Genomic DNA, 121896 nt, shown 5'->3' with positions numbered 1-121896 from the left:
TGCAGACATGCACAGGTAGATAGGATTTTTATAACTCCAGATCATGTATTTAAAATATTTTTTCCATGCTGATACTAGGGCTTGAACTCAGAGCCTCATGCTCTTACTTAGGTTTAATTTTTTTTTTCTCAAAGCTATTGCCATACCAGCTGATCCATAGCTCCGCTTCTAGCTGTTTGCTGGTTTAGACCTAAGAGTCTCACAGACTTTCCTGCCTGAACTGGCTTCAAACTGTGATCTTCAGATCTCAGCCTCTTGACTAGCTGGGATTAGAGGCATGAGCCACCAGTGCTTGGATTTTCAGATTGTATCTTTTTGCTTCCTAAGAAAAGGTGGCAATCCTCTAACAAAACATGTAACAGTCCACTCACTCACAAGGCTTACCTGTGGGTCTGAGTTTGAGTTCTGTTAGTCCTGATTTCTGTTCTGCAGTCTTCCTCCATGTGCCGTTGATTGATGAGAGCCACTCCTCCACCGCACACTGGTATTTGTCCTGGTCACTGTCACCCATGCCCAGAATGTGCCACAGAAACGAGTGAGGGGCAGCCTTCGCTGAGTGAAATTTTTCCTTTCTCTGTCAGGTATGAATTTCATCCCCATATTTTATGACATTGGTTTGATCTATTTTCAGAATCTTCACCCAGGATGCCTCAGTGGAGATGGGAAAAAAGTACCAAATAATCATGAATGGATGGTTTCTGATGGACCAGGTCTCGATGCTGCATTCTGTGTCTGCATTGGAGCTGAAGGGGGAGGTCTCCTGGACTTGACCAGCAGAGCTCACTCTCAGCTCTCTGAATGGAGAGAATGAAAACCCTTACTTTGCTAGAAGACAGACCTAGAAGATGGAAGAAATCTTACAGGCCAGTGAGAGAAATCCCACAAGTCTTCAGCCAGGAGTGGGGGTGACTGCCCTTGCAGCAGCCCCTCTACCGGGAGGGGGCGCCCTATCTTTCCCTCACCGACATTCTACTAAGGCAAAAGTGACACTGTTCATGCTGTCTGTGTGCTTAATATCCAGGGCGCTTCTGCATTCCCAATTTATCAATGTCTACTTAGAAGTGTTTTTAAACATGAGCAAACAAAAGGAAATTGTATGTGTGTGATTAAAGTTGCATCTCTGCAGCCAGTCTTTTATGGAGAAGTTAGAAGGACCCGGCGTCAACTATCCTTTAGCCTCAGTGACTTTGCTGCCCTGTCAGAAAGATGTACAATAGAGCCAATAAATCTTGCTTCTAAATCTCACTCTGTCTCCCTGCTGGTGTCACCCAGCCCCTTTTGTAGCAGCTTCTCAGAGTTGCCATTGCGTGTCTTTGGTCTTCCTTTAACAAACATTTCTTGAGCACACATTGTCTCACATGCCAGCCTCTCCCAGCCTCTGGGGACAGAGACCGACAGATTATATACACTATGTCCCTCACGTGGCACAGATGCGAGAGTTATCAGAGCACTCAAAGGAATGTGTCAGGAGTGAGGGGAGACTTCGTGGAGGAGGAAGCTCTGAGCTGTTTTAAGCATAGCTCAAGTGGTAGAGTACTAGCCTTGAAAGCTCAAGGACAGTGCTCAGGCTCTGAGTTCAAGCTCTAGGACTGGCAGAAAAAGAAAATCTTTACATGGTCTGCTGCAGAAGAAGAGGAGTTTCTAGCTTGGGACACAGGAAGGTAATGTTGGGGGCAGTAAGAAAGGGCTAGCGGTGGTGTGTGCTCTGGCACAGTGGTGCTCTGACAGGTGGAGAGCTGGGAGTGTGGCTTAGTGGTAGAGTGCTTGCCTAGCATGCATGAAGCCCTGGGTTCGATTCCTCAGTACCACATACACAGAAAAAGTCAGAAGTGGTGCTGTGGCTCAAGTGTAGAGTTCTAGCCTTGAGAAAGGGGAGTGCTCAGGCCCTGAGTTCAAGTCCCAGAACTGGCAAAAGAAAAAAAGACAGGAGAGAGCTCCATTCAGCAAGACAAAGGTGGGAGTTACCACATTCAGCCTGAGGAGACTGTCTGTGTACAATCAGAAGAGGGGGAGTTGAGGGTGAATTAATCCAAAGGAATCTTCAAAGATGGAATCAAGGCTTGTGGCTTTAGCACCCGCCTGTAATTCCAGCACTAGGAGGTCAAGACACTAGCATCACAAGGCCACCTGAGCTGCACAATGAGATCCTCTATCAGTAGGCCAAAATCCAGTTTTTAAAAATCCACAAGTAAAGAATGGATCCACAGAGACTGGGGATTCTGAAAAGAACAAGAAAGGTTGGATGCACGGATCCGCTGGTAGAGTACCAGCCAGCAAGTGAAAACATTAGCTATTGAGTTCCAGTCCAGGTCTCAGAAAAAAGAATGAGAAGTAGTCAATGTTAGGAAAGGAATCTAAAACAAAGAAACAACAAAAAACCTTGTGTTACGGGACTAAGAAAGTTAAGACATTATAATCAGGAAGGTTCAGGAAGGCCATTTTAAATACCACAGAAAAGACAAGTACATGAGGCATTCATTCAAATCCAGCCCAGCTAGGAAAGTCCCCAATTAATCACCAAAAAGCTAGAAATAGAGCTGTGGTTCAAGTGGGAGAGCCTTGAGTACAGGAGCTCAGGGAGAGTGCTCAGGTCCTGAATTCAAACCCTAGGACTAGCACTTTTAAAATGGAATGCAAATGAATAACTTCGTTAAGATCATTGCTATTACTAAAAAGTTAGCTCAACAGCAGAGACTTGGGCAGCTAGCACACTAACTATGTCTTGGGTACTAGGAGAGGCACCTTGTATAGTCACCTAATTTAAATCACAAACAAATGAGCAATTTACAGAAGAGTCACAGCACTATCTGAGTCTGGCCCATGAAAAGGAATTCAGTTGCACAAACACTTTCCCCAAGAGAATGCAAGTTAAGAGAAACAAGACACCGCACAAGCTGGCCTGGGTTGGTGTTTACATTTAACCTTTCTGTTCCATTACCCATCAGTGAAACACATTACATTTCACCATAATTCTGACTTCACTGACTTAGATGTTAACACAGTAGGAAGTAGACGAGAGTATTCTCACAGAATTGCCATATTGATGTCGTTCTGGATAGGCATGGAAGTAACCAACTTCTAAAGGTGCCTCTGCACTGGAGATGGTCCAGCTGCACCAGGCTGTACGGTAGTGAGGCTCCTGTGCAAATGAAGAGACAGCACAGAGTGGTGGCAATTAGCTGGCATGGAAAGTTTTCAGGCTTTTTTTTTTTTTTGAACCAATGCTGGGACTTGAACTCAGGGCCCCTTGCTCTAGTTTGGCTTTTTCCTCAGGCTGGCACTCTACCACTTGAGCCACACCTCCACTTCCAGCCTTTTACTGGTTAGTTGAAGATACGAGCCTCACGGACTTTTCTGCCTGGGCTGGCTTTGAACCATCATCCTCGGATCTCAGCCTCCTGGGGAGCGAGGATTACAGGCATGAGCTACTGATGCTCAGCTATTCAATTATATGATTCCTCTGCTCACAGTACCTTAACGCCTTGCAGGGTGCTCATATTTATAACATACCAAAGGTAAGAAGAATTTTTTTACGACATGGTCTTACTGTGTGACCCAGGCTAGCCTTGAACTCACAATCCTTCTATCTCAGCCTCCCAAGTGCTCAGATTACAGGTATAGGCCACAGTGCTTGGCAAGCTGGGATATTTGTTGTCGTTGTCTCAAGTGGCTCTTATCTGGCAAGGAAACCACAGTTCTTAATGAGTTAGAGGGGCAGAAGCCAGGGTTGGGCCAGCTAGTCATAGACATCCACTTGGCACTGATATATTCCTGTGTCTGCCTCAGAAGTCTCGTCGATTAGGAATGAGAACTCATCCACGTGTGGGAGACTTTTGTCTTCTTGTGGAACTGAGGCAGGAAAGCCCCCATGCGGAAGTGCCATTATGGGCCATGTGAACCAGCTGATGGAAGACTTGAGACCCGGAACTGCCACGTCACAGACAGGGGCAGCCTGAGGGCAGAGAAGCCGACAGCCACCACACAAGACAGGGCAAAGGTGCTGGCTAACTTCACGTGTGGCTGGCGGCTCATCAGGTGAACTTGTAAACTGGATTCTGCAGATGGAACATAGGAGACGCTATTCTGAATACAAAATCAAAGTAGAGGACTTCCCAATCTTTTCCACACCATCGTGTGTGCTTGTGGTCTTGGACTGCTGTGTGTGTGTGTAAGTCGTGGGTTGGTTCACAGGACAATCTATCCTGAATTCTGACCTCCATTTTCCAAAGCTGACACCCCTTCCCCCACCACCATCCACAACTGTTCTCAGCCGTGATGACAAATACACAGTGTTTCTCCAGTGTGCAGCTCAGACAGCTGCTGTGGAGTGGGTGGAGACTGAGGCCGTGTGGTCTGGCCTCCTTCCTGCCTTCCTGCCTTCCTGCCTTCCCCCACTCTGGGCTCAGTGTCAGACTCTTTTGCCTGGGCCCTGCGGTACTGAGCTGCAGGGTCAACAGACAGAATGAGAAAGGCTTGGCTCTCTTATCTGGAAGTCAACGGGTTCATAGGATTTTGTTCTTATCCTTGACTAACAACTAAAGATGAGCATGATAGATTCGTGTGTGTGTGTGTGTGTGTGTGTGTGTGTGTGTGTGTGTGAGAGAGAGAGAGAGAGAGAGAGAGAGAGAGAGAGAGAGAAAGAGAGAGAGAGAGACAGACAGACAGACATACAGACAGAGACAGAGACAGAAAGAGACAGAGGGAGAGAGTAAGAGAGAGAGGGAGAGGGAGATCACGTGTGTGTGTGTACTGCAGCTTGAACCTAGGGCCTTGTGCTTTCACTTGGCTAGCCCTTCACCACTTGAGCCATACCTCCAGTTCTGGTTTTGCACGGTTAACTGGAGACAAGACTCCTCTCATGGATTTGTTGTCCTGGGCAGCCATTGAACCACAGTTGTCAGATCTCAACCTCCTGAGCAGCTCACATTCCAGACAGGAGCCCACCAGCACCTGGCCCAAAGATGGATATCGTATAGACAACTCAACTTGAGAGTTCATTAACTGACTCAGCCAATAGCCAGACTCCACTGGATTATACACACCGTTGCTGGGGATTCAAGATGACACACAACCAAACTGCACTGCCGAATACAATGGCTCGTGTCCCAAGTTGAGGAGAGGAACGCGCTGTACTTACCCAGGGATTTTACAGTGGTGGGAATCTTGTGAGCCCAAGGCTATGGGGGGCTTTGTGCTGGGGCCTCTCAGACACTCTGCTGTCTGTGACGGTGATCGAGGCATCTCCAGGCAGAAGGTGGTTCAATCCACTTTCTGCAACCTCTCGTTGCCATGGTATCAAGGGCTCCCTGAGGAGATGCCCCAATACACTCCGCCTCCTGTTCCATGCCCGCTATGAGCCTGGGCTGGGCTTGGTCCTGTAGGATGTGCCACCAGCTCGAAGACAGAGGACTGGGGGCCCCACCTGCCTTGCAGACGAGGGTGAGTGTCTCTCCTTCCCACACAGCTTGCTCCTCTGTCGACATGACCACACTTTGAGCTGCCGGGTACAGATTGCAGAGGAAAAGAGTGCTTTGAATAAGTGCAAAACTTCCTAAAATACTGGGAAAGTACTGGGTGGGGGCTAAGGTTGGGAGAGGCCTATACTGGGACTTGAACTCTGGGTCTCACACTTTCATTTAGTTTTTTTTTTTTTGCTCCATGCTAATCCTCTACCACTTGAGCTACAGCTCCACTTCCATCTTCTTACTAGTTAAGTGGACATAAAAGTCTCATGGGTTTTCCTGTCTGGACTGGCTTTGAACTATGATCCTCAGGTCTCAACCCCTTGAGTAGGTAGGATTGTAGGCGTGAAGCACCATGTCTAGCTGCAAGTTAGATTTTTTCTTTTTTTTGTCAGTCCTGGGGCCTGAACTCAGGGCCTGGGCACTGTCCTTGGGCTTTCTCCAAGCTAGAACCCTACCACTTGAGCCACAGCCCTACTTCTGGCTTTTTTGTGTGTGTGTATGTGTGTATGTGGTGCCAGGAATCAACCTTGAGGTTTCATGCATGCTACGTAAGCCGTCTACCACTAGGCCGCACTCCTGGTCCCTGCAAGTTAGTTTTAAACCAGTTTGTTTAATCAGTCCATCCTGAGGAATCTTATTTAGTTGAACGAATACCTAGCAGTGTTTTATTAGGTTAATTAGGAGGCCGTATAAACCTAGAAGTCACGATGCTATGCTAATTTAAGCTTCTAGGTTTTTAGAAGTTAGGTTTTCAGAGTTCAATATGATTTTCTTCCTTCAATTTATCTTCCTCCATTCAGTCCTAATTAGGTTATAAGTGTTTTAAACAGGGAAAGAGTAGTAATTAGATGTCTGTCCACAATATCTCCAGAAAAATAATTACTATGGTGCTATAAATTTGTATATACATATCTGCTCATCTATCTGCCCATCATCTGCTCATCTACTAATCATCTATCTAATTGGTAAAGAAGAGAGCCTTCTTATGTCTCAATTACAGTGTAAAACTATAACAGTAACTCTGGCTCCCAGATGGGAAAGTCAAGATATGTAGAAAGAAATGCAGACATTCACGGAACAAATGCTTATTGTGCAAAGTCTGGTACTTATTGTTCTGAGAGAGCCAGCACACTTTTCCTAGGCATTCCAGCACTGGGTGTGCGGTCAAAACCCGGGAGCCAGAATTACCCTGGGAAACACACTTGACCTCTTGAAGCCTTCGCTTTCTTTTCCGTAAAAACAAGGGTAATAATAGCACCCACATTATTGCATTGTTGAGGAGACAGAACAAAGGGTTCACACAAAGGCCCAGACAGCTGGCTGGCTTTGGAGAGCTCTCAGGGAAAGTCAGCTGGAGCACTCGTGTAAGAGGCCAGCTCCACGCCAAGGAGAAAAGCAAAATGGAACTAGTGTTAGAAATCTAAAGAGCACTAAATGAACTTACAAATTGCTCTTCCCTGCTGAGGAAAGAATTCAGTCTTAGACTGCTTTACACACACACATACACACACACACACACATAAGATACAAGGGCAAAAATAAAGATTACTTTTCATAAGTAGGTCAAAACCAATTCATAAGCCTGCTTGCATATTGGGATTGATAATTATGCTTCCAAAGTTTTTTTTTTCTTTAATATAAAAATGACTCCGAAGTGAAGTTTGGGAAATTATCCCTGGTAATTACATCACTTGAACATAAGCAGTAGAGTTAGCTTCGCCTAAGATCATTTAGAAAAAAACAAAACAAAACAAAAAAACCACAAAACTTTCATTGTGTTTATTACTGCCCCCTATTAAGTAAGAACGTTCCTGTGTATAAAGCACTGTGCGTTCCCTGTGAGTAGGGATCCCTTCTGTTTAAATATTCATAGAATGATAAAATCAAATCATGGTTTGACTTTCAACACAGAATGTTAAACAAGGTACTTAATAAATATGCTAGTACGTTTTCCTATTGCTACCTCTTAGTCCCACGTTGGACTCCAACCTAGGCAAAGAAATTATCTTTAGCCTTGGAAGCTATCCGACTGATAGGATGAAGAGCTATGTATGATGAAACAGACTTTTGGGGAGCTCTTTAGGAGGAAGCACATTTTGGGGGAGCTCTTTGGTACAGGTTGCCATGTATCAGGGTCAAAAAAGGTTGTAAGTATTTTTCCACAGGGTTTCAGATACACAAAGCAGAGATTGAGCTCTGGGAAAATATGTCAATTGTTTTTCCTGAATCATAGAGAGGCCAAATGTGTGGTGTGAAAACTAACACCAACACAATTTCCTGGCCTGTCACTCTAGGCCAAAGCTTGGGGACCGGTATCTTTAGCCAATGGGGAGACAGAGAAAAACATAAAAGGGGAAAAAAATCATATCTTTGGAGATGCTTCTCATGATCAAGTGCAATGAAGTATTTTTAATTCTGGCTCCGTTTTCTTTTTTTTTCCTTAATTAAATTTTTTCTTGGTGTTTTTTGCTCTGGGCAACTATTCTTTCTAGACTTTGAGTTTAACACTCAGCCTGGAGGATTCTCCAATTAACTGTGGATGTGTCTGTCTTCACTCTACACAGAAAGCACTGATTGAGCTGGATGCCACTGGCTCACTCTGTAACCTTAGCTACTCAGGAAGCTGAAATCTGAGGATCGCGATCAAAGCCAAGCAGGACAGGAAAGTCCGTGAGATTCTCATTGCCAATTAACCACCAGAAAACCAAAAGCTGGGACTTAGAGAAATGAGGGTGTTCCATGGTCACTGCCATGACTCAGAAATGGGGTTCCCAGAGCTCTGGTCCTTCCTGGTGCTTTCCTGACCTCCACTGCCCCTAGCTGTGAAGGAAGACACCCCAAGCCCTCCTCTTACCACAGTGAGATCCACAGACCCGCAAGGAGGTCCTCACAGTGGCCTTTTCTAGAGCGCCAGATCTGCACCCAGTTCTGGCTGCACTGACCTGCTGGCCTCCTCAGATGAACCTGGCTGGCTGGTGACGGCTTTCTCTGTGGCTCATACCAGAAGCCTGTGGGGGTCCTGGCCACCTCTGCCACCACATAGCGCCTACAGCTAGGGCTTGGGGAGGTGATCCTCAGGGAGAAAGACTTGGGCTTGGCTTGGAAACCTGGAGCCATGCTTGACTCGCTCTGTCTTCATACTCCTTCTTCCAGCTCAGGACTCCACAGCGTCGATCCAGGCAATCTCCACCCCATTGAGGAACCAAAAGCCCTGGAGGTGCAGGGCCTGGAAACTGCCTACCACCAGGCAAAGCAGTTGCAAGGGCTGGCACTCAGCAGCCTGGCTGTCAGTGGTGAAACTGACTGTGAAATCCCTCACAAACAAGGAAAGTTCAATGCAATGCATCAGGCCTTTCTGTACCAGACAGAGACCCAGCCCTCCCTCCCACCCCCTGTGGTAGATGCCACAGACTGCGTATTATATGTGACAATTCTATAGTGGCGGATAACCTCCCCCACCCCCAAAGTCCTGAGTAAATGATTCCCACAGGAGGCCATTCCTTAACTCTCCCACAAAGCACAGCTTGTGTGGCTTTCTTAATGCAGTCCTAGTTAGCCAGAACTATGTGCATATACATAAAGTACACTCCTAGTTATTCTTTCTTAATTAACAAATGAAATCCAGGCTATTCTGAGTGGCTTTAAATTATGATTTCTTGCTCTCTGTGTTGTGTTACTCTGGTGGTGGGGATTGAACCCAGGGCCTCACATGTGCTAAGCAGGCACTTCTGCTGAGCCCGGCCCCATCTGGCTCTCGTTTCTTATTCTCTTTTCTGTCTGAGAATATCCAGAGGAATTTACCTAAGTGGAAAGCAGATGTGATGTGGCTTCATAAGATTCTGTGTGTCACTTGGATTCTTGAGGCCAACAGGACAATTTGTTTTTAAAGAAACAGACTAACATGCCTTTAAAGAAAAAGCCAGAAGTGGTGGTAAGGCTCAAGTGGTAGAACTCTAACCTTGAGAAAGCCCAAGGACAGTGCTCAGGCCCTGAGTTCAAGCCCAGGACTGGCAAAAAAAAAAAAAAAAACACCCAGTAATAACAATAAAAAAGAAAACAAAGCCCTGTTCTGTTACTCAGTTTTGGTTACATATTGGCTTTATAGTCCCTTCCTTCTGGTTGGACCAATGCCTGTGTAGAAAGATCATAATTTACAGATGATGCCTTTCTGCCTCTTCTGTGTGTGTGTGTGTGTGTGTGTGTGTGTGTGTGTGTGTGTGTATCCTAGGGCTTGAACTCAGGGTCCCGGCACTGTCCTTGAGTTTTTGTGCTCAAGGCCAGCACTCTACCACTTGAGCCACAGTGTCATTTCCGGCTTTTGGGTAGTTTCTTGGAGATAAGACTGAAAAACTTTCTTACCTGAGCTGGCTTCAAACGGAACTCCTCAGATCTCAGCCTCCTGAGTAGCTAGGATGGCAGGCGTGAGCCACTGGTACCTGGCTCTTTTGGTGAAAGTGTCAATAGATTGTGAAAGGTGACCACATTCCAAGATGGATGAGAGGCGAGGTGGAAATGACCCGGTCTTGACAGGGACAGGGTGTCACATTGGAAACCGAAGCTACTTTGAGGCCCCCCAGTTGTATGGGCATGTGGACTCTGGAGAGAGACAGGCTGCATTTCCACGCCAGCCCCACCCCTCGCCCCTGGAGGGAGCCCCATAGCAGCAGTTAGTGAGGTTGAATCTCAGGTTCCTCATATTCAAAATCAAATGCGATAGAAAATGTCCTGACAAAGTGCCTGGCAAAGATAGTTCCAAAACTGTTCCTGCTTTGGCTTTGTGACATCTATCTGAGCATTGAACATTCCTTGTCCCATATGAAATCTCAGCTGAACACGACTCAAGTGGGATGTTTTTCTCAATTATGCTTCCCAGAGGACAAACACAACATTGACTCAAATATTTATCTCAGTTTATTTTTATTAACTCAACTAAATATGAAAAGATATTTTTAAAAAAGTAGTTGAAGCCGGGTGCAAGGGGCTCCCACATGTAATCCTAGCTGCTCAGGAGGCTGAGATCTGAGGATCACAGTTCAAAGTCAGCCCGGGTATGAAAGTACATGAGACTTTTCTCTCCAATTGACCACCAGAAAACCAGACGTGGTACTGTGGCTCAAAGTGGTAGAGTGCTAGCCTTGAGCTGAAGAGCTCAGGGACAATGCCCAGGCCTGGAGTTCAAGCCCTGTGACTGTCAACAAAACAAAACAAAACAAAACACCTCAACAATGACAACACAAATAAAAAGTAGTTGAATACTGGAGGCTCAGGAAGCTGAGACCTGAGGATCTCAGTTCAAAGCCAGCTGAGGCAGACAAACCCAAGAGACTCTTATCTCCAATTACTCAGTAAAAAGCCAAAAGTGGAACTGTGGCTCAAGTGGTAGAGCGCCAGGCTTGAGTGAAAGGGCCAAGGGTCAGCACCCAGGCCCTGAGTTCAAGCCCCAGGATCTGTGCCAAAATAAAGAAATAAAGATATTCCATTCATGCTAGTAATGAATCTGCTCATTAAGATAATCGCCAGCTGGCTAGATGGTAAGCGCCAGTCTAGTGTCTGTTCCTTGCGATCCAGCTCCAGGTTTCATCTGGATCTTGAATCCATTCTGTTGCCTCTTGGAGCAGCTGTCCGCGATCTGCAGGCTGGAGCCCGTGGATAGCCCCAGCGTGTTGGGCCACACGTCCCCCGCTGCAAACCTCTCTGCATGGGAGCGTCCAGGAATCATTGTAAAATCTTTGGAGAGAGAAATAATCTTGGTGGCTTGGCTTTGTTCCTTCTTCTGAGTCAGGTTCCCCGTGACAGAGAGGTGAGTATGTGGCCCAGTGGGCGTGGACACCTCGCAGGCAAGCTGGAGGGGCTTACCTTCCTCCTGATGGAGTGTCCGGGCAGTCAAGGGGACAGACAGGGTATCTGTATCACTGGAAACAGAGGAAGCCGTGTGTTGGCCCGTACTTGACAAATGAATTCTCTTACATCTTATCGTTATCTTAACATCTCCTGACAGGGAGACAGCACGCTGAGGCCCATCTGCCTGCAACACAGCTTCTGAGCTGATGTTCTATCAGCTATATTGTTTCCCCAGGGAACGTTTTTGTTCAAGGCTGGCGCTTACCACTTGAACCATAGCTCCAGAGCCCTGGCTCTGCCTTAATAGCACAGGGCTGGATCCCATTGAGATGCTCAGACACAGAGTGCCTAGGGAAGAAAAACACCAGGAGCGCCCAGGCCTGGATTCGGACTTGAATCTGCCTCTATGTGAATAGATTTCTCCAAGGCCTCAACCTGCTTCCTAAAAAAAAAATTTCTGTGATGACACTGGGCTCTGTTAGCTCATGCCTGTAATCCCAGCTACTCCACACGAGGCTGAGGTCTGACTTAGGGTTTGACATGAGCCCAGGGCAGAAAAGACCGCGAGATGCTTCTTTCCAATGAACCAGCAAAATGCTGGAAGTGGAGCTGTGGTTCAAGTGGTAGAGCACCCGTGTTGAGTAAAAAAGCTCTGGGGTGGTGCCCAGTCCCTGAGTTCAAGCCCCAGGATGGGCACGTGCACACACACACACACACACACACACACACACACACACACACACACACACACCTGAGTAATCACTACTCAGGCCCGGAAGCAGAAAATTGTCAGGCCCCACCCAGCTGTGAGTCCATCAGATCACAGTTTCTTCCTGTACAACCACTCTCCTGGCTCTGTGACAAAGACTTTCTCATTTCTTTTTTAATAAAAGATGACTTTGACCCTTCTTAACTAAACAATACAATGTGCTTGCTTGAAGTTTTATAAACACAGAATCTTTCTGTACCTAGTCACAAAGATTCTGAATGCCTTGTGTCTTGGATGGAAGGTAGCCATCCACGTTATTGCACGTGGCTGCCATTCGTTTTTACTTTTATTTCTACATTATATTCCACAGCGTGGATGTGCTACAGTGGACTCATTCTATTACTGACAGACAGTGGTTTGGTCTTAGGTGTGGCCTGGTGCATTATACATAGCATTCTCAAAGATGGTGGCTGGACATGTTTTAAACTTCCTGTTTGGCATAACCTTTTGAAATGGATGAATAATGTTTTTAGGTGTGTGCTGGTAACTGGGATTTGAACTCAGGGCCTCACCCTTCACGTAGCTTTTCTGTTCAAGGCTGGTGCTCTACCACAAAAGCTACAGCTCCACTTCTGGCTTTTTGTGGCTAGGTGGAGATAAGAGTCTCACAAACATTCCAGTCCAGGGTAGCCTGGAATCTTGATCCTCAGATCTCAGCCTCCTATGTAGCTAGGATGGCAAGCCTGAGCCCACCATCTCCCAACTGTATCTTCACTCTTTACAGGAAATGTGTGTCATCTGCTGACTGGTTGAGGGTTTGCCAGTTTATTGACTTTTTTTTTTTTTTTAGCTATTTGCTTTTTTTTTCTTCTTCTGTATTTCCCCCACAGGCTTCCTTCTGGATCATTTTAATTTCATCTGGAATTCCCTTGGCTAGCCTTTTCCTAGTCTCTGTGATGCCCTTTTCCTGCCCTCCACCTCTCCTCTCCCTGTGATTTCCTTTCTCCTTTGTCCTGGTGAAGTGTGGGAATTTAGCAGCTGTTCTGCCTGCTTATGAATTCTACTCCACTGCACGACTCCAGCCATGGCTCCCTTTCAGTCTCTGATGTCTTTCAACCCGGCCTTCTCTGCCCCCCCCCCCCCCTGGCCCTGACCCTACAGAACGAACGCTTTGGCCCAAACCCGTGACACCACTGGTTCTCTTCTTTCTGAAACACAGAACAGGAATCATAATACATAAACATGTCCACTGTGCTTTCTGAGAAAGGCTGAGCTTATTATTGTTATTTTTTCTGTTGAAATGCTACCCTTTAGCCATGTTTTCTCCTTTTGACCCAACGTCTGAAATTTATGCTCTTCCATCGTGGTCCTAACTGAAATGTTTTGTATTACACAACAAAAAACCTAAAATCATTTTTTTTTCTTTTTGTGCAGGTTCTCTGAGGGCTGAGGTGCTATCCTTCTGCTTTTTCACTGTTAGCCTCCTGAGTAGCTAGGATTACAGATGTGAGCCATCAGTGCCCAGCTGTTTGGCTTATGTTACCTCACAGGGGAAAGCCAGAACCTTCTTTTTCCATAGCCTCAAGGAGTATGTGCTCTTATAAACTTTTCCTCCACCTGGAAAATCTACCTTGGCAAACCTCAAGACACCCTTCCTCCCTAAAATGATGCAAAGTCAGAGCCATGCAAAACCAGCAGATCAAAACAGCAACCTATGGGGCCGGGAATTTGGCCTAGTGGTAGAGTGCTTGTCTAGCATGCTCAAAGACCTGGGTTCAATTCCTCGGTTCCACATACATAGAAAAAAGCTGGAAGTAGTGGTGTGGCTCAAGTGGTAGAGCTCTAGCCTTGAGAAAAGTCCAAGGACAGTGCTCAGGCCCCGAGTTCAAGCCCCATAACTGGTAAAACAAAAACAAAAACAAAAGAACAGCAACCCATGCAAACAGCACAGACAGATATATGTCTGATATATGGGAATCAACCAAGCACCCCTCCCCCCCAGAACTGAGGTGTTCAGGGAAGCCAAGAGCTGTCATCATAAATAAGAAATGATTGACAATATGCGGAGTGGCATAGCTGTTCCTGTACAGAACAAATGATCCTGTTTCACTGCCCAGCAGCCTCCAGTTGACTATATATATATATATATATCTATCTATATATATATATGCATGATATGTAGACGTATATATAGAGAGAATATATAGAGGTATGCAGTTATGGAACTTAGGAAAAAAAAGAGCAATGTCACACATGGGGTCCCCACCATGGCACCACTGCCGACTTGTCCCCAAGTGTCACTGACACTGCTCAGAAGCTGAGTGACAAATGTTGCACTTACATCACAAAGGTAAAGAGGAAACATGAGTGTGGTTTCTAGCCCTAGGGGAAATTCAGACAGCTCACAAAAAGCAAAGCTTGGCCTCAGTACAGGTTTTTTATTAATCTCTCTCATCTGAGTGTGAACTAATTCATTATCTTCATGGATAATACACTGATTAAAAATAACATGGGGGCTCATCTTGGCTAAACATGTATCATTTGGTAATGACAAGTGAACAAATCACCAGAAATGTTTGTTTGTTGATTTTTTTTCTTTTATATTTTCAATTTATTTGTTGTTGGTGGTGGTTGGTTTTGCCAGTCCTGATGCTTGTTTGAACTTAGGGCTTGGGTAGAGTCCTTGGACACTTTTTGCTCAAGGCTAGTACTCTGCCAGGTGAGCCCCAGTGCCACTTCTGGCTTTTTCTGTATATGTGGTTCCAGGAAATTGAACCAGGGCTTCATGCATGCTAGATGAGCATGCTGCCACTAGGCCACACTCCTTGGCCCAAATTATGCATTTTTAAATAATTCTTCTTCTTCTGTTTGTTTTTTCCTCTCCCTCCTCCTCCTCCTCTTCTTCCTCTTCTCCTTCTTCTTCTTCTTCTTCTTCTTCTTCTTCTTCTTCTTCTTCTTCTTCTTCTTCTCTTCTCCTTCTTCTTCTCTTCTTCTTCTTCTTCTTCTTCTTCTTCTTCTTCTTCTTCTCCTCCTCCTCCTCCTCCTCCTCCTCCTCCTCCTCCTCCTCTTCCTCCTCTTCCTCCTCTTCCTCCTCCTCTTCTTCTTCTTTCTCTTCCTCTTCCTCTTCTTCCTCTTCTTATTTTGCCAATCCTGAGCTTTCTCAAAGCCTTGAGCCACAGCACCACTTCTGGCTTTTTCTGTGTATGTGGCACTGAGGAAATGAATCGAGAGTTTTGTGCCTGCTAAGCAAGCACTCTACTACTAAGCCACATTCCTGGCCCTTAAAATTATCTTTAAGTAGTTGTATGAAGGGATTTTGATTCACTGTATCAACTTAGGAATGTTTGCTTGTTAGCCTTTCCTTTGGCTCCTCTCTGGCAAGAGGAAGAAAGAGAAGGACCCTCCACCACACAAACCCGGCTCACATGAAAAATGCAGAGGCCAGGCTCTGCAGCCAGGCTGGCTGGGGTTGCATGCAAATTTTTTGTAGCTTGTCATCCTGGAAAAGCTAGTTAACTTTCACCATAGTCTTTATCGTAGACCAGATGAGCTAATTCAGTTAAAGTCCTTAGGACACTATCTGGTACCTCAACAGCATTATGAGACACATCGCTGCATCTTATCTGCTCACTGTGAAAGCAGGCACCCAGGCTAGCAGAGGAACACCTATGTACACTGCTTCGATCTGGACAATGTCATCTTATCACAGTCCTTCAGGGCAAGCTCATCTAGGAGAAGAACTCACTGAGGACAGCCATAGCTCAATTCCTAGCTGCTGGTCCAGCGTAGATCTAGACAGGTCAGTCACCAAGTTTTCAGTTTCAGGATACAGTTAGAGGAAGATTCCTCCTTGCTCCATCCATTCTGTTTCCATCCACTCATCCATCTACCCACCCACCCATCCATCTATTGGTATACCCATCATCCATCCATCCATCCATCCATCCCTTCACCCATGTACTCACCTATCCAACTGTCCATTGGTCTATCCATTATCTATAAATCCACCCATCCATCCATCCATCCATCCATCCACCCACCCATTCATCCATCCATCCATCCATCCATTGGTCTATTTATTATCCATCCATCTATTCATTCATCTAACCATTCATCCATTCATCCACCCATCCCCCCCAGCCATCCATTCATCTATCTATCCATCCTTCTATCTATCTGCCCTTCATCCATCCATCCATCTACCACCATTCACTCATCCATCCATGGATTCATCTCGCAGAATTTATTTTAGTTGTTTTATGTATTAAGATTTGCACACACACTGATGGTCACAACTGTACATGTATCCTCAGGAGGTTCCCTGGACAACGTAGCAACATTCAGAGCAGCACCTACAGGCAATAGGGAAAGCTGGTGGAAGGGAAGGACAGGATGGGGCTGGGCCCAGGGAGATGAACGTGGAGGAAGGGGTCCAGGTACAGTTGGGAAGAGACAGTCAGGCACAGGCTGTACCTGCTTGCTAGATAAGCAATGCTTCCGGCTGGTATGAAAAGAGAAGGGTCTACAGGTGGGCTGGGGCAGGTCTGAGCTGGTTGTTCATGTCAGTTCTACAGGAATGGCTTTATCTTTAAGAAGGAAGCCATTAGCTCGGCGAGTCACTGCTCATGTCTGTAATCCTAGCTACTCAGGAGGCTGAGATCTGAGGATCATGGTTCAAAGCCAGCCCTGGCATAAAAGTCTGTGAGACTCTTGTCTCCATTAGAAACTCTTATTAACCACTAGAAAACTGGAAGTGGTGCTGTGGATCAAAGTGGTAGAGTGTTAGTCTTGAGCTGAAATGCTCAGGGACCATACCCAATCCCAGAGTTCAAGCCCCATAACTGAAAAAAACAAACAAAAAACCTTAAAAAAAGAAAAAGAAAAAGAAAGGAAGCCATCCAGAGGTTAGGTTTCTGTTTTTTGTTTTATAGCATGAGAACAGCTTGATCAGATTTTCTTTTACTTGTGTGTTGTTAGCTGAGGTAAACAAAGGTATAAACAAAAGATTTTTGCATTTATTTGTATGGGGAATGATGAGATTCTAAATTTGAGCACTTAAAAGACAGGAGGAATAGATGACATAGCAAGTATTTACTGAGTACCCCTATGTAATAAGCTACCATATTTTATTTTATTATTGGTGTTATTTTCTTGTCCTGAAGCTTGAACTCAGGGCCTGGAAGTTCTCCTTAAGCTTTAGTGCTCAAGGCTAATGCACTACTACTTGAGCCACTGCTCTATTTCTGGCCTTTTTTTTTTTTTTTTTTTTTTTTTTTTTTTGCCAGTCCTGGACTTGAGCTCCAGGCCTGAGCACTGTCCTTGGGCTTTCTCAAGGCTAGAGCTCTACCACTTGAGCCTCAGCACCACTTCTGGCTTTTTCTATGTATGTAGTACTGAGGAATGGAACCTGGGTCTTCGTGCATGCTAGGCAAGCACTCTACCAGTGGCCAAACTCCCAGCCACTTTCTGGCTTTTTGATGGTTAATTAGATATCAAAGTCTTGCAGATTTTCCTGACCAGGCTGGCTTTGACCTATGATCCTCAGACCACAATAACTAGGAGCACAGGTGTGAGCTGCCAATGACCAAGCTCACAGGCTGGTTTTAAGTAGCCTTTGGAGCACTGGAATGATTTATGATTCTGCACAGGGTCAAGGGTATGTAGGTTGTATGTGGGAAAGCTTGTGTGGGATGGAGATTTCAAGCTAACTCTTCCAGCTCTTAATTATACTTTCAGCGAGCTGTGACATACATGAATTTGTTCACAATGTCAGTTAGAGAAGTTATGAACCACTTCCAGGCACTGATCTTTAAGACAAATGCACTGTCTGAGTGTAACAACCAACAACAAGACTTTGGTGGCTTCTAACAATAGATATTTGTTTTTCATGGCAAGTCTCTGGGTCAGCTGCTTCATGTGGGTGGGTTTGCTCTTGCATCTGTGGTCAGCTGCTGGGAGAGAGGTCAGGATGGCCTTGCCTTGCATAATTTGGCTCTCCTTCCGGTCTCATGGTTCTTGGGCAGGTTGTCCTTCCATTGTCATAGTAATGGTGTAGTCCCGAAGAACTAGTAGAAACACAGCAGCACTTTCTAAAGCTTGTACTTCCATCATGATTCGTAGCAACCTCAGACAGAGCTGTCCTATGTCCATGTTCAAATAACACAGACACATTAATCTTCCTCCTCCTTCTTTTTCTTTTCTTTTCTTTTTTGTGGGTCATGGGGCTTGAACTCCACCTGGGTGTTGTCCCTGAGCTCTTCAGCTCAAGGCTGCCGCCTACCCTTGAGCCAACCCCCATTTCCCATTTTCCACAGGTTAATTGGAGATCAGAATCACAGGTCCTTTTGTGCCCAGGCTGGCTTTGAACCTTGATCCTCAGACCTCAGCCACCTGAGTAGCTAGGATTACAGGTGTGAGCCACCTCACCAGACTCTCCTCCTCCTTTTTCTCTCTTCTTTTGTGGTGCCAGTACTGGGGCTTGAACTCAGGGCCTTGAATTCTCACTTGTCTTTTTTGCTCAAGGCTTTCACTCTACCACTTGAGCCATGGCTCCACTTCTGACTTTTCAAGGTTTCATTGGAGACAAGAGTCTCAAGGACTTTCCTGCCCAATCTGGTTTGAACCAAGATCCTCAGATCTCAGCCTCTTGAGAAGCTAGGATTACAGGTTTGAGCAACCAATGCCTAGCACATGCTGTCTCTTCTGGGGGGAATTGTAATGTGACACAGCAAAGGGAAAGATTTTTTTAAAAACCTAGAATGTCAATGCACTCAACCTGCCACATACCCTGAAAAGAGATTTTAGATACCCATGAACCATAGAGTCAATCATTGCCCATAATACAGCATACCCTTTTGTCCCTGAAATACAGACAGCCCAGTAAATGCTATGCTTTCCTCATTCCTGGCTGTTGCTTAAATATATTTTTTCCCTCTTTCTATTTTAGTGGCATTATTTCTGCCAGAATTTAACATTGACAGAGTGATGTTACCTCTTGTCTGGAGGGGGAGAAAAGCTTTTTGTTGTCAAGGGGAAAAAAAAAAAGAAGAAAGAAAAAAAAAAGAAGAAAGAAAAGGGAAAAAAATAGAACTGGAGAAGAGACAGTTTTTCTATTGCCCCTGGGAATCACCACATTGCAATTGTACTGCTTAAAAGGGATATAGAAATGGCATTTCTGATCTAGAGGGAGGAAGGGAAGGTGGGCAAGTGGGAGGGCAGGCAGGGAAAGGGCCACTTCTGGACAAAGGAATCAGTAATGTATTAAAGGAAAAATTTGTTCTGGTTCCTGCACGATTTTTAATAAACAGAGATCCTTGCTTTAGGTTGACATGCTTCAATATTATTTGTACAGATTCATGGAAATTACAAGGTGTGTGTGTGCATGTGTGTGTGTGTGTGTGTGTGTGTGTGTGTGTGTGTGTGTGTGTAGTGGAGCTTGAAATCAAAGACCTTGAGTTCTCAGTTGGCTTTTTTAGTCAAGGCTGGTGCTCTACAATTTCAGCCACATTTCCACTCTGGTCTTTTGCTGGTTAACCAGAGATAAGAATCTCAAGGGATTTTCTGACCAGGCTGGCTTTGCACAGGGATCCTCAGACCTGTAGCTAGGATTACCAGTATGAGGCACCCATGCCCTGCTCACTTGCAGTTTCATAGAAAAGTCACATCACTGCGTGGTAGAGGTCTCAATTCTTCAGATGAACAAACTGACTCCGGGGTCTTGGAATAAACTGCCCAACCTCACAAGGCTAGAAAATGGATCTAGGGCTGCCTTCTCACTTAACATGTTTTGAGCTGGCTGCTCATGGAAGGGAAAGTGTGAGATGGTGAATGGCTGGAGAAAGAATTAAGAAAAAAACAAATGACAGATCAGCAGGAAGCAGATCATTATTTTGACTCCCCCCTACCCCCACTTGATTTCTTGCATTTCAAGTTAAATGGATTGCCACTCCCCAGAGCCTGAATTTGCCCAGATACAGAATGTCTTACTACTTAGGCCCAGCGATCACCCCACAAAGAGGGGCCATGATCTTGCCCCCTCCTTCCCTCCCCCCCTCCCCCGCTCCACGAGGAAGGAACTCGGGCCTTGAGTGGCTCCACTAGGGCTTGGTTTTGTTTTCTCCTCTGATTAAAGGGCAACGTGTTTAAAGCAGATGTAGTAAGCAGGTGTATTTGAAGGCAAAATGAACTCATCTAAGACACGGTTAGAAGATGGCCATTCATAACCCTGTGTGTATAGGTAACCACGCCCCCTGCCCCGCCCCGCCCCGGTCTCCACCCCCTAAGAATGCACGCCTGATCTGATTGGTCGAAAGGCAGACATATGCTGTGGAAGCTCTTGTGATTGGTTCCTCCCTTCTGAGCGCGAGCATGGAAGCTTCCCTCTGATTGGATTTCCATCTCTGTGCACGGCACAGAAAGGATTTCTGATTGGATGGGAGCTTGGAAGCCCCCGTGTAGGCCCTCGGCCACGAAGGGCGCATGCGTCCGCGACCCAGCGCCTGACAGAACAAGACGAGTGTTTGGAGCTGGAGCTGGGCCTGGCCATCCTCTTCTCTCCCTGGAGGCCCAGCAGGGAAGGCCTTGCATCTCCTCACCCCGTGTGGCTTCAGCCGGCGCTTACCAGGAATCCACGAAGGCAAAAGAGATTTGGGAGGCCGGGACAACTTCCCTGTGTGGGAAGGTGTGACCTGGACTTCCGGGGGCAGAGGCCGGGGTGGGGGAGGCAGGGCGGGGTGGGGTGCAGGGGTGCGCACGGCTCCCAGGCAGAGCCAGGCCCAGAGCAACAAGAAGGCTTTGAGGCCGGGGTTAGGTTTGGGCTGGGGGGCACCCCCTGGGAAAGGGCCATGCATCAGACTTTCTGTGGGGAGCTGTGAACCAAGCAACAAGCTTGCCGGGAATAGTGTGGGGGGGGGCGTAGGATAAGCCCCAGAGAGAGAAGGGGGGCAGGAAATTCCTTGCCACCGGCTCCAGACTCCTCTCTCCCCATCATGGCGTACTCAGCCTTGAGTGATGTTCCAGCATCTTTCTTAGCTCCCCCCACTCTCCTTCTTCCCCACTCCCTTCCACCTAGTGTGTGTGTGTGTGTGTGTGTACTGGGGCTTGAACTCAGGAATTCATGCTTAGTTTTTTCACTCAAGACAGATGCTTTGGTACTTGAATCAGAGCTCTACTTTTGACTTTTTGCTGGTTAACTGGAGATACAATGTTCATAGACTTTGATTCCCAGGCTGACTTTGAACCCGGATCCTTAGTGCTCTGGCTCCTGAGTAGTGAGTATTATAGGTGTGGCCACCAGAGCCCCAGCTAAGATTTTGCTCTGAATGTGACCCTGTAGGCAAGAATCTTGTCTCAAAGTCCCTTTCTTCCTTTCTTGTGTACACCCATGCTGTCTCTTCTGCAGCTGTTTAGTTGCTTTAAACTTCGTGTAAAAAAATTATGAAGCCATGGGCATGTCCTTGTAATCCACGCCCCTACCTTGCATTCCATTTCTTACAGTATTTTATTTTTATTATTATTTTTTTTTAGCAATGAATCCCTATTGAATCTTTCCCAGAGAACCTTTTAAAGTTCCTTGCTCTTTTTTTTTTTTTAATTACTGTGGGAAAAATCCACGTAATAGTAATTTCCCATCGTGGCCATTTTAACTGCACTGTTTAATAGGCATCTTTACATTGTTGTGCAACAGCTCTCTTGGAATCTGGAATCTGTGCTGAATAAACAGGAACACCCCCCTACATATATACACACAGCTCTTGGTGATTTTCTTCCTTCCAATGCTGTATTGAGATTATGAGCAAGAAAATATGGATTTGTCCTAGTGACTAACTTTGTCACTTAGCACAGTATCATTAAGTTTCCTTCAGGTTGTAGCATAAATCAGGATTTTTCTTTTTCTAAACATGGTATGGTGTTCCTTTGTGTGCATAGATGTTTCTTCCTTACTCATTGGTCTGCTGAGGGAAACTTGGAGTTACTTCTACCTCTCTTGGCTCTTCTGAACAGACCATGGACAGGGGAGGGTACAGGTGTCTCTTTGAGATACTGCTTTAATTTCTTTTGGATATCTACTCAGAAGTGGGGCTGCCGAATCATCTGGTTTTAATTAACTTTTAAAAATTAGCATACATTAATTAGAGCAGAGTTTTATTGTGTGATATTTCCATACTTGTAAACAGTGTATCTGGATCAACCTCACCCCCCCATCACTCTGCCTATCCCCACTCCTCAGCAGTTTCAGCAGGTTTCATTGTTCTGTCTTCACACATGCAAATAACTACCTCCACCATAATCATCCTTATCCACCCTCATCATTAGCTCTCCCCCCTCTTGCTGATGTCCCCTCCCCAATTCCAGCTTGATTTACTTGCTTGTCATTCAAGTATTTTAACGTGTGTGCATTGCACCAAAGAGATTCACTGTTTCTAATTTCTCAGAGAACCTCCATACTGTTGGTCATAATGGCTGTACCATTTCACATTCTGATCAGCAGTGCATTCATGCACACGGATGATACCTATGCAGTGGTACTGTACTGAGGTTTGAACTTGGGTCTTTGTACTTGCTGGGAAGGTGCTCTACCATTTGAGCCATCCCTCCAGCCCCTTTTGCTTTGGTTACTTGAAGACAAGGTCTCACTTATTGGCTGGGACGGCCTGGATTGCAGCCATCCTATTTATGCTTCCTGTGGGAGCTGGGATGACAGGCGCACACGACCAGGCCCAGCTTGTCCTTTGAGATGGAATCTCAGGAACATTTTTGTCCTGATTGATCTGGAACTGCAGTCCTCCAGAGGAACTGGATGACGGGTGTGCGCCACCAGCATCCTGGTCTTTTGATGGCAGCCATGCTAAGACACATCTGGTGATAGCTCACTGTGCTTTTGATATGCGTTTCTCTTAGGATTAATGATTCATCTCATGTGCTCACTAGCCATGAGTACATACTCTTCAGTGTGTTTTCTAGTCAAGACCTTTGCCCATGTATTCATGGGGTTGTTGATTTCTGATTTACAATGAAGTTCCTTTTCCAGACTGAATATTAACCGTTCATCAGGTATCAGTTTGTAAATACTCTCTCACTGTTGCTTGCCCTTTCCCTCTGCTAGCTTCACTTGCAGCAGTTTGCAGTTTGAGAAAATCCCATTTGCCCGTTGTTTTTTTTTTTTTCCTTTTTCTTTTACTGCTCATGTTTTTGGTGTGAGACTCAAGAATCACAGCCAAACTCAATGTTCTGAAGCTGTTTTATTCTAGGAGTTTACAGCTTTAGTCTCACATTTGAGGGCTTAACCCATTCTGAGTTAATTTTCATATATGGTGTGAGGTGAGGTCCAACCCTAATCTATGTGTAGACACTACATTTTGCTGATTTTTCTTTTTGTTTTTTTCTTAGTTTGAACTCAGGATGTGTGTGCTGTCCTTTTGCTTTTTCACTCAAGGCTGGCACTCTACCACTTGAGCCACACCTCCACTTCCAGCTTTCTGCTGGTTAGAGATAGTATCATAGACTTTCCTGCATGAGCTGACTTTGAACCTGGATCCTCAGGTCTCAGCCTCTTGAGCAACTAGATGACATGTATGAACCACTGGTGCCTGGCTTTTGCTTTTAATCTGAATTGAGGAAGGAATATGTTGAATCACAGGGGTAAAGGCTACCTTTACCTGCACCGGTATTTGGACACGAGTGAGTTGTTCAGATCCCTGAGAAGCAGTAATGACAGGTCATTTTCACCAGTGCATCATCATTTAGCCATGTCGAGGAAGACCGAGTGCCTCCCACGTGCCTGGAGCAGTGCCAGCTGTGTCCCAGTAAGCAGGACAGGGACTCAGCCCAGCCCTCAAAGACCTTACAACTGCGGTAGTCCCTGGATGGGCCATGAAAGATGGATCAGAAAGATGAAGCTGCCAGTCAGTGTCTCACACCTATCATCCTAGCTACTCAGAGATCATGGGCCCGGGCCGGAGAGTCTGGGAGACTCTTACCTCCAATTGGCCAGCCAAAAATAGAAGTGGAGCTGCAGCTGGCAGAGTGCAAGCCATGAACAAAAAAAGGACAGTGTCCCCATGTTCAGAGTTCAAGCCCCAGTACCACCACACATGTTCGCACGTGTATATGTGTGTGCACACACATGCACATGGAAGTCAAAAGCAGTGGTGGGGGAGGCTGGCTGAGGGCAGGCACCTGCTGCCCCCATTAGTACCAGGTTCTATTACACAGTGTTGTCACAACCTTCGGGGTGTACTGCCTCATCTGGAGAGGAGCCACATCTGACTTCTCCTTACTGAAGGAACACCTGCTCAACAGCAGGCCAGGAGACCTCCCACCAGAAGCAGGAGCTAGCCTACCTCTGTGAAGTCCACTGCTTCTTTGGTCAGAGAAGGAAATCTACAGTGTCTGGGATTCACAAAGAGAGCAGCTTGCCACCACAGCTGCAGCTGGAATCCGGCCCCAGCTCTCCTGCTGTGGGGGGGGGCGCTAAAGAGGTAGAATTAGCATCACGTTCCTCACAATTTCAATTTCAACTGCCTTTAATGAAATAAAAACAACAACAACAACCAAAAAAACCCAACGGTGCATTGCATAATGTTTGTGGTCACAGTATAAAACAATTACAATTAGTTCATATAATATTGGATATAGAGAAGAAAATCCACGAGACCTTTTCTATGGAAAACTCCATAGATCCCTAGGAACCAGCTAAAGAAAGGAAAGTCCACCCTGTTCTCCATGACGTTCCCGTGGAGAACTGGGTCTTAACAGCCGAGGGCTCGTCTAAGTCCTAGCTCGCTTCTTCCTCTGTTGTCCTCAGTGAAGCTAAAGTAAAAGAAAAACAACAACAACAGCTTTTCTGAAAGTAGCAAGTTGTGTAGTATTGCTTATTGTTCGTGCCAAAAAAGGCTCAAGTCTTTGGCTAACAGATGTCAATATGAAAATCGTGGCTGGAGTGGTGGTGGGGGTGGGAAGAAGAGACGGAGGGATGTGGGCTGGGGAAAACACACATAAATAACATTTCTAAATTGGGATTTAATCCAGCTGGTGAGTCAAGAGTTCTACTGTCCCACGGAAAATTCGAAAGGTTGTTAAAAGCCAGAGTTTGCATTTTTCTTGTTTTCTTTCTTTCTTTCTTTTTCTTACAAAGTGAATACGGATGTAAACATAAAGTAAACGATTGGAAGAGATCCCCGGTGTTCAAGGAACAGCTTAGGCTCTTTCTGGGGGGATTGTGTTTGTGATTTGAGAAAAGGTCAGCCTTCTAGAAAGTTCCTGTGCAATCTCCTACGTGCAAGGCCCTTTCCTCCTTCAGTCTCTCCTAAAGAGCACTTTGTGGGAACCCTATTTGGTACCATCTCATGGGGGTATCTCACAACTTTACAAGCCACAATCTGCACAACTTCACCTCCAGAGATAGACCTTGGCACAATGGCCCCTATCTGGCCCCTCCCACAGTTCCCAGGTGACTTGGGGTTGGACATGGGAGGGGCAAAGATCACAGCCTGGGACAACTCATTGGTGTGAAAGGTGAAGGTGCATACATCTTTCACCACCCCAGGGTCCAGTGACCTAAGTCTAGGGACAGTGGCCCCTTCCAGAGTTGGGGGTTCTTAATGTCTACACCGAAGGCCTTGCTACAATGACCCTAAATCTGCCTGGAGTCAATGCAAGGGTTCAAAGTGCACATTGTGCTGGCACTCGTACAGTACCTGTTTCTAGTATCCTACCGCTGCTGAAGTCGCAGTGAGGAGATGATATGCTGACGACTTCCCAAGAGAGCCATGCCCTCCTGCCCCCTGCTTCCTCACTGGACTTCAGGCCTAGAGCCTACCTGCGACCACAGGTGTTAGCACGGTCTGGGGTTCCTGCCACAGGAGTGGTGCTCACAGAGGGCTAATACAGGAGAAACTTGGTGGGTATCTGACCCCTGGGGGCAATGAGCAGAGCCAGTCACGAGAGCAGGAAGGAGCGGGGGACAGGTGAGCAGGGGACAGGTGAGCAGGGGGGAGACGGTGAGCAGGGGAGGATCGGGGCCTCCTGGGCCCACGGGACAAAGCTGCGCGTGAATGGCCATCCTTTTCCTTTTGTATTTCTTTATTGCTCAAAACAAGTGGATTTTTTTCCCCTTCTTTTGGAAGACAGGGCAGCGTGAGATCCTTCAGAGCCAGGATTCATGCACAGATGACATCAACTGAGCATGGCTTTCCAGTGAGACACACACTGGAAAGCTTCTGCCTCTAGAAGGCCAGTGCTGTGTGCAGAGGGCAGGGAGAAGGGTGCCACAGGGGGACCCCAGGGGGTTGGGCTCTCAAGGGGCTCTGTCAGCAGAGGGAAGCCTGGAGGATCTTTGCCCACTTCCTCTTCCTGAGGGGAGCAGCCAGGCAGAGCAGTCCCCCTTCCCCCGACCCTCCAGGACCTGCAGCCGGACCAGGACAGTAAATCGCAGGTGTTCCTTTGTGCCCACAAGTACCCGGAAGGTCGTGAAGAGAGCACAATTCCTCTAGGCAGTTTCTGCGTGTGCCAGTCGTGGGTCTTGAACGTAGGGCCTGGACACACTCAGCCTTTTCACTCAAGGCTAATGATCTACCACTGGAGTTATATCTCCACTTCTGGCTTTTTGCTGCTCATTGGAGATAAGAGTCCTATGGACTTTCCTGCCTAGGATGGCTTCGAACCTCAAGTAGGTAGGATTACAGGCGTGAGCCATCAGCTCCTGCCTCCTCTAAGCAGGTTTTGAATTTCCTAAGTCAGTGGAGCCTTGCAAGTGTCAGTCTACTCTCACGGGAAGGGTCAAGGGGCAGGTGGCAGCTGTGCCTTCTCTGTGGGCCCCTGCAAGTCTCCTGGGCAGGAGAGAGAGGCAGAAGGATCCTTCAGCCTGCCGTAGCCTGGGCTGCAGAAAGTGGGTGTTCCAGGCGTCTGCTCCGCGATCTCAGGGGTCCTGCGGAGCCCAGTGGATCTGTTCGTGCACGCTTCCTGCTTTCCTTGCCCGCTCCTCTTCCTAACTGGCCTGGGCAGAGGTGGTGCTGTGTTCTGGTTCGTACTCATTCTTAAGGCTAAGGTGGTGAGCTAAGGTGCTCGGCGGAGTCTAAATTCCAGACCCCAAGGCTACCATCTCCTCACTCTCACAGAAACTAATACAAGAGTTGGGAAAGGGCCCACAAGAAAAAAGAAAGATAAATGCATTTGGGCTCAAGGAGAGTTACGTGCTCCAAATTTAGACTTCAAAAGCAGACCAACCCCTCCTGAAAACAAGGCATGTGGCAGGGTCGGAAAAGCCACCAGAGCCTTAGGCCCAGGCCTGTGTCCCCTCAAGGCCAGGGTGGAGGGTGGCAGGGAGCAGACCCTTAACCCCGGCCAGTGTGGACGCAGGCCTTCCAACAGGCAGGCAGGCACAATTCACACCCACCACGGAGAAATCCATGGCACTGCCTGCTTCCTCGTTGCATCCCTACCGACCAGAGTCACCAACACACACACACACACACACATACACGCACAGGCACACGCACACGTCAGAGATCTATAAGAGGAGGAAAGAAAATGTAGACAAAGGTTTAACTGTTAAAAAGCTGCAGTCAGGAAAGAGCACACACTCGAGATTGTTCTAGAGCAGAAAGTGCCGTGGGAGGAAGAGCCGTGTCAAGGTAAACATGTCCGCGCTCACAACTTGACATGCAGAAAGGAGAGCGCAAACTCCCACCTGAGATAGAGAGGACTGGGTCTTAGTGTGACACTTTTGTTTCCGAACGTCTCCATTCTCAACCCCCCTGTGCCTGGAACATTCTGAATGGCTCAGCTGGGCGTTCAGTCCATCGTCTCACCCCACTGTCCCTGGAACGTTCTGGAAGGCTCCAGCTGGGCATCTAATCCATCTCCATGGACATCAGTCGGCGCCGCTCCCGCCGCGTCTCCTGCACTTCCTTCCTGCAACACCAGTGGGCGCTGCAGTAGCCGATGAGGCAGGACAGGAGGCCCACCACGGTGGACAGCCCCACCCCAATGAGGAGCGGGTACTTGAAGGCCGTCAGCACTGGGGGAGACCAAGAGGAAGAAGCAGTTAGGACTGCACAGCCAGCCACGAGGGACCAGCACCTCCTCTCCACCTTGGGGGGCTCTTCCCGGGGAGAGGTCTCACAGATCTGCCACCCCAAGTCCTTCCCCTTGACAAAGTGAACCCCCAGAGAAGGTAGCACAAGAATGATTCCGCTCACTGCCTTTGAATGTCAGCTTGCTTTTTTAGGGCTCTGGCAGGAGATGGGTTTTGAAAAGTCGGTATAAGGGCACTGTGCGCTCAGCAGCAGATGCATTCTTAAAAATACCACGCATAAATCAGGCCTGCGCACGAGAGGGCTGGAGTGTGCGAAGCAGCTATTTTAAGTAACACTGTAGTAAATTATCGGGCAAAGTGAATAATCACTCCCTTACTTGTTTGGGAAGATCTTGAGTTTTCATATGCAATTAACGTCAAGGAAAGAATTGGAGATGCAAATACAGAACCGATGACGTGTTTCTGGAAACACATCAACACTGTGAAGACCCCTGAGGCACCAGGCCTCCAGTCTCACAGGGGATGACGCGCCCACTTCCCAACCGAGGAGGTGATTGGAAAGGCTACGTGATCTGCGAAAGCCAGGGCTCCAGTCTATTGTCTCATGCACACATGACTAAGGAAACGCATCCCAGCCTCTGGCTGATGTGTGGAGGTGCTTGAACTTCTGTATTCTCCATGGACTTATTCCAATTGATACTTGCTTTGTTTTCTCTTTACTTTCTAAAAATTGTTACTATATAGGTGATATACAGAGGGGCTGCAGTTTTGTAAGTGAGGTAGAGTACATTTCTTTTTGGACAATGTCATGTCTTCTCTCACTCTCTTCCCCCCCCCATCCCCATCATACCCACAAGTTGTATAGTTCATTTTCCATTAAGCATCCAGTGAGAAAACTACTTTCTGATGCATTTTGCAGGTGAAATTGATAGATTTTTTGTTGTTGTTATTTTGTGCTTGTACCAGGGTTTGAACTCAGGGCTTGGGCATTGTCCCTGAGTTTTTTCACGCAAGAACTACCACTTGATCCACAGTGCCATTTCTGGCTCTTTACTGGTTAACTGGAGAACATGGACCTTCCTGCTTTGAACTGCAGTCCACAGCTCTCAGCCTCTTGAGTAGCTGGGATTACAGGTGGGAGCCACTGGTATCTGGCTTCCAGTAAATCTTGCAAGTCATTTCCTGATGAGGCCTCTGGCCTATGACAATGAAGCTTGGAACTGGCAGGTCTGCTTTTGCTCTTTCTGGGTGCAGGCCAGGCCCAGCCCAGTGAGAAAGCAGACTGCCATGTTGTGGCAACTTTCTCAAGCGGTGTGTGGTACCTACCGTCCATCTTCACGGTTATAAAGACAGGCTTGGAATGAATCTCCGCCTCCTTCTGCCAGGAACCTGTAGGTGACTTCACCCATGGTGTCACGGAACAAAAGTAGTTGCCAAAATCCTGGTCCTCAGAGCCGTGCACTTGTAACAGGAACTCCAGCGTGCCCACGCGCTCCAGGCTCAGGCCACTCTTCCCGTGGCGCGGGGCAGTGGTGACCATCCCTTTCCTGTCCAGTGTGGACAACAGCACCGGATCCTTGTCCAGACCAAAAGAGTGCACCGCAAACCAGGACACGTCGAAGGCCATGTCGTCTAGATTGCCAAGCCAAAACCCTGGGTCAGTACCACGACGAGAATGAACATGGCTGCCCCGTGTGTGGCCTGATGGCAGGCCAGCTGTTTCACAGAATCTAATTCCAACCACAGGACATGGCCGTGACGAGGTGTGTCACCACACAGCGGCTGCACCCAGTCTAAGAAGCCCTGGGGAGCGAACTCGGGCTACGAACCCTCAAACGGCCCTGAAGGCAGAGTTGGCAGACAGCCACATCGCATGCTGTGCCCTGCCCCCCAAGACACTGGGCCTCCGGACATGACGGGCACATGAACCCCGGATGGGAAAAACAGGAAAGGAGGAACAAAATGTTAAGCTGCAAAAACAATGTGGTTTCTGGTCCACTGCTGCCTGGGGGTAAAGTGCCCAAGAAATTAAGGTTCTAAATGATTATGAGCAGAGGAACACAGAGATGGCACAGAAGCAATTCTCCCCGACGGTAAAGGCCAAGCAGGTATCCTGAGCCCCAGAGCACCTGTCCTGGCTCCTGTCAACAGTACCAGCCATGCCACGGTCAGCCACAGGCCTTTGCTTTGCTCTTTTTTCTTTTTCTTTTTTAGTAAGACTCACTACAGGACCTTGAACACGTGACACAAGTGCTCCAGCACTGGCCACACGTTGGGCCCAAGTCTTTGCATCTTCCCAGGTGCCAGGGGCTCACACCTGTGATCCTAGCTACTCAGGAGGCTGAGATCTGAGGATCAATGTTCAAAGCTAATCTGGACAGGCAGATTATCTCCAATTAACCCCCAGAAAACCTGAAGTGGAGCTGTGGTAGAACACTAGCCCGAAGTGAAAAAGCTAAGGGACAGCACTCAGGTCCTGAATTTGAACCCTTCAGGCTGGCATGCACACACACACACGCGCATGCAAGCACACACCCATGCACGCACACGCGCGTGCGCACCCACACACATACACGCACACCTTCTGATTATATAAAGCATCTGACATAAAGCATGGAGTCGTTTAGGAAAAGTAACCTACAACTTCAAAAAGCACATGACAGGGTAAATAACACTCAGGCATTTCTACATTTAACACAAATGTAAGCCAGGCTCACAGTGGCTCACATCTAGCTGCTCAGGAGGCCGGGATCTGGTGACCGGTTTGAATCTAGCCTAGGCAGGAAAGTCTTCTCTCCAACAAACTACTTAGAAAGAGTGGAAAGTGGTGCTGTATAAGCATCAGCCTGGAACACAAAGAGGCTCAAGGACAGGGCCCAGGCCCTGAGTTCAAGCTCCAGTACTAGCCAAAAACAACAGGAATGGCTAAACCTCTACCAAAATGATACTCTTGTTTCAGCTCTTTGGAAAGCAGTCTCTTTCTCTTGGATTGACTCACCGAGGCACTTGTGTATGATTGTCTAGTTCCTAGAGAATGAGTCATGACGAGACTGGTTCTATGGGACCAGGGATGGGGTGCGGGGGGAGTAGTCACCCCCTCTCGCACTTGATTAGCAGGTGCTTTCTCTGCACCTGTCACTGCAGATGTTAGGGGCCAAAGCATTCACATGTGAACCTCCTGAGTCCTCCTGGCCAGCCTCGTGGAGGTCAGGCATGTCCCCACAACTCGAGCCAGCAACCTCTGTACAGACTGCTACATGCCGTGTCTTGCTCAGGCTGGGAAAGACGCTAGTACCATGCAGACCTGTCCTGACTCATGCCCCGCCTGTCTCCTGAACTCTCCCTCCACAAATCACTGTCCCCCCTCACTTAGGCAACTTTGTCTAAATGAGAACTCTCTCACAGCCCAGAGGCTTCATGAAGAAACCAAATTGCAGTTTGTATTTAATTATTCAGGATCTGCCACCCACATGGCCCAAGAGCGCAGAGATCTGGAACGCCGTCAGCCGGAACCAGTGACCTGGAGCGAAGAGTTTTATACGACGGACACAACGGTGGCCTTGACCCCTGAGAGGGCACACTTGTTGTAGGAGACATCACTCGTGAGCATGGAGGGTAAATGGACTGACACTATGATGACTGTTGTTATGTGCCGGTACTGAGGCTTGAACTCAGGGCCTCATGCTCTTGCTGGCTGGCTCTGAATCTTGATCATTGGATTTCAGCCTCCCATGTTAGGCACCAGGCCTGGCTTCTCTGTCTTTAACTAGGTTGTCAGTGTCGTGGGAACACTTTGGTTCTGCCACTCAGTCCTCTCTTCCTAGAGTTTAACAACATTTGAGCATGTCAGGAGGTCAGTAATATGGGAATGAATGAATGAGAGAATGAATGAATGACTCAGAGCAGGAGTAGGAACCTGCTAGTGGATTTCATACCCATCTGGTATCCCGCCTGGAGGCCCTGTTTCCCCTCTCCTCCACCCCCAGTCCTGACAACTCTGATGCAAATAATCTGGGCTTCTTTCCAATCGTGCAACAGATAACACAACATGCTTCCATTCAATCAATCACGCTTCCATTCAATCCAGTATGGGGGGGGTGGCGGTGAGGGGGGTGGGGATTGCCTCTCAGGGACAGTGCAGCAAGCGACTGGACAAAGATGGAATATGCTACCTGGGTCCAGCATGGCGCTCTCCACGGTCAGGATGCAGTAGACTTTGATAGGCTCGCCCCGGGTGACGGAAGGTGTGTCTGTGTGCACCGAGGCGTTAAAAGCTGGACCTAGGAAAAAGCAATGTCACCCATCAGTCTCTCACACAGCTCCCTTGCCAGGTTTGTTCTCCAACGCCGTTTAAATGTGGTTCGCTTTCCTGGAAACAGTCTAGAAACTCACCAAGTAGCTATCCTAAGGTGGCTCACCTTCTACGTGGACTTGGGCTGGAGCTGACATCCAGGGGCACTGGCACCCCAGCTTTCCCTCTGCTTCTCTCAGTGTCATTTCAAGCCCCCTGCCCTGCCCCAGCTCAGCACCACCTGAGTGGGCAAGGGTCGCTAAGGGTGCGCTTTGATGGGCTTTTGGTCAATCAGAGGAAAGGGAATGACTCCCCTGGGGGGCAGAGTGTGTATGCGTTCTGTGACCAGGACAGGGGCCCTGCTGAAGAAAGGAGACCCGTGTGACAACAATCTTTCTGCAGAGCGCTGGAACACAACATGGATGGGCCGCTCCTGCCTCTAAGAGACCACCTGAGCTGGGGAGGTGGGCAGTACTTCCTGCTCAGTTTTCACTTTGAACCCCCAAAATAGAGTTGAGTACCAAGTAAGCACAGAACCTCTATGGAGTTGGGTGCTGGTTCCCTGTGCATATAATCCTTGCCAATAAGGAGGACCACAGTTGGAAGCCATCCTGGGCAATTGTCCAGAAGAGTCGATCTCCAATTAACCAGGAAAAATCCAGACTGAAGGTGTGGCTCAAGTGGTAGAGAACCGGCCTTGACTGAAAAGTCAAGTGAGTGCATGAGGCCTTGAGTTCAAACCCCAGTACTGGCCAAACAAAACAAAGCCCCCCAAAAGCCCCCACATCTCTCTAGCCAAAATACGTCTTGCATACCTCCCTGAGAACATGGTAGATGAAATGATTACTTTTAACCTAAGAACCCAAGTAGTTTCCAGCTCTAAACTAAACCAAGCCCAAGAGGTCAATGTTTACCTTATCATCCTCACTCCTAAACTCCACAATAGGCAAACCAGAGAGAAGTTTCCAGAACATTCAGTGCTGGAGGATTTCCCATGGGTTTCCTGAGAAGCCAAGGGAAGGGCCCCAGCTGCTGGCTCCCAAACTCAATAGAAGTTAAGGAAACAACTATTATCTTCCCATTCAGAATTACCAGAAACAGCAGATGGACACAGATGGACAGGAAGAGAGAGGTCAAACTATCTGATGGAGTAATTAATTGAAAAAATTAAATTTCCATTTCAACCTGATGCCCAATCCAACAAATTTATTAGATTGCTTCCCGGGCAGGAGGAATCTGTGTGGTTCGGAATGCGGGAGGCCTGGCAGTCCTGGAATTCTCAGCCCTGGAGTACAGTGGGCTCTGAGAGCGTGGCAGGCTGGCCACCCGGCCTGGCTCCTGAGCCCTGGCGCCACTAGATCGGCAGCCTGGGAGAGAAGCTGTGGCTCGCCAGTGAGCAGTGGAAGCAGTGGAAGCCACCAACAGCCCTGTCACCTGTGACCATTTGTGAGTTCACAGGGGCCCCCGTGGCAGAGTCAGAATTGGGGCTTGAACTCAGGGCCTTGCATCCTCTCTTAGCCTTTTGTTTTTTTTTGGTCGGTCATGGGGCTTGAACTCTGGGCCTAGCTGCTGTCCCTAAGCTCTCGGCTCAAGGCTACAGCCCTGCTCCTTGTGCCACAGCATCACTTCTGGTGGTTCATTCAAGATAAGAGTCTCACAAACTTTCGTGCCCAGGCTGGCTTTGAACTCCCAGCCTCCTGAGTAGCTAGGACTACAGGCGTGAGCCATCAGTGCCTGACCATTCCCCCACCACCTTTTTTTAGAGCTGATAAATTCCATAATTTCATAGAACTTAGACTAAGAAGCTTTCTTTGGCCTCCTAAAATACAAAAGCATGAAATATTTTTAAATGTCTGTACTAAGATTTATGTCCCTGTTTATTTCATTTGAAACAGCACCGATTTACTTGATTCGGACAAGTGTCACCTTTCCCTTCTCTTTTCAAAGAACATTCCAAATGCCTCCCAGGCTGTAAGTTCGAGTTCTCATGTTCCCCATTGGCTGTGGCTGTGGGAATGGAGAGGGTTCTGTGCCAGGGCCGCAGGGCAGACGCAGGCTGGGAAGAAAGGCTCCATTGTGGAGTCCATCCGCAAGGGTGACTTCCTTCTCTCCCACGAAAGCAACGGCCCCACGAACATTTGCCTCATGGTCACTTCTGGGAGAATGCTGTGCCGTGCGGGGTTTGGCTGGTGAGCGTCACAGATGACTTTCACAACACCGAGAGCAGAGCGCTCTCTCCTTGCACCCTACCACGTGCCCTAGCAACTAAGGCACCCCAGTTCTAGGTCCTTTACTTAAGGACAGAAAAACCAAAATGTATATTTACCAAATACTAGTTATGTTCCAAGTAACATTGTACACAGCAGTCAGGAGCCAGACACGCTGAGGGGATCCACAAAACGTGGCAGAGCCATATAACAGAATAGGACTCGGAGATTCAAAAGAAAGCAGGAAGTACGCCAGGCTCACACCTGTCATTGTAACTGCTCGGAAGGCTGAGATCTGAGGATTGTGGTTCAAAGCCAGCCTGGGCAGGAAAGTCAGTGAGTCTCTCATCTCAAATTAACTCCCAGAAAACTGGAAGTGGAGCTAGCACTCCAAGTGGTAGAGTGCAAGGCCTTGAGTAAGTTCAAGCCCTAACAACGGACAATTTGTTTTTTAAAAAAAGCATAAAGTCCTGAGGCATGCTCGAGCCTGGGTAACCTCCAAAAACATTATGCTCTCTTAAAACAGCTCAATAATGAGACCACCTCTCACAAGACATGTGTGAGGTGAATGAACAGGAGAGAGACAGAAGGTAGATTAGCAGCTGGCAAGGGGCCAGGAAAGAAGGTGTTGGTTGGGTGTTGTTTGGGGATTAAGAAAATATTCTAACACTTGTATACCCATTTGCACAGCTGCACAATGCACCATAGGCAAGTTAGGGAAGCAGCTCAGAGGCCCTGTAATGAATGAACAGATCATGAAAATGTCACACACACCCACACCCACACCCACACCCACACACCCACCCACCCACCCACCCACACACACACACACACGGAAAGATTTACATTGAGTGAAGTTATGCTCAGAGAGACAAAGGGAACACGTTTTCACTTACACGTGCCCATTAGCTCTAAAGTACAAACATACATAAAAACATCTGCAGGGTGTATGCAGATAGACACAAACAAATTGACTAGCAGATGACGTATGCAGAGGAGGACTCCTGGATTCCCAAGATGTAACTGCTTTGAACAGCGAATGTACAGCGTAACCCATGAATCCCAGGAAGCTGGACCGCTGGGGAGGCAGTGGGAAGCATGGATGCACAGAGAGGAGAGAGGACGACCGGTGATGATTTTTAGTGCAGTCGACACATGAACACTGAATCAGAAATGACAGGATGGGTGAGGTTGGAGAGACGGGGGAGAATGATGGAAAGAGTGACATCGATTGAGCTGCATTGTATTCAGCATGTTAAAACCTCTGTACAAGTGCTTAAAGATGATTAAAAAATGTTCTAAAAATGGATTGATGATGGTTGGTTTTGTGTGCGTGTGTGTGTGTGTGTGTTGGTACTAGAGCTCAAACTCGGGGCCTTACGGATTTTTCACGCAAAGTTGGTGCTCAGCCATTTGAGCCACACCTCCACTCTAGCTTTTTGCTAGTAAACTGGAGATAAGAGTGTCACAAACTTTGCTGTCAGGCTCGTTTAGGACCTTTGTCCTCGGATCTCAGCCTCCAGAGCAGCTGGGATTACAGGCAGGAGCCACCAGTGCCCGGCAAATTCCATGTGCTGGATGTGTAAGTCGATGACAGAGGAAGCTATTTTCAAGCAGGAAGCCATTTGACAGGAACCCTGGGCGTGATGGCTGGAGCCCCGCTCACCTGAGGTCTGGAAGTCGATCTCGATGGGGTTGGAGAGGCCGGTGGCCGCCTCCCGCCATAGGCTGCCCCCAACTGGCGTCCAGGCAGTTACCACGCAGCGGTACAGCCCGGCATCCGACACCTGAGTCTGGTACATTCGGTAGCGAAACTCGTCTTCCTGCACTTTCTCCAGCACCACGCCCCGTGCCTGCTCGGCGTCCGTCCAATTCCCTGGCCTCACCACCGCGTCCTGGTCCAGGGACACCATGCACCTAGTCTCGTTGGGCCCCGGGCCAGCCACGGTGACCTTCTGGGCTGTGATGGCCACCGAGTAGCGGGGGGATTTCACATTCCGGGATGACACTTTGCAGGTCATCTCAAACGTGCTTCCCACCGCCAACAGGGGCTTCGGCTGCTGGGCCTTCACCACCAGCACAGAATCTGGAGGGAGAAGCAGAGCAGGTCAGCTCTAGACTTTTCTAGAAAAGTCGAGAAGCTGAGCAAGAAAGAACACCCGTGATACTGAGGCACTTCAAGTCCTCCATGTTCTACCATGAGGGAGGATTCAGGGAGCTGAAGGTCCCCCCCCAACTTCCCAGGTGAGGGGGGAGGGCACGGGTGAGCCTGACGTCCAGATTGGGCTGTGGGCTGCACGGCTGCCCTCCTCTGAGACAGGGAAGCCTGTGTGGTTGTGATGGTTTCACCCAACACGGGACACACTCAGTGGCACTTTAACTTCAGAAAAGCTGTTTTAAGGTTGAGCCAGGGCCCAGGGTGGCACAGTGCCCCGTGCATGCCAGGCTTCTGAAGCTCATGCACATAATCCTAGCCACCCAGAAGGCTGAGGTCCAGAGGCCTCCGTGGGGAGGCCCACCCTGGCGGACTCCCATTCTCAAGACCCCACCTCCAACCAACCAGCTAAAAACATGGGCTAGAAATCTGGTGTAAGTGGTAGAGGTAAGAAGCTAAGGGACAGCACTCAGACCCCGAAGACCGTGCTTCAAAACCAGGCTGGGCAGGAAAGTCTATGAGACTCTGTCTCCTAGTTAACTAGCAAAAAGTAGGACTGGAGGTGTGGCTCATGTGGTAGAGCTCTGGTTAAGCAGGTAAGCTGAGTAAGCTCAAGATATTAAGTTCAAATCCTATAACTGACCAATAATAATAATAATAATAATACAAGAAAATATTGCCCCTACCTTCTGCTGCCCAGAATATGCTGACAGGTTTGGAGAATACATCTTTGCTCTTCACCCAGCTGTTGTTTGGATGCCGGGTCCAGGCCGACACAACGCAGAAATAATTGCCCCTGTCTCTCTCCGTAGTCCTTTGGATCCGGAAAGTAAATGTGTCTGTGTGCTCCTTAGAAAAAATAAACTCCCCATCCTGGGCCCGCTGCTTGCTTCTCTCTCCATATCGCAGCGTCCAGTCCCCATCCATGACGGCAAGAAGTTCACTAGCTACAGTGTCGTCACTGCGCCGGCTCAGCCGGTAGTACCAGGACACCGCCAATCGGACACTGGCCTCGGCATTCCTCACGTCCACCACGCGGCATTCCAGTTCTGTGGGGTCCTCTGCAAACCCAGGCACCTGGGAGGCGTTCAGAAACACCTGGTAGTCTGGCTCTGAGTAGGAGACAGAGAGGCCGGCTTAGAGGTATTAAGCAACCAGGCACCGGTGGCTCACCCCTGTAATCTCAGCTGCTCAAGAAACTGAGATCTGAGGATCGCAGTTCAAAGCCAGCCTGGACAGGAAAGTCTGAGACTGTGATGTCCAATTAAGCAGCAAAAAGCCATTAGTGGAGGTGTGGCTCAAGTGCTCAAGTGAGTAAAAAAGCCCAATCAAGGGCACAAGACTCTGAGTTCAAACCTCAGAGGAGGGAAGGAAGGAAGGAAAGAAGGGAGGGAGGGAGGGAGGGACAGAGGAGGAGAAAATGTCTTTTCATGTTCTATTATGCTTTTAAGAATGGTTTACCAAGATGGTGCTTTTTTTCCCTGGGTCCCTGGGCCCCTGGGTGAGATGCCAGCTGTCAGCCCCGGCCTCCTGCCGAGGGAACAGGCCTCCTTTGAACTCACAGCCAGCATCAGTCACAGCTCTCATTCCTCGTTCAGCAAGAGCTCACCTCACTCACTCAGGGCTGCCTTTGAACACTGTCCTGGAACTGCAGTCACAGCACCTGGCTACCAGACTCCGCCCCAGACCAGGAATTGCCCAACCTCCGCCATCTGCACAGGCAAGAGCGCCGGCGACATCTGAGACGCTCACGTACTTGCTGAGTTGAAGGAAATTTATAATTTGCATAAAAATACTCCATCTTGGTGACAGCATTTCACCACTGATTACAGCCGCATCCTGCTTGATCTCAATCAAGAAATGGTGCTTGGGTTTTCAAATGCTTATCAGTTCAGATGCGTTCTACAGTATTTGACATTAAAATGAGGTGATGGCTGGAGGCTGGTAGTCCAGGCCTGTAATCCCGGCACTCAGGAGACAGAAGCAGCTGTACCGAGAGTGCTGCATAGTGAGACTCTGACTCCAAGAAAGGGAGATGATGTAATCCCAGAAAGTTTTGGTAGCTGTGGGAGCTCGTGGTTCTTCTACTAAGGGATCTGCACATTTCTATTTACAATATAAACATTAAAAATAAATAACCCACACCGTAAGGCCCCTGGCGGACCTGTGGGACCAGGTCAGGCCTCCGAGCAGGGATTTGCTCACTAACCTCTCAAGCTACAGACCCACGGCCAGTAACTCTCCCCGAAGGACAGATTTATGTTAGGAACAGTAATCATTAACAATTTTTGTGCTAGTACTGGGGCTTGAACTTAGAGCCTTGCATTTTCCTTAGCCTTTTCCCTCAAGGCTGGCACTCTACCACTTGAGCCAGGCCTTTACTTCCAGCTTTTTGCTGGTTAACGAAAGATAAGAAGTATCAAGGATTTCTTTGCCCATGTCATCTTCAAACTGTAATCCTTCACACTTCCTTGAGTGAAAAAAGCAAAGAACAAAGGTGAGGCTCTGGGTTCAAGTCCTAGTACCTATACAAAAAAAAAAAAAAGTTGGGAGAGCTGGTGATTATCATCTTAAAAACACACCCGGCATGCAAATATTCTCTCCTGCAATGGCAGACATCTGAAGTTGCTACCAAGTACTTAGCAGATTAATGGCTCCTTTGAAAGAAAAATAATTACCTTCCTTGCTGGCCACAGTGGGCAGAGGGGACTGGCGGTGCCCCAGGGGAGAATGCAAATCAGGCTCTGGGCACCAGCAGCTGGGGCTGGGCCGGGTCTCCTCGCAGAGCCTTGTCTGCTGCCCAGGGAACTTCCTCCAGTTAACACTGCACTGGCTGGTACATGGGCAGAGCGCTCAGGCGTGAATGATTCCCACCACCTCTGCCAAAGGCTCATTAAGACATCTGATGGCGGAAGGAAGGTGACGCCGTGTGTGCATTAACCGGACCCCACCAGGCTGAGCTCTCGCCATACACTAATGTAGACCAACACAAAGTAACCTTTGTCTCTCTATGGAAATTCAGATTCTTCTAGAAACTCTTTCACACATTTAAGATAGGTATCCTTAGCCAGACGCCAGGCCTGTGATCTTAGCTACTCAGAGGCTGAGATCAGAGGATTGTAGCTCAAAGCCAACCTGGGCAGGTGAGACAATCTTATCTCTAATAAGCTATTCAGAAAAAGCAGGTAGTGGAGCTGTGGCTCAAGTGGTTTGAACACCAGCCTTGAGTGAAAAAGCTAAGTGGTTAGTCCTGAGTTCAAGCCCTAGGACTGGCATGTGCATGTGCACACTCACACGCACGCCCTTAGCTTTGAGACAGGAAGTGTGGAAGGATATCCATAGGATATCCTGTATATAACAGCACACATCGGAAAGCTCTTTCCATGATCTGATCTTATACTTCTGAATTGAGAAGGCAATTCAATGCCAAGAAAAAGTCTGTTTTCCTTCCTTCCTCGGGGGAGTATTTTATATTCACATCTCTTTTTGTCTCCAGGCTTCAAACGTCAGAGGCAAATTCAGGGCCTCCCCTTCAGTAACTAATTCATCCCAGCTACCTTTCAGTATCTATTCTTCAGATTTTTTTTTAAATCCTTTTTGATCTTGATTTTATTTTCATGTCTCCTGCTTTATGCTTCACTTTGCAAGCTCACTTAAATCCTTGCCCCCTTCAAAGTAGGACATAAATCCTAAATTAAAACACAAACACGCACACAAAAGGTTTCCTTCTCATCCTCTAAAAGAAAAAAAATCATGATTCTGTGTGCTGGTGGCTTACACCTGTAATCTTAGTGACTTGAGAGGCCAAGTTCAAGGTTCAAGGCCAGGCGGGACTAAACAATAAAAATGATGGAAAGCCTAAAAATGGTCCAGTTGCATGTCAAGGCAGAAAATGACCCCGTTTCCAAATATCCAGTGCAAAGCAGGGCTGGTGGCAGGGCTAACTGAAGAATGATTACCCAAGAAAGCATGAAGCCTTGAGTCAACCCCCAGAACCATAAAATAATAACAATATTAAAAAATAGATCACAGTGGTAGACTCCGTTTTCCAAAGATGCTCATATCTCTTTGCACGCCCTCCATCCCTGTGACCTTCTCCCACGAAGGAATCCTTTCCAGCAGCTTCAGGGGAGGAGCCTCCCTGATGGCACCACTGGCAGTGTCTGTGGAAACCCAGGCCCAAGGCCACAGGATACACAGCAAGAAGAAAGCCACCGTGAACCAGGGGCCAATGCAACACGAGGATCAGAGATGAAGCCCACTGGCCCATCCTCCGCTCCTGACCAAAACCATGAACAAGATGAAGCACAGTGATAGGGGTTTGTACAGCACGTGGCTAGCCCTTAACCCAGGGCCTGGGACACTGGAAGGGCTCCATCATTATTACTTTATTCTAGTTTAGGGAAAGACTTGAACCTAGAGCCTCTGGCTCTTTCTTTAGCTTTTTTGCCCAAGGCTGGTGCTCTACCTGGTGAGCCATGCTTTCAATTCCAGCCTTTTGGGTGGTTAATAGATTTATCTTTGAACCTTAATCTTCAGATCCCAGCCTCCTGAGTGGTTATTCGCACTACAGGCACTATTCTTCATCTGTTAGATAACAAAATTGGGTTTTGTTTCCTATCTGCATAGGAATCTAGCATCCATCCCCTCCCCCTTTCTCTTTCTTTCCGTACTGGGGATTTGACCCCAGGGCCTCCGGCTTGCTTGCCATGCCCCCTGCTCTTGGGCTTTAGTTTATTATAGGATCTCATTCTTTCTCAGAATCAAGCTTACCTCAGACTGCCATCCTCGCCTCCTGTCTCTCAGGTAGCTGAGATTACAGGCATGCACTACCACACCCAGCCCCATGAATCCAGCTTTCTTAAGAATGCTCGTGTGACAACACTTCAGTCACCTAAGCTGACTTGTACTTGGCAGGTCAGCTTTCTTTGTGTACTGTTTTCTTAGCCATGTCTTTGGTCTTTACCTTGTACAGGCCCTGAGTAGTATCTGGTGTGGAACACAGCTACCCCTCTAGAGGTGATGTTTAGGGGGTCCTGAGGATATCTGCCACTGCTCTCAGCCTGGTCATTGTGGACACGAGGCCACGTGGCCGCAGCAGGGAGTCAGTGCAGGGCGAGGGTGCAGATTTAAGGGGAGGAGGTGGAAGAATCTGGTTGCTCATACTTGGTTCGCTTCCTTGTAGGCAAACATCTCTGCCCACGTTTGTTTTTTGCGTGCAACCCTGGTTTTCCCTACATTTTAGTGTGCACTTGGCTGGTGCCATGTGCCTTCCGGCCAGTGTTTGCTGAGTGTCTATTGGGATTGAGTACGGAGGTAATGGGGGAAAGACAAGCACACCATCCTCACTGTAGTGCTGGCACGGAAAAGGGAACAACCCTGAGACTCCCTGGGCAATCAGTCTTTCGTTTCTTTTCCTTTTCTTTCTTTTCAGTTTTTGTGCTACATCTTTGGTGTGCTAGAACCTTGTGAGCTTGCTTAATTACTCTGCACCAGGGTGGAGCTCTACCACTTGAACCACTGCTCCACTTGTGGCTTTTTGCTAGTTCACTGGAGATCAGAGTCTCACAGACTTTCCTGCCCATGTTGGCTTTGAACATGATCCTCAGATCGCAGCCTCCTACTAGCTAGGATTAGAGGTGTGAGCCACAGCGCCTAGCCCACAACTTAAGTCTTATGCCTTCTCACTCAGGAGAATACAGCCACCAACGAGTCTCCCAGAGCTCCCCCTGACATCTGACACTGTCCCCACCTGGGGATTCGGGGGCCCACAGCCTCAGTATTTCAAAGAGGCCCTGGAGTGCTGGGACTGGGTGTGTAGTCAGAGCCAGGAGAGAAGTTCAGCTGCAGAAGTTCTGGCCGTGCATCTGTTTATTGGAAAGGTTGCTACGGAGTCCAGGCTGGCCTACTTCCAGCAGCTCAGTGCTCATGGGAAAGCTCTGGTCAGGCTGGCTTCTTCGCCCTTCTCTATCAAAGGCCAATCCCTCTTCTCCTGCATCCCCTCCGTCTCCACTTGTCAGCTCCCTACTTTTGCCAGCTAAAGGGACATGGAGACGGGTGCAGTGGCTCACGCCTGTACTCCTAGCAACTCAGGAGGTTGAGATCTGAAGATCTCAGTTCAAAGCCAACCTGGGACAAAAGTCCGTGAGACTCTTATCTCCAATTACCCACAAGAAAACTGGAAGAGGGGTGGTGGCTTTAGGGGTAGGGTGGTAGCCTTGAGCTGAAGAACTCTGGGCCTGGGCACTGTCCCTAAGCTCAAGTCCCACGACCAACAAGGCAGAGGCATGGAGCAGTGAATTAGCGTCCACACACCTCAGGAAGACAAGGCGTGTGTAGAGCGAGAAGCCACAGCCTGAAAGTTAGGCTTGCCTCCTAGATGCCACAGCCACATCCAGACTCCCTCTGGTCCTCATGCACGCAATCAGACCGCAGAGATGGAACTCAAGCCAGGTGAGTGTCACCCGGTATCCCGCCTTGTCTTTCTAACAAGCCATGGGGGGGAGGGGTGCCCATAAATGCACTCAAGTGCTCATTCAACATGACTAGCCACTAAGGAGGGTCAGGGCGGGCTCACACATATTCTACCCAGTGAGTTAACGAAGGGGAAAGAGATGGGGAGTGAGGCCAGGAGACAGGACACATGGGCCAGATATGGGCTTGGCACAGGACAAGTCACCATTAATGAAGCAGCCAGTCCCCGCATGGAAATCAGGTCAGCAACTAAAGACACCTTGAGGTCGGGCATGGTGGCTCACGCCTACAATCCCAGCTGCTCAGGAGACTGAGATCTGAGGAGCACAGTTCAGAGCTAGCCCAGGCAGGAAAGTTCCTGAGACTCTTACCTCCAGTTAATCACCAAGAAGTAGGAAGTAAAGATGTGGCTCAAGTGGTAGACCACCAAACCTCAAAGATAGCCTCCTCACCCTGAGTTCAAGCCCCAGCTTGAACTGAGTTCTTCCCTACCCAGCTGGTAAGAGGCATCACCTCAGAGCACCCAGAAGGAGAGGGGGCGGGGGGACTGCAGCTCCCCCTCCAATAAAGAGCCATTTCCTTTTCTCTTGCTTCTTTCATCTGCATATGGGAGGAAGGGAGGCACTAAGGCTTGAACTCAGGGCCTCAATGTTTTCGCTGAAGACTGATACCTTTACCACTTGAGCCACAGCTCCACTTCTGGCTTTTTGTTGATTTACTGGAGATCAGAGTCTCAAGAACTTACCTGCTGGGTCTGGCTTTGAACTGTGATCCTCAGATCTCAGCCTCCTGAGTAGCTGGGATGACAGGGGTGAGCCACCAGCGCCTGGCTTGACCCTGCACATCTGGATAACGAAAGGAAATGCTGTCCTCTCAAAGAGGGCAGAGAGCACAACGGGAGGTGCATTTTCTAAGCACCGCCCCTGCCTCCAGACTCCATCCTCCCCCCGCTCCCCCTTCCTTAGCCTTCCAGCCTGGGATCCAGTCTGATGGAAAGACGTCTCGATACCCAATCCTCGGCACCCAGATTCCTCCAGACGCCAGGAGTGCCAAACCACTCACCTAGCCATGTCACATCCACACTGGCAGGGGCAGACCTGGCCTCTGCCACCTTGTGCCAGCTCCTGTTGTGTCCCAGAGTCCAGAGCGCCACTTGGCAGAAGTAGTAGCCGGCGCTGTCTCTGCTCACGTCCCGCACGAGTAAATGGTAGGACCGGGTGTCGGTGTGACTCAGGGCCACGTGGGGGGCGCTGTGCACCAGGGAGGTGCGGTCCAGCTTGGCCAGCACATGGGAGGCAGGCAGGGCGCCGTCGGGCGAGCGGCTGAAGTACCAGGCCACCTCGGGGCGCACATCATCCAGGCGGTCGGTACTGATGTTGCAGGCCAGATCCAGATCCTTTCCCTCGGCCACCGACACGTTCCGGGCCACGGCGGCTCGCAGAACTGCAAAGTCACAAACAAACCTCTCTAAGAGACCTGGACTACGGCCAGCCCCCACCTCCGAAGCCCATCTACGCCTCCTCTGGAGATCACATCCTTCTTTTGTTGTTGGTGGTCTTGGGGCTTGAGTTCCCGCCCCTGGACACTAAGTGCTTTTTGTTCAGGGCTAGCACTCTACCATTCTGACCCACTTCTGGCTTTATGTTAATTTTGTTCATTGGAGATTAGAGTCTCAGATTTTCCTGCCCTGGTTGGCTGTGAACTATAAACCTCAGATCTCAGCCTCCAGAGTCCTAGGATTATAGCCATGACCTGTTCTGGTTTTGTTTCCTATTGCCCATACTGGGACTTGAACTCAGGGTCAGAGCACAGCCTCTTACTTTTTCACTATAGACTGGTGCTCTACCACTTGTGCCACAGCACCACTTCTGGCTTTTTCTGTGTATGGGGTACAGAGGAACTGAACCCAGGGTTTTGTGCATGCTGGGAAAGCACTCTACCACTAGGCCACGCTCCTGGCCCCTCCAAGCTTGCTTTGAACCGTAACTCTCAGATCGCAACTTGAGTAGCTAGGATTACAGGCGTGAACCACCAGTGCCCACCAACCATCTCCTTTGAAATTCTTGCACTTCAGAAACATTATACAAATTCATAAGCCATACTAGATTCCTTTCCATGTTCTATATGCCTGAAAGTGCTTCATTTACTTATTTATCATCTCCACTTCACCAGCAGAAGGCTAGAAGTAGAGTTATGATTCAAGTGGTAGAGCACACACCCTGAGCACAGAAACTCATGGACAGTGCCGACGCCTTGAGTTCAAGCACATGCACGCATGCATGCACACACACACACACACACACACACACACACACACACACACACACACACCCCTAACTAACTAAATAAATAAATAAAGGGAAGAAGAAGAAGCAAAGTGGCCAATTCTTGGCTAGGGCAGCCCTGAGTAACAGCTCTGGCTGGCTTGTGCATAGGTTCTGGGATAGATTTCTAGAACCTCAAAGAAAATAACAAACCAAGTGAAAAATCTTAACAAGAAGAGGCAGGGAAGTGAAACCAGACAACTGTTTTTCTGAATCCACTTTTCCCTCCCCATCGATTCCATCAGTTTTGTCTACCTGAAAGCCAATCAGAGGCCCACCCAAAATCCTAACTCCTAAGAGCAATGAGTCTCAGATCATCCACACCACAGCCCCCTCTCCCCTAGCGGGTATAATTAAAAGTGGACTATTTTTAGATGAAACACAGGAGAATTCGCTATCACGGAGGAGACAGATCTACTCCCAGCATTCTCCTGTCAAAGCTTTTGAAATGGAAAACGCTGTGCTGCATGCAGGGGAATTTTTTAAAAGACACTGAACATCTGTAATGGGAGTGGAAAAGCCATGGACAGCGTGCAGGGCTCGGGGAGTGATTAGAGGATGAAGAGGCAGCTCCCTCAGGGGTACCCCAGCCATGCAGTAACAGTTACTCCGCAAGTGTCCCCAGGAAGTGAAGGGACAGAGGTCAGCTGCCCAGGTCACCAAAGGTCCATCTCAAAGCCCTCAGCATATATCAGTGCCACAGCCCACTTCTGAGCTCTGCAAGGTCAGCGTCACCTTGAAGATGACACACTGAGAGGCGGGCACAATGTCACACAAAGGAATCGAAACATCCCACTCTTCCCTTGACAGACACACTTACCAAGTTCTTCCTCCTCCTTTCCTTCCTCCCTTTAAATGGGCCCACAGTAATTTGGGGATGCCGTGTGTGTGTGTGTGTGTGTGTGTGTGTGTGTGTGTGTGTGTGTGTGTGCAGAACTTAAAACTCGGGACCTAGGTACTATCCTGAGTTTTTTCACTCCAGGCTGGTGCTCTACCACTTGAGTCACAGCTCCACTTTCAGCTTTCTGCTGGTTCACTGATAATAAGTCACATGGACTTTCCTGCCTAGGCTAGCTTTGCACTGTAATCCTCAGCTTCAGCTCTCTGAGTAGCCTCACAGCATTTAGGGCAGTGGCTCCCCTGAGGTCACGCTGTCATTTGGGCCACCCTGCATTTAGTGATTGTGGTCACAGAATAAGAGATGGCTCTTATTTTATTAGCTTTCCTGAAACTACAGAATTTCTCCCCGTTGTGAATGAAAGCCACAAACCCTTGTGGTATGCCAGTCCCCGGGACAGGACTGGGCCCAAGTAGGGATCACGTGACAGTTGTCACAGGTGTCAGGAGATGATGATAGCATGCTTGGCTGGCCACCTACAGATTACAGTAATTAACCTGCCATCAGATCCTATGATTTGTGTTAATATACAAGGACGATATTACTACAGAGAAAACTCATCTTAAAAAATTATTTTCTTGACTTGGAAAAAATCATATTAAGTGAAGTAAGCCAGACCCAAAGGAACATAGGCTCAATGGTTTCCCTCATTGTCATAAGTAGTATAAACCTTGGACTCTCCTAGCAGAGGATTACAATAGGGCAAAATCTGGATACATAAGGTCATATAGGATGAGGCTAAATGAAAGGACCTTCAGGATATGGAAACAAGAGCTTCATAACATGATTGTTCTTAATGTACTATGCTATTTCTCATCTCTTTTATTGCCCCCTGGTTAATCTCATATTGTTACAGTATCTGATCTTGTTATTTGGTATATTGTATATATGTTGGTTTTTTTTTTTAAATAGGAAAGGGAAGGAGTAAAACAAGATGAGGGGAGGGGTTGGGGGAAGGGAAATGGGGACAAAGACACGAAAAGGGGTATCAGTATGTGAGAAGTAATGCACCTTCTATCTGGTGAATATAACTGTAACTCCTCTATTAATTACAATTAAAAATATGGATTATATAAGTCAACATAGGAAAAGATAATGAATTTCCCCAAGTAAAAAAACAATAACAACAATACTATTTTCCTCTGTCAACTCAGGTACTGTATTTTAGAAATTAAAGACACATTAATTCAGATAAAAAAAATCTATTAGCTCTTAAAGACTGTTAAAAAGGTCCATGACACAACAAAAGAAAGATGAGAAGGCTGAGCCTTGAGGCCCATGCCCTATAATCTCAGCTAATCAGGAGAGTGAGGTAGGAAGGTCACAGGTTCCAGCCCACCCTGGGAAACCCAGACAGACTCTATCTTGGTATGAAAATAATATAAAATTAGACAGACATGGTAATCTTGTGGCCCACAATCCTAGTTATTCAAGAAGTTGAGTTCTGAGGATCACGGTTCAAAGCCAGACTGAGCCAGACTGGGCAGAGAAATCAGAGAAACTCTTTATCTCCAATTAATCAGCAAAAAGCTGGAAGTTGGGTTGTGGCTCAAGTAGTAGAGCACTACTAGCCTTGAGAGAAAAAGCCAGTCAAGAGCACAAGGCTCTGAGTTCAAGTCTCAGCACTGGCGCACATGCACATGCACACAGACAGACAGACAGACAGACAGACAGACAGACACACACACACACACACACACACACACACACACACACACACAACTCTGGGATACAGCTCAAACCAAGCGCGCCTTCCTGCGTCCTCCCCAGGGACCCCCAACCACACCTGCAAGCCGGGACGCAGTAGCAGCAAAGGTGGGGTGCGGGAGGGCAGGCTCTGCGCGCACCCACGGGGCGCACACCACAGGCGCACACTCGCAGGGCACACACGCGCTCACCTGTGGGTCGGATCACCACGGCCGCCACCTCCACCGCCTTCTCCTGGATCTCCTGCCAGGCGCCGTGCTCGGCGATCCACTCGCCCACCACGCACCAGTAGGCGCCCTGGTCGGCGGCCAGCGCCGGGTCCAGCGTCAGGCGGAAGCCGTCGGCGCCCTCGGTGCCCAGGCGCACGGCGCCCGCGCGGTAGCGCTGCTCGTAGCCGGGCCCCGCGCGCAGCCGGCCCAGGTGCGTGAGCGCCAGCACCGTGCGGTGCTCTGGCCCGCGCCGCAGCTCCCAGCGCAGCGCCAGGTGTGTGTGCGGCGCCGGAGGCAGGGCGAACGCGGGCGTCGTCGGGGCGGCCGCCGGGGGCGAGGCCGGGGACGAGGAGGCCGAGCAGCGCAGCTCCAGGGGCTCTCCCTCCCGCAGGCCCAGGCTGGGCGCAGGCCGCTCCGTGGGCCCGACCCGCAGGGCATCGGCCAGCACTGTGGAGAGAGACGGAGGGTCGGTGAGAGACCGTGCACAGCACCTCTGCATTGGAGACCCTGCACCAGCACTCGTATGCGAGACCCCAGGACCTTAAAGACCAGAAAATTCTAGTCCTAGGTTAGCCGCAAGCAAGGCTGCCACTTCCTAGTTCCTGGAAGTAAGAAGGAAAAAGGAAAGCCAGGGAGTGATCGTGTACACGGATAACCCGAGCTATTCAAGAGGCTGAGATCTGAGTAGTTCAAAACCAGCCCAGGCAGAAAAATCCAAGAGAGTCAAAACAAAAATCACTCAAGATAGCCGGGCGCCAGTGGCTCGCACTGTAACCTCAGCTACTCAGGAGGCTGAGATCTGAGAATCTGAGGACCCCGGTTCAAAGCTTGCCCGGGCTACCCTGCTGTGGTTCAACACGGTAGAGGCTAGCCTTGAGCTGAAGAGCTCGGGAATAGTGCCCCGGCCCAGAGTTCAAGCCCTATAGCCTAATAATAATAATAATACAAAAAAAAACCCCAACAGGATCTCCTATAAGAATAAGGAGGTGTGATGGGTGAGCTATGGTTAATATAGTGATGCTTTAATTCTTAAGTCTTTCGTGCCCATGGCTGGAATTTTACAGAGAATCCTATCGGAGGTGCAGCATCTTCTCCAATCACTGCCTAATCAATGCCATCTTCTGTAGCATCGTTTTATCATAGGTATCCCTAGCCCAATTCAAATCTCTGTGGGAACATAGAAAGGCAAAGATAAATGCAGCATATGTATAAAATAATAACAATAATAATGTTTCTATTCCGTGAGCCTCAAATTAAAATTGTTCTTGCTCATTTACTAATTAGCTGGGTGATTTGGGGCAAGTAATTACTAATGTTCTTTCATTTCTTTGTGTGTATAAATTTTCCTATCCTATCATCTTCACTGGAGTCAGAGTTAGAATGTTGGAATAAAGCTACTTGGAACATGGAAACAATAAAAAAAAAAAAAAAAGGAAGCCAGGTGTGTTTTGCAACTAGTGCCAGTAAACCTGACTGTTCAGGAGGCTGAGATCTGAGGATCAAGGCTCTAAAGCCAACCTGGGCAGGAAAGTCAGAGAGACTTATCTCCACTTAACCAGCGAAAAGCTTTAATTACACAGTCAGGTCAGTGAACTCAGGGTGAGTACATAGTTCTTTCTACAACTGCTGGGGTAACAGGTAAGTCGAGAGGGGAACACTGCAGGATCTGCTGCTCCTATCAACTCCGATACCATTAGCATGACTACAATTTCCTGCCACAAGGCAGTGAACAGTCTCGATGGTACTGCTAGAAGCCCTGGCTAGGGTTACCTTCCCAGGCTCCACACCTTTCAGGCAGGCTCTGAGGAGAAGAGGAAGCAGGGGCTGGGGGCATCCCCACAGCCATGGAGCTGACAAATGACAGAGCCAATGGTTGGGCTAAGAGGTCAGCTGGCTCACCTCTTCCTTTTTCTTTTTCTGCCAGAATTGGGGCTTGAACTCAGGGCCTGGGCATTGTCCCTGAGCTTCTCTTGCTCAAGGCTAGTGCTCTACCACGTGAACTACAGCGCCACTTCCGTTCTTTTCTGTGTATGCAGAACTGAGCACTCGAACCCAAGGGCTCCGTGCCTGCTAGGCAAACACTCTACCTCTGCGCCACACTCCCAGGCCCGGTGTACCTTTAACTTGCACCGTGTCCTCATAGTTGCCCTGGACTGTGGCATCTGTGCTGGGAGTTGAACACTTGTAGAGGCCTTGGTCCGACGGCTGGACATTCTTGATGTGCAGCTCCACGGCGTCATTGGCTGTCCTTCTTAGCACGACCTGGCCGGTTCGCAGCCGCTCCCGGTAGGGCTGTGCGGCGAAACCCACCTCCCACGTGCTGGCCAGCTCCACGAAGCCGCCGCCCGCCGACGAGAAGCTCCAGTCGAAGTTCTGCTCGCTGGGGCCATCGTAGTCGCTGACGTTGCAGGGGATCACCAGCTCAGTGCCCGCCACCCGGACCAGGGCTCCTGCCGGGACTCTGACCACGCGGCCTCGACACACAGCTGCAAGCACAGGAGATGAGACGCAGGAGCTTAATCCCAGAGAATGATCCCCAGTTGTGAAGGGGGCAGCTGGAGCCACTCCTGGTCACGGACATGCAGGGTGGATCGAAGCATCCGAGTCTCTGGGGCAAAAAGGCTCCACAGGAGGCTGAGCAGCCCCTCCTCAGCTGGGAATGGCCCCTCCACAACCAGCTCCCCACACAGGCCTGGAAGTCTAAGTTCTAGAAGCAGATAACCGTGCCCTGAGCCCAGTAGCTCATGTGGCCATCCCAGCTATTCGGGGGCTGACATCAGGATCCTTGTTCAAAGCCAGCCCTGGCAGCAAAGACTATGAGACTCTTATCTCCAATTAACCAGCAAAAACCAGAAGTGGAACTGTCTCAAGTGGTAGAGCACCCCAACCTTCAATGAAAATGCCAAACAAGTGTGAGAGGCCCCAAGTTTGAGCCCCAGTACCAACATGCGTGCACATACATGGACATCTATATATGCACACACATGAAAAGTAGGTTCACCACGAACTTGAATAACTGAGTCCATCCCATTACCATTTAGCAGGCATACCATTATCACTCAATATGCTGTAGAAGCAGTTAGCTGATCAAGTATTTATATTCCCACCCGCCTTGCATCCACCTCCTCCCTGGAGCCCACAGGCTCCCTGCAGTTTCTCAGTCCCAATTTACAGTGATGGATGCCAGTATTTTAAATCCTAGAATGGCCTGCTGATATAATGATTTAACTCCTGTTATCCGACATCGCCTGTAAATTAATTTTGAAATATGACAATTCTACCAAGTATTAATTTTCTATTTTCTGGCTCATTTCCTTCTCTCCACTCTTCACTCTAATCTAAATTCAGAACACAGGTGGGAAGGCATGAGGGGAGTGGGTAAAATTAAGGCTGTGGTGGTTGGGGAGCTCAGCAGACAGGGAAGCGGGGCTGGAGTGTACTGCCCCCCCTCCCCGTGTGGATTACTGACCCTATTGACAGGGTTCTCAGGGACTAGCACTCCTGCATGCTTAAAAAATTATTTAAATTACATTTTCATTATCATTGAGTAGTTGTGCAAAGGGTCTGTGAGTCCCTTAGGAAGGCTTCATAGAGGGCACCAAGGCTCACACCTGAAAGCAGAGCTGCTCAGGAGGCTGAGATCTGAGGTTCACTGTTCAAAGCCAGCTCAGGCAGGGAAGTCCCTGAGACTCTTATTTCCACTCAATAACTAGCAAAAAGCCTGAAGTAAAAGTGTTGCTCAAGTGTAGAATACCAGTTAAAAGCAAAAAAAAAAAAAAAAAAAAAAATCAAGCAAGAGTAAGAGGCCCTGAGTTCAAGCTCTAGTACCACACACACACACACAAACACACATAGAGAGAAGGGGCAGAGAGTAACTAGACCACAGACACATTGGGAGAGAAGCAGGGGAGCAGTGCACACAGGCAACAAGGTATCAGGAAGTTAGGGGACCCAGGCTAGACTCTGCCCTTCACCTTGACCTTGGACTTCCAACCCCCAGGACTATGGTTTGTGCAGAGCTGGCTCCCCAGGCCTCAAATCCCGCTGCTGCCTATTCGTGGGTTGTACAATGAATTGATGGAAGTTGTAACCTGATAGGTCTGGTTTGAAAATGGAATTTTAAATGAACAGAAAGTATTACAGTACATTACACCTAGTAAGGGATAAATACTGTTCAAGCAGGGAGTATTTTGTTAAATAAGCAAAGGTATGCCAGGTCAAGCCATAGTGAAACCTAATATCTTGGGCCAGGGTTTGAAACCAGGCACTGGTGGCTCATGCCAGGAATCCTCGTGCTTCAGGAAGCTGACATCTAGAAGATCACGGTTTGAAGTCAATCTGAGCAGAAAAGTCCATGAGGCTATATGTCTAATTAATGAGCAAAAGCCGGACTAGAGGCATGGCTCAGTGATATAGTCCTGGCCTCACCTGTGCAAGGCCCTGGGCTCCATTCCTAGCCTGGGAAAATAAGTAAATAAGAATATATGTTTAAGTAGATAGCTGAGAATAACTACCATTACACATCTCTCTAGAATGGAAGGACTTAAAGAGAAGTTCTAGAACATACTACTTCCTTTCTAAGGTACCTGGGTGGCCATGTAATGATCACACTGCCTTACCCCTGCCTCTGCCAACATTCACAGCCCAGCCAGCACAGCTACTCCTCAGAGGGCTGACCCCACAGCCTCACCCCTACCTCTGCCAATGTTTACAGCCTGGTCTACACAGCTACTCCTCAGAGGGCTGACCCTGAACCTCCACTCACAGGGATGGGAGCTGGGGCTGAAACCATGAAAATTCCATGTTTGCTGCCTTTTCCTGAGAGGAACAAGGTACAAGGAAGATGACTCATTCTAAATGGCTGCACACAGGTAGCCATCTACCTAAAACAAGCTGGCTGGGTGTGGTGACTCAGGCCTGTAACTTCAGCAACTCAGAAATCTGAGATCTGAAGATCATAGCTAAAAGAGAAGGAGGGAAGGAGGGAGGGAAGGGGGGAAGGAAGGAAGGAAGGACTAATTAAGTGGCCTGGGGGCCAGAAGCATGGCCTAGTGCTTGCCTAACATTCAGGAAGCCCTGGGATCAATTCCTCAGTATCACATACACAGAAAAAGCCAGAGGTGGCACTGTGGCTCAAGTGGTAGAGTGCTAGCCTTGAGCAAAAAGTGTCCAAGGATAGTGTCCAGGCTCTGAGTTCAAGTCCCAGTACTGACAAAAAAGAAAAGAAGAAGAGAAGTGGCCTGGACCAACACCTGCACTGCAGAAGAGAGCTAATAGCCTCAGCGGAGCCCCTGGACCAACCCACCCAGGGCTGACCATCACTTCCCACACAGATACACAGACACATGCAAGCGTGCTTGCACACACACACAGTCCCTCACTGGCTTCTTTAGGTTCTTAAAATTTTGCCCACCCCCACTTAGTTTTTTCAGTTCATTCACTCACTGGCAACTCCAAAACACTGAAATAATAAGTCTTTCTGTGGAGTACTGGCCAGCTGGGTGACAGATCAGAACCACCACCAAAATGGAAAAAGCAAAGGTTTTTTGTTGTTGTTGTTGTTGTTTTTATTGTCAGCCATGGGGCTTGAACTCTGGGCCTGGGTGTTGTCCCTAAACTCTCTAGCTCAACGTAACCACCCTACCCCTTGAGCCACAGCACCACTTCTGGTTTTCTAGTAGTTAATTGGAGATAAGAGTCTCTCAGACTTTAGTGCCCAGGCTGGCTTTGAACTGAGATCCTCAGATCTGTTTCCTTAGTAGCTAGGATTACAGGCCTGGGCAGAAAAGTCTATGAGATGCACACTTCCAATTAACCACACAAAAAGGCCAGAAGTAGAGCAGTGACTCACATGGTAGTGTGCTAGCCGTGAGTGAAAAAAAAGCTAAGGGACAGCACCCAAGCTCTGCCCCAAGAATGGCCCAAACAAAGTTTGTGTGTTGGTTAGAATTTGATCTTTCAGGTCAGGCACGGTGGCTCATGCCTGTAATCCTAGCTACTCAGGAGGCTTCAATCTGAGGATCGCTGTTCAAAGCCAGCCCTTGCACAAAAGGACCTGAGACTTTTATCTACAATTAACCTCTAGAAAAAGGAAAGTGGGACTTAGCTCAAGGGTAGGGCGGTAGTCTTGAGCTGAAGAGCTCAGGGACAGTGCCCAGTCCAGAGTTCAAGCCCCATAACCCACACACACAAAAAGTTAGATGGACAGGCTTGGAGCCTGTGTGACGTTTCCTCTGTACTTCTGGCAACAGGAGCTTTGAACAAGTCCAATTCATTCTCTTGATTCTCCAATCCTTCCACATGGCTGCCAAAACCTTCTCTCTGGCTCTCTTTCTTCTGGCAGTGCCAGAGTCTGAGCTCAAGGCCTCATGCTTGCTTGCTAGGCTGGCATGGTCCTGCTGTGCCACTTCTGCAGCCCAGATACCCGGCTTGCTTAGCGGAGACAGTCTCATTCACTGCCCACCCACCGTGGGGCTCCTGTCACCATACCCAGCTTCCCTCCATGCAGAGAAAATCCTGTGAACTTTTTCTACCTGGGTTGGCCTGCTCTTCCTAATCTCATCCTTGCGTGCAGCACAGGATGACAGGTTGTGTGCCATAGCCTTGAGGTAAGGGCTGGGAAGGGGGCAGTCTCGAACTTTTCCACCCAGGCTGGCCTCCAATCACAATCTTTCCATTCTCAGTATCCCACAAGTAGCTAGGATTATAGGAATGGGCCACCAGTGCTCAACTTGAAACACCTTGTAAAACATAAAGCTAATGTCATTCCACTGATTGGGACTCCTCCTTAAGACAAAAACTTGTTTGTTTCTGATTTTTGTTTTGTTCTGTGACTATACTGGGGCTTGAACTTGGGGCCTCACAATTTCACTTGCCATTTTTGCTCAAGGATGGAGCTTTACCACTTTAGCTTCTAGCCTTTTGATATTTAGTTGGAGATAAGAGTCCATCAGATTTGTAGGTCTGAGCTGGTTTCAAACCAAGACCCTGGTATCTCAGCTTCCTAATTACCCAGGATTACAGGTGTGAGTCACCAGCACCTGACCTGAAAGATCAAGTTCTAATCCAAGACACAAACCCAGGCAGTCTCGTGGGCTGTCCTCTCTTCTGTGCAAATCAAGATTTTCCATTTCTGTAACAGAAATTTCAACTTGCAACCAGCAATCTGGTATTTAGTACAGACGTCTTTTAATATTGTTAAATAACAGCAAATGATACTTAAAAATAAATATAACTTGTAAGAAATAAAGCATATGGCTCTTCTCAAATCAAAAAGGATATCTACAGAACCACCCAGTGCCAATTTTTGTCAGAACCTTTTAAACAGTTGATAACAAGGAAGAATAAAATTCTTCCTCTAGTTTTCCAAGTTCTACCAGTATTTCAAATTAAAAGCCCCAAACACTTCTAAAACCAAATAATGCTAAGATAGCTCCCCATAAAACTGACTTTTATGTCAAGAGGTGGCCTAGTGGTAGAGTGCTTGCCTAGCATGGAGAAAGCCCTTGGTTCAATTCCTTGGTACCACATACACAGAAAAGGCCAGAGGTAGCACTGTGGCTCAAGTGGTAGAGTGCTACCCTTGAGCAAAAGAAGCTCAGAGACAGTGCCCAGGCCCTGAGTTCAAGCCCTGGGATTGGCAAAAACAAAAACAAAAACAAAAAAGACTATTGAAACTGTGTTTAATAGTGACAGTCTGCTTGTCTCAAAATAAACAGGAAAAGGAAACAAGGTGTTCGTGCCAGTACTGCAGCTTGAACTTGAGGCCTTGTGTTCTTGCTTGGCTTTTTCTCTCAAGGCTGGTGCTCTACCACTTGAGCCACACATCCACTGCAGGCTTTTTGCTGGTTAACTGGAGGTAAAAGCCATACCTTGGACTTTCCTGCCAGGGCTGGCTTTGAACCTCACTCCTTGGACTTCAGACTCAAGAGTGGTTACGATTACAGGCATCCACCTGACACAATTATGTTGTATCACAATAAAATTGCATTTTTAGTACAAATAAAAACACAGAATAGTAGACAATTACTGAATCTTTGCCCAGAGTCAAGAACCAGGAGGGTGTCTCCTGTCTCTCCCACCTGTTAAGAGAGCCCTGGGTCTCTTCAATGTGCAGTACAAAGGAAGTGTGCTGTGCCTTGCTGGAGCGGCCGGGTCAGGTCAGCCTTCCTAAATGAAGACTCCTCCCTCCAGCTGCCAGGCTGGTTGCTGTTTAATTCCTATTACTTAAATTTGTTACATGAAACTACAAAAGCTAGGAAGAAAAAAACACATCTCAGCTAAAGCCAGGCACGAGAGGTTCACACCTGTGGGCCTCAGGAGACTGAGTGTGAGGATCCAGGTTTAAAGTCAGCCCAGGCAAACAAACCCAAAAGACTCTCATCTCCAGTGAACCAGCAAAAAGCCAGAAGTGTGTGTGTGTGTGTGTGTGGTACAAGTGGTAGAGAACCAGTCTTGAACACAAAAAAACTAAGCATCTGTAGCCTTGAGTTCAAGCCTCAGTACTGGGGTATGCACATGAATATGTGCACCTGCACAAACACATGCATGCATGCATGCATGCACTTATACACACACACACTCACACACACACACGCAACCAAATTTTACTTCTCTTTCCACCTCCTTCTGAGATCCATGGGAAATAATTTATTTCTCAAAACAATATTTTAACATTATTCTAAATCAAGACATGCAGAGTGCTGCAGCCTGAACATGAAGCATTCTTGCAATTGTTTGCTCTCACTGGTCAGTACTCACCACACAGCTGCCCACAGCCAACAATCAACCTCTCTTATCTGACCATATGTAAGATAGGTACCAGCATTCCTGAACTCTCCAGTTCTGGGGCCCTACAGCCTCTGTGTGCTTTCCTTCCTTCCCTTCCTACCCTCCCTCCTTCCCTGCCTTCCACTGCTAGTTCTGGGCCTTGAACTCAGCACCTGAGCTTTATCTGCTCAAAGCTAGCACTCTATTACTTGAGCTACAACGCCACTTCTGGTTTCCTGGTGGTTAACTGGAGATAAGAGGCTCACAGACTTTTCTGTCTGGGCTGGCTTTGAACGGTGATCCTCAGCTCTCAGCCTCCCGAGTCTCCGGGTTTAAAGGTGTGAGCCACTGGCGCTGATGCTTATGGAACCTTTAAGAGAAACTCAGGACTATGGATCTCCAGATGGCGTCCCAGTGATTGGGTGAGGAGTGGACAGAGAGCAGCTCAAACTTGAAAAGCTTCTGGTGCCTTTTCTGGAGTAATGAAAAGGCTCCGTGTCCCCAGTTCAGCTGACAGGGTGGGAATGTACCCGTGTTCACAAGGAAAAGGCACCACTGTGCATGGTCAACAAGTCACAGCCAGTGCAGGGCATGTAATGAAGTCGCAGGTGGTAGTGTTCTAAGACCCTCTTCCGGGGAGAGCAGGGCTCCACCATGGCAGTGGCTGCCACCACCAGGGGAAAGCTGAGACACATAGACAAGCACCCTGCCACTGCACATTCAATCACAAGCACTGAAAACCAGGATGGGGTGGTGTGGGTTCTAGGTGGGCCTCCCCCAGGAGGGTGGGAGAGCCACAGGGTCGCAGCCCCGGAAGGACAGGAGTCAGAATCTCATGCTGGGCTGGACCCCACTGCACACAGGTATTGCCACACCAAGTACGCCAGCCAGCCTGGGCATGTCCCCACTTATGTGAAGAAATGGCATAGTGGTGGTCACCTTGAAGCAGGGCTAGGGTCAGGAGAGTGGAGAGGGGGAGGGGGAAAGGAAGGGGAGAGAAAGAAAGAAGACTCAAGCACACAGGCATGCATGTATGGCAGTTCTGGGACACACACTCAGGGCTTTGCACTCCTGACTGGCTTTTTCACTCAAGGTTAGCACTTTTCCATCTGAGCCACACCTCCACTTCTAGGACAAGCCCCTTTTTAAGCATCAAGTAAACAAAGGAAAGGAGGAACCCCAGCGCATTTCAGAGAAGGCATAACCAGAAAGGCATCCTCTCTGATCTCAGCCCTCTCCCAGGAAGGACCTACAACCCAACCGTCCTCTTGGGGGACATGCCAGCATATCCCAGCTATTCAGGAGGCAGAGACAGGAGAATCTCAGTTCAAGGTCAGCCCAGGTAAAACTTAGCAAGAGCCTATCTCACACTAAGCTGCGTGTATGTGTTACATGGGAGTGGTCTCAGCTATCTGGAAGGTGGAGATACAAGGATCCAGGTCCAAGGTGGGTTTGGGTGAAAGTACGAGACCCTCTCTGAAAAAGAAACTAAAAGCATGATTAATACACACGGAAAAACCATCTTTTTGAAACAGGGTGGAAAGAAATAGTCCCAGATTGGGGGGGAAGAGGGTAACAAAGAGTTACTGTCCTGCTTAGATTATCTGCAAGTATGAAAACAGAACAATGAAATCTGTTGAAATCTGATTTTTTTTTTTTTAAGGAAAAGGGAAAAGGGTGTGACAGAGAGGGTGAAGGGACCCAAAACACTTCATTCTGTGTGTAAATGTCATAAAGAAACCTCCCTAGTAGAACCAAAGCAGAACAAAAGAAAAAGAGGGGAGGGGGAGGAAAGAAAAAAGGAGGGAGGGAGGGAGGCAGGGAGGGTTTGAGAGCATGGTCTAAGTTGCTGGACAAGCACAAAGTCCTGAGTTCATTTCCCAAACCACTAAAACATCAAGGCCACACACAGTTGTAAGGGAGCAGGTTTCTTCCCTGGGCTTAGAACAAACCCTCCTCACTCCCACCCCGGACAAAGGAAACCCACAGATGACAGACAGAAGAATCCACACTGATGCCATCCTGAGGGTCCCCCAGCCTCCATCACTGGTCCTGGCAGGGCAGGGAAGCCCCTCTGTGGGTCAGCTCACCCTGGCTCACTCCACACCTGTCCATTTGTTTCCTTTATACTATCTGGGAGCCTCGGGAGGGAGCATCAGATCCCAGCTCGACACACCCTGCCCAGCTACAGGCGTGGTGAGGTAATGATGTGAACAATCCTATCTCAAAAGGCTTCAGGAATCTCAGACTCAGCATTGACCTTTAGGCAATGACCTATAGACAGGATATCAGCAATTGCTTAATCTCATTAATGTCAGAAACATTCCCTCACGAAAACATTTTCAAAGAAGCTCTTGGGCCAGAGCATCACAGAAAGCAAAACCCATCTACCTGTGTGGGGCAAGTCTGACACAAAGCACAGACCAGAGGTGAGCTCTAGCTGGGCCCATGTGCTCACACCTGTAATCCTAGCAACTCAGGAGGCTGAGATCTGAGGATCAAGGTTCAAAGCCAGCCCAGGCACAAAAGGACCTGAGACTCTTATCTCCAATTAACCTCCAGAAAATGGGAAGTGGGGCTTGGCTCAAGGGTAGAGTGATAGCCTTGAGCTGAAGAACTCAGGGACAGCGCCCAGGCTGAGTTCAAGCCCTCTGACCACCACCCCCCCATACACAAAATAACAATAAAAAAATTATTTTTAAGCTGGAAGTGGAATTTTGGCTCAGGCTCTAAGATGAGGCAGGCTGGGGGCAGATGACACAGTGGCAACGCAGACAGCTGGATGGGACAAACCCCCACCCCTCCCTGCCACAAGGCACAGAGCTGGAGGATGCTAGACCAGAGAGTAACATGCAGGTCTGTGGTCTGCCACAGGCACTTGACGTTGTACCAGGACTGCTGAAGTCTGGTTCTCTGCCTGGTACACATCAGCATGAAGCCAGGAAGGGAAGGCATGCCATCTGGAGTGGAGAGGCTGCACCACCCCCACTGGGAGGAGGGGGGAGCAGTAAGAAGACCCACAAGTGCTGTGTCTCATACACACAATTTCCAGGCAGTACTGGGGCTTGAGCTCTTGCTTAGCTTTTCTGTCCAAGATTGGCACTCTACTGCTTGCACCATGGCTTGATTACCAGCATTTAGCTGGTTCATTAGAGATGAGACCCTTTCCTGTCTGAGCTGGCTTCAAACCCCGATCCTGAGGTCTCAGCCTCCTGAGTAGCCAGGATGACAGGAGCCACAGGGGCTGGGATCCATGCTGATGTTACTCGTGAAACCTGTTTGTCAGATAAATGGTTATTAAAGTGGGACAAAGCATATCATCGCACAGGCGGTGACTCCAGGCACAGAGGCGCAGCCTGGTCTTTCCCGGAAGGCACCTGGCTCTCTTATCAGCGCTACTCCTCAGAGTCTCCGTAATTGTTCTGTGAACCATTTTCCTCCTAAGAAACAAGCAGAAATCGGATTCCAGCCTGACTTATCACCTTCATTCAGCACACTGCCAGACTACATCAGACCTGCGTGAGGCTGGCGCCACTCTGCTCTACAGGGCCACCAGGCCCTGCCAACACCTCTCAAGGTAACTCTCTTCCCCCTTTCCCCAAATCTAATATCCACAGCCCCCACCCCCCCCCAAGCTTGAGACGCTTACCTGTCCAGCTTAATAGCTAATCCCAAATGGAGCACGCCAAAAGGGACTGGAAACAGCTGCTACCTGCGATACCTTCCCTGTTCTTGGATCTCCACTTGCGGCGTCTGTGGAACTTTCCTCTATCAGCCCTTGGTCCTCCATTTCATGCCTACAGCTCCAACAGGAATCTAATGGCTCATTCACTCTACTCTGCAGTTTAGCTACAGCTGGTTTTATTCTGGATTCCATTTCCTAATTCCTTCAAGATCTCTCAGTGTCAGAGGTGTGATAAACAAGGTGAAGAACAAGAATGTCTACTCTGTAGAGGACAGCGGGAGTGGGACACGAGTGATTTTGAATCCTCGGGGGTCACAACCACACTCACTTGCACTAGCACACCTGTGTTCCATGCCTGCTCCATGTACTGGTGTAACCAGTACAGCTGTGACCCCATGCACTGGCTCAGGTTGGGCATCAGGCACCCAGCTCGCTGTTGACCAACTGGATTTCTAGACTAAATAAAGCTGATGGCTATAATGTCCTCTAATAAATAAGAAAACACGTGCAGGTGCCAGCTTTCAGAAAATGGAAGCACACAGAGTGGTGCCAAAAGTAGGTTTTCTTTTTAACTTCTCGTGGCAACATAAACCAACTCAGACCCCAGGTCAGCTAATAGGCCACTTTAGTACAGGCAGCAGGGACTATGGCATTTACAAAGTGCTACCCACCCCTTCACCTCTGACACAGCACAAGACAGTAACTGACTTAAAAAACAGCCCAAATTCACTCTTAGAGATTCCTAATGAGCTTCAAAATATCTGCATGCAAACTGGGCACTGGTGGCTCATGTCTGTAATTCCAGCTACTCAAGAGGCTGAGATCTGAGGACTGAGGTTTCAAGCCAGCCTAGGCAGAAAACTCTGTGAGACTCTTTATCTCTAATAAAGTACCAAAAAGCCAAAAGTGGAGGCATGGTTCAAGTAGTGGAGCAGTAGTAGCCTTCAGTGAAAAGCTTGGGGACAGTGCCTAGGCTCTGAGTTCAAGCTCCAGGATTGGCACCAAAAAAAAGGTAAAATAGAGACAGACTGACAGACAGACAGATGCCTACATACATAGACAAGACAGACAGGCAGACAGACAGAGATCTGCAAGCCACACAAGCTGGCCAGTGGGCTCAGCAGGGACATCACATCACCCACAGCACTGCAAAGCAGCTGGGGTGAAGGTCAGAAACACAAGTTCCTCCTGACATCATGGAGGTTTTCTAGATGTTTCTTTCTAGTCCAGATGTGATCCAGCACCACACTAAACCTCTCCCTTACAGACCAAGGAAGAAGGAAAGTTCCCCTAAAGCCTGAACACATTTATTCGTTTTTCTTCTTCTAATACTGGGGCTTGAATCCAAATGCCCGGCACGTATTTCAGTCTTTTTGCACAAAACTGGTGCTCTACCAACTGAGCTACAGTTCCACTTCCTGGTTTTTGCTACTTAACTAGAGATAAGTGTCTCTCAGATTTGTCTGCTCTACCTAGCTTTGGACAGCAATCCTTAGATGTCAGTGGCTAGGTTCACAGGGATGAGCCACTGGTGCCCAGTTTAGGACACATTTCTTAACGAATCAAGACCACAGACTGGAGACATCAGCCACCATCAGGAGGTATGTAAAATCCAAAAAGGCACCAAGGTGTAGACACAAGGAGTGTGACTGCAGCTCTTTCCCAGCTCAGCCCTGGGAGAGCAGAAGCTTCCACTGCCTGGAGGGTTAAAGACCAGGGAAAGCTAAATTCACATTTCTAAGATGTGATTACTCAATTCCAACATTCTCCAGACTCTGTGTCCTCAATCAAACCTTGATTGGGGGGCGGAGTAACAAGATGAAACAGCCTGTCATCGGCGAGGCCTGGCTGGACTAGAGCCTCCCACCCTCCCGAGCAAAAGACCCCAGCACAGGAAATGGGCTGGAGCAAGGACCCTGCTGCTAACTAAGGACAGACAAGCACAGCAGCTTCCAGGACCCGTGGAGACACCAGGCACGTAGGGCACAGCCAGCACACGATGCAGAAGACAGGCGAGAAGCCAGGACCAACCAGAGGCCAGATGCCCACTGGCAGAGGTCAGCCGGCTCAGGGGATTCTGGAGACAGGAGTGAGGCCCTCTGGGACCAGCAGGACCCATCCTTCCCACAGGGGCTAAGAGCTGCTCAGTCACAGCTGTCAAGGACACAGAACCACTGAGTGTTAGAATTAGGGCCAGAATCCAAGTCTCCTGTCTCAAAAAGCAAGCAACTTAAATGTTACCACATTTTAGCTACTTGTATCAATTCCTTTCCAGGTGTGCAAAGAAACATTTTGACTCAAAATGATCTGGATCAACACAAAAGACAGAAGGCTCCAGGGAAGGTGCTGGGACTGGCAGCCACCAGGTCTGTCTGGGTTTGAGTGCCCCCCAACCCTGCCGTCCTGGCCTTCAGAGAGCTCACCACCTCACCTGTCAAGTGAGTGAGGTAAAGCAGTAGCTTCACTATAGAGCTGTAAGGCCTAAAAAAACGAATCACCCTAAAAACACAAAAGAAATGCTACATAAAAGGGAGGAAAGAATAGCCACTGGTGGCTCACACCTGTCACCCTAGGTATTCAGGAGGCTGAGCTTTGAAGATGGAGGTGTGAAGTCAGCCTACCACACAGATTTCTGAGCCTCTTATCTCCAATGAACCAGCAAAAAGCAGAAGTGGGGGTGTGCCTCAAATGGTAAAGCATCAGCCCTGAGTAGAAAAAGCTAAAGGAGTATTTCCAGGCCAAGTTCAAGCCCCAGAATGGGCACCTATGAGGATGCATGCACACATACACATGTGTGTGCACACACACACACACACACACCATTTAGTATTTAGGCAAAAACTTATTTTTAAACCCACTGACTACGGCAGTTGCAGTAGTCACCTTTTCCACAAGACAAATTATGAAGAATTTTTGCCACTGCAAGTTATTTTCCCAAGCAGAGTCAGATGGCTTCACAGCGCTGCCTTTAACAAACCAATGGGGTTAAATGAATAGCCACCAGCCCCAGCCGGATAACATGGGGTGCAGATGCTCACTGCCACCCACAGACAGCCCATACCCTATTTCCCACAGCCAGAAGTAGCCCCACTATAAAAAAACCTTAGATGTGGGCCAGGAGGTTGGCCTAGTGGTAGTGTGCTTGCCTAGCATGCACGAAGACCAGGGTTCAATTCCTTGATACGACACACATAGGAAAAAGCCAGAAGTGGTGCTTCAGCTCAAGTGGTAGAGCTCTAGCCTTGAGAAAGTCCAAGGCCCTGAGTTCAAGCAAAAAAAAAAAAAAAAAAAGTAAATGGAATGGGGGGCTCAGCTGGGCAATTCACCCAACAATGGATGCCCACATAGATGCCCCCAGCCAATGCCTGGTCAGCCATGATTCTGACAACCAGGGCTCTAGTCAGCAGGCTAATAAGAATAATTAGAGCCAGGGCAGGCATTAATCAGCTTGGCAGATACAGGAATTCTGTTAACAAGGCTAAAATGAGTGCCAAGAAACCTCTGAAGGCCTCCATGCTTCAAAGACTGTTGAAGCTGTGGGACTGTCCCCGGGATTTCTCCCTCAGGCCTTCTCCTCCAGGGGGCTGCCCACTGGCCTCTCTCAACAGGCAAGCGTGGGGACTGGCCTGGGGTGACAGACGGAGGTACCTCAGGGGCTGTCACTGGGGCCTACCGGTTCACCCCCCAGATCCTCCTTTCTGTCTGTAAGCACACTTTGGTTAGCAAACCACAATCTTCTGATTTCACCTAAATATCCAACACAAGATTGGTCAATGTTCTCCTTCGCAAAGTCCTGAGATCAAATCCCAGCCCTGCCATGAAGATCTGTATGATCCAACAAAGTCATTTAGATTTCCAAGACATCAGGTTCATAGTTCAAAGCCAGCAGGGGCAGGAAAGTCATGAGATTGTGAGTCATGAGATTGTGGAGGATTTACATATTCTCTATGCCTGCAAAGCATAAGGAGGAGCAGGGGCCAGTGGCTCAAGCCTGTAATTCCAGCTACTCTGGAGGCTGGGATCTAGAGGATGGAAGGCCAAAACTAGCTTGGATTGAAAGGCTCAAGAGATGCTTACTTCCAAATAACTAACAAAAAGCTAGGCTGGAGGCAGAGTTCAAGTGGCAGAGTGCCAGTCCTGAGCAAGTAAGCTAAGGGAGAATACCAGGCCCCTGAGTTTATGGCCCCTGGTATGGGAGAGGAGAGGGGGAGAAGTAGGGGAGGTAGAAGGGGGAGTAGAGGGAAGGGAAGAGGGAGGAGGGGGAGGTCTGATGACTAAGGTAAGAATAGAGGCAGGAGTACAGCCTAATGGGAAAGCCTTTGCCTAGCAGGCACAAGGCTCTGGGTTCCATTTCTAAAGGAGCAGTTTTTTTTTTCTTTTTTCTTACATCCTTTCACACTGAGGGAGTGCTAGCTGTCCCCCCAGATCTGGGGCTGAGCATTGATCACAAGAAGGACAGACCCCCAGGCACTGTTTCTCAAAGGCACATTGTTGCAGCCAGTATTGAGTCTACTTGTTAGCTGTGCTTAGCCTACCTCATTAATGTAATACCCTTCCGTAGCATTTGAATTTTAAAATGCACAGGGAATGCTTTTGTCACTTAAAAATGATTTCAATGGATTTCCAAAAAAAAAAAAATTAAAGAGATAAAGAGAATATGTAAATCCTTCTCCACAATCTCTCCAGGCCTTTCAGTGTCCTCCCCCTCTCTCTCTCTCCTCTCTCTCTCTCTCTCTCTCTCTCTTTCTCCCCCTCTCTCTCCTGACACACCCTCCTGCCTGCCTCATTAACCCCACCCCACCCATTTCCCACGGCAAAAAGGATCCAACAGCTGGCTTACCTGACAGCCAGCGGCTCCCTAGCTACTCTGGAAGCTGAGACCTGAGGATCATAGTTCAAAGCCAGCAGGGGCAGGAAAGTCATGAGACTCTTACCTCCAATTAACTACCAAAAAGCCACAAGTGAAGCATAGTAAAGAGTCAGCCTTGATAGAAAAAGCTAAGGGACTGCACCCAGGCCCTAGGACCAACACAATAACTCTGAGGACATGACAAGGATGTATATGTATTTAGTCAGCCAAAGCTTATCAAACACCCACTCTAGGACACAAACCTACTAATAATTGACTGAAAGAGTGATCAAGGCCAGAGTGGCTCAGCTCTGGGGGTTGGAACGGTGTCCAGAACAGGAAACGGGCACACCAAAAGATCTGACACATCCCCCCCCCCCCCCCCCGAGCCCCAGCCTGGCACAAAGCCTCCAGGATGTGCCCTAGCCGCTGCCCCAGCCCCCCCCACACATAAACTCAGGGTTATTTCTTAGTGAGTTGTGGCCTTTAACCCAGCCACACTCTAGGATTCCCCAGAGCCTGCCCTGCACTTCTACCTTTCCTCTCCAAATTCTAATGGTTCTCATGGCTCAGCTCAAATGTCATCTCTTCCATAAAAGCTGCCTCATCCCCAAGTCAAAATGCACCCTCCCCCCCTTACCCTATTGGTTTGTGTCAAGCAGGCCTTCGCCTGGGAGTCCCAGGAACTTTTGTGAACTCAGTGAGGATTCAGGATGTCGCCCTTTGAGGGCCAGGCACTAGCAGCGTGTCGCATGTCTGTAACCATAGCTATTAAGGAGGCAGAAGAATTACAGTTTGAAGCCAGCCTAGGTAGAAAAGTCCATGAGACTCATCTCTCTGATTAACCAGCAGAAAAGGCAGAAGTGGAGGTATAGTTCAAGTGGTAGAGTGCCAGCTTTGAGGGGAAAAAAGCCAAGTGAGGGCACAAAGCCCTGGACCCTGAGCTCAAGCCCCACACCACCATCACCTCTGGCCCCCAGGATGGGACATATGAGAGGGACCTTCAGGACCAGGGCTCCAGCAGTGGATGAAAGAAGGACAAGTCAGAAGAGGAGAGGGATGGGGCCAGAGGCCGTAGGACAGGATATGTCAGCTGCCTTCCAAATCCTCTTTCAGGAGTCAGGGCAGGGTGGAGCACAGAGAAACTGGGAGGGGCCCTGGGGCTCTCAGCCACAGGTGCAGAGGGCAGAGCTGGGGGCTGCTACACTACCAATTCATAGAACCCTTCCCTGGAAACTCACAAAACTCCTGCATAGTTGTCTTGAGATGTTGCCCTGGCAGGACACACAGGAAAACCAGCATTTTCCTGTGTCTGTGTTGTATGTGATCCAGTACTGGAACTTGAACTCCGGCCCCTTCTGCTCTATCCTGGCTTCTAGCTAGAGCTCTATGATGAGAGACACACCTCCAACTCCAGCTTTTTTTGGGGGGGGGCAGCTGGCTAACTGGAAGTAAGCCTATCAGATTTGTCTGTGGGCTGGCTTTGAACCATGATCTCCAGATTTCTGACTCCCAAGTAAGCTAAGATTACAGGCATGAAACGCCAGTGCCCAGTTTGGGGGGAGGGGGGGTTAGTTTGTTTTTGTGGTCCTGGGGCCTTGGGACCTACCAGCAAGCACTGCCCGCCGAGCTTACTACCTAGCCTGCCCACACAAGCTCACCCTTTTGAAGCTTGTCCACTCTTTTTTTCAGGGGGGAGTCATTGCCACCACATGAGCACTGTGCTCTGGAGACGCACAGTACACACCCTGGACGGGCCCCCTCGTCCCTGATAATTCCCCATGCATTACACCAAGATGGGCCGGGAGGGAGGCGTACAGCCCGTGTCACAGACCTCCCCCCCACCCACTCCCCGGGGAGAGGCTCTCAAAGTCAGAGTGGGAGCTTCTAGGCCTTCCAGGCCGGTGTGCTGACAGCAGGAGACCTCAAGTCCCCGGTGCCCCAGGAGAGTGCCTGCCATAAGGCCTTGCTCTGGGACCCGGGGTGAGCGCTAAGTGCCAGCTTCTTAACCCTAGGCCCAGCTGGGGCCCCGCCAGGCCTCGCAGCCCTGCGGGGGTCCGGGGCTCGTCCCGCGCCCATCGCCGCTTCAGGACAGCCTTCCGGGCCTGGGGGAGGAGGTCAGCCAACAGACTCGCCTCGACGGCCCGTTACCGCTGCCCAGTCTCCGCCAGGAGTGGATGGAAAGCGGAGAGGGGAAGCGTCCAGAGATTCCTGGGGTGGGGGCGGGCGCGGAGCCCAGCCCGAGGCCCCGAGGCTGCGGCGAGAAGCCCGGGGCGGGCGGGAAAGTAACAGGTAGAGAAAGTTGGCGGAGCCAGGCTCCCGCGTCTTTGTGTCCGGACAGGGGGCCGGGCGGCTTCGGAAGCCGGGGCCACGCCGTGACCTTCGCCCAAGGAAGTTGCACGAAGAAGGCGGCGAGCTCGGCGCGGGCCGCGTGTGCCAGGGAGAGGGTCCCGCCGACCGCGCCAGGCGGGGCTCTCCACGGTGCTGACCCGGGGCGCGCGGGGCCGCCCGGGCCGCGAGTTCAAGGTGAGCCCGGCGCCTGCGGGCCAACAGGTAGGGCGGGACGGCGGGTGCGGGCTCTCCCGGGCACGTGCGGGCACAGGCCAGGCCTAGCAGCGCTGCCACCCGGGGTTCGTGGAGGTCGGAGCGACCCTGCAAGCCGGGCCCCATCGGCCGCCCGTGCGCCGTGGCCGGGTCTCCCCCGAGCCGCCCGGGACCCCCCCGCGGCGCCCCCGCCCCGCCCCCGAGCCCCCCGGACCCCGGGCCCGCACGCACTCACCCAGCCACAGGAGCGCCAGCAGCAGCAGCGGCCTCGGCGCCGGGAGCCCCATGCTCACGGGGCGGGAGCGCCGCTGCCCGGCCTCCGCCTCCGCCCCGCCGCCGTCCTCGAGCCGGCCTCCGCCTCCTCCCCGCCGCCGTCCTCCGGGCCGGCCTCCGCCTCCCCGCCGGCCTCCTCCCCGCCGGCCTCCCCCGCCGCCGCCTCCAGCTCCGGAGTCAGCGCCCCTCCGCCGGGCCGCGCGCCCGCTCCGCCCTCCCCGCCGGCCGGGAAAGCCCAGGGCCCGGGCGTCCGCGCGTCCCGGGCAGCGACCGCCCCTCCCGCCGCCCGCCGCCCGCCAGCCGGGAGCCCCGGAGCCCCGGAGCCCGCCGCTCCAGCCGCCCCGCGCCGCCCGGCCGCTCCCGAACCACCAGGAGGAAGCGCGGCGCCCGCCCGCGCGCCCGCCCGCGCGCCCGCCCGCGCCTCCGCCCCGCGCGCCGCCAGCCGCAAACACAAACTTCCCCGGCCCCGCCCCCGCCGGCCCCGCCCCCCCAGGTAACGGGGGCGGGGCCGGGCCTGCTTAAAGGGGAGGCGACGCGGAGGAGCCCACCACCCCGGGCCCCGCCCACCGGGGAACTCTCCGCCGATCTTAAAAAGTTGGCGAGGAAGACGGGTCTGGAAATCCCATCGCGGGGGTCTCCCGTGGCGGGGGCTCCCGTGGCGGGGTCCCCCCAGGCCGTCGGCTGGCCCCCGGGCTTGGCTCCGGGTCCCTCGGGCATCTGCTGGCCCTGGGGACTGCCCTCCTCCAGTCCCACCTTCACCCTCTGCTGCGTGCTGGGGCACGGATTACCACAACTCCCCACCCACACCAGAACAGACAGACACACACACACACACACACACACACACACACACCTTCCCAGCCACCCACACCAGCACACACACACACACACACAACTCCCCAGCCACCCACACCAGCACACACACACACACACACACACACACACAACTGTGGTACTTCATTTTGTTTGTATTTGTGTGTGAGCTGGTGGTGGGGCTTGAACTCGGGGGTCCAGCTGCTGTCCTTGCGCTTCTGCACTCAAGGCTCTTCTACCACTCTGAGCCACAGTGCCATTCTGGATTGGAGGTAAGAGTCTCACAGACTTTCCTATCCAGACTGCCCTTTAAACCACGATTCTCAGATCTCGGCCTTCTGAGCAGCTGGAATTACAATTACCAGCATATTTTTATGTTATTAATAAAACCTTGAGCTCCATTGCTTGAACAACAGCTCCAATTACAGCATTAAAAAAAAGGGGAGGGTGTGGTGGCTCACACCTGTAATCCTAGCTACTCAGGAGGTTAAGATCTGAGGATCTCTGTTCAAAGCCAGCCTGGACATTAAAGACTGTGAAACTCTTATCTCCTATTAACCAGTAGGAAACCAGAAGTGGAGCTGTGGCTTCAGGGCTAGGACAGTAGCCTTGAGCTGAATAGCTCAGGGACAGCACCCAGGCCTAGAGTTCAAGCCCCACAACCAACACACACACATACACACACACAAGTTTCTGCCCCAGCTGGCTTCAAACCAGGATCCTCAGATCTCAGCCGCCTAAGTAGCTAGGATTCAGGCGCGAGTCACCAGTGCTAGGCTGACTTCTACACCCTGGAGGAGGCTGAGTATTTGAACCACACATTTTATTTGGTGGGGCGCAACACAGTACAGCTTGCTCCTGTTCCCATAGCTGTCTAGCAATGTAAGGAAGGGCTTCTCAGGCTGGCTTGTCTCCACCCTGTTTACCCGGGTCACTGCAGAGTAGATTTTTGCTAGAAATGCTTTTAACAAGTGAATGCAAGTCTGGGCCCATTCCCAGTGCACATTAGGCCATCGTTATGAATTTGCAGAGAGGATGAATGCCAGGTACTGACACTACAGTGAGTCACACGGGCAGATCCTCACCCTTTGGGTGAATTCAGTCTGAGCATGGTGACTGGAAAGGTGTGGCAAAATCAGCCAGGGAGAGGCCTGTCCTGGGAGAGGCTTCAGAAGGGCTGCCCAGTTGCTGAGTCTCAAAGATGGTAGTTCTCTAGCTGTAGGTACTTGTGGGTGATCAGGGACTTTTCTCTGCTCCTGTCCCTCCCCAATGAATGGTGCATCTGACAATCACAAAAATCATGGGGAACAGATGAAGCAGTTAGCATAAACATGACTGTCCAGGCGAGGCCTGGAGAGTGAGACTCGGGGGATAGCTGTCAATGGAGGGCAGTTACCTGGAGAAGAGGAACAGAAATGAGTATTCAGAAATTGAGCTTGAACTTGGGGCCTCAAGCTCTTGCTTGGCTTTTTCACTCAAGGTTGGCACTCTACCACTGGAGTCACACCTCCCCTTCCAGGCTTTGCTAGTTAATTGGAGATAAGAGTCTCTCTGATTTGGTTCCCCCGGGGCTGGCTTTGAACAGTGATCCACAGATTTCAGCCTCCTGAACAGCTAGGATGATAGGTGTGAGCCACAAGTGTTGGCTAGATAAAGTATGTTTCTAGCTCTGAAGAAACTGCACACTGGCAGCACACTACAACAGCTTGTTCATGTATGACCCTGGGATCCGAGATGCTTTTATTATGACACAATCATCTGAGGCATGAGTAACCACCACTACCCCCCTATCCCCCATCACCCCCCTACACACACGCACAGGGACACCTTTTCCCTGGCCACCTGCCTTCAGTTTGGTTAGTGTACAGACCTGCTTGCAGTCTGGAAGACTCACTTTCTATTCATTCTCACTGATCTAATCCAACCCAACCCTGAGGGCGACAGGTCTCATTGGGGTCTCCTTCTTCCCTTACACATAGGGATTCTCAACAATGTATTTCATTATTTCTCCTCCTCCTCCTCCTTCTTTTGTCAGTGGTGAGGCTTGAACCCTGGGCCTGGGCTCTGTCCCTGAGCTCTTCAGCTCAAGGCTAGCACTCTACATTTTGAGCCATAGCTCAAAATAGCGCCACTTCTGGTTTTCTGGTGGTTAATAGGAGATAAGAGTCTCATGGACTTTGGTGCCTGGACTGACTTAGAACCACAGTCCTCAGATCTCAGCCTCCTGAGTAGCTGGGATTAGAGGTGTGAGCCACCTGCATTCTGTTACTTCTTTTTTTTTTAATTAAAGAATTTATTAACATTGATTTTTACAGCATATTTCAAATAACAAGTTTAACAAACAAGTGTTCAAGGAGGGAATCTATATACAATCACTGGGACTTAGTTTTTAGAACATAATCAAAATTAGCCTAAGGGTTTGTATATCATAGATACATATTAATTTATGAAATAAAACATTATGTCTATAGAGTCATAGGTTTTTATGTCTATATAGTTATGTTTTTATTTTCATTACCATGTCCATAGCATTGGGTATGTAAATATTGAGGCCTCGCTCTTTGAATCTAATAGCCACATATTAAGGATACCATTCGCCTTTTGTTCCTTAGGTCTTGACATGTCTCACTCAACATGATTCACTCTAGATCTGTTACTTCTTTTTATTGTTTGTTTTTCCTGGTGTTGGGGCTAGAACTCAGTGCCATGAACTCTCCTTTGGCCTTTTTTTTTTTTTGCTCAAGGTTGGTACCCTACCACTTGAACCACACCGTCACTTCTGGTCTTTTGTCATTGTCTTTTGATGTGGCTGCCCACTGACTTTGAACTGTAATCCTCATCTCTCACATCTCAGTCTGAGTAGCTAGGATTACAGGTGTAAGTCGCCATGCCAGGCTCTCCTTTAATGTTACCTCTTGATTATCCATATCTGTCTGTAGGTAATGCCCCTGAAAACTCCATAACAGACCTCACATTCTCCTCCAAAACATGTGTGTTCCCACTGGGATGGACAGAAACACTGTATCATTTGAGGATAATGTTGTTAAAGGGTTCCCAATGTAGGAACCTGCTTATTGTTGTAAGAGTCACCCAGATTCAGTATGTTATCCTGCCCCGGCCCTTGGCCAGATACTTCATCTCTCATGACACAAACCTCCACTGCTTCGGTGGCTCAGGGCAAGACCCCTGCCACATGGCACCATCCATTGTTTTAATTAAAAGTTACATTTGCAAGCCAATGCCAATAGCTCATGCCTGTAATCCACCCATTCTGTAATCCTAGCCTATAATCTCAAGAGGCTGAGACTGGAGAATCGGGGTTTGAAGCCAGCTCAGGCAGGAAATTTTGTGAGACTTTTATCTCCAATTGACCAGGAAAAAAAAAATGGAAATGGAGGTGTGGTTCAAGGGGTAGAGCATCAACCTTGAAGGAAAAAGCTAAATGAAGATCCCCATGCCCTTAGCTCAAGCCCGACTGCCAGCACTGTGTGTGTGTGTGTGTGTGTCCATGTCCAGGTAAATACTTCTATAATGTAAGGCAAGGGAGTAGGAATCGAAAGAATGTTAAGGTCCAATCATAGAGTGGAGTCTCTGGTTTAAAAGGTGAGGGGACAGGAAGAGGGATGATGAGTGAGAGTCATTCATTTTTGATGAAGCCAGAGGGGTGAATGTCCATCTGACAAATATCAAAGGATCTGGAGATGGGGTCAGGCCCTGGTCTGCCTGAGGGCAGTCCTGCTCGGTGTCTATCGGTGTTTGATGTTAATTTAAGGGGGGAAATGTGTTGAAATTCTCAGGAGTTGAAATTTTTATAAAACCATGCTATTGCAATTACGAACCTCTTCCCACCGCTTCTCCTTCCCTTTCTTTCTGCAGCCCTCAAGACTGACTGAAGTGGGAGTTCCAAGTAGTGGTAAAGGACTTGGAAGAGCCAAAACAGTCTTCCTGTCATCCACTCCACAAACACCTACTGGCATGGCCATACTCTTGCAGGATGAGGAGGCATGTGAGAAGAGGTAAATAAGGACCAAGCTGTTGGCAGTGCCAGCCACACAGGGCTTTGTGGCTAGGAGTATTCACAACCCTGCCAACCCCTGCAACACACCAGCATGCGTCAGATGCTGCGTGCTGGAGACAGAGCATGGAGACTGGAAGAGTGGGAAAATGGAAAGGACGGGATGTAAGTGACACTGTGACATCATCAGCAGACTGACAATGCTCCTATATGAGTAGAGACAGCCTAGTTGAGGGAGAAGGGGGTGTGGTCACCTCAGGGGCACCAGAAACAGCTGGATGGGGCTGTTGGGTGCTGGGGCAGGTTCTCAGCTCAAGGCCACAGCTGGCCTCCTAGATGCTTGCCCTTGCAGATCTGTCCCCGGCATCCTGCTGCTGTAACAGGGCCAGAACAGTGTCTTCCCCACCCCCTACCGTCTGCACAGGAAGCTGGAGGGGAGCATGGTTGGAGGAGTGGGGGGGGGGCGGGCGGGAAGGGGGCTCTCCTCTTCACTTTACATTTTCTCCACCAGCCCCTCTCAACACACTCCAAGCTGTTTTCCGGGTTCCCTGTGTCTCCACAGTGGCATTTGCTAGCTAAATGCATCCGGGGAGGGGTGTGTAGCCAAACACAAGATGCTCACCCACATTTGAATTTCACAAAAACAAGGCACACTTCTTTTAGAGTGAGTGTGTTCCAGCTCCACCATAGAGAACTTACACGCATAAAAACATGCCTTGTTTATCTGAAACTCAAATTCAACTGAGCATCCCATAGTTTTATTGGTTAAATCTGGCCATGCTCAACCAGATAGGAGCCACCTTATAAGTAATCAGAGATGTAATGTAAACCTCTGACTATGCTGACTTCAGATTAGAATTTGGGTTTTGTCTTTGCCAGGATTGGAACTTCAACTCGGGGCCTCAAGCTCTTCCTTATTTTTTTACTCAAAGCTGGTACTCTACCACTTGAGCCACACCTCCACTTCTTGTTTGTACTGGTTAATTGGAGATAAGAGTCTCATAGATTCATCTAGTTAAGCTGGCTTTGAACCTGGATCCTTAGATCTCAGCTTCCTGAGATCAAACATTACAGGTGCACGCCAATGGCATACTGGCATCAGATTGTTGCTTTTCTTTGAAAAGGAAGAGACTTTGGCTGTGGTACTACACTGAGTCACTGGGTAAAAAATGTCAAGAGAAGAACTAGCCTGGCTGTGATAATCAGAGTGAACTTAATGACAAAGAGAGCCACCCCGCCCCTGGCATCCTCAGCTTTTGTCACAGCTCAGTCAAGAGTTGAAGACTCTGTCCCCTTCCTCTTCTCAAGTCAGTCTCCCCTTGTCTTTCTTTTTCTTCTGCTCTTAGGGCTAGAACCTTAAAAGACCCCAGAAGCCCATATGTAGATTCCAGCATTGTATTATCATGCCTAAAATTCCTGTGAGAAACACACTGGCCAGCCCACGCTCAGAGGATGAGCTCAAAGACAAGAAGCCCGGCAAAGGGTGGGTCTTGCAAGATCCATGATCTGTCTGGTGGCAGGCATGCTGGCTAACATTACAGCTGCAATTCCATACGTGGTACGTGGGGCCCTCCCCCAGCTCCCCATGGGTCCGGTACTCTGGGATGGGCATTCTGTCCTGGGCGGGGTCCCTCATGGTCCCTCCCCCAGCTCCCCATGGGTCCAATGCTTTGGAGTGGACATTCTGTCCTGGCATCCCCTACCTTACATTTCTTTCTGTTGGGAAATTGGAACACAAGCCCCCTTTGAGGAGGGTTGAGCACAGAAGTGGCTTTTGGCCGTCTCCACCCTGCTTTGTCTCTTTGGTTTCCTGGGTGTGTGATTCCTGCCATGTACAGTTTCTTCCCATTTTCTCCTTTCATTGCAGTCCATTCTTCCCCTTGCTAATCAGACCCCTCCCTACTCCTTCCTGCTTTTCTACCTGTGGCTTTTCCAATGCATGAGCCTTGTCGTGTTACAAGTCACTCAGAATCAAGTGCCTTGTCCAGAAAATGGGCCACCACTAACTTTATGTGTAACCCTCGGTTCCCTGGCTGCTCCTCCACATCTTGCATGCACTGTGAAGCTCATAATCCCTTGGGCAGGTACCTGGCTCCAGGACATAGTGGGAACCCTTGTCTGCCCTGAGGAGTGCCTAAAGAGTGCCATTTTCCCAGCTAGCCATGTCCTGGGTACCACACTACTGGATGGCTTGCCATGCCTGCTCTCACCTTTGCTGCTGTGATCTCAGTGTTTTCCCCTGCCTAAAATTATTTTGTCAGTGACTGATGACACAAATGTCATCCCTGATTGATCACAAAGTTAAGAGTGCAGTCATTTCCTCAGGAGGGCCTGTGTGTCTTGCCCTTTAAAGCAGGGATGGTCCACTTCTAGGCCATAGCTGGCTGCCCTGGCCTGGCCTGGCCTGGCACCTCTACAGAGGAACAGGACTGCCCCAGGTGGGATGGCTGATTGGCTAAACAGCTGATTTTCCGCTTGTCCACCACCGAGAACAGCTATCATCCAGATAATGATTGCAAACTTAACTGTCTTTCAATCTATTTTTTAAAAGCTCAGCAGAGCAAAACAATATTTATGCAAGATTAGCCAAAAGACTATGTACCCTGTACATTCTTCCAGAAACCCTACAATCTCCCAGGCGTTGGGAATTAAGTAGATCATGTACTTAACCAACCTGGTATGTCTCCACTAGCTGCACTTTCTGAATTTCCCTTTGCTGTGATGCATGGGCCTGCATGGAAAGCTGTCCTAAGAAACAGCCCTGGGTGCTTTGTCATTATGGTTTTGGTTTGTGTGTGTGTGTGTGTGTGTGTGTGCATGACACATTTACAGGTTTGCAGCAAGCAGGCAGTTGCCTCTCTGCTGAAGAGCACAGAGAATTTTTATTCTGGCCCCAGCCCTGTAAATAGTTGTGCTTTTTCCTTAGCGACCGTGTTCTGTTCACCTTGTAGACAGTGCAAATACGGCTGCCTGTGTCCTCCTTCTTCAGGAAGGCGCTAAGCAGCAAGCTTATGTTCAGTGCTGGTGCACAAGTAGGTCTTAAGGCACGAATGTTGCATAACCACAAAGGGGGAGCTGTCCAGCCCCCCCTTCCCCTCCCCTGCATCATGGTCTTCCCTTCTCCTCATTTTCCTTTGTCTCATTTTCAGTTCCTGTATTACACCAGCTCTCGCTGACAGTGCCCTCCTCAGCAGATTGGAGGGGGCACCGATGGTACTGTTTGTGGCATCAGGATGGCACTGTGCCCCCTCCTCACCTCAGGAACACTCGTGTGGCACAAGTGCTGGAAGAGCCATGTTCTCTCTAAGCCCCCAAGGGTGGGGCCACCAGGTCTGACAGTGGCTGGAGCCCACATATCCCAATTCCTTGCTGGAGGCTGCACACAACAAGACAATCCATGCTGCCTCCCGACGTCCTCTGCCTCAGAAACACCACTCCCCTCACACCAGGAAGACGCCCCTCTTGGTGTCACTTGAAAGTTTCTATAGAGAGAAAGTCACCCGCCCTTGTCTCCCAGAGGCCTCGAGGCTCAGAGAACCTAAGCCACTTGCCTGAGATCACACAGTCGATTAAAGCAATCACAGAATATGAAAATGATTCCACAAAGTCTGCCAGTTGTAGCCAGGGAGCCAACTAAGAGCCACCCTGTGAATTATTAGCACTTCAGATGTACACAGTGCCACCCCCGAGCTGGCTTCCAACAGGAAATGGCTTACAGCAAATGAAGTTGGGAAGTTCCTGAGCTGTGATGAAGGAGTTGGGTGAGGAAGAAATCTACCCTCTGTGAACACACAGCACATAATATAGGCACGATTCTGATCCCAGAGAGTGCATTTAGTATCTTCTCCCTCCAACCTGCTCAGCCGGTAAAGTCAGCTACAGGGGTAGCTTTTAATAAAACACAGCTCTGGCCAGGTGCTGGTGACTCAGGAGGCTGAGATGGGAGGAGGATCCAAGTTCAAAGCCAGTCAGAGCAGAAAAGTCCATGAGACTCTTATCTCCAGTGAACCAGCCAAAAGCTAGAAGTGGGGCCGTGGCTCAAGTGCTGGCCCTGAGCAAAATCAGGAGGTCCAGATTTTCTCACTCTCTCAATAAACCGCCTCCTCCTCCTCCTCCCCCCCCTCCCTCATCCCCCCCCCCATCCCTCCACCTGCCCCGCCCTCTGTGCTCGCCTTCTGCTGTAGCTGGTGGCACACGTGGACACAGAATGCCTGGACAGCCAGCGATCTTGTTTAAAGCCACAGCTGACCGCTTCTCAGCACATGCCAGTGGGAAGACAGGGCAACGCTTGAGAGGTGGGGGCCAGAGGGGGTCCTCAAGTCCTAGGAGCCGTCACTTCTGCCAAGTGACAGCAAGCCAAGAATTATTTGAACAGCCCTACTCATTCTAAGTGTCGTATTTGCCCAGACTTGGGTCAACATTGCTCTGGAAGGGAGGGGCGGGTGGACTGCTTGCACCCTGATCCTGCCATGCAACAGCCTGAGGCCTCTCCTGCTGCCTTTATCCAACGTCTCCTGCAGACACCTGCCTGCCCCAACCTCCACACCAATGCTGGAGGCCAAGAATGGAGTTTTTCTTCATACCTTATGAAATAAAGAACTAGCTCAAGGCTGCACAAGCTACCAAAGGCCCTGCCTTGTGGCTCACACATGTAATCCTACCCACTCAGGAAGCTGAGATCTGAGATTGCTGTTCAATCTGAGATTGCCTGGGTGGAAAGTTTGTGGACTCTTATCTCCCATTAACCTGCAACTAGGAAAAAGTAGAGGTGTGGCATCAACCTTGAGTGAAAAAGACAAGAGAAAGTGAGGCCCTGAGTACAAGGAAAGCACACACACACACACACACACACACACACACACACACACACACACACACACATACACGAACACAAGAAGAATATCTCCTCTCTCCATAAAGTTGCCTGATCTGTTTATAGTTAGTATATTTAATCCACACCTGGCCCCTAGAAGCAACTGATTTCTCTTTGATCATCATAGTTCGGGGTTTTCTAATATTCCAAACACATTGATTTATATGGATCTATAGCTTGTTATATGTACCTGAATAGCCTAAGATCCCCACGTGCTGCCACATGTAGCAGCGGATAATGACTTCTCATGTGAGCCCTTCACATGGGCACAGCATCTGTTAGCCACTCACCAGCCAGTGTCTCCTTAGATTCTGTCTAGCATCAACCTGGGAGCAGCAGAGATGCTGAGAAGGCCAGTGGACAGAGGTGGCATGAACCAGCCTCTGCCTCTGGACAGAATGATTGGCTCCACATCTATCAGGCCAATGTCTAAATGAGTAAGAAACTACCTGTGTGTTTTCTAAGGCCAAAGTCTGGAATATCGTGGCATCCACCCAGCAATAGAGTCACCATCACTCCATGAACGAGCTAGGAGTCAGTTTAACAGCAGTGCAGCGGTTACTCTCCACCTTCTGGCTGATAAGAGAGCAGCTCTGACCTTCCTGGGGCTGAGCTTTTAAAGGAAAACACCACACACAGGTGGTCAAGCAGTTTAAATAGTTTTACCAAAAACAGAAACAGAATTAGACAGCGAATTCTGACAGGTTACTACAATCTGATGCGGTTGTTCACATGAAGGTTATAGATTGTAAGCAAAGAAACATACCACTTTAAGATCTTGCATCTGTAATCCCAGTTATTTAGGAGATAGAGGTAAGATCACAATTCAAGGCCAATCAGGATTAAAAAAAAATGGGAAGCTTATCTCAAAGAGTAAGTTGGAAAGCAGTACTAGACAGAAATCATCAAAGTCAGGGCAGAAATAAAAAGTTGATTCTTGGGTAAAAAAAGATCAACAAGATTTTCACACTAACTAAGGGAAAGAGTGAGAAGAATCAAATTAATAGAATTAGAAGTGAAAGAAAGGAATGCCACAACAAATGCCAATGAAATACAAGGGATCATTAGAGTTTCAATCAAAGACCTCTCTTCTAATAGCTTGAAAAATCGATTAGCATTGGATAAATTTTGACATGCCAACCAAAATTGATCCCAGATGACATAATCCACAAGAAGTAATGTGATTGGAGAGGTGATAAAAAAATCTTCCAACCAAGAAACTTGGGTTTGCTGCTGAATTCTACTGGACCGTTTAACAATGATGGAATGCTAGTGCTCGTCCAATATTACATAACACATAAAGCAAGAAATGCCATCAGATGGGTTATTACCAAAGCCGTTATTACCTCAGTGCTCAAACCAGGTAAGGCACAACAGAAAAAAAAACAGGAAAGAAAATTAGAGAACATTTTCCCTGATGGAAACTGAATTCAAACAACATGTAAAAAACATCACACGTTACCATTCAAGTTGGTTTCATTCCAGGAATGCAAGAAGGGCCAAACAAATCCACAAGTGTAACACAGACTTTTTTTTGAATTAAAGAATTTATTATTGAGTTTTACATCATATTTCCAATGACATGTTTAACAAACAAGTGTTCAAGAAGGGAGACTTTTATAAGGACAAAAACCATGCAATCACCTCTAGATACAGAAAAAGCCTTGAACAAAAGTCACCATCCCTTCATGATAAAAGTCTTGAAAACTCTAAGAATAGAACGAACATACCCATACTTACCTGGCAGAGGAGATACCATGATCACGAAGGTGGTTTTCCCAGGGCGAGGCTTATCCGTTGCACTCCAGATGTGCTGGCACCTGTGATTTCCCCAAGTGTGGGAAACTCAACTGCATAATTTGTGGTAGTGGGGGACTGCGTTCACGCTCTCCCCTGATAAAATAAAAATAAATAAATAAGTAAATATAATAATAATAAAGAATGAACATGCACCCCCCCCAAATTTATATATGGTAGACCTTTTCCACTGTTACCCTAAATGGGGAAAAAGTAAAACAATTTCCTCTAAAGAATGGAATAAGACATCCACTCTCCTCAACCTTATTCCATACAGTTCTAGGATTTTTAGCCTGCCTGATAAGTAAAAGGAAAAAAAGGAATACAAGTAGAAAAGGGGGAAAAAAGAAAGCCTTTCTATTTGCAGATGATCTGATCTGATCTCATTTTATAATATGATATGATTTAAGGTTCTTAAAGACGTGACCAAATAGTCTTAGATCTGGTGAGTACTTTTGGCAAAGTGCAAGATACAAAATCAATATTTTTTAAGTAGCTTATGCCAACAATAAGGAGGCAGAGAAAGAAATCAGGAAAGTGATCTTATTCATAATAGCCTCAAAAAAATAAAATAATGCCATGCAATTACATTCTACATTACATTCTTCACAGAAAGTCACTCGGAAGCACAAAACACCCAATTAGGCAAAGCAGTTCTGAGCAAAAAGAGGAAAACTGGAGGTACCACAACATAGGAGTTTGAATTTTACTGCAAGCCATAGTTTAAAAAAAATACACAAACAGGTGGGACAAATAAAAATCAGGTTGCAGGTCGCAGATCCACATGCTCAACCTTCCTAAGATTACATGAAATGTAAATGTTTCAAGTACCCCACTTAAAAGGCAGAGATTGTCCGATGAAAAAGAAAGCAAACCCAAGCCAGGAGCTGGTGGCTCAAGCCTGTAATCCTAGATCTGAGGATAGTGGTTCAAAGTCAACCCAGGCAAGAAATTCCACGAGATTCTTATCTTCAATTAGCCACCAAAAACCTGGAAGTAGAGCTGTGGCTCAAGTGGTACAGCAAAAAGATCTCGGGGACAGCACACAGGCCCTGAGTTCAAGTCTCAGGACTGACATAGACACATGCGCACACGCACACGCACACACACCAACAATATACTATCTACTAAATTTCATTTAGTCACAAGTAGGTAGAGGTAAAAGATAAAAAAAAAATATATATTATCCAGCCAGGCACAGTGGCTCATGCCTGTAATTCTAGCTACTCAGGAGACTGACTGAGATCTGAGGATCGTGGTTCAAAACCAGCTTGGGCACTAAAAGCCGTGAGACTCTTTTTCTTTTTTTTTTAAGCCAATTGTGGGGCTTGAACTCAGGGCCTGAGCACTGTCCTTGGACTTTTCTCAAGGCTAGTGCTCTAGCACTTGAGACACAGTACCACTTCCAGCTTTTTTCTATGTATGTGGAACCGAGGAATCAAACCTGGGTCTTCGTGCATGCTAGGCAAGCCTTCTACCACTAGGCCAAACTCCCACCCCCGCCCCCCATGAGACTCTTATCTTCAATTAGCCACTAGAAAACTGAAAGTGGAGCTGTTGCTCAAGGGGTTGGGCAGTAGCTTTGAGCTTTGAGCTCAGGGACAATGCCCAGGCCCAGAGATCAAGCCCCAGGACAGACCAAAATATGTATGTATACATTATCCATACAAGCTCAAATCTAGAAAACACACATCTGCATGGGGCCAGGAGTGAGGCCTAGTTGGTAGAGTGCTTGCCTAGCATGCACGAAGACCAGGGTTCGATTCCTCAGGCTGTAAGTGGTACTGTGGCTCCAGTGGTAGAACTCTAGCCTTGAGAAAAGTCCAAGGACAGTGCTCAGGCCCTGAGTTCAAGCCCCAGGACTGGCCAAAAAACCCCGAAACAAAACAAAAACACAATCTGCAAATGCAGGTGGCTCACAGCAATACAGGCTACTCAACAGTCTGAGATCTGAGAAATAAAGCCAGCAGGGGCAGAAAAGCCTGCAAGATAGATTCTTATAGCCAGCAAAAAGCCAGAAATGGAGGCTTGGCTCAAGTGATAGAGTGTGAGCCTTAGGTAGAAAAGTTAAATGAGAGAGTCCTCTAGGTTAAGCTCCAGTCTGGCACACAAACACAGAAAATGCATATGTGCAAAATTTTTGCTGTTATTGATTTGGATTAAAAAACAAAAATTATTGTATGTGTTAGATCCATGGCACTGGGCAAAACCCCAGACTCTGCAGACCTCTGACAAGTGGTTTGCCTTTGAAACTCTTGACACTTGAGTGACTGAGGTGGGAGAACGCGTGGGAAAAAGTAGCAAGCTGTCCGGATTAGCTGTCTAATTCTGTTTTTGTAATACTTAACCTGCTTGACCACCTGTGTGTGGTGCTCTCCTTTAAAAACTCAGCCCCCTCGGGCCGGGAGTTTGGCGTAGTGGTTAAGGTGCTTGCCTAGCATGCATGAAGACCCGGGTTCGATTCCTCGGTACCACATACATAGAAAAAAGCCGGAAGTGGTGCTGAGGCTCAAGTGGTAGAGCTCTAGCCTTGAGAAAGTCCAAGGACAGTGCTCAGACCCTGAGCTCAAGCCCAGGGCTGGCAAAAAAAAAAAACAAAAACAAAAACAAAAAACTCAGCCCCTCGGAAGATCAGGACTGCGCTTTATCAGCCTGAAGGTGAAGGGCAGTCGCTGCACTGCTATTAAACTGACTCCTAGCTCTGTTCACTGAGTGCTGGTGAGTCTATTGCTGGGTGGGAGATTGCAAGAGCTTATCAGGTCACCTACTATATCACACAAGAAAGCCATTTGGCTTTCTCCCTTGTGAAGTTTATTCCATTTCCTTCTGCCTGTGTTGCAAGCCTCACACAGTGGTACTACCAATTTTGTTTGAAATCGTCGGCCTTTTAAAGAAACTTTAAAATAAGAAAACTATTTACATTAGTCCCTATGTTTACATTTCTAGAGCTCTTTATTTCTGTGTATGGCTTTCAAATTCCAGCTAGTCTTATTTTTCCTCCACTTGAAGACTTCCTTAACATTTCTTGCAGTGCATTTGCTTGTAATTCTCCCAGCTGTTTTCTGAATAAGCCTTTATTTTCTCTTTATTTCTGAACTATACTTGTGTTCTCTCGCTCTCACTCTGTTGCTCTGTCGCTCTATCAGCTGTCTCTTGGGAAATAGAGTCCCTGGAACATTAATCCTCCATCCTTAGCTAAGATTACAGGTGTAAGGCTTCCCCTTAATCACAACTTTTCTATGTTTAAAAAAATTATATTGATTTTTGTATTTATCCTCTCTGGGGATTACCATTTCAAAGATGGACCGTTAATAGCTTTCACCAGGGCTGGGAGCATAGCCTGGTGGTAGAATGCTCACCTCGCATGTACAAAGCTCTGGGTTTGATTCCCCAGAACCACATACACAGAAAAAGCTGGAAGTAGCACTGTGGCTCAAGTGGCAGAGTGCTAGCCTTGAGCAAAATGTGTCTAAGGACAGTGCCCAGGCCCTGAGTTCAAGCCTGACTGGGAAAAATAAAATAAAATAAAAATACCTTTCACCAACATTTAAACATTTGGGCATTTTTTTTCTCCCTATTTTTCTTTTGTTCCCATTACTTTTTCTAATCTTAAGGACTACAATTACATGTATGTTAGTGACTTGATTTTGCCTCAGAAGTTACTATGGCTTTCTCAATTTTTTGTCCCTGAGCTCTTCAGCTTGAGCCACAGGACAACTTCTAGTTTTCTAGTGATTAATTGAGATAAGAGTCTCACCTTCTTTAGTTGCCCGCACTGGCTTTGAACTGAGATCTTCACATCTCAGCCTCCGAAGTAGCTAGGGTTACAGGCATGAGCCCCCGCGCCCGGCTAGTCAATTGTTTTTTGTCTTGCCAGTCCTGGGTCTTGAACTCAGGGCTTGGGCACTGTCCTTGAGCTTCCTCAAGGCCAGCACTTTACCACTTGAGCCACAGCACCAATTCTAGCCTTTTCTGTGTATGTAGTGCTGAGGAATCGAACCCAGGGCTTCATGCATGCTAGCCAAGCACTCTACCACTAGGCCATGTTCCTGGTCCCAAAGCCAACTGATCTTTAGGCTGTTTTCCCTTTGTGCTTCCATTTAGAATGCTTTTCCTGCTAAGTCTCATGTTCCTTGACCTCTCCCTACTGTCGACTAAGTAAGTCCACCCAGTGAATCGTTTTGCTTCAGAACTGGAAACTGTTTCATTATTTTTATAATTTTCATTAATATGGTCTTCATAGTCAGCCTGAATCCTTGAATAAGCACTTTATAAGTGCTTAACAGCCTTTTATTGGAAGCATTCTACCATGGCTGTGTCTCTTGATTCTGTGGACAGGACGGGCTTGTCTCCTGGAGGGGCCCTGTTTGACTGCTTCTCTCCAGCTTTGGTAACGAGTGGATGCAGGGTGCTGCAGCAATTTCTCTGCAGACAGTGTGACTTCCACTGTCTGCCTGGGCAGAACGCAGGCCTTGCCCGGGCCTGCAGGCCTGGACTTTGGGCTCATCCTCATCTTCCCAGCTGGCTCCTGCACCCTGGAACTCCAGGCAAACGCCTAGTCCATGGGCTGAAGTGCAAGTGAACCCTAACTCATGCCTGCGTGGTCCAGAGGCCCCTGCACGGGTTCTCTTCATGTGAATTTCTGGGCTCCTTCTCTGTGAATCTTCCTCTCCAACACCCACACCACAGATTCCAACATCACAGACTCCACCTCACTCAACCTCATCCCTGTTTCCCAAACTGAGGGGGTGGAGTGGAGAGGAGAAGGGGGGGGGAATAATGAGTGTGGCGTTAGCTATGGAAAAGCATAATCAGTCCGCTTAGGGAGGAGATCAGATTGGGCTCCCCTTTTTCTGCTTGTTGTTAAAATGAATCACTTTGCAAGCATGGACATCCTGCATTTGAAGTTGGGGATCTGTCTGGAAGTCCCCAAGTTTCCATTCCTGGAGCCCCACTCTCTTCCCCACAGGCTGGTGGCACTTTAAATGGATCTGGGAACAAAGAAGGAGCCTCTGCCACATTTTAACCACCTCCAGCTGTGGACAGCCCGGCCCACTCAGCCAGTGCCAGAGGAACCGCTCCACGCCTCCCGGCCCACCCCACCCCACCCTGAGCGGCCACCTCTGAGCCAACGCACCCTGGGAAAATGTCACTATACCATACCCCTTCTCATGAGCCCTGATGGCTTTGTTCTACCAACATTCTATGCAGGGGAACCCACCCACTGTGGACTCCCAGGATGATGTGTGCATGTGCACTCACGTGCATGCGGCACTCTGTAGACTCAGCAGAGAGAATGGAGAGGGGCCTGGCCTGGTCCACCCCGGAGTCTGAATGCCAGCAACCTCTTGCAGCCATCCACTCTGTGTGGTTTACTGATAGCACTGTCCCCCAAGTTCACTGACAGCGCATGGGGACATCAGTTCAGAAGCTTCCGATTCCACGGCCAGCCCTGAATCTTCAAGCCAGAGGAAGCAACAACCTAAATGCTGAGATTTTATTTAGTGATGTCTATATGTCTATATTAACATGAGCTGGGCACAGTGGCACATAGTAGCTATTTGTTCATTTGTATTGTACCTGTCCTAGGGCTTGAACTCAGGGCCTCAAGCACTCACTTGGTTATTGTGCTCATGGCGGGTGCTCTAGCTCTTGATTTCACTGCCAGTTCAGCAATTTTATGGTTCATTGGCCATAGAGTAGCACAGGCTAGCTTTGAACCTCTAGATCTCAACTTCTTGAGTAGCTAGGATTATAAGCCATGAACCACTGGTGCCCAGCAAAACCTTTAATTTTTTTTTTTTTTGCCATTCCTGGGGCTTGAACTCAGGGCCTGAGCACTGTCCTTGGGCTTTCCTCAAGGCTAGGTTTTTACCACTTGAGCCACAGGACCACTTCTGGCTTATTCTCTGTGTGTGGTACCACGGAATTGAACCCAGGACTTCATGCATGCCAGGCGAGCACTCTACAACTACCGACCCCCAAAACCTTTCATTTTTAAAACTCGAAGTTAACAAGAACCAGCATAGCATGTGTCACATGACTATAATCTTAGTACATGGTGGGAGAAGCAGAGAAACTGCCAGTGCAAGGCCAGTTTGGATCATATATAGAAAAAAAAAAAAAAAGCCAGGCACTAGTGACTTATACCTGTAAGCCTAGCTACTCAAGAGGCTGAGATCTGAGGATCTCGGTTCAAAGCCAGTCCTGGCATGAAAGTCCATGAGACTCTTCAATGAACCACCAGGAAAAACAAACAAAAAACCCTAAGTGATGTTGTGGCACAAAGTAATAGAGCCCTAGCCTTAACCGGAAGAGCTCAGGGACAGCGCCCAGGCCTAGAGTTCAAGCTTCATGGCCAACTCAGAAAAAGTAAAAATAAAATAAACAACCACAAAAAAAACACAGCCAGGCACTGGTAGCTCACACCTGTAATACTAGCTACTCAGGAGGCTAAGACGTGAGGATCACGATTCAAAGCCAGCCTGGGCAGGAAAATCCATGAGACTCATATCTCCAACTAACCACCAGGAAACAAACAAAAACAAAATACCCTGAAGTAGTACTGTGGCTCATAGTGGTAGAGCACTCACCTTGAGCAAAAGAGCTCAGGGACAACACCCAGGCCCTGAGTTCAAACCATATTGCATAATTTAATTGATATGGGAAGGAGTTTTCAAAAGGAAGGAAGGAAAAGAGAAAGAAGGAAAGAAGGAAGGAATTATCATATGACCCTATAATCCCACTTGCTGTACCTCATACTGTGAACAAAGATTAACTCCAAACGAATCAAACACCTATATAAGTCCTGAAACTTCAAAACTACGATGGAAAACTCTGGAAGATTTAAGTATAGGTCATTACTTTCTGAATAGAATTCCAATTGCCCAGAAAATAAGAACAAGGATTGGTAAATGGGAATGCATCAAATTAAAAAGTTTCTACGCAGTGAAAGATACAATTACCAGAAACCAGAGATAACCCAGAAAATGGAGAAAATCACCACCAGCTATTTAGCAGAGAAACGATTAATATCCAGAATATACAAAGAATTCAAACGATTAAACAGCAAAGGCAACACATGGTTAATTAATTAATAAATAGGCAAGCAAACAGAGCAGACAGTTTTCAGAAGCAATACAAACAGCTAATAGATGTGGGAAAAAATGCTTTCAACATCCACAAGGAAACCACACTTAGATTTCTTCTCACCTCCCAGCAGAACGGCAGCTATTGGGAAAACAACCAACAACAAACACCGGTGAGGATGGGGAGAGGAGCCACATGCACCATTGCTAGAGAGGGAAATAATGTAGACACTGAGGGAACGGCCTGCAGGCTGACACGACCATGTATTCCACGTCCATTGGAGGAGTCCAGTCAGTATAGATAGAACACCTGCACCCCGTCCCAGGGTAGGCCTGCAACCATGGCCAACTACAGGACCAACCGACATGCCCAACAACTGAGGGCTGAGTAGCAAACAATGATTTATATAATATTTATATATGTAATAGACACACATGTCCACTGGCCTAGCTATCTACTGGCGTGATGGTATGTGACTGGTATCTCAGAGACAAAGGGAAACACAAATAATAGGATCACAGTCCCGGCCAGTGTAAGTACAAAGAGAGACCCTATCACAAAAATAACCTCTGCTGGTGGGGTGGCTCAAGGAGTAGAGCACCTACTCAGCAAAGTGTTAAGAGCTTGAGTTCACACCCCAGTCTCACCACCACCAACAACAAAAACAATGGTAATACTATAATTTATTATTATTATTAAGTCTGGATGGGGGCAGAACACACTACAGCAGCAGCACCCCCCCCCCCAGGCTCTCTGTGTGAAGGTCACTGCCATCACGAATAGTCTTGGGGTTCTCGATTCTAGGACGCTCAGTACCTGGATGAAAAGACTGCTTGATGCAAGGCTGTGCTAAAACATCCTGGGCCAAAAACACTGATGGCGTTTCCCCATTCACACGGGAGGCTTTCAGAGAAGAAGCAGAAACACAGTCCTGGCCAAGGCACTGTGTTCCCACAAAGCCAGACAGCCTGGATGCCTGGACTGGAAGAGCAGGCGAGAGGGCTGTGCCTCTGCCGGACTCCGGCAGCCACTTTGTGGTCTATTCCCTGGGATCTTTCCATTCTCAATCATTCTTGACTTGGTCACCCCTCATCCTTTTGGCTCTGGAGCTCTGAGCCTGTGGTCTGGCTGAGCCCTCGGCCCGGCAAAAAATGAGCAGTGGAGAGGAGAATATGAAGGCAGCATCTTCCTCCACGTCTAGCCCTGAGAGGCTGACAGGAGCCTGGGGCAGATGGTGAAGCTTACACAGCGGGCTCACCCTGCTGTTTGTGCTCCCACAGTGAAGGCCCTGAGCTTTCCTTTGCTCTTTTCAGATAACCATTCCTTGGAGAGCCGTGTTCAGCATTTGGTGAGTCACTGTTCTTGGTGGGGAGATTCCAACATACCAATAAAAACTGGGCCCCCTGGCAAATGTCTGCCATCTCAGCAATACAAGATGGGTAAACAGAAAGACTGAGGTCCAGGTCAAGAGTAAATGTGAGGTTCTACTTGCAGAAGAACAAAAGCATAAAAGGCCGAGGGCGTGGCTCACATGGTAGAGTACCTACCATGAAGTCCTGAGTTCAAATCCTAATACTGCCAAAAAGGAAGAAAAGATTTTGGGGCCAGGAGTGTGGCCTAGTGGTAGAGTGCTTACCTAGCATACATGAAGGCCTGGGTTCAATTCCTAGGTACCACATACATAGCAAAAAGCTGAAAGTGGTGCTGTGGCTCCAGTGGTAGAGCTCTAATCTTGAGAAACTCCAAGAACAGTGCTCAGGCCCTGAGTTCAAGTCCCAAGATTGGCAAAAACATAAAAAAAGAGAAAAGAATTTTTCTTGTTCAAGGATAGAAATAAAGGCTGATGAGGATGAATAATTGTGACTTTTTTCTGCACTCCAGAAGATCTCCCCTATCTGAGGCTCCTGGACAGCAGAACAAGTGAGCTGGCAGAGGCAGGGAAGGAAATCGAAGCTGGGCTCTCCCTGAGGTTTTGTTACCTGGAGAATCTATTATTCAGGCATGAACTCATCTGTACCCTCCTTGACTTTCCTTCCTCCTGCTTGGCCAGCCACTAGAATTGTTTCCTATAACACTACAAATAAAGGAAAATAAAGTCTCACAGCGTTTAAGCTCTTTTTTGGGCGGGGGAAGTGGGCAGTCCTGGGCTTGAACTCAGGGCCTGAGCACTGTCCTTGGGTTTTCTCAGGGCTAGAGCTCTACCACTTGAGCCACAGCACCACTTCTAGCTTTTTTCTATGTATGTAATACCAAGGAATCGAACCCTGGTCTTTGTGCATGCTAGGCAAGCACTCTACCACTAGGCCAAACTCCTGGCCCACTAAGTTTTTTTTTTTCTATTTCTGGTATGGGACTTGAACTCAGGACCTAGGAGTTGTCTCTCAACTTCTCTATAGAGCCACAGCTCCGTGTTGGCATTTGGCTTATCACAGACAGATAAAGTTTCTGGGATTTGTTTGCCCGATCTGGCTTCGAACTAGAATTCTCAGCTGTCAGCGCCCTGAGTAGCTAGGGTTATAGACAGGACTCACTGTGCCTGGCTACCTAGGTATTTTGAAGATGTTGTGGAGAAGGTGGAATTTATGACTCAATGAATGCACGAGTCTTGTTCTGAAGCCCAGGTGAAGGATCTGGGTTCAAATGAGGACTGCCACTTTGGCCTTGCTCTTCCGTTGCTGGATTCCCTAGGGGACAGTCTACCAGGCCTCACAAGTAGACATAAGCAGGGTCTCTACTGGCGCCTCTCTTGTGGATCTGAATGAGGGCGTGTTTGTGCGCAGATGCGGGGTCTGGAGCAGGATTCCACTGAGGAGAAGCCGCCTGCCTACCCACCGCCACCCCGCAGGAGCACCAAGCTCTGAGTCTCCCTGGCTCCACAGCGGTGCCACTGCTGCCACTCTCCCAGGAGTCTCCTCTGGAGGTTGCCGGGGCATCTGGCATCCAGAGACCAACACTTCTTCGGCAGGCTGGTGAGGATGGAGGCCCACTGCCTGGCAGGGCTGACCACAGAAGTGGATACACTTTGTAGGCCACTGCTGGCTGTTCCTGCAGATGCCCAGAGGCTGCCATGGCTCTGGACCCTGCCAGCAAGTCTTCAGCGAGAGCACAGCACACTTAGGATGTGTTCAGGAATGAGCCACACTCAGTCCACAGGAGAGGGCGGGGCAAAGTCCTATGGGGGTCCTCACAGCACCCCTTCCTCTGCACCCTGAAAGGTGCCATGCTCACAGACAGTGCATATCCCCTTCCCCAGGAGACCCCGCAGCCCCCGGCTTCCTCTCACCTATCAGAGGGACAAGGGGGGCCTGCATGTAGAAGGGATCACGCTCAGGAAGGTAGACCAGATGCCCAGACAGCAGGGCAGGGCTGACAGGACATGAAAGGTGGGTCAAGGGGAGGGGGTAGTAGCTGCTGGAGGGGCTGGAGATGCTAAAAACAGCCACGGGGCTTGAGTGCCTCTGCCCAGATCAGCATCCTCCATGCCTGGAGTGCTCCCTCCCTGCTGAGATGTGAGCCCTTCTATTCTGTGTGCATGGATGTGTGTGCGCAAGTATGTACTGGGACTTGAACTCAGGGCCTGGAATTCCTGATGAGCTTTTTTTCCTCAAGGTTGGTGTTCTCACACTGGAGTCCTCCGTCCACTTCTGGCTTTCTGGTGTTGATTGGAGATAGGAAGCTCGCCAACACTCGTGCCTGGGCTGGCTTTGAACCGTGATCTTCAGATTTCAGCCTCTTAAGTAGTTAGGATGACAGGCATAAGCCAGCAGGGCCCAGCTTCTTATTCTATACAGAAACTGTGGCTAAGGTTGGGGTGACTGGGATGGTTCCAGCTCTGAAAAAGCAGACCTGCTTTCTCAAATGACGCCATCTCCCCTCCCACCCCCATGTTCCCCCTGAGTGGGATAAGAAATGGGGACAGTGCTCATTAATAAGGAGGGAGTGTGGGAGTGATTGAAGCAACACTGAATCTTCTAGAAAAGGAGGAAGATGCAAAGTACAAGAAAAGCCCTGGTGGAATTAAAGAGCTGGCCCAGTCCTGGATGCATTAAAGTAATAACATCACCGCCTGGCAGTTTATCACTCCGAGGCAGCGGGCCTGGGAGCTGCTGTGCTGAGGAAAAAAAAAAAAAAGAGGACAGACTTGTGGGCTGTCAGCCCCCATGCTGCCCCTCCCCCCACACCCCTCATCCCCACACTGTCCCCCTCCCCAACCTGGGACAGCCCCCAGCTTCTGGACTCACCACTAAAATTCCTACCATTCTTTCATCCTATTTCATGGAGTAAGGGATGGGGAGGGTATTGGGGCATCCATGGCCAGAGAGAGAGAGAGAGAGAGAGAAAGAGAGAGAGGTGGGCTGCCTTGCTCATGACTGGGGTGGGACAATGGTTGCTATGGAGACACAGTCCCAGACATACAGACACAGTCATTTTAATGCAGGGTGGTTGTTTCCCCCCCCTTTCTTCCAGCAGGGGAAGGATCCAATGCCCTATTTTTAGTGTCAGATTTCAGCCAAACAATTCACTTTTCATTTCATCATACGCGCGCTCTCACACACACATACACAGGCACACACGTGCGCGCACACACACGCGCACACACACTGCTTGGTTTTATAAGTAGGTCACCTCTTCTCTCTGTATCTGGAGCTCAGATCTGTCTCGCCTGAGCGATGCCGGATTCCAGCAGAAGATTTTACTTGATGGAAATGCAGAGCTCGCCAGGTCCCGCTCTCTCTTACCTGGTTTTGACAGGTGGAAAGAATCACTGCATGTACAATTTACGTCCTCAAGATTCAATTCAAAATGTGGACGAGGTGATAATAGTAAGAGGGAGAGAAATGAAACATGACAAACTCCTCTGTGTTCTCCATGACCGCTGATTATTCTAGAAAGATTACACTAGCCCTCTGCCCATTGAGGACGAGACGCATCCTGGCTAGCAGTGCTCCAACTTCAATTTTTTTGATCTTGGTCAGATTGACTTTGATGCCACCAATTATGGGGGATGGGGATGTAGGGCTGTATTTCTGCCCTGGCCCAAGTTGCAGTTTTTGAGTATTTCTGTCTTTATTTATTTAAGCTTTTGCTTTGTGCTCTTCCTTGCCAATGCTCACCGCCCTGACAGTAGAACAATGCCTTGACTGGAGTGTCTCCCTTCCAGAACGCCCCTGGCCAGGCTGGTCACTTGGCCAAGTGTCTGGCTTCAGGAACCCCAAACTTTCACACACACCCTGGATTCTCCCAGGTGTCTCCTTCTGTTCCCACACAAGCCAGCTCCTCTTTCCAAGATGGCAATGATGACAACCAGCCATGGAAGGGCTGTCCTCTCCTTGCTACCTTAGAACTATATTCCTTTGGGTCTCAGCCTCCTGAGTAGCTGGGATTGCAGGCGTGAGCCTCTGATGCCTGCTTTCCTCATTTCTTTTAGCATTGACAGCCTAGAGTTTTCATAATTCAAACTTAGTTCCCTGGGCTTCAGCCTGGAGCCTGCTTCATGCACCTCCTTTCCCCCCCCTTCCCCCCACCACCTTGGACACCACTAGCCTGATTGGCTGAGGAAGAAATGTCCAATTGGCAGAAGATATCTAAAGCTCTGGAAAATGACTCAACCATTCCAAACTGCTTTAAACGTTAATCCATTTTTTAATATTCCAACAACAGCTTCAATTTTGTTATATGTAGAAGTCTATTTTTACTTCCTAGCTCCTACCTAATTGCCCCTACCACTTCCAATTTTTATGCGGATATTCTGACATTTGATTTCTTCCATTACTATTCTATTAATTGAACGCAGCTGTAGCCTGTCTCTGTCCAAGTCATTCCTCACTCACTACGGTGTGATATTGACTCAGATTCTGTTATTTATTACTGAAGTATTCCTGGTCTCCTTCCGTTTCCTCACTCACACAATGATAAGAGTTGCTTCTAAAAACTGCCCTGAAAGTACCACCGGGAGAAGAGTAGCCACAAGACAGAGCTCTGGAAAAATGCCTTGGCTCAGGTTTGAACTTGGGGGCATGCATTATACAGCAGTCCTCCAGGAGATCCCATCTGATAGGCTGAGCCAAATGCATTTCTGCTTCCCAGCCAGCTCACAATGTTGACTAAAGGAGACAGGAATGGAGGGGCAGGCAAGGAAAAAAAAAAAAGGTGAACTGGATTCTATTCCTATTGTCTCTGGAAATCCCATCACAGACAGACCCAAAACTGTGTCACCAATCTTCTAGGCAGTTCTTTTCTTCTTCCTTTTGTCTTCTTTCTTCTGCTTTCTTCTTCTTGCCAGTCTTGTGGCTTGAATTCAGGGCCTGGGCACTGACCCTGAGCTTTCTCAAGGCTAGCACTCTACCACTTGAGCCACAGCACCACTTCCAGCTTTTTCTGTGTACTGAGGAATGGAACCCAGGGCTTCATGCATGCTAGACAAGCAGTCTACCACTAAGCCACCTTTCCAGCCCTGGGCATTTCCTAACCCAGTCTTTTGATAAGATTAAGATCACAGAATAAACAAATGCCTCTATCGAACAGGTTTCCAAGGCTGAGCTAGAGAAAAAAGATCCCCGGATCCTCTTACAGTGAATGAATCATGGCGTCTAGCAACAGAGATGTGACACAAAGGACATTAGTGCCCCCCAAATGATTTAGAAACTCAGCAGAGGAAAAGATGGATCGAACACTTTCTACTGCGTGTGACTTTCAAGTGGATGGCAAGAATTTCAGGAAACTGAAATCATTTTGGAATCATTCAAGCCTTGGGATTACATCAGGCCAGTGCCCCCTGTGTCCATAGCCTGGTGGTGGGACTTCCGTCAGAGAACTTCCAACACCCTGCTTGCTTAAGGCTTGAGGCCAATAAATATTGACTGATCTCAGCCATAGAATCCTGGGTGAGCTGAGCGCAGTTGCTCACGCCTGTACTCCTAGTTACTCAGGAGGTTGAGATCTGAGGATAGAGGTTCAAAGCCAGCCTGGGCACTAAAGAATGTGAGACTCATTTCTAATTCACCACTAGAAAAAGGGAAGTGGGACTGTGGCTCAAGGGGCAGGGTGGTAGCCTTGAGCTGAAGAGCTCAGGGATGGCTCCTAGGCCCAGAGTGCTAGCCCCACAGTGGGTGAATGAATGAAGGAATCTTCAGGGTTGCCATCACAAGCATATTGCTGAATGTCTTATATCCCCTGTGAGGGTGCTGAGAGGGACCCTTAATGACTGAACTGGCCACTTTTCTTGGTGTAAATGATCCTCCTACCACTGATTTCAAATGACGACAGGACCTTGAGGACAAGAGAGTGGAATGTAAAGGACACACAGCGCACCACAAGCCACAGAATTTCCTCCAACAGGTGAACAACTTCAAGAGCATAGACATAGTAGTCAAGTGTGGTATCAGAAGTCATAAGTGGGCTGGGAATGTGGCTCTGTGGCAGAGCACTTGCCTAGCATGCATGAAGCCCTGGATTCGATTCCTCAGTACCACATACACAGAAAAAGCCTGGAGTGGAGCTGTAACTCAAGTGGTAGAGTGCTAGGCTTGAGCAAAAGAAGCTCTGGACCAGTGCCCAGGTCCCCTGAGTTCAAGCCCCAGAACTTGCTCATGCGCACGCGCGCGCACACACACACACACACACACACACACACACACACACACACACACGAAGTAATTATTAAGTGATGTGTTTCACATCACTGTGACTTTTCAGAGGTGGCCCCTCTGTGAGGCTGAGTGCCCCCCCCCCAGCAACTTCACATCCCCTCCCTTGGGGCCATCCTTCGAAATTCTAAAGAAAACAACCTGCTTCAGCAGTTAAGGGTGCTAACTGCTAATTTTTCCCTTTGAGATTTATGGAACACAGAACATTTGGTGCTGTCTGTAACACCCACCTTACGTCTCACTGCTAACTCCGCATGTGTCTGGGTAAATGTGTATGGGAAGAAGTGCCAGGAGGATAGCAAGATGGTACAGAGAAGCAGAAAAAGAAGGGACACCACCTTCCTTCTCTGCTCCTCTTCCTCTCTCCTGTCAGAGGACTTTGTGCCCCGGAGGCCCCCAGGGTGGAGATTTGGGGGGACGGGAGCTTGTGTGGGGGAGTCATTCACTACTTATTCTCAGCCCTTGGGTGAACCCAATTCCCTCTCTAACAACTCTCATCTCTAGAAAATAGCAGTGGGCAGCCTGGACTCCATTCCAGTAAATGCCATTGCTTAACTGAAAATTTATATGCTTTAAAAATTATTCAGAGCTATATTTAACCACCAACTTGCCAAATTCCTGGCCATGTAATAGTTCCTGTAAGCATGGATGGAAAACCACAATTCTGTTCTAAAAGAACAAAGACAATAGTTTGTTCTGAGTGCTGTGAGTGATCAGAACCCAGAAGCAAGCCCAGATTTGGCTCCACCTGGGTGGCGTGCCCCACAGATATCAGGGACTGAGCTGTCAGGGCCGCAGAGCAAGAAGACGTCCATTGATCGATGGGCTACCGGGCAGGTGGGCTGCAATGAGGGAATGAAATCTCTTCATCACATTGATCTCATCAGTAGCCTGAGGGCTGGTGGAGGCTAGGATTCTGCCAGGCTTAGCAGTTTATTAGCAGTCACGAGAATGGGGGTTGTTAGGTCAGATAGGAGGCTGGCTACAAAAGGGCCTCGGAGAAACTTGGCTCCTGACCTATGACGGTTCCATCTCCCCACTACGCCATACCTGAGTCAGCAGAGGTCACTTGATCTTGGGACCCATCAGTAGAGCTGAGATTCCTTCAGAGAACTTTCATTCACACAGGCTACTGTGAGTCAACTGGTTTATAGCCCTTGGAGGGGCAGCAGGGATGGGGGTTGCTCCCCACCCTCTGCCTGTTCTTAGGCTAGTCCAGTATGGTAAGCTGTGGGCTGGAACCCATCTTGACCACCTGATAGATGCATCTGACCTTAGGAGTTCTGGCACGTCAGCTCAGCCACTCTAACTCCTAACACCTGTTAGGCTACCACTACCATGCTGCCTCCTCTGGAGGAAGTGGGGTAAATTTTTCTCCTCTCCCTCCCAGGAGGTACTGGGCACTCAGTCCCGCTATGTCCAGAATGTCCAGATGGGCGTAGCAAACGATGGCCATGGCTGAGACTGGGGAGAGAAGGATGAAGATTCTACTTGAAAACATTTATATAACCAAGAAGAGCATAAATAATTCATCGCAGAACAAGGAATCCCTGCTTAGGCTGTTGTCTTCCTCTATGAGAAATATACCCTTTGTAGAAGACAGGATTTTAAGAGATTCTTCATAGAATAATGACAATACACTTCAGTGTGTACTTTTGTTCCTGACTATAAAGAGAAGCAACTCCTCCTACAGAAAAGAAGGGTGCAACTGAGAGCTGTGTGGCCATTCCCCTGGGGCCACCCTGTCCCCCTCCCTCTGCTCATCTGGCCCTCACACATGTCCTTCCTTGGATATCAGACAGTCTTTCCCTTAAAACAGCAAAGTACTAAGAATACCAGGGTAAGTGAAAGGAGAATCATCTCTTGATCTCTGCTGAATTATTTTCTACAAATCTGTTCAGATGCTCCTTAAAAAAAAAATTAGGGGCTGGGAGTTTGGCCTAGTGGTAGAGTGCTTGCCTAGCATGCACAAAGACCAGGGTTCGATTCCTCAGTACCACATACATAGAAAAAAGTCAGAAGTGGTGCTGAGGCTCAAGTGGGAGAACTCTAGTCTTGAGAATGTCCAAGGACAGTGCTCAGACCTTGAGGACTGCCCCCCCCAAAAAAAATTCAAATCAATTCATGTACTAGTGGCTTATGCCTGTATTCCTAGCAATTTGGGAGGCTGAGATCTAAGGATCATGATTTGAAGCCAACCAAGGCGCAAAAAAAAAAAAAAAAAGCCTGTGAGATTTATCTACAATTAAGTAGCAAAAAGCCAGAAATGGAAGTGTGGTTCAAAAGGTAGAGTGCTAGTCTGAGTGGAAAAAGCCAAGTAAGAGCATGAGCACTGAATTCAGGCTCCAGTAGCAACACAAAAAAAGAAGAAAGAAAGGAAGAAAGAAAGAAAGAAAGAAAGAAAGAAAGAAAGAAAGAAAGAAAGAAAAGAAAAACATAAATCAAGATGTACCTCAACTCTCCCTTTGTCCTTTGGACTCGCTTCTTTTTTGAAATATTTTGAAATATATTTTTACTGTAATTAATAGAAAGGTTACATTATAATCGCCAGATAGAAGGTGCATTACAAACATTACCCCTTCTCATGTTTTTGTCCCCATTTCCCTTCCCCTCCCCCACTTCTTTCATCCCCTTCCCTACCAACTCTTCACTTCCTTTTCCTTCTCTTTCTTTCTGTTCCCTCCTGATCTTTCCCCTTCTCTCCTCATCATATATGTCTTTTCCCTTCCTTTCTTTCTTCATGAAAATAATGAATAAATAAAACTTGGACAAGTCAGTAACTAGTTTAAAAGATGGCTGGCTCAAGGAGGTGAGCCCATGGCGTGGTGGTGGAGCTGAGAGAGTTACTAGTGACGATAGGTTGATTTCATAGGAGCTGTGTTTCTCACGGTTGGGGAAGGAATCCACTGTGTGGAGAGAGGGGACCGGAAGAAGCCTTGTTGTGATGGAGCTAACTGTATATTTTAAGTGGGGAGGGCATAGCCAGGAATGTGGCCTAGTGGTAGAGTGCTTGCCTAGCATTCATGAAGCTCTAGGTTCAATTCCTCAGTACCACATACACAGAAAAAGTCAGAAGTGGTGCTGGAGCTCAAGTGGTAGAGCTCAAGCCTTGAGAAAGCTCAAGGACAGTAACCAGGCCCTGGATTCAAGCCCTAGGACTGGCAGAGAGAGAGGGAGAGAGAGAAAGAGATATCTAAGGATTAAACTCAGGACTTCACAAATTCTAGGCACGTACTCTCTGCCACCAAGCTATGTCCCCAATCCAGGCATAGTTTACTGTACCACACTGAAGATGTTTTCTAAGAATGTTAAGAATGTGTCCAGAGGACCCTGAAACCATTTTCTACTGACAAATCTGGGCACATATGAGAGTCAGAGTGAACAGTGAGTCCATTGACTAAAACAGAAGTCTGTGTGTTCACACTGATGCAGTTCTTAAAAGAACAAATAAATACAAAGGTGGTTTCCTCCAGTAGAAGGTCAGCTAACCTTCCAAACTGCACCAGCCTCTCCTGTGCAGCTCACCTGGGCATACAGTTTACCTGGTCACTGTCCATCTTCTGGGCTCTCTCTCTATGATCCTTGAGCTCTGCCAGACAGGAGCCTGAACAGAACTTCATAGGAAGCTTTGAAGTAAGTGCAATATTCTGGCATCTTCTAGAACCATGATAGAACAGCCTCATGCCCACTGAGCACTTGCAGTGTGTTAGGCAATTACAACAATCCTTCCATGAAAGACTGTTCTTACCCACAGGCAGCCAAGATCACCTAGGCCAAAGGCATTCAAGAGTACACCAGGAAAGGAAGCTGATTTCTAAATACTGGTGCAGTGCCTCCAGGCTGTGTGACTGGGCACAGAGTACAAACCTGTGCTTCTTGGAAAAGCCTGTGAGACCAGGAGGGGCTGGGAAAAGCCAAGTCCAAGCATTCACCAGCCAAAGGGCATACCTTGACACTTCGCTTTGGATACTTCTTTTCTTTTTGGTGGGGCTTGGGGCTTGAACTCAGGGCCTGGACACTGTCCCTGAGCTTCTTTTGCTCAAGGGTAGCATTTTAGCCACAGCACCACTTCTGGCTTTTTCTGTGTATGTGGTACTGAGGAATCCAACCCAGGACTTCATGCATTCTAGGCAAGCACTCTACCACTAGGCCTAACTCCTAGCTCACTTTACTTATTTTTTTTTTTTCTGTCACTTACCCAGAATGCCTGTGATAACATAAAATCCAGAAAGAGAAATTGGAAAGAATGGTACTGGGAAGGGTGTCTGTGAGAGAAGCCACCCCAGGTGTAGGCAGGAAGGAGTGTATTCTTCGGCTGTAAAGCATTTTAAAGTAATCATAAAAACCATCTAAATGCCATCTGGTTTGTATAATCACTTCATGCCATGACCACTCTCAACAACGTCTGTGACAAGATCTCCCCCCAACCTCCCACTCAGGGCCAAGTCCTCCCCTCAGTCCTTAGGCATACCACTGGATGAAAAGAGAGTGGTCCTTCTGGATTAGGAGATTTAAGTAGTCTTCATTTCCCTGGACATGCTCAGATGTAGTAAATGCTCAAGAAATACTAAGTTGGGTCTCTATGCAGCCCTTTCCCCATACTCAAGATCTCCCCAAGTGTCATTCACCACCAAGAAAACCTGTAGTTGAGGAGTTCTATCGCACAGAGAAACTGAGGGAACTAGAAAAAAACAAAACAAAACTAGGTTGGAGCTTTGCTAGAAGGATGCTGACAGCTGCTTCAGTTTCTCACTCCATATTGGAAGTAGCTATCAGGCAGGCACTTGGCCGAGTGATATATATATGGATTTCCTTTTCTTGAAAAAACAGCAAAAATCACCTCAGAATTTGGAATACAAAAGGATCCCTGAGTTCCAGCTGGGCCTGGGATCCTGAGAGAAAGGAAATGCTTAGAGACACCCAGTGGTACCTTACCTGGGGCAGCCTTCTTTCTCACATTCCCTACAACTCCAATCACACCATAATGGTCCCCAGCTGGCAGGAGTCAGGTTACAGACCTTCCGGGCCAGAACTGGGAAGAGTGAAGGGAGGGATGCCAGGAGCTGGGCTGAGGAGAGGGAATGCAAACTCACTCAACAATGGACAACACAGAAGGCCAGGGATGGGTCAGGCTTCTGAGGTGGGTGTGATGGGTTTTCCTGCAGCAATTGCTCCAGAATCGGCATCAGTCTCCCCACAGCCATTCCTTCCCCTCTTCCTGGCCTCGGTACTCCAGTGCTCAGTGTCCCTCGGGATCCCCTCCTAGGCACTGTGCCATAGCTGCTCAGCCCCTGGCTGTGTCCCCACCCTGCTGTGTCCGGGGGCCACAGTCATGGTTTTGTCATTCAAAGCAACTCTTATAACCCAATCCCCTATCACCATCATCACCATTACCACATCATCACCAAACACCATCACCACCACCAAATCATCACCCAACATCACTATCATCATCATCCCCACCATCACCACCATCACCACCACCACCAAATCATCACCCAACATCACTATCATCATCATCCCCACCATCACCACCACCACCACCACCACCAAATCATCACCCAACATCACTATCATCATCATCACCACCATCACCACCAGCAAATCACCACCAAACATCACCAGCTCCTCTGGTTCTGAACTGTTGGCTGAGTCAGATGTTCTAGAATGTTCTCTTAAATGTTTTTTTTTTCTTGTGTCACAGGGTCAGAAATTAAGAACCCTCTCCCCTCCAACCTCCCCCCACCCCTTGCATCTGTCTCTCTACAGGGCAGAAAAACCAAGGCCATTGAATTGAAATCGCAGTCACTCACAAAGCCTCAATCTGAAGATCTCAGTTCAAAGCCAGCCCTAAGCAGGAAAGTCCATGAGACTCTAATCTCCAGTTAACTACCAAAAATGCCAGAAGTGGAGCTTTGGCTCCAATGGCAGAGCATTAGCCTTGAGCAAAAATGCCCAGACACAGAGCCCAAGCTGTGCATTCAAATACCAGGACCAACACACACACACACACACACACACACACACACACACACACACACACACACACACACACACAAGACTAGAGACTCACTCTGGCTTCCAGGCTGGGGTGTTTAGAGTAGGGGTGGTGGAGGATGCTAATGTGTTCTGGTCGGGGTTTGTGAGCCTAGATAATGCACCAAATGGGTCAAACAATAAGTGCATATTTGTCACCAAAATGGTTTCCAGCTAGATGAAGGAAAGGAGTAAGGCAGGAATTTTTATAAATCAAAGCACTGGTTTGGAGCCTCAAGACCAAGGCTACTGGACTGTAATAGGCAGGGGGAGGATGGGGTGGGGGGAGGGGGACTTGTCGAGTGAGGCAAGACCCCTGGGGTCCTCCCCCCCCACACCCCTCGCTAATGCTTGTAATGGGAGCCTTGAAGGAAATGGCAAAGTGACTTCCCAGAGGTATTTCTGCATTTCTATTTCTGGCAAAGAATGTGGTTTAAATGGGGTTTTGGTGGGTTTTTTTCCCTGTGACTATTTTAGGAACAACAGTTCCTTGATTAGGACTTACTTCTAGAGAGCCAAGTGAAGGTGTTAACTTCAAGTTCGTCCATTTATTCAGAGAGCCGCCTGCCAGGAGGCAGACGCTGTGCACATGTGTGCCTGTGGTAGGATCAACACTCGGGTGAGATAAAAGAGAGACAGGGACAGCTTCTGTAACAAGCCCACTTAAGATCTCAAAGGGGCATACACCTGTCATCCTAGCTGCTCAGAAAGCTGAGATCTCAGGATTGTGATTCAAAGCCAACCCTGGGCAGGAGAGTCCATGAGACTCTTATCTCCAATGAGACACACACACACACACACACACAAAAAGCCAGAAGTAGAGCTGTGGCTCAAATGGCAGAGTACTAGCCTTGAGTGAGAAGGCCAAGGAAGAATGCAAGGTCCGGGGTTTAAGCCCCAGTTCTGGCACACTCATGCACACACACGTGTGCACATGAACACCACACACCAAAACAAAGCATCTCAAAGGGAAAACATTTCTTACACTACCAGTTAATCTATCACTCCGCTTCCTGGGAAAGACAGACTGGAGAATCTTTGACAGCTAATAGAAATAATACGAAAGATTATGACTAAGTGCCATCTGCTGGGTTCTCCTTTTGAGGTGCTCTCTAGCCTGTCTCTTGTTAAGGGCCATTCATCTTTTCCTTGTGTAGCCTAGGAGCAAGGCTGCATTGTGTGTGTGTGTGTGTGTGTGTGTGTGTGTGTGTGTAGACATGAGTACATGAGTGCGAACTTAACTAATCAGACAACTAATTCACCGGACATGAATCTCTCTTCTGCTCTGATCTCAGAGCATAGATGAGAGCTGACCTTTAAAATTCATAGCAGATAGCAAGAGGCCTAGTGTGTGGTGCAAGGGAAAGTGCCCCCACCCCTGCATTCCCCCCACACCCCACCCTCCTCAGATCTGCAACTCAAAAGCTCTGCCTAGCTGATGGCTGCCGTGTCTCTGGTGGCCCAGGGGCTCAGAAGGTGGAGGAAAGCCATTCTGTGGACGAGTTTAACCTCTTTCCTGTCCTCAGCTCCGAGCTGGGGCGGAAGTGTTCAGCAGGAAGCGGACCTTGCTGTTAGTAAATGACTATGGCTGTGTTTACAAGTGAAGTTCAGGTCCCAGTAGATCCAGGAACTGATTATGGACTCCGTTCAGTGGGCCCACATCACAGCGTTTGCCACAAGTAGCTATAAATGGTGACAGACCATTTTAAAACACAATCCACAATCCACCCAGCACAGATCCGGTTCCCTATTTGAAACTCGTCTTTGAATGTGGGAAAAAAAAAATCTCACTTCACATGAGCGCATCTGACAGCATTTTAATGTTATATTTGATACATGGGAAGAATGTAATTGGCTCACGCCTGCAATCCTAGCCACTCAAGAGGCTGAGATGGAGGATTGAGTTTTGAAGCCAGCTAGGACAGGAAAGACTGTGGTTCTCCAACGAACCAGCAAAAAGTCAGAAGTGGAACTAGGGTTCTAGGTTCTTGAGTAAAAAGTCCAGAGAGGGGCCAGGAGTTTGGCCTAGTGGTAGAGTGCTCGCCTAGCATGCACGAAGACCCGGGTTTGATTCCTTGGTACCACATACATAGAAAAAAGCTGGAAGTGGTGCTGAGGCTCAAGTGGTAGAGCTCTAGCCTTGAGAAAGTTCAAGGTCAGTGCTCAGGCCCTGAGCTCAAGCCCAGGACTGGCAAAAAAAAAAAAAAAAAGTCCAGAGAGAGCACAAGGCCCTAAGTTCAAGCTCCAATACTAGAACAACAAGAAAACAAGTAATACTTTTGTGCAATAGGGCAATGGTAGGTGGGTGCTCTGTTGGATAAACCATTTCAGGTCCTCCTGCTCACAGGAGCATGCAGGATCTGACTGGCCAGAGCTTGGCTAGGTAGTGGGGTGTCGGGATTGGAAGTAGGGGCGTTCTAGGCCGGCAATGAGGAGCCTCTACTCTAGGTTAGCAGAGGCAAGAAAGGACTGTTTTCTGTGGGCCAGAGGAGGGAGGCAGGGCTGGCACAGGCCAGCCGGGAGCTTGGTACCAGAGCAGAACAGACCTCAGAAAGAGAGCCATAGGGAAAAGCAGACAGGCTGAGAGGGAGGCCTGGAGACCTGGGGGTCAGCCTAGCTGTCCTGGATGAGCAGACAGCTGAACAATAGAGAAGTTCATCCAGGGTGACATAAGGAGGAGAGGGCAGGGGAGGGGAGCGGAGGCCAGCAAGGTCATCATCTTCAGTGTCCACATGTGAAGGTGGACAGGTCACCTGGGGGAGGCGGTAGAGGAGAGGAGAATTGGGGAGGGGAGACATTCCTAGGATACGTGGTACTCACACAGTGATGTGTCGAATGGAACCACATAACAATCAAAAAACATGGAGGGAAGAAAAAGATCACAAATAAAATCTCAGTGCTATCCCTAGCATAAGCCCTGTGCCAAGCCCTCCTGGGCGGGGAGGCGCTGACGCTGACTCCAGCAGCGGACATTAGAATGCCAGACAGAGGCCCAGCACAGGATGGGTGAGGTAACTTCTGTGGTACGGATGAGGTCAGTGGGCAGGAAGGAGCAGGGGCTGGAACGGGGGTGAAGGAGTCCTGGAGGAGATAAACAAGGAGACCAGCAGAGGGCTGGGCAGTGGGAAGAAGAGCATTCTGGTAAGTGAAGGGGAGGATCCCTGCTAGGTCTGCCATTACACACAACCTTCCAGAGAAAAAGAACACAATAGCTGCAAGCACACACCTGCTCCTGCCCTAGCACCCGAGAGAGGCTGGAGGAGGAGCAGGAGGCCAGCCTGGAATAAATACATCAAGAGTCCCATGAAAGAACCGCGAGTGTGGGGGGAACAGGGAAGGAAGGAAGGAAGGAAGGAAGGAAGGAAGGAAGGAAGGAAGGAAGGAAGGAAGGAAGGAAGGAAATAAGGCAGATAGGCATGCATCTGAGTAGTTGGCTCTTTTTGAGGTTTAGAGGTAGAGGCCCATACCAGGCCCCAGGTTCCTTCTTGAGTAAGTACACACACACACACACACACACACACACACACACACACACACACACACACAGCAAATACATAGATGAAGGTTGGTTAATCTCACTCATCATTAGGTGAACAAACATCACAGTAATAATGACTATTGTATTTGGGAAGACAATACGTGTTAATAATATCTAATGTTAGCCAGAATGTGGGTGGAATTTGCCTTTGATCCCACACCCTGCAGAAAAGCACATCCATGCCATTTTTTACAGAGTGAGTTGTCACAATATATCCTCATTTGTGAACGCATATGTCCTTGATCCAGACTTTGCACTTTTAAGAATTTGCCCAACAACAACCTCTCATGTGTACAAAGTTGTCTCTTCCAAGATTCTAATTCTGACAGGCTTGAACACAGCAAGGCAAAATCCAAGGCAGCTTAAATGTCACAGCCTGCTTCAATAAGATGTGCAGTTTCCTTACAACTGGAGGCAAGGAAGGATGCAGGGGCAGAGGGACCTTGGTGCTCTACCTCTTGAACCATACCTTCACTTCCAGATTCTTGCTGGTTCTTTAGAGATAAAGAGTTCTTTGGATTTGTGCCAGGAGTGTGGCCTAGTGGTTAAAGTGCTTGCCTAGCATGCATGAAGACCTGGGTTCAATTCCTCAGTACCACATACATAGAAAAAAGCCGGAAGTGGTGCTGAGGCTCAAGTGGTAGAGCTCTAGCCTTGAGAAAGTCCAAGGACAGGGCTCAGGCCCTGAGCTCAAGCCCCAGGACTGGGGGGGAAAAAAAAGAGTTCTCTGGATTTGCCTGCTGGGGCTGCCTTTGAACCAAGCTGGGTGAGTAGCAACTGGGGCTTGGCAAGGAGGCTGTATGAGGAGAGTAAGGGAGTTCTGAAGCCTTCTATTCCTTGACACCAGAGGCACCAAAGGGCCAAACATCAGACTTGGGTTTATCATGTTCCTTGCCTTGACCATGATATTATGCTGCCTCTATGGCTGGGGTCTGATAGGTAGAAATGTGCATGCCCAAGCACTCGTGCGCGCGCTCGCTCTCTCTCTCTCTCTCTCTCTCTCTCTCTCTCTCTCTCTCTCTCTCTCTCTCTCTCTCTCTCTCTCTCTCTCTCTCTCTCTCTCTCTCTCTCTCTCTCTCTCTCTCCCCAGTCCTGGCTGGTTGAGATCATATAATCCCCCCACTCCCTCTTCTTCCCCCCTCCCCCCCAGGATGACCTTGAGAACTCATCTTGACCTTGGTGGAGAAGGAGGCTGGACTCCTGTGAGGAGAGGAGCCGGCCTCCTGACAGGATTCCCACAGTTGGAGCACAGAGAGACAAGAAATGAGCTTCCCACACCGGAGAGTGGAGAGGCAAGAAATGAACAAGCATCGTGTGACCCTCCCAGCTGTCAGAGCCGATCTGCCCCAGCACAATGAGCCCCTGCCCTGAACACGCAGACCCTTGGTCTTTATGAGCAGAGACTGCCAGGATTCCAAGCATGGAGGGTAGAATGTGACAAATCCCTCCTTTGTTCCAAACCCCCTTGGGGGCTGACACCAGTGCCTTTGTGCAGATGACAACCAGGCATCAGTAATAAACAGCTTTCAAAAAACAGTTGTAATAGCTGTTGCTCTGTGTGTGTGTGTGTGTGTGTGTGTGTGTGTGTGTGTGTGTTTGTACATATGCATGCACAAGTACAATCTTGGGGCTTGAACTCAGGGCCTGGGTGTTGTCCCTGAGCATTTTTGCGCAGGATTGGCCTTTTGTTAACTAACTGAAGATCAGAGTCTCACCTGCCCAGGCTGGGTTCAAACCTAGATCCTCAGACCTCAGCCTCCCGAGTAGCTAGAATGACAGGTATGAGCCCTTGGCTGTCTGTGCCATCTTCTAGTCTGTCACTCTCTTGGGCTTCTGGTTTTCTTCCTCTTGCTTGTCATCTTCCTCAAAGGAGTTCACTGTGGCTAAGTTGTGCTTCAGCTGGGGAGGGGTCTGAGCTCCCCCATGAGTGGGTGGGTGAAAGGTGGGTCCCAGAACTTTACATCCATCCCGAAGCTGTGCTCAGTGACTGAGTTACTGCCCAATTCCCAAAGGAATTAAGGTGGCTGTCATGGAACCCTGACAAGTTCTTATGGGAGAATTGCTAAATAGAGAGCCTGACTCTCACTCCCAGCACCAAAAAGACAAAGCAGGAGGAAGAGAAGAGGAGGAGGAAGTGGAAAGGGAGGAGGCAGAATTCATAGCTCTTCCTAGAAATGAGAATAGAAAAAAAAAAGCTACAATTCATATAGAACCACAAAAATCCCTGAGCAGCAGGTCAGGAGTTTGGCCTAGTGGTAGAGTTCTTGCCTAGTATGCACAAAGACCCGGGTTCAATTCCTCAGTACTACATACATAGAAAAAGCCAGAAGTGGTGCTGAGCCTCAAGTGGTAGAGCTCTAGCCTTGAGAAAGTCCAAGGACAGGTGCAAAAAAGACCGTGAGTAGCCAAGCAGTATTCAAAACTGCAAACCTGGACACATATATCTCTAGCCATACTTATTGCTGAGCTGCAGCAACCATGGATAAAAATCCACACACAGCACACTGGACAGAACAGTGAACCTGGAAATAAAACCATGTACCCACAGACTACTGACTCTTTTCAAAGGACAGCCTCTTGAATAAACACTGCTTGGCAATGTGGATAGCCCTATGCCAAGGAAGAAACACAACCTCTCTCTCACATACTCAGAAATCAACTTAAAATAGATCACAAATTGTAGTGTAAAACCCAAACTATCAAACTACTACATGGAAACAGAAGGGAAGCCAAGCATGGTGGCTCATGCCTGTAACCCCAGCCCTGTGGACATTAGAGGCAGGAGAATTGTGAGTTCAAGGCCAGCCTGACTAGTAGTGAGGCCCTCTCTCAAAACAAAAACCTAGCAACAGCAACATGAAACACAGAGGAAAGACTTGAAGAGACCAAGGCAACCAAGGACTGTTTGGAGTCAGACCTCAAGTATAGGCAATCCCATCCACGGGCCTCAAAACAATTCAGAGAATGCCAGCCAGCCTGCAGAGAGGGAAAGGGACAGATTCTTTTGATGAGGGAGTGACGTCCACAATAGAGAATAACCTGACTCTGAATGATCACAACAGCCATTTCTGAACAGAAGAGCCAACAAGGCTGAGGACGGTACACCCCATAGCACTAACTCTCAAGGAACCATACATAGATCACAACCACGCCTCGTGTGTAATGGGTGTTCATAGTATTCTGTGTTTCTCTGGCTCTTCGGCGGGACCTTGGCTCCTTATTCTAGGTCAAGTAGAGAGAAAATGGGTTTTCCTCTCTCTTACAGGCAAGCTGGAACTTGAACTTCAGGTCTGGCCTTTCTCTCCTTAGTGGTGGATGTGGCAGGTGGTCTGTTAGGCAGTCACAGTAGCTCCTGCTTCCTGCTGGGCAGGAACTAGTCTTCTGCTTGGCCCAAGGGACAGAGACTCAAGTGGCTGAGAAATCCCTACAGAGAATACTTGAATATAGAGCTTTCTAGAGGGCTGAGATCACCCAACAGAAATGGCTGCCTGAAAAAGGCAATTAATTGGTGTTGATAAAAAGAGAGAGAGAAGAGGCAAGGAAAAAGGAAGTTAGACAAGGAGGTGGACAGAGCAGAAACAATGCACTGGGCTTTAGTGCATTGTCAGCCTTGGGTTAGCTTGTAGGCAGCCGACTTGATTGTTCTGAGGAAAAACAAAACAAAACAAAAACAAGCTGGGAAAGACCCTATGATGATGCCAAGAGAAGCAAAGACTCCCTTCTCCAATGGCAGGTGTCATTGGCCGGCTCTCAGGAGCTAAACTATGTTGCATGATGATGTGTCTCATATTTTGTGTGTGTTTGGTTGCACCGCTACTGTCTGTGTGTATGTGTGTGTGTGTTGGTGATGGAGGTGCGTCTGTGGGTGTGAGGTGGTGTGTGTGCTGGGCCAGCAGGAGGAAGAGAGCTGAGGATTCACGTTGTGTTTACTTTCAAGTGCTGTGGAAGTGTGTGCTTTCCACGGGTTCAGCTTGAGGCTCCGGAGCCAGAGTTCCCAGCACCTAAACAAAGATAGATGTAGCCACTTAGAAGACTAACAATGGAACACACATGGTGTCATCCATCTCCAGCCAAACCAGAGGGCTGTGGAGTCTCCGATCCAGCATCCTGGGTCTTCCAGACCCTTCTTGAGATGGGTGTAACCACTGTGCGAATCTTGTGATTATCTGTCTCCTGCTTGTCCACAAAGTTTCACACCAGGACCTCCCCGGGGGCGCCTTCTTCATTTATCACCACCCCACAACGACTATTAACCCTCAATCTATAGCTTCTCATGCAACTTAGCTCTTCTATAATCAAATGTCATGTTCATGCATACAACTGAACTTTGGTTTTTTTTCCCTATGTATGTGATACAAGGAATCGAACCCAGGGCTTCATACATGCTAGACAAGCACTCTACCACTAGTCTAAACTTAATTTTATGAATAAAGGTTCTAGTTATTTATGCAATTTAATTTACTTAGTGGAGGAACATTGGAGTTCTCTTTCTTTGTTCGTGGGTTTGTGCGCATACACACTGGTCCTGCCTTGAACTCAGGAACCTGTGCTCTCACTTGGCTTTCTCACTCAAGGCTGGTGCTCTACCACTTGAACCACAGTTTCATTTAGGCTTTTTGGTGGTGAATTGAAGAGTTTGCCAGACTTATCTGCCCAGGCTGGCACTGAGCTGTGATCTTCAGATCTCAGCCTCTCAACCAGCTAGGATTACACCCAACAAGTTATTCCAATTATTTAAAAATTACTAAGAAACGAGTGCCAGGAGCTTTCTCCTGTGGCACGCATGCAAAAATATTTCCAGCATGAGATTTCAAAACGTGGTCCCAGCATCAGCTCACCTGGGAAAGGAAACTTTCATCTCTGACCCCAGAGGCGGGTGCAAGAATGGGCTGCAGGCAGTCCTGGGTGTGCAGGGGGTGGGGCCTGAAGGTAGAGATGGGAGCACTGTGTAGGGGAGGGAGGAGGTTAGAGATGTGGCTCCAGGCAATGTCTGCCCATGTCTAGAGTGGCTACGCCAGTTCTCCAGCTCTGTCTGCACTGAACACCTTTGTTTCTCTCGGCTCTGGCTGACACTTGGTTGTGTTCATATTTCTACTTCAGCCACCCTGCTGAACATGAAATACTTGGTTGTGAGATTAACTTGCCTTTGACTTTTCATGTATTTACTCTTGGTGCCAGCCCTGGGGCTTGAACTCACGGCCTCTTGCTCTCTCTTGGCTTTGTTTAACTCCAGGCCCACCATTGTATCACTTGAGCCACACTTCCTAGCTATTCAAGAGGCTGAGATCTGAAAACCATGGTGTGAAGCCAGCCTGGGCAGGGAGGTGTGTGAGACGTTATCCACTAAAACTCCAAAAAGCCAGAAGTGGAGCTGTGGTTCAAGTGATAGACCACCAACCTAGAGAAAGTGTGAAGGAAGCCCTGAGTTCAAGCCTCAGTACTGACGCAGAAAGAAAGAAAGAAAGAAAGAAAGAAAGAAAGAAAGAAAGAAAGAAAGAAAGAAAGAAAAGAGGGAGGGAGGGAGGGGGAGGGGAGGGGTCCTTCCTCCTCCCAACCTGTGTAAGGGCCCGATTCCCAACCTCTGATGAGCACACTGACCAGACTGGAGCTGCAAGACGGGGAGGTGAGCTGCACGGGACAGATGGATGGGGGAGAGGAAGGGAGGGGAAGACGGATGGAGGAGGGGAGAGGAAGGAATGGGAGGATGGGGAGAGGAGGGGATGGGGGGGCAGGGAGTGCAGGGGACAATATGATGCCCTCATCTGCACCTGTCATCATCCAGCCAGGCCCCAGTTCAGCCTGGCCTGTTGTCTCCCCTCCCCAAGCTGGGTCCCCCATCGGCCTTCTAATTTGAGGCAGCTTGAGCTTCAGGAAAGTTTGGTTTATTTCCTCTCGAACTTCCACCAATTTTACCACCATGAATTCCCATGATGTTTCCAGCACAAATGCACCATCTTCCTCTTTATGAGGCAGGCCAAGTGTTGTAGAATTACTCTAATTCCAGGTGAGATTTGATTTCTCTTTTCCAAATAGTCCCTGCTCCTTATCTCTCTAGAGGGAACGTCCTCATTTGTTTTCTACCTCAGCTCTTACCCTATGACTATGAATCCATTTCCACACTTGTTATCTGGTGTGTATGTGTTCACAGCCCCAATTTATTCCAAAGAGGTGTAATGGATACAGCAGGATTATTATGAAGAAAGAAATTAAGAAAGAAAGAAAGAAAGAAAGAAAGAAAGAAAGAAAGAAAGAAAGAAAGAAAGAAGAGAGAGAAAGAAAGGAAGGAAGGAAGGAAGGAAGGAAGGAAGGAAGGAAGAAAAAAGGAAGGAAGGAAGGAAGGAAGGGAGGGAGGGAGGGAGGGAGGGAGGAAGGAAGGAAGGAAGGAAGGAAGGAAGGAAGAAAGAAAGAAAGAAAGAAAGAAAGAAAGAAAGAAAGAAAGAAAGAAAAAAGAAAATCGGGTCCTGGTGGCTCAGGCCTGTAATCCTAGCTATTCAGGAGGGTGAGATCTGAGGATCATGTTTCAAAGCCAGTCCAGACAGGAAAGTCTGTGAGACATTCTTATCTCCAATTAACCACCAGAAAACCAGAGGTGCTTGAAGTGGTAGAGTGCTAACCTTGAGCAAAAGAGCTCAGAGTTCAAGCCCCACTATAAACAAAAGGGGGAGGGGAGAGGAACAATCAGTAAAGAGAAAATAAGGGCAATCAGTATGGACCCCAGATAAACGCAGGTGTTTATACTGGACATGTGCTTGTATACCTCTAAATCTGGCAAGGCGTTTTGAGCATTCCACAGCAAAAAGGAAACTATGGACAGTTAACACTAGTCCAGCTCCATAAGAGCAAACAGGAAACACAGCTGTTTCTGGATGAGGACATAAAATAAAAATTTCCCCGGATTCAGCCAGAGAACGAATCTTCTGATGATGCATCCAATAACACTGCACCCAAGAATGCTGCATCCAGTACTGCAGCATCCATTGCTGTATTATACTGACACGGGCTGTTTGTTCGCAAAGCCATTTCTCATGTTGGCTCTTGATCTTCATTCCAAAGCGCAATCTTAAATAAAAGTGTTTGTTCTAGTTTGTTAATGGGCCACTTTAAATAGGGCAATAAAATATTTCAAACCCCAACATCAGGATGATCTAGAAAGATCTGCTTGGGAAAGCCGTATTTCTTGGCAGGGCAATTGTGGCCTCTGCTCTCTGGAGCCGAGGCTCTGTTAGCATGGCTTTGAGCCCCTGGCGTCACTGAGGCAGAACCTGATCTCAGGCAGGTGTCTTCATCTTTTACCTGGCAATTGATTTTCTAGACATCAGTGCAGGACTCTGTTGCTTATCACCACACGTGGCCCCTCCCATCAAGGTCCTGAGGACAGTCTCCCCCCCCCCCCACCACAGTACCGTATTTCACCAAATAGAAGACTCCTTTAATGGCAAGAGGAGAACAAGATTCCTAAATAAACCAGGTGAAAACTCGATGTTGGACCAGATTTCGGCAGCACCTGACTTTGATGCCCTTCCCAGAGCCCCTTGGTGTGGTCAGCAGTGAAAACGAGGAACTGGACTCTGCCAGAAAGAGGCCACTTCAGGAGAAATGTCTTGGTTTTCTTGTTTGTTACTTTGTGCAGCCTCAGGACAAAAATGCTCACTCAGTCATGGCATGTAGAAGCCTTGGTTTACGTAGGTGGCTGTGGCTGAGCCGGGTACCTCCCATCTTCATCCTGAACTCACACGTCTGTCCATCCTCTTGTCCCAGTGCAGCATCATTTAAAACAATTACTCACACTTGTAATCCTAGCTACTAACCAGGAGGCTGAGAGCTGAGAATCATGGTTCAAAATCAGCCTGCGTGGGAAGGTCTGTGCAGTTCTTACCTCCATTTAGCCAGCAAAAAGCCACAAATGGGGCTGTGGCTCGAGTGGAAGAGCTCCTGCTTTGAGTGCAAAAGCCAAGGGCGGCCCAGAGATGGTCAATCAAGCCTGAGCTGGATTGGAGGTGATGCAGGTCCCTGCTTCCCACAGCAGGGGGCGACAAGGGACTCGTGTAATGGGAGGCGTGGAGCAATCTGGGAAAGCAGCACAATTCTTGTTCATTTGACCATAGCAGTGCAGAGTGTGAATTTTGGTATTCAAGTTAACGTGATTTTGTTTTCTACTCACATGTTTGTGAGGTCAGACCACATGATCTCCAGAATCAAGCCTGGCAATAAGTCAGTGCTCATAGCTCACGCCTGGAATCCTTGTCTCTTCCGGAGGTTGAGATTTAAGGACTGCCTGGGCAAACAAACCTAAGAGACTTTTATTTCCAATTAGCCAGCAAAGGCTAAAAGTGGAAGTGTGGCTCAAGTGGTAGAGCACAGTCATGAATGAAGAGGTCAAATGAAAGCATAAGACCCCGAGTTCAAATCCTGTATCAACAACAAAGAAGACAAAAAAAAAATAAGAAAGCACCCATAGAAATGAAGTATAAATGTATTTTATATTAAAAAGTGTATGTCACGTTATTTATAACAGAAAAAAGTTGGAGCAAATATCTAGCAATCAAAGGATGGCCAAATGAATGCATACAGCCTTTACATTTGTAGAAGGGAAATATGTGTACAAAAAAAATTACAGAACTGCTGGTTGCTGTTGGCCCATGCCTACAATTCTAGCTACTCAGGAGGATGAGATCTTAGGATCGCAGTTCAAAGCCAGCCCAGGCAAGAAAGTCTGTGAGACTCTTATCTCCAATGAACCACTACAAAACTGGAAACGTCACTGTGGCTTACAGTGGTAAAGCACTAGCCTTCAGCAAAAGAGCTCAGGAACAGCACCTAGGCCCTGAGTTCAAGCCCCGTGACTCACCAAAAAAAAAAAAAAGTTGCAGAATAACTATGCACAACCAACTTAAAGAACTTTTACAACACGCAGAAGTGCAGAACAAAGACTAGACAGAAGGATGCTACTATTACCACATACACTGACGCAGTTTAGAACTAAGGTAAACGTTGATCTCATTTTCTTTTCTGCCTGCTACCTTTTCTTTGTTAGCCTATACTACTTGAATCAACAGAGATAACATTAATGTCCTGTTTTACTTTTGCTGTCCATCCATTCTCACCGATGGACCTTGAGGGTTATAACTGTGCTTGCCCATCTGCCCATCTTCTCTCCCTCCATCTGCTCCATGCTTTCACTGGACAGCCAAAGCCTGAGGTTGGAAAGGTCACCCTCTCTACCCCAGCTTTTCCTGGAACCATCAAACACTGGTTTTCCCACTTTACGTCAACTAGGTTAGAAATGGAACAAGAGCCTCAGCGGGGTTTCGCTTGCCTCATCAGGCCATGGGATGGGTGCTGATTGGCCATGGGCTGGCTTCTGCCCTTAACTGAAGGGTGTGCGTCTGTGCACTGGTCTAGGAGACTCCGTGACTCATGCAGTGATTTTCCTTTCACGTCTCCACCTGCAGCAGGTGAAGACTCATGCTCTGCAGGTACACGCTGGGTGGCCCACAGGAGAGAGATGGGCAGACTCGCACAGGTCTGAAAAATGTGCTGGGCTGCAGGACTCCCTTCTCCTTTGAGGAGACTGCACACAGCTGCTCCACACCATGGATCAGTATTAAGACTGGGCTCTGGGCAGTCTTCCTGGAGTCTGCTCTCCAGGCGGGGTAGCACCTGCACCTTCGAGGGGGACAACTTTCTGCAGATGCTGCACCCCAGGGGGAAGAGACCCTGATAGGCAGAAGAATTGTGAATTCAAGGACAGGCTGGGCTCTGTCATCCTAGCTACTCAGAGGCTGAGGTCTGAGGATCGCAGTTCTGAGCCAGCCCAGGTAGGAGAAGCCATGAAATTCTTGTCTCCAATTAGCCACCAAAAAGTTGGAAGTAGGGCCTGGAGTTTGGCCTAGTGGTAGAGTGCTTGCCTAGCATGCACGAATACCCGGGTTTGATTCCTCAGTACCACATACATAGAAAAAAGCCAGAAGTGGTGCTGAAGCTCAAGTGGTGGAGTGCTAGCCTTGAGAAAGTCCAAGGGCAGTACTCAGGCCCTGAGCTCAAGCCCAGGACTGGCAAAAAAAAAATAAAAAAAAAAAGCTGGAAGTAGAGCTATAAGAGCTATATAGCTCAGGTGGTAAGAGAGTCAGCCTTCAGTTGGAAAAGCTCAGAGGGTAGCAACCAGGTCCCGACTTCAAGCCTTAGGACCAACACAAACAAATACGAAGAAAGATTATGTACACACAATTATATTTCTACTTCTCTATGTACATCAGTGGAGATACAAATATCAGAAGCCATGTCTGAAAGGGTTGGAAATAGATCACTCCAAGGAATAAAACTAGAGGTACTGGGTGTTCGAGTCCCAGTACCAGCACAAAAGAAAAAAGCAAATGCCTTCCAAAGTCTGTGCTTGCAATAATGAAGACATTGTCCCCCTTGCAGTCTGAAGGAACTGCCCAGGCGAGGAACTGGACCTCTTGGGGTGTATTTCCTCTGAGCCCTCAGGAACAGGATCCGGGACTTTCAATGAGTCATTAATTTCACATTCATTAGCTCTTCTGCTGGCAGGATCGCTGGGGGAGGGGGCTTGTTTTCAGGGCCACCGCTCACGTGGATTCTAGAAATGGCATCGAATGCGGGGCAGCTGCTTCGAAATCCCGGTGGGTACAGCTCTGCGCCTTGCATTTCACCGCGTGGAAAGGGGAAGGTGGGCCCTCCGGGATTTGAATCGCCCCTCAGTCCTGGTGTCTGGAAATCCATCATTCCAACATAGAGGCAGCCACGCCAGCAGAATGGCTAATTAGGAAGGTTTAGAGAATTCAATGCAACAAGTATTTATTGACTGCACTGAGAATGCCCAGTGTTCAGGGGCAGGTGCAAGGGAGGGCACGGGAGGGAGAGGACACAGAGCCATCCGTGACCTGGTCCTCTTGCCTAGAAGCTTCCAGGCCCATCCACAGACAGACAGACAGACCGACAGACAGACAGACAGACAGAACACCCTCAGGCGTGATGAGAAAATACTAGAGCTGGAGGCTAATATCTGAAAACATTGACTATAAATGAGTCTGGGTGGGATGGGTGGGATGGGTGGGGGTGGGGACAAGGAGGCCACCTGGTACAAGGCTGTGCTAAGCCAGTGTCAATGTCATCTTCTCTATCAAAAGTTCCCTAAGACCCAGGTGCTGGTGGCTCACGCCTGTAACCCCAGCAACAGAGAATTCTGAGGTCGAGGATTATAGTTCGAAGCCAGCCTGGGAAGGAAAATCTATGAGATTCTACTCTCCAGTTCACCACCGAAAAGCTGGATGTGGAACTATGGTTCAAGTGTTAGAGCCCCGGACTTGATCAGGAAGGCCCAGGGACAGCACCCAGGTCCTGAGTTCAAGCCCCAGAACACACACACACACCCAGATTAAAATGGATCAATATGGCAGCATGGCAGGTATAGGCCCAGGTCTTTGGGCTTGGCCCTGTCCAGTAAGGTACAATGGAATCAGCTTGGTAAAGAGCAGAGGCCACGGTGAATGGCAGTGGATGCCTGATTCTCTGAATCCTCCTGGCAGAGGTCTGGGTCCCGTGCCCACATGAGCAGTGGGCATCACAGAGCAGTGTTTTCTCACACCTGGGGGGGACGAGGTTGTGGCTGTGGTCCTGACCCTCGGCTTTCCTACACAGTGCATGCGAAGACCTCAGGCCCCGCTCCCATTTTCTGGCTACTTAAGCTGGCCGAGCGGGGTGGTGTGCTCAGTCACCGCTAATGACAGGTGCCCTGTGCACTTAGCAATAAGCAGAGGCTTAATTACGAAGACTAATTCCGAAAACCACACGCCAAAATCAATGTCATTACCCATGGTTCCGCCTCACTGAGTTCTGTGAGCTAATGAAGAGGTTTACGGACTCACATTACCAGAAGAGATTTGGGCAACAGAGTGGGGCAAGGGAGATAGGTAAGAATTTGAAGATCTACCTTTCTTAAGAGCAACTTTGCTTCGGGGTGTGTGTGTGTGTGTGTGTGTGTGTGTGTGTGTATGTGTGTGTGTGTGGTTCAAGTTGGGTTTGATTTGTGGTTCAGTTAAAAAATAAGACATGAATATTTGGTTCCCGTTGGGATTTTATGTAAGATCCTGCCAAGGTTATTATGACAAAGAACAGAGAGAGGTCGGCCTGGTGGAAATAAATAATCACACTGATTTTCCGCTGGGTATCCCACAACACTGCTGATAAATAAAGCCCACACAGCTCATTCCCATTCCTCTCACCTCCGCAGCCTCGGCTGGAATCTCCCCGCTGTCCGCCCTCCATCTTCAGCCGGCAACATTCAAGCGGCTGTTGAAGCCCCTGAGCCCCACTTCCACCCTGAAAGGGGGGTGTGTGCCTTCACAGGACCCCTGGGGAGCATTCACAGGGGCGGGGAGGGGGGCACTCGGAGCAGGGATTGGAATTCAGGGAGGTTTGTGGTGCCCAGAGCCAAGTGCCATACTTTGCCTTTTGTTTATTCCCATCGACCGGGGGTGGGGGACGAGGGATTTTGTGTTCACTTAATGGCTGTCTGCTAGGTGAGCCAGAATATTGTTCTTCTAATATTCTTCTTGGTTCCCAATACAGTGCTAGCCTCATAAAGGTCCATTATAAGAACTTTGCAGATGGGTGAGTGAATACATGGGGAATAAATAAGCACATTTTCTATTTCTCCATGGCTCTAAGAGAATGACAAGCAAAGGAACAGAGAGACTGGATGAGAGAAAGCCAGGTGGCTCCTGTAGAAGCTTTGTGAGTACATTACTCCACTTGCATTTCTTCTTTTTTATTTTTTTGCTAGTCCTGGGGCTTGAACTCAGGGCCTGGGTTTTGTCCCTGAGCCTCTCTGTGCTCTACCACTTGAGCCATAGCACCACCTCCAGCCTTTTCTTTTCTTTTTCTTTTTCTTTTGCCAGTCCTGGGCTTGAGCTCAGGGCCTGAGCACTGTCCTTGGACTTTCTCAAGACTAGAGCTCTACCACTTGAGCCACAGCACCACTTCTGGCTTTTTTTCTGTGTATGTGGTACTGAGGAATCGAACCCAGGTCTTCGTGCATGCTAGGCAAGCACTCTACCACTAGGCCAAACTCCCAGCCCCAACCTCCATCCTTTTGTGAGTTGCTTATTAGAGATAAGAATCTCACAAACTTCATTGCCCAGGCTGGCTTCGAACTGGGATCCTCAGATCTCAGCTTCCACAGTGCCTAGGATTACAGGCCTGAGAGCCACCAGTACCTGGCTCTTCCACTTTCTTACTCTATTCATTTCCTGGGGCATTGGTGGCGGGGCGTAGGGCCTCTAGTGTGCTGCATAAGATCTCTACTGCTTAAGCCACACCCCAGAACATTCTGGACATTCTAAATGACATTCTGCCTGCCCATGGCTGCTAGCATAAATGTAGATTTGCTTTGCATGTTGGACTTCCCTCCATCTCAAGGGCTGGTGGTACAGGACACACTAACCGGCTGGCCTGTCATTCTCAGTTGTTCCACCAGAGGGCGCTAGCGGGTGGCACGAGAGCAGATTCTGGAGTGGGCAAGTCCTTGCCTCCAGCCCTTGCTCCATGGCACTCTTACTGGCCCTCCAGGGGTCTGTCTCTTGTACGTGATGGACTGCAATAAGCCTTCTGATCAATGGAAGGGAGGTGAGGGTAGAGCAGGAATACGCAATGTCTTCCAATAGAGCTGTGTCTGAAGAGTATTATATACCCAGCCCAGCAATAGCCAGTCTCCACCTGCTCCCTTCCACCACTCCAACAGAAAAGAAAAGAAGTCCTGTGAAGTGACAAGTTCCTATATCTAAGAGACTGATGACTTTTTTTTTTCCGATCATGGGACTTGAACTCTGGGCCTGGATGCTGTCCCTGAGCTCTTCAGCTCAAGGCTACTGCTCTACCCCTTGAGTCTCAACCCCACTTCCCATTTTCTAGTGGTTAATTGGAGATAAGAGTCTCACACTGCTGACATTTTTACTCAAGCCTTACACTCTACCACCTAAGCCATAGCTCCACTTCCACCTTTCTGTAGTTAATTGGAGATACAAGTCTCACAGACTTTCCTGTTGGACCTGGTTTTAAAGCCCAATCCTCAGATCCCAGCCTCCTGAGTAGCTTGGATGACAGGTGGAAGCCACTGATACCCAGCGACTTCTGACTTTTCACCACTTCCAAAACAGCCCACCGAGGACAGAGCCCTTCTCGGCCTGCAGTGAGCTGAAGCCACAACAATTTTGTGGTGTAGGCCTCCTGGCCCCAGGCCCACATACAGGAAAAAGAGAGGCTGGATTGCCACCCCAAAAACTGTCAAAGCGAGGGCACACCCCGGGACCAGCCTGAGTAGAGGCCTATCAAAAACACTATCAAGATGGCTCTTGTCACTGCCTATAGACTTGCTGAATTTTCTAGAAAGCTTGGGCTCTTCTCCATAAATGGCACATGGCTTAGTGGAGGGAAAGCATTAACTTTGGTGGGTTCAGGACCAGAATATTTCAAGCTCAAGGAGCTTCCCTGCCCTTTGCTTCTCTCCAGAAGCCGGGCCTGAGAGCTGTGCACCAGGGGACATGTGCAGGCCCCCAGCGGAACGGGGCTGCCAGCCCTGCAACAGACGCTTTCTGTTACCAGGTGAGCATTTTGCTGGGAGCCGTCTCCCACAGAGGAAGAAGAGGAAGTGGAAACGAATTCATCCTCATGCCCCACACCCACTCACCCCATCAAGCTTATCTGGGGATCACCCAGTGCCAACCACACAGTCGGAGCTAGCACCCAATGTGCTTGTGACTGGTAATCTTGACAATCTTCCTGTTCAGAATGTGGCCTTTCAGGGCTGCTTCGAGAATCCTCTTGTCTCTGGAGCCATGGAAGTTCCTATTCAGTCTTGCTTCTGTTCTGATTCAGGGTCAGCTCCTCAGCCCCAGCCTTCCTGGTCCATAGGCCAAGCCTTGTGTATTTTATTATGCTTCTGTCCTAATCTCCTTTCTGTTGTTTTGTCTTTTCTGGGGTAGGCTTTAGGTTTCAGAAGTATGCAATGGAAAAAAATGAAGTTGCTCCACAAGTATATGTCTCAGTCTGCTTTCTGCTGCTGTATACACATGAAGATTGAAGTTTTATTTGAACTCTGCAGGCTGGGGGGGGGGAGGCGATGGGCTGGGCATCTGGTGATGGATTTTTTGCTATGTCGTCCCATGGCAAAAGATGAAGTGTGTGTGTGTGTGTGTGTGTGTGTGTGTGTGTGTGTGTGTGTGAGAGAGAGAGAGAGAGAGAGAGAGAGAGAGAGAGAGAGAGAGAGAGAGAGAGAGGAGGGATGGGGTGGGGAGGGGGACAGGGAAGAGGAGAGGGAGGGGGACAGGGAGGGAGAGAGCGAGAGAGTACCAAGCTCACTGCTATACCAGATCCACTCTAGATGTAGCAAACTTGCTCTGCTCTTGCTGAGGCCAGTCTGTCCTCGAGATTAGAGCCCCACTGACCTCAGAGCCTTGTGGCATCTCAAAGACCACCTCTCTGCACTAGAACATTAACATTATTTGCAATCTGTAAACTTTGGGGTCATAAGACCCTAGCAGCAGATGAGCTGGGAGTTTGGCCTAGTGGTAGAGTGCTTGCCTAGCACTCAGTACCACATACACAGAAAAAGCCAGAAATGGTGCTATGGCTCAAGGGTGGAGTGCTAGCCTTGAGAAAGCCCAAGGACAGTGCCCAGGCCCTGAGTTCAAGCTCCAGGACTGGCAAAAACAAAACAAACCAAGAAACCCTAGCAGCTTATTACCAAATGCAGTCATGCTATGAATTGTAGCTCCACATTTCCTGTTGTCCAGAGAGAACTGCTTTCAACTCTTTAGGTTTGCTGTTTCTGTCCTGGTATTGGGGCTTGGACTCCCTGAGCTTTTTCACTGAAGGCAAGCCTAGCTCTCTACCACTTGAGCCACAGCTCCACTTCTGGCTTTTTGGTGGTTCACTGAAGAGAAGAGTCTCACAGGCGTTCCTGTCCAGGATGGCTTTGAACCTCAATCCTTAGATCTCAGCCAATGAGTAGCTAGGGTTACAGGTGTAGGCCGCCAGCATTGGCCTTCTCTACCTTCTAAGGACTTGGGTGGTTCTCTGGTTTGTTCCATGGCTCCCTCACTGCCCCCTCCACGGAGGCTCCCTACCCTTTCAGCCAATGGCCCACCTGGCTCTCTCTTTTCCAGCTCCTTGCATGACACTCGTGTTGTGTCTTCGATGCTGTCTTTCCCATGGGTTACATCTTGTGTTTACTACATTTAATGAGATATTCATAGGGTTTGGGGGAGAGAAAAGCTGATGTATGGGTTTCGTTGCTTTTCTGAACTGGGTAGCAGCCACCTGCTGTCACAGGGCCCTGTAGACCGCTCTGAACTGCCACTGTGGCCACCTGGACCCCAGGCTGCCTCCGTAAGCCAGTGGGAAGCCTGGGAGGCGGTGGGGGGGGGGGGTTGGCCCCAGGCTCCACCCCCGGGTGGAATGGGAACAGCACCCCTTGTGAGTAAGTCCCAGATTACCTGATCCCCTCCACCTCTCATGCCTCTGGCACCAAGCTATCACTCTGGGACCCAATATTAGGAAGTGACCCCCGTGAATCAGACTACAGCAGAATTAAGTCTCCACAGGGATGGCTCATTTATAATATAATACAGGTTCATTTATAATATAATAAAGTGGTGGTGGCTTCTTGCAATGGCTGTACCCCTGTGTCTGCCACCGGATGTCCTTTCCTCTTCCTCACTGTCAGATGACTAGCTGTGCCCTGAACACTGCGGTTCAGAGCACACACATGTGGCCTTCGGTGGCATCATCTCCCTTTCCCCCTCAGTCACTCCCTGCTAGCTCTTGCTAGGTTCACGTGTGTCACGCTAGCAGCTCAGGAAGCTGAGATCTGAGGATCGTGGTTCAAAGCCAGTGAGGGCAGGAAAGTCCTGAGACTATCTCCAATGAAGGAGCTGAAAGCTGGAGGTGGAGCTGCAGCTTAAGCAAAAAAGCCAAGAGGGAGAGTGGAGCTCTGAGTTCTAGCCCTGCCACAGGTGAGCACACACAAGCTCACATGTGTGTACACACACACACACACACACACACACACACACACACACACACACACGCCAAGGAAAACAATTCCAACTAAGCTGGGCAGGTGAGCCATTGAATCAATCTATCAATATCTATATCTGTATTATAGGACCCGGTAGGGTTTTCCAATCCTGTGAGCCTGGTGGATCATTTTTCCCAACATGCTTGGCTTTCTCGTATTAGACATTTTCGTAGCCAGGCTAGTTCACTTGGCCACCGATTTCCATTTTTTTTTTTTTTTTTTTTTTGCCAGTCCTGGGCTTGAGCTCAGGGCCTGAGCACTGTCTTTGGACTTTCTCAAGGCTAGAGCTCTACCACTTGAGTCTCAGCACCACTTCCGGCTTTTTTCTATGTATGTGGTACCGAGGAATCGAACCCGGGTCTTCGTGCATGCTAGGCAAGCACTCTACCACTAGGCCAAACTCCCGGCCCCTCCATTTTTCTTATAAGAATTCATTATCTCTAACACTCCAACCAACAGACCTCTGGAGCTCAGCTTCCCTGAGTTGTCTCCTGCCCCCACCACCCCAGAACCAAGGGTAGGTTCTGAACAACAAATGCCCAGATTTGAAGGATG

The 121896-nt window shown here is 48.6% G+C and overlaps 2 protein-coding genes and 1 non-coding gene across 3 annotated transcripts; 1 reads left to right on the top strand and 2 right to left on the bottom strand.

The window, feature by feature from the left end:
- Positions 1-292: 292 nt before the first annotated feature.
- Cd101 (CD101 molecule) lies at positions 293-25786 on the bottom strand. The gene is given in 18 exon segments (XM_090333647.1): positions 293-794; positions 1614-1645; positions 3029-3110; positions 3738-3804; positions 3807-3863; positions 3866-3921; positions 3923-4055; positions 5138-5176; positions 5179-5238; positions 5241-5336; positions 5339-5497; positions 8408-8563; positions 8566-8631; positions 8634-8820; positions 11027-11109; positions 11112-11377; positions 25423-25578; positions 25731-25786. Coding segments are annotated over 18 exon segments (2178 nt in total). The 3' UTR covers positions 293-367.
- A 204-nt stretch (positions 25787-25990) lies between these two features.
- On the bottom strand, positions 25991-68714 carry Ptgfrn (prostaglandin F2 receptor inhibitor). Its single transcript, XM_090334091.1, has 9 exons — positions 68399-68714; positions 50434-50802; positions 48299-48763; positions 44241-44621; positions 37391-37816; positions 36216-36635; positions 32224-32331; positions 29378-29683; positions 25991-28033 (listed from the first exon to the last, which is right to left on the bottom strand). The coding sequence occupies exons 1-9, from the start codon at positions 68448-68450 to the stop codon at positions 27867-27869; spliced, it is 2694 nt and encodes an 897-aa protein (XP_090190217.1). The 5' UTR covers positions 68451-68714; the 3' UTR covers positions 25991-27866.
- Positions 68715-79869: 11155 nt separating this feature from the next.
- LOC150061192 (U1 spliceosomal RNA) lies at positions 79870-80033 on the top strand. Its single transcript, XR_016536084.1, has one exon. It is a non-coding gene; the product is annotated as a U1 spliceosomal RNA (small nuclear RNA).
- Positions 80034-121896: the final 41863 nt, after the last annotated feature.

The sequence above is a fragment of the Megascapheus bottae genome, chromosome 6 (assembly GCF_031878675.1).
Source record: "Megascapheus bottae isolate mThoBot1 chromosome 6, mThoBot2.hap1, whole genome shotgun sequence".
Classification (NCBI taxonomy): Eukaryota; Metazoa; Chordata; class Mammalia; order Rodentia; family Geomyidae; genus Megascapheus; species Megascapheus bottae.
Note: the sequence above shows the minus strand (reverse complement) of the source record. Positions and strands in the feature narration are given on the sequence as shown.

Bases quoted from the DNA above. Each gene is read 5' to 3' on its own strand.
- Ptgfrn (XM_090334091.1), bottom strand. From the start codon at position 68,450: ATGGGGCTCCCGGCGCCGAGGCCGCTGCTGCTGCTGGCGCTCCTGTGG. The intron at 48,764-50,433 runs GTACACCGGGCC...CTCTCTCCACAG, and splicing joins GGACACGGTGCAAGTTAAAG to TGCTGGCCGATGCCCTGCGG. The intron at 28,034-29,377 runs GTAGGTACCACA...GGTCTCCCCCAG, and splicing joins TATAACCGTGAAGATGGACG to TGCTGACGGCCTTCAAGTAC.